The following is a 144,179-nucleotide window of genomic DNA, read 5'->3' as shown; positions in this document are numbered from 1 at the left end:
TACCGTGTGAGCTTGCAAAGACTCTGAGCCTCATTTATGTAATAAAATTAAGTAGATTTAATAATTATTACTTTGCTATTTTTAAACCATGAAAGAATTAATATACAGAAAACACATTTGTAACCAGTATGTAGTGAACAAAGCAGACTCCGGTCTACTCTCTAGCTATGTGATCCTGAGATACTTTATTTTCTTCCGTGTACTCTAGTTTATGCATTGGTACACTTTCTAAAATACTATTATGCAGATGATTTTCTTTAAAAAGATTGAATAAAACCACTATTTATAACAGAAATGATCAATTAATTTGAATACATTAAAATGAAGAATTCTTTTGCCAAAGTTATCATAGAAGGAGGAAAATATAATCCTCACAATGAAAAAATGTAGTTGCTACATACATAACTGACAAAAGATTCATAAAGGAATCTATAATAAAAAGAATTTATAAAGGAATCATTAAAATCACTAATAAAAACATGCAAATCCCACAGTACAAGCGGGTAAAGAACTTCTGTATTTCTTTCATAAAAGAGAAAAGGTAAATGGCCAATAATTCATTGAAACCTAGGAAAATGCTCTCAGTCACATTAGCAATCAGGAAAGGTGAATAAAAATAGCAATGAGATTATTAGACAATAATTAAATGGCAAAAATTAAAGTGTCTGACAATATTGTTATAAAAATGTTAGTTCTCATTTACTTTTAGAAAAGAAAGTAAACTAGCAAAAACACTCGTGTATAGTAAAACTGAATAGATTTATAACCTAATACTCCAGAAGTGCACTCTTTCATATATAACACCTAATAATCTGTGCACATATGTGGATGGATACACATACAAGAATACTCAGAACACCACTATAGCCTATAGCTGGAAACCATCTCTCCATCAGCAGTAGAATGGCTAAACTATGGTATATTCTAACAATAAAATCTGGGACCAGCCCCGTGGCCGAGTGGTTAAGTTTGCACATTCCGCTGTGGTGGCCCTGGGTTTTGCTGGTTCGGATCCTGGGCACAGACACAGCATCACTCATCGGGCCACATTGAGGCAGAGTTCCACATACCACAACCAGAGGCACTCACAGCTAGACTATACAACTATGTACTGGGGGGCTTTGGGGAGAAGAAGAAGAAAAAAAATAGAAGATTGGCAACAGTTGTTAGCTCAGGTGCCAATGTTTAAAATCAAAAAAACAATAAAATCTTACACATAAAGAAAGTGAGCAAAATAGGGCTAGTTACAAAACACGGACAAATCTAGCAGACAATTTTTTTTACAGAAAAAGCAAGAGAAAAAAATACAGATGGTGTAGTTCCATTTATATAAAATTCCAAAAACAGTATATTCTATTTAAGACTATATGCTTAGGTGATAAAATTAAGAAAGACAAACAATAACAAAAAATCAAGATGTCAGTTTTTTCTAAACTGGGAAGAGAAGGTCATGATTCCCAAAGAACACATTGTGGCTTCTGGCCGTGTCCCACTTCTTGACCTGGGCAGTGGACATGTGTGCGTTCTTTTATTCAGTGTGTCATACACTTTAATGTTATACATCTTTATGCATATGTGTTATATTTCAAAATAAGTACAAATGTTTAAAGTCAGATGTAGTACATAAACTTTCTTAAAAACTTAAATCTATCCAATTCAAAATAGCGATTGATATCTTTTCCCCCCCACTATAACCACACCCAAACCTCTCAGCCTCATCTTTCGCTGCTCTTACTCCCGTTCATCAGGAACTGCCCAGATCATCTCTGGTTTGGAACAAGCTGAGACTTTGCCTTGGAGCATCCTTCAGCCCCCTTCTTTACTGAAGCGGACTCTTGCCTCCAGTCTAGCTTGACGATCATGAACCTTGTGAAGCATAACGTCTCTCATTTTAGATATGCTCATGGGTCTGTTGTAGTATTCACAAAAGCATGCCGTTACTTCCCTGTTTATGTCCTACTCTAACAGTTGGCTTACTCCAAACAAATCTTCAGAGATTTTAGGTGATATTTTAAAACAAAATGACCTTTTCATTAGAGTTTAGACATAAAGGCTATTTTCTCAGGTTGAGAAAAGAGAAGTTAGTAATACAAAATAACTATTAAAATGTCCTGTGTAGGGTTGTAGCTACTTCTGTTTGCTTGCGAATTTCAAATTTAATAAACAAATTTAGTACTCATAATCATTTATCGAATATCTTTCTGAAAATAGAAAGAATGTGCCTTTGAAGCTTAGCCAACATAATTTTAAGCTAAAATATTCAAATATGAGTTTAAAACTTGAAGAATAATGTCTGATTCCAAACATGTTTATGTAGAACTATTTAAAATGTATATTAAAGCATCATTCAATGAGCTACATCGGGACAAAGCCTACCACACTGGGTCACTTATTTCTCTAATGGACCTTCAATCTTGCAACTTGTTTAAAAATGCACGCTTCGTGCCGGTTCCATTGCCTAGTATTATTAAGGTTATTTTAAAGAGACTGTTTAGATAATTTTTACTTGTACAAATCTATTGCAAAAAATAGTTTCTGCAAGTGAACATATTTCAAATTTTTATATTTAGGGGAGAAAATAACAATCTATTATTTCAGAGAAAAATGTTAAGGTTTATAAAAAGTGAACATATAAATATCCAAAATAAGTTATGTGTATGTTTACACATGTTCTCTTCAGCATCATCAATATTTCCTCTCTCTTGGATCATTTGTATTACTATAAATTTGATGTGATTTCTTTCAAGTTCAAAAAATCTCCTTTGACCCTACACTTCTTTCAACCACCTGCTTCCTTCTCATTTTCCTTTTATTACCTTAGTCATTTAATGAGTTGCTAAATTTGCTGTCCCACTTCTTTCCATACTCTCTTAAACCACTCCAATAAAGCAGTTACTTCCTTCAATTCACTGACACTGGGTATATCCAGGCCACATTTGACCTCAACATAAGAAAACTTCCTTCTTTCTCCTTTCTTTGTTATGAGAATACTTAAGACCTACCCTCTAAGCAAATTCCAAGTATACAATACAGTATTGTTAACTATTGTCACATTGCTGTATTTTTGATCTCCAAAACTTATTCATCCTGCATAAGTAAAACCTTGTACTCCTTGGCCAAAATCTTTCCATTTCCCCCTTCTTCCAGCCTCAATTGGACACTTATTTCACACTGTACACATCAATTCAAAGTGTATTAAAGACTTAAATGTAAGACTTGAAGCTGTAAAATTCCTAGAAGAAAACATAGGGGAAAAGCTTCTTGACATTAGTTTGGGCAATGATTTTTTGGATATGACACCGAAAGCATGGGCAACAAAAGCAAAAATGGACAAGTGGGATTTCATCAAACTGAAAAGCTTCTGTCCCCTAAACTCAAGACATACTGTCTAACTATCTAAACCTCAAATATACCTATTAGGCATCTCAAACTAATCGTGTCTAAAAATTAACTCTTGGGACCAGCCTGGTGGTGTAGTGGTTAAGTTACCGGGCTCCACTCTGGCGGCCCCATGGGTTCACAGGTTTGGATCCCGGGCGTAGATCGGCATGGCTCCTCCAGCCATGGTGTGGCAGCATCATACCTAAAATGGAGGAAGATTGACACAGATCTTAGCTCAGCCATAATCTTTCTTAAGTAAAAAGAGGGAGATTGGTAACAGATGTTAGCGTAGGGTCAATCTTCCTCACAAAATAAATAAATAAAAATTAACTCTGTTTCCACAGACCCCTACATTCTGCAGATCTTATATACTCTGTCATCTTCATAAAGTGTTCTCTCTTCTTTCTGTAGCTCAAGGCAAAAATACTCAGAGTTATCTTTTATTTTTGTTTATACATAATCCCTCCTCTCAACATCTAATACATCAGCAAACTCTGTTGGCTTTGCCTTCAAAATTTGTCCAACATTTTACAATTCTTACATTTTTCCATTGCACTCTCATTAATGGACTAGGTGGCCCCATTTTCTCTACGTTATTTTCTAAATGATACACTATATCTTACAGTTAGTAGTGACATAAACCTCCCGTAGTTTTAGCTGCTTTCAGAGGATGATCTTTTGTAGTACCTACTGGGTTTTCCAAAGATAATTCTACATCTGCTGGCTTGATTATGTTTTATGTCAGACTATCTCAAACATGGGTCTTACTATCCAAATCTGTCAAAATTCAGCCATTTTCATATAAAGCTGTTAAGGAAAAAAAAACACAGAAAACATAATTTTGAATTTTTTGCCCTAGAATGATAGCTTATTATTTGATGTTTTAATCATCAAATAACTTAAAATAACATGTAGGCACAGCTTCCTCTTGGTGTTTGCTTCTTCTCTTTTTACAAATCCCTCTTTTTTGGGACACTCTTACTATGGCATTTTGTTTCTCTTTTGTGCATATATCTTCTACTTTTCTACACACCTGAATTTCCACTTACTCACACTGAATATACCAATATTTATCTGAATGTTTAATATCTATTTTTGCCATTTAAATATATATTTTTAACAGTAAATTTAGTCAATTTGAATTGTATTCTAAAGATGGGCTTCAGTTTCCTTTTTCTTTACTTTTCTTTCTTTCTTTCTTTTTCTTTTTTTGGTGAGGAAGACTGAGCCTGAGCTAACAACTGTTGCTGATCTTCCTCTTTTTGCATGAGGAAGATTGTCCCTGAGCTAACATTTGTGCCAATTTTCCTCTATTTTTGTATGTGGGACACTGCCACAGCATGGCTGGATGAGCAGTGTGTAGGTCCACACCTGGGATTTTAACACACAAACCCTGAGCCCCAAAGTGGGGCACATGAACTTAACCACTGTGTCACCAGGCTGGCCCCAACATGTGCCTCATTTTTGCCATTTAACTTCTGCAACGTCTTAATTAGCCACATCATCTGGATTATTTTTAGATCCCTTAAAATTAGTTACTTTCTAAATTGAAATTTGGGTTTAAGATTTGATGAAAATGATAGATTTTATTTTGTTTGAAGTCAATTTCAACTTACTGCACTTCAGTCACTTAAAAATTAATACTTTTGTTTAAGAGAATTCATTTTTTATATCTTGAACATACAAATAAAATTATTTTCCAGATAAGAAGTGCATAAAAAAAAGAAGCCTGGTGTTTATTCCATATCCCAATCAGATCTCATCAGATGAGCATTTTTTGGAGCAAATGGAAACATCAGAAGTGGAAACTACAATAAAGAAGAATTCCGTGAGGCGTGGATGTGTGAACAGCAGGAAATGTTTTGTGGTCCAGATGGCTTCATATATCACTTTTGGAGAAATAGATTTTTCAATTTCTGGGGACAAGAAATTGATGTTTTGATATATTTAAGACTTAAGTTAACCTAATGTTATATTGTCATCTTTATGATTTGCAATTTTTTGATAACAAGGAAGTAGCAACATGGGTGAAGCTTCAGACTTTACGCAGAGAACACCAGCATCGGCGAGGCAGCATCCTTACGAACATTTGAGCATTGGATTGGTTTGCTAGGGCTGCCTAAACAAAGTATCACAAACTGAGTGACCTAACTAAAAAATTTATTGTCTCACCATTCTAGAAGCTAGAAGGCTGACATCAAGGTGACCACAGGGCTGGTTCCTTCTGAGGGCTGTGAGGGAAAATACATCCTATGCCTCTCTCCTAGCTTCTGGGCTTCTGGCAATCTTTGGTGCGCCTTGGCTTGTTGATGCCTCAGCCCTCTCTCTGTCTTCATGTTCAAATGATATTCTCCCTGTGTGTTCATGTCTGTGTCTAAGTTTCCACTTTTCATAAGGATGCCAGTAATGTTATATTAGGGGCCGACCCTCCTCCAGTATGACTTATCTTTACTAATTACATGTGCAACAACCCTATTGTCAAATAAGGTCACATTCTGAAGTACTGGGGATTAGGAATTCAATGCATGAATTTTGGAAGTACACAGTTTGTGATGGTTAATTTTGTGTGTTGACTTGACTGGGTCATGCAGTGCTCAGATATTTGGTTAACGTTATCCTGAATGTGTCTGTGAGGGGTTTTCTGGATGAGATAAACATTTAATTGGTAGACAGTAAAGCAGACTGCCCTCCCCAGTGTGGATGGGCCTTATCCAATCCTTTGAAAGCCTGAATAGAATACAAAGTTTACTAAGACAGAATTGTCTCTGTCTGTCTGTCTTTGAGCTGGGACATCAGTCCTCTCCTGCCTTCAGACTCAGACTAGACTAGAACTTATGCCATCAGCTCTCCTGGTCCTCTGGTCTTTGGCCTTGGACTAGAATTATGCTGTTGGCTCTCCTTAGTATCCAGCCTCCTGACTACAGATATTGGGACTTCCCAAACTTCATAACCATGTAAGCCAATTCCTTATAATCAGTACACCTGTGTGTGTGTGTGTGTGTGTGTGTGTGTGTGTGTGTATTTATCCTATTGGTTCTCTTTCTCTAGAGAACCCAGACCAATACACAATTCCACTTATAACAAATGTCATGTACATAACATTTTTTCTCACAGTCATGTTTTCACGTTAAAATTGGTATAATTTCACAGACCTTGCACCAACAAAATAAATAAATGTGGTTAAAAACTTGTTTAGGTATTTTGAACAAAGGAAAATAAACTATAAAATCATGCTGTGAGTTTCTCTTAAAATGCAATTTATTCTTCATGAAGAAACAGAAGAGGCTTACAATTTGAGAAGATTTATGCTACTAATTCTGGAAGGAGGTGTTGAACATAAAAGAAATTATGCATCAAAAAATGCTGAATGAATAAGTTTGAAATAAATAACCGTTTCAAGTTAAATAACAATTCTGTAAACTATTCGTAATTAGAAAGTCCAAAATTATTGTGCTTGTAAGAAGACATTAGAATAATGATTGGCACTTTTGAAAAAATCTGTTGAAGAAATAAGCACAAACTACATCATCTTTTAAATATCTATGATGAAATCTGTAAGGATAGTTACAGAATAAAATCTATAAATACCTAAAGAATATGAGGGTTCACTTTTAATAGTTTTCATTTATATCTTTTTATACTGAGGCAGTAATTTAGTTATACCCCCAAACAAGAAAAGGGTTGTTCTATATCACATCAAAATGATAAGTGGTTGCATTTAAAACAAAAATGCTCACACAATGCACCATTACCCACATTACTTTTCAGCTATTTTTTATTTTGTTTAGATAGACTTCACATAATTGTTTACCACAATAATCTTTGAGAATTCATTTTTCACTGCATACCGTTACAAGATAGTTGAACCATCTTTATAGACTCAATAAACACTAAGATCGTTTTTATTGTTTTCATAGGAGACATTTTGTGAATGCTGACAGAAACTCTATGATTGTTTGATACTTCTAGAGGTGCATAACATAACATTTGTTCTAATAAAAGTCTAAATACATCATAGAGAGGTTATTCTATCCATGCTAATTGTGGAAACTTTTCATATTCACACAGTTTCTTAAATTTCAAATTTTTAAAATACGTATCTCAACTGCAGTTAAATGAAAACCAATGAAGAAAAGTTACATACAATAACTGTTTCAGGCACTATTTTTCTAAAGTTGTGTACAAATTGAGTAGACATAAATAAAAAAGTAAAACTAGAATAAAAGGCTTATTTTTTACCCAATTACTTACATGAAAAGCCTTTCTTGAAGGAGGTGAAAAACAAGTGGATAAAAATGCCTTTTACCAAATATTTCTCTTCACTGCTTTTAATGAGAGCTATGTTTTTGTCTGTTCATATGTTTGGTGTTTTTTAATTGGCTGTCAGTAATATTTCCGTGCATCCCAAGAATGCAATGAACTGTCAGGTTCTCCTCCTTAAACTTAGAAATAATTGTTTCATGTAGTAGAAAAATTCAATAGATTGAGAATACAATCGTTCCTTTAATAATTCTTCATAAAAATGTTACATTGCTGCAGCCTCATTACAGAAATACTCAGGGCAAGAAGTACACTGGCTGTTTTCTGAGGCAACTAGTGAAAGCCATTTTAAGTATTTTAACATCTTATTTAGTATTCTGCTTGCTTCTTTCCTTCTTTTTATTGGAGTTAATTATGATGTCTTTAGCTCTTCTGGACTATCCCGTCTCCAGTTCCACACACACGTCTGTTGTGAATAATATGAGTTAATGCACCTAGCTATCATTTTATCACCCCTCTGGATTTTATTTTCTTTAAAAATTATGCAACCTGTACATGAATATTCATAGAAACTTTATTCATTATAGCCAAAAGTTGGAAACAATCCAGCTGTCCTTCAATGGGTGAATGGTAAAACAAACTGTGGTACATCCATACCGTGAAATACTACTCAGCTAGATAAAGGAATGAACTATAGATGCACACAACAGTTTGGATGGATCACAAGTGTGTTATGCTAGGTGAAAAAATATCAATCCCCAAAGGTTAAATACTAAATGATTCTATTTATATAACATTTGAAATGACAAAATTTTAGAAATGGAGATCAAATTGGTGGGCGCCAAGGGTTATGAACAGGGTGAGTGGGTGAGGGTGGCTGTGACTATAAAACTTATGTATAAAGCCTTTATTTACCAGGCTCTCTTGCATCTAGAAGTGTCTGTTTAATATGTTCTGGTGAATCGATTATAGATGTACATTTCTAGAAAATTTCCACTTTGGCCTTTTAAAATTTTCTACTTGAACATCACAATGGGTGAAATTGCAGGAGCCAGAGCCACTATTTAAAGTAGGAGGGCAGGAAGAAGGAGATGTATGATAATAAAGTCTTCACAGTTCATATTACTGCAGAAGGTTTTGTTCGTTTGTGTCTTAAAATGTAGATTTTATTATTATTCAGGTATGATAAGACCAATATATCAGGAGATGATTGCCATGGAAACGTGGTTTGGTCCTCACAGTTCCCAAGCCAGGAAGGGGCCTGTCAGGGAAGCACCAGAGTCACTCAGGAGGCATAGGAGTGAGTGGAAACAGGCAGAGGCTTTTATTGTGCTGTCCAAAGGAACAGGTAAAGAAAGTTAGCAGGTTTAAGATTGGCTAGCTTGAAAAATTTCAGCAGGCTCTGGAGCATAGCAGTTTATCTTAGTTGTCTGGTACCTGGCCCTGGGGTGATTAGGAGGGGTGGACGGTAGCCCACAGAGTAAGAACCCTATAAAAAGACAGTTGGGAGTATGTGGGCCGTGCTTAAATAGTTTGCATATGAAAGGTGTGCTACAAGGGAAGAAATTGCTATCTGTAGGAATTAGCTAACCCTGGCAGGGACTGTCATCCAAGGTCAGCAAAACCCCATACATAACAACATCAGAAACTCACAAGTAATACAGTTTGTTTAGTTGCTGTATTTTCTTTTTGTTCTTTTTTTTAATACATAGACAAATGTATTATCTCTGTTTTTGACAACTGGAATAAAAAGATCGCAAATTTTTCTTTAATTATGCTGAATTCTAATAGAATTACATTCCATAGCATCTTGACATATTAGGAAAAGTTATTTATAATTAAATTATCCATGTGTACAGCTATAACTAATAATTTATTTAAATCTTCTAATTTGTTCAGAATTTAAAACTCATCTCAACCAAAATTCTAGAACTCTGGACAGGAAAATTCACTGCTAAAAGAGTGTTATTTACAGTCCCCAGGTCTTTACAAAGAGGAAAGAAATGGGCAAGTTCCCTGAGACAGATGTGGCCATCTTTATTCAGTTACTCATGAGCTGTAACTTATCTTGACCTTGAATAACAGTCCTGGTCCATGCATTTTATAGAAGGCATGCATGGCATATTTATATATTTTGAATGACCTCTGTGATACTTGTCTTTTGGAATTATTTCCTCATTAATTTGAGATTAATAAATATATTTCAAAGAACTATGTAAATGTGTCATTAACAGAAAAATAACACAGATCTTTTATGACAAAATTTTTTGATATGTTATTTGAATATATTTTATATGTCTATTTAAACATACATTCAAAATCATCTTAAATATTGATGTATATATACCTGCTTTATTCTTTTACTCTGAGTTATCGATTTAAAACCTTTTTTCTATTTTATCTGAAATCTCTAGGTTTCCTAATGGGAAGATTTTATGATCGCCTAAACAACCATCTTGTTGAAAACAGAAGTTGCAGAGGAGAGTCACATAACTGCTAAAAACATATCATGAGTCTGTCTCCATAATGTCCTTCTGCAAAAGATTAAATGATCTAAAAGTCAGTTTTCTATGCTGTTCACACATATCTAAGGCCAAGACTATATAAATGGAAAATTGAAACTTTCAATTTAATTTTTCACTATAACAAGCTATAGCAGCCAAAGTCCACTAAGGAAATATAAAACACAACAGATATTTGAATGAGAGAATACTTAGTATAAAAAATTTTAAACTAGGTACATTACTTTTAACCAAGAAACCGGACATGTAAAAAGAGTACTCTAAACTATCACTGGGGTATTAATGGCAGGAAACAGCTACTACCCCTGGGGCTTGAAGAAACCAAGGGCAGAGACTAGGATTATTAAGATTAAGAGAGAGGAGGGGCCCTATGGAACTGAAACTCAAACCTCTTAAAGAAGGAGCATAGCTCAACTGGGGCTGGTGTCTCTTAGCCCTGAGAAGGAACTTTGTGGAATGGCACTGGTCTGACGGCAAGGTGTTTAGACATGAAGAGAAGTATAATGAAGTTAACTTTGCAAATGTGTAAACTGCCAACTGGATTCAGCTACTGTATTAGGAAGAGGCTTCTGATGGTAGAATGAAGAAGTGTGCTGGGGTGATGTTCACAGGACCCACAAAAAATAGGAAACCCCCAGGAAGCAGATTGGAAGGAGGAAGTACATTCTTCTTCTCCAGCCTTTTGGAATCCTTCTATCATCCTCCTTTGAAAGAACCCAACATAGATCTGGCTGGCAAAGCTGAATGTGATTTGCAATGACCGAGGTCCAACATCCATTTAAAAGCCAAGTGTAGAACGGTCAGTTTGAAGCTAGAGGCAATGACTAGCAATGACACAGCACATCCCTTTGGCTACAAAACATATATACACATTCTGCCATATCTGAACTTCCGTGAAACAACAAGTAAGTTTTGTTTCCAACTGACATGATGCAACCGTCTTTCCACAAATGAAGATTATTCTTACCCTCTCCCCCAGATGAAGAGATGTAGAACCCCCAAAATCATTAGTCAATATCTGGAATATATTTTCCTCATTAAATTCAGGAACTTATGAATAACTTTGTATCTAAATAGCACATTATAAATGTATTCCCCCAAAAAACTTGTATAAAATAACGGAATGAAGTAGGAGGGAGAACAAAAACTATTTAACACAAAGAAAGAAATACCAATGTAAATATAGATAGATGGATCAATAGATAATGAGATATCAATAGAAACTGGGGTTAAGACACCAATAGAAATTGTGTGTGTGAAACAAACACAAACAGTAAGGAAGACAGTATGCATCATGCTGCTATCTTCATAACTATAGCTGATCACAAAGTTGCTGTTACATAATTGATATTTATAACTTCCTTCTTTCACTTCTGTTCCTTGTTTCTTTCACCTTCATTCATAATCTTCTGTCATGATCTTAGCAGGTCAGGGATTTTATTTTGTTTGAGATTTTGATGTGGCCCCAAATTTTATTCCTGAAGTTCTGAGTTCTCTTGATTTGGTTGCTATATTTTCCTATTAAGTTTGCTATTAGACATGGGAATAAAAAAAATGTGTCTCTCAAATCCCTTGGACACTACGTGTTATCCCTGCTCCTATATTTTGGAGCAATCTGATTCCACCTTGCTAATCCAGATCTATCATCCCAACCAATAAAAGAACATTGTTTTTTGGCTCTTGGTTCCTGGCATGAAGAGCCCAAAATGTCCAAGTGTAATTGTCACTTACAATTCAACATGACCATTGTTTTGTGTTCTGGTAGAAACACGGCTCCCTTGGTCAACAAGATCTCCTCACCAGGAGAATGCAAAGTAGCAGACATGAAAAGCAACAATTTTACAAGTGAACCATTAGGTCTAATAGTGAGAGAAGACATTCCCAGCTCCACCCCATAATTCCCAAACTCATTTAATCTGTCTATAGGAAAAGCAGCATCATATATTGGTCTTTGATTCAGTATTGCCTCCTGTGTGTTAGAACACTGTCCTTTCGTAGTTTTGCTCCCAAGCCTGTGCTCTGAGTCATCTGTAGGCTATTCTGTAAGTTCAGCTACTTCTCTGTAATAGGGTATATAGTAAGAACAATTCAACCCATGGGCCTGAGCCAATATTGAAATAGCTTCCTTTGTCAGAAAGAATTTTGTGCATAAAAGCTTGACAGTGAATCATATATTTTTTAGGTCCATAAATCGTGGTGGTAGCAGAAATATTACAGGCAGGAAACAAATCTATCAAGAATACTTCTCTATTTGATATATATCAAAAAAAGAAATGTGTGTGTATACACACACACACACACATACAGCTACGTATGAAAATAAACCCTTCATACACTTGGACTGTTTTCCAGTTTCTACTTGATTACAGTTATTTGACTGAGACTCGTCTGTTTCTGTTTTTGGATTGTTACAATAATGTTTCTGAGTGGCGGTGGCAGTGGTAGTGGTAGTGTTTCTCCTTCTTCTCCTCCTTCCTTTTCTGTTTTCTTTTGGTCGTTGCTGTTTTTCCATGCTTATGATTGTCACTCAGTTGACTTTGTTTCTATGTATATCTTTATCAGGTAATGTTTTAGAATGACAAAGACATTGCCTGCTGCTCTAATCATTTTTTACTTTCCTTAGCAGGCACCAGGTGAGTTCTACAGTGGTACTCTAGGAGGTAATTTTTAATCAGATGGCAATGTCTTAAACAATTGTTCCTTTTAAGTGGTACTGTCACTTGTCCCCATTCTGTCCCTAAAGTGAATGAACCCATGTAAGTAGTAATTCAAGTAAATACTTGAGTTTAGATATGATTTCAGATGTCTGCAGTGGACTATGATTTACTGCAAATTGGTCCAAATGTGGCAAGGCACAGGAAACCTTTTTAGCTATTCTTTTATATTCAGTGCTTTTTCAGAAGGTTGGATATTATGTGAATTAAAAATAGATGGTCATTGCTATAGCCTGCATATCTGGTCTCTAGTAATATATTTTAAAATTAACTTCCTGAACAGGTTAATAACTCATGGAATTTCCTTTCTTTGCTGGCTATGTTTCGTGCATCTCATGGATACCATGACATATTTTTAAGAGTGATGCATTAGAAAAGCAGAAGTACCTTAGTATGTCATGCAATGTGACTTTAACATTTGCTCAGAAAAGGCTGAATTATATTTAATGCTTCTGGTTCCAAATAGGTACATATTTTAGAAGTGTCTTCTCTCTTTTGTTTTGGTTCCTTTCTCTTAACTATGTATTTCCTTGTGATCATTGGGTTCTGAAAGAATCAACAACGCATAATTTTTTTTTTTTCATTTTACGTGACATCTTCTGCAGCACTATACACTCATGATTGAAAAACATAAATGGAACTCATTTTATAATAAATGCAAACATTTTGAAAGGATACAACCCGGCCACTGCTGGTATGATCTGGAATTTTTCAGACTCTAACCAATATGATAAAATAAGTAGTATATTACAGTGTTAAAAAACAACCACAACAAAACACTCAACTTTGTACTGCAACTTTTAGGAATCCTATTCTAGACCTAGCTCTGCAGCTATCCTTGGACTGGTGAAACAAGCTGTCTGTGTTTTTACAAATCTGCATTAAAAATATTGGTTCAGGGGCCGGCCCCATGGCTAAGTGGTTAAATTTTTGTGCTCCACTTCAGCAGCCCAGGGCTTGTCAGTTCAGATCCTGGGCATGGCCTACACACCACTCATCAAGCCATGCTGTGGTGGCATCCCACATGGAAGAACTAGAATGTCTTACAAGTAGGATATACAGATGTGTACTGGGGCTTTGGGGAGGAATAAAAAAGAGGAAATTGGCAAAAGATGTTAGCTCAGGGCCAATCTTCCTCACCAAAACGCATACCTTAAAAATAAAAATAAAAAGAATATTGGCTCAGATGATATTTAATAAGGTCTATGGAAATCTACCTCTCCTGAGTTTGAAGCAACTAATTTTAAAACATAATCTCTTAGACTGAGTCTTTAAAAATAATTGGCATATCAACCTTACTTTATTTTAAAAAACAGAGAATGATGACAATGATTAAAAATCGTTCTACTTTCAGGTTGTGTTGTTCTTCCATATAAATAGTTAACCACTTTACAGAATTTTATACAAACTTTTCTTGCTCAGTCATTAAACTTATGAAATGGTATATGACTTCAAACTGAATTCTTGGCACATGAAAAATATATTGAAGTATATGGCTTCAACTTGAATTCTTGGCATAACTCCATCCACCCAAACTCTTACAAGTTTATTTAGAAGTATAAAAGGAAATACATCCCTGTATTTAAAAAGATAATTATAGGAGATCCACCCATGAAAATGAGATTGCTACAAGTTTCAGGAACACAATAAGTAGATAGAGGATAATGAGCTTAGAAAAGACAAGGGAAGCCTTCCTAAAGGAAGAGGAAGTAACAAGAGGGCTTAGGGGAGGCTGGTACCTCTCTGTACCCATACATTTGAGCACTAGAAAGATAGAATATCAATCAGAGATCACAGGTGATCACCTAGTGAACTTGTGTTCATTAAAGAGAGTGACTAAGTCAGTCTCCTCACCTCTCTCTCTGTCTCACACACACACACACACACACACACACATACACACACATGTATGCCTAAGTATATCTACACACCAATGCACTAGGGAATAAATAATTCAGTAAAAAGAAGAGAATGTTAACATTTAAAATCCAAAGTTAAGTGACATATCTAAAGTGATTTTCAGAAGCCATTAAGTACTTAAAACCAGGGACTATTCCAGAAAGTTTTTAAAACTGAAGAAGTGCTTAGGGTGATATCAGCATCATGGTGGAGTGAGTTCTTCCCTTCATCTCTCTCCCCTAAGATACAATGAAAAGGACATTCATAAACCAAAAGAGGACATGCACACAACACAATAGACATCTGAGACATCCACCAGGCCACACGTCTGAAGGTAGGGGTGCTGGATTCCCAGGAAGCAGTGGAAGGAGGTAAGAGAATCTCCTCTTCCTCCTGAGTGGCAGAGATCTAAGGTGTAAGCCCTTGCATGCAGCTGGCATGCGATCCTGAGAGGAGAAGAGGGAAAAGGCAGCCCTCCACAGGAATGCTTGCAATCTTGATGTTGCCTCCCAGCCTGTGGGAATGCTCCACAGTGAGATGGCTAAGCAATCATAGGAGCGTCCATACCAAGCTGAGCAGCCCAGGTGGGAAAACAGTGAGTGCAGAATGGAAGCACATGTGATAGGGCACATGAAAGAAAACTCCCCTCCCCACCACTTGGTGCATCAGCTTGGCCAGTTGACCAGAGCAGGCCACCCCCACCACAGTGCCTGTGCATATGTATGTAAAGCAGCAGCGGCCTGTGAGCAAGAGCAGATAGGCCCTGCTGGCACAGCTTCCAACAGACAGACACATCTGTCAAGGGTCTCAGAGGGATCATAAAACACAGCTCTTGCCACCCTTAGTGGTGGCAGGTGGAATACATGATCAGATACTACCACTATGTGATGGGAAAAGTCTAACCCTTCAAATAACATGAAGAAGTATATTAACAATCCAGATCAGAAGGAAAATGACAAGTACTCAGATATCAATCCTGAAGTCACAGAAATTTACAATATAAATGACAGAGAATTCAAAATAGTTATCAAACAGAAACTCAATGAGTTACAAGAAAACTCAGAAAGACAGCTTAATGATCTCAGGAATAAAATTAATGAACAGAGGGAATTCTCCACAAAAGAGATCAAAACTATTTAAAAAAGTCAATCAGAAGTTGGAGACGAAAAACACAATAAATAAGATAAAGAAAAATCTGAAGTCCTTAAAAAACAAAGATGATATTATGGAGGACAGGATCAGTAATTTAGAGGACAGAAAGATAGAAATGTTGCAAATGGAAGAGAAGAGAGGACTAAGACAGAAAGAAATGAAGAAATTCTCTGAGAAATACCCCTCATTAGGAATACAACATAAGGATAACAAGTATTCCAGAGGGAGAAAAGAGCAGAGAACTTGTTGAAAGAAATAATAGCTGAGAACTTCCCAAAACTAGAGAAGGGGCTGGAATTACATGTAAAAGAAACTAATAGAACTCCTAATTACATCAATGTATAAACACCTCTAAGGCATATATTTGTAAAACTAGCAAAATTCAATGACAAAGAAAAATATTAAGGGCTGCAAAGCAGTAGAAAATAACCTACAAAGGAATCCCTATCAGGCTTTCAGTGGATTTCTCAGCAGAAACCTTACAGGCTAGGAAAGAGTGAATGATATGTTCAAAATTCTGAAAGACAATAACTTTCAGCAAAGAACCCTCTATCTGGCAAAACCATCCTTCAGACACAATGGAGAAATAAAAAGTTTCCCAGATAAACAAAAGTTGAGGGAGTTCATCACCACAAGACACCTCCCCCGACAACAAACAAGAAATAATCAAGAAGGTACTCATATCCAATAAAAATCCAATTCATTCAAAGTTGTTTGATTTTTTTTTTGGAGGAATATTAGCCCTGAGCCAATATATGCCACTAATTCTTCTCTTTTTGCTGAGGAATATTGGCCCTGAGCTAACATCTGTGCCCATTGTCCTCTATTTTGTTTGTGAGATACTTGACACAGCATGGCTTGATATGTGGTGCATAAGTCCGTACCTGGGATATGAACCAGCAAACCCTGGGCCATGGAAGGCTTATGACATCACCTAAACCAAATTACCTGCCAAAGGACCTTTCTTCCAATACCATCACATGGGAGGTTAGGACTTCAACATATGAATTTTAGAGGGGCACATTTCGTCCATAACACAAGGAAAAATTGAAAGATATACACTTATCCACTTTCATAAAATGCTGAAAGCTGAAGCTAACTGAAACATACAAACATTTTAAATAGATAGCCATAAGATGACATTTGATTTTTGTGTGAAACAGGCCAAAGAGAGAAAGAAATGTAACATACAATAATATTTTCAAAGTCATATAGTAAAATGTACTATTCATAGCAATGTATATTATTGCTTAAAACAATTATTAATTGTGATATGTACATAAAATAAATTATTTTCAAATATTAGCCAGTCAATTTATGAAAAATTTAAAAAGAGTAACTGGTTTAAAATCAGAAAATTAATATTAATAACATGGATGTGTGAAAATAATGATGAACAGAAACTAAAGAGCAAGTTTAGAGGATAAATAGAGGAAAGGGTAGGTGTGTAACAACATTATTTTGCAAGTACAGTGGAATTTATGACTAAAGTTTATGAAATGTGACACAGAAATATAAGGTTATAATTTAAAGTTTTATTAAAGGCCACTAAGTAGTTCTTGAAAAAGCTTTACTTTGTAATAAAGAGCAAACACTGAAGCAAAAAAGAAAAGGTTAAGGGAACGAAACCTTCTTCATTGATAACAAGTAGGTAGCACATGATTTAGGCTTATAGACGGAATTATCAGAAAGAATACAAACATTAACAGTTAAAAGAAGCTACCTTTGGATTGACAGTGTCAAGATGGCAGCATAAGCAGACTCTGCACTTACCTCCTCATATGGACACGACAAATTTACAACTACTCTAGGAATAATTACTCCTCAGAGAGAGCTAAAAACTGGATAAAAAGAACCCTTGCAACAAGGGACAGTCTTGACTAAGGTGGAAGAGGTAGAAACTCCTTTCTGGAGAGAAAAAAGCCACCTTCAGAAACTGTGGCACTTCATGGCTGGCTGGAAGAAATCCTAAGGTACACAGCCTTCCCTGGGGGAACAGAGGAGCTGAGTGGGAGAAAAGTACCTCTATAAGCAGCATTTGGAATCAGCACAACCAAGATAAGTGTCATAATGTCTCGCTTTGCTAGCTATTAACTACAACAGGGAATACTCCCAGAAAAGCTATCAGACGTAAGAGACAAAAAGCAGCTCTTAAAGGGCCCATGAACAAATTCATCCATTAAGGAAAGCAACCTAAAATCACCAGAAAGAAAGACACATAGTCCTTTGGTGAAAAGAGAATCACCTGATAGGCTCTGGGTGAATCTCAGTGACAGGTGAGACCTCTCCAGGGACTGAGACATTGGTGGCCACCATTATTGTGACCTAGTGCAGGTGTTCTGACACAGATACTCACTGATGCCATTGGAGTTCTTCCCCTGGCCTGTTAGTTTGGGTATGTCTGTCCACTAGAGCACTAATTTAATCCAGCTCTGCCAGGGCAGGAAGCCCACCCAAAGGAAGGGCCCCACCCAAAAGCAAGCCCTTAGGCAACTTGTGGGCCTACATAGGCAGGATGCCTGGAACCTGTGCAGCCAGGTGAGGGAATCTGCCACTGCAGGGCAGGGTGTGTGTGAGGAGCAGGGGGAGTGTCTGGGGCATTGGTGAAGTGTGTGGGACCTCTGCCTAGGGGCAACTGGGTCTGCATCAGGCGGTTGGGGCAAGCACAAGGGACTGTGTTGACACCTGTGGGCAGTGGGGCTTTTCAGCTGCAGCAGACTTGTGCTTCTCAAACAGCCACATAGGGGATCAGCCCCACCTTCCAAAGTTTGAAAGTGTTGGGTGCACCCACACCTAGGGCCCACCCCACTCAGCTGTGAACCTGAAAGACCTAACCACAGCATTGCAGGCTGGAGGCCTACAGTAATTGTAAGCCCCTGAGCCTAGCCACCAGCTATGCTGGAAGCCTACTGTCTTAGCAGAAAAACTGGAACAGGAATGCTCTATTAGTCCTTGCAGCCAACTGTTCTGGGGCTCCCTATGCCCAATAAAGTGACTGAACTGTCCATAGCAGCCACATACAGCTGAGTATTGCAACCAGCTGGCCAGGGGAAAGCCTAGCCTCCCTGGGCACCTACAGCAAGAACAACCCTGCCACAAGAAGAGGACACATGCAGCCCACACAGGGGACACTTCTGGGACATCTGTAACTGGTGACAAGAGGAAAGCATGCTGCTGGGCCTCATAAGGCATCTCTTACACAAGGCCACCTCTCCAAGACTGGGAGATGTAGCTGACCTACCTAATATATAGATATAAGCACAGAAAACAAAGCAAAATGAGGAGATAAGGGAACTGGTTCCAAGTAAGGGAACAGGACAAAAGACCAGAAAAATAACTAAATGAAATAGAAACAAACAATCTACCTGACAGAGAGTTCAAATTAATGGTCTTAGTATTACTCACTGATCTTGGGATAAGAATGGATGAACTCAGTAAGAACTTCAACAAAGAATGGGAAAATATAAAAAGAGAACCATCAGAAATGAAGACTATAATACTGGAAATGAAAATTTCACTAGAGACACTCAATAGAGTAGAGGATACAGAAGAACAGATCAGTGAGCTGGAAAAAAGACTAGAGGAAACCACCCAAGCTGAACAGATAAAAGAAAAAAGAATTAAAAAGAATGAGGACAATCTAACGGACCTCTTGGACAACATCAAGCATACTAACATCAGTATTATAGGAGTCCCAGAAGGAAAAGAGAGAGACAAAGGGGCAGAGAATCTATATGAAAAAATAATAGCTGAAAGCTTTCCTAACTTAAGGAAGGAAACAGACATCCAGGTACAGGAAGCACAGAAAGCACCAAACAAGATAAATCCAAAGAGCCTCACAAGAAGACACATTATAATTAAAATGTCAAGAATTAATGATAAAGAAGAATCCTAAAAGCCATAAAATAAAGTCAACAAGTTGCATACAAAGGAAGCTCTATAAGGCTATCAGCTGACTTCTCAGCAGAAACCTTACAGGCTGGAAGGGAGTGGCATGATATATTTAAAGTGATGAAAGGAAAAAATCTACAGCCAGGGATACTCTATTTGCTATATCATTCCAAAGGGGGGAGAGATAAAGAGCTTACCAGACAAGCAAAACATAAGGGAGTCTATCACCAAGAAGGCATCCTTACAAGAAATGCTAAATGGACTCACTTAAGCGGGAAAGAAAGAGGACAAGTAGGAATTAGACAATTATCAAAACAGAAGTGATAAAATCACTGGTAAAGGCAAATAAATAGTAAAGGTAGCTGATGAAACATCAAGAAAACTAATATGTAGGTCAAAAGACAAAAGTACCAAAATGATCTATTTCCATGATAAGAGCATAACTAATACACATACATAATAAAAGAGGTTACATATGATATCAAAAACATAAAACGTGGGAGAAAGGGAATAAAAGAGTAGAGCTTTTAGCAAGAGGTCAAACTAAACAGAGCATCAACTTAATATAGATTTTCTATATATGTAGGTTATTATATATAAACCTCATGGGAATCACAAATAAGAAACCTATAAAAATACCCAAAAAATTAAAGAGAAAGGAACCCAAGCATAATACTAAAGAAAGCCATCAAACCACAAGGGAAGAGAGCAAGAGAAAAAGAAAGGAATAGAGAAGAACTACTAAAACATCCAGAAAAAAGTAACAAAAAGTAAGTACATACTTGTCAATAGCTATTTTAAATGTCAATGGGCTAAATGCTCCAATCAAAAGGCATAGGGTGGCTGATTGGATAAAAAACAAGACCTACATATATGCTGCATATAAGAGATACACTTCAGACCTAAAGACACTCATAAACTGAAAGTGAAGGGATGGAAAAGATACTCCATGCAAATGGCAATCAAGAGAAAGCTGGGGTAGCAATACTTGTGTCAGACAAAATAGTCTTGAAAACAAAAATTGTAACAAGAGACAAAAAAGGGCACTACATAATAATAGAGGGAACAACTGAACAAGAGGATATAACACTTGTAAATATCTATGCACACAACACAGGAGCACCTAAATATATACAGCAATTATTAAAAGATATAAAAAGAGAAATAGTAAAACAATAATAGTAGGGAACTTTAACACTCCACTTACACCAATGGATAGATCATCCAAACAGAAGATCAATAGGGAAACATTGGCCTTAAATGACAGATTAAACCACACGGACTTCATAGATTTATACAGAACATTCCATCCAAATACCACAGAATACACATTGTTTTCAAATGCACAGGGAACATTCTCCAGGATTGATCACATTTTAGGCCACGAAACAAGTCTCAATAAATTTAAGAAGATTGAAATAATACCAAGCATCTTTTCTGACCACAACAGTAAGAAGTAGAAATCAACGACAGGAAGACAATCTGAAAAGTCACAATATGTGGAGATTAAACAAAACGCTACCGAACAACAAATGGGTCAAAGAAGAAATGAAAGGAGAAATAAAAAAAATACCTAGAGACAAATGAAAATGCAAACACGTCATGCCAAAATTTATGCGATACAGCAAAAGTAGCTCTAAGAGGGGAGTTTATAACAACACAGGTCTACCTCAACAAACAATAAAAATATCAGATAAACAATCTAAAGTGAACCCAAAGGAACTATAAAAAGAACAAAGCCCAAAATCAGTACAAGGAAGGAAATAATAATCAGAGCAGAAATAAATGAAATAGAGTCTAGAAAAAATCATTGAAACCAAGAGCTGATTCTTTGAAAAGATAAATAAAATTCACAAGCCTTTAGCTAAACTCACCAAGAAAAAAGAGAATAGGCTCAAGCAAATAAAATCAGAAGTGAAAGAGGAGAAATTGCAACAGATAATGCAGAAATACAAAAGATTATAAATGAATACTAAGAAAAGTTATATGCCAATAAATTGAGTCACCTAGAATAAATGGACAAATTCTTTGAATCCTCCAACCTTCCAAAACTGAATCAAGAAGAAATAAAGAATTTGAATAGACCCATAACCAGTAAGGAGATTGAAACAGAAATAAAAAAAACCTCCCCCAAAATAGGAGCACAGGACCAGACAGCTTCCCTGGTGAATTCTACCAAACATTAAAAGAAGACTGAATACATATCTTTCTCAAACTTTTCCAAAAAATTGAAGAGGATGAGAAGGCTCCTAACTCATTCTCTGAAGTTAACATTACCTGGATACTAAACCAGACAAGAACAACAGAAAAAAAAAATTACAGGCAATATCACTGATGAACATCAAGGCAAAAATCCTCAACAAAATACTAGCAAATTGAATACAACAATACATTAAAAAATCATACACCATGATCAAATGAGATTTATTCCAGGAATGCAAGTATAGTTCAACATCCACAAATCAATCAACATGACACACCACATCAACAAAATGAAGAATAAAAATCACATGATCATCTCAATAGATGTATAAAAATCATTTGACAAGATACAGCATCCATTTATGATAAAAACTCTGAATAAAATGGGTATAGAAGGAAAGTACCTCAATGTAATACAGGTCATATATGACAAACTCAAAGGTAACATCATTCTCAATGGAGAAAAACTGAAAGCTATCCCTCTAATAACAGGAAGCAGACAAGGATGCCTACTTTCACCACTCTTATTTAACATAGTATTGAAAGTTCTAGCCAGAGCAATCAGGCAAGTAAAGGAAATAATAGAGATCCAAGTTGGAAAAGAAGAAGTGAAACTGTTACTATTTGCAGATGACATGATTTTATATACAAAAAATCCTAAAGAATCCACCCAAAAACTTTTAGAAATAATAGATGAATACTGTACGGTTTCAGGATACAAAATCAACATACAACAGTCCGTTGTGTTTCTATACAATAACAATGAAGTAGCAGAAAGACAAATTATGAACACAATCCCATTTACAACTGCAACAAAAATAATAAAATATCTAGGAATAAACTGACCCAGAGAGGCGAAAGATTTGTACAATGACAACTATAAAATATTGTTGAAAGAAATTGAAGATGACACAAAGAAATGGAAAGATATTCCATGCTCTTGTTTTGGAAGAATTAACATTCTTAAAATGTCCATAGTTGCTAAAGCAATCTACAGATTCAGTGCAATCCCTATCAAAGTTCCAACAATATTTTTCACAGAAATAGAAGAAAGAATTATAAAATTGATATGGAACAGCAAAAGACTCTGAATAGCCAAAGGAATCCTGAGAAAAAAGAACAAAGCTAGAGGTATCACAACCCTTATTTCAAAGTATATTACAAAGCTATAGTAACCAAAATAGCATGGTACTACCCCAAAATCAGACACACAGAGCAATGGAGCAGAGAGCCCAGAAATAAACCCACACATCTATGGACAGCTAATTTTCAACAAAGGAGCTAAGAATATACAATGGAGAAAGGAAAGTCTGTTCAATAAATGGTGTTGGGAAAACTGAACAGCTGCATGCAAAAAAATGAAAGCATACCATTATCTTACACAATACACAAAAATTAACTCAAAATCAATTAAAAACTTGAATGTAAGACCTGAAACCATTAAATTGCTAGAAGAAAACATAAGCAGTACATTCTTTCACATCAGTCTAGCAGCATATTTCACGTACCATGTCTGGCTGGGCAAAGGAAACAATAGAAAAAATAAACAAACGGGACTACATCAAACCAAAAACTTTCTGCACAGCAAAAGAAACCATTGACAAAACAAAACACAACCTAACAATTAGGATAAGAAATTTGCATACCATGTATCATCTAAGGGGTTAATAACCAAAATATATAAAGAACTCAAACATCTCAACAACAAAAATACTAACAATCCAATTAAAAATGGGAAAAAGACATGACCAGAGATTTTTCTAAAGAAGATATACAGATGGCTAACAGGCACATAAAAAGATATTCAATAGCATTACTATCAGGGAAATGCAAATCAAATCTACAATGAGATATCACCTCACTCTGGTCACAATGGCTATAATTAACAAGACAGGAAATAACTGTTGGAGAGGATGTGGAGAAAAGGCAACTATCATACACTGCTGGTGCGAGTACAAACTAGTACAGCCACTATGAAAAACAGTATGGAGATTCCTCTGAAAATTAAGAATAGATCTACCATATGATCCAGCTATTCTACCGCTGGGTATTAATCCACAGAATATGAAAACACAAATGTGTAAAGATCTATTCACCCCTATGTTCATTGAAACATTGTTCACAATACCCAAGAATTGGAAACAACCTAGGTGCCCATCAAGGAACAAATGGATACGTAAGATGTGGTAGACATACACAATGGAATATTACTCAGCCATAAAAAGTGATGAAATCTGGCCATCTGTGACAACATGGATGGACCTTGAGGGTATTATGCTAAGTGAAATAAGCCAGAGGGAGAAAGTGCCATACTGTGTGATCTCACTCATAAATGGAAGATAAAAACAAACAAACAAAATCACATGGAGTTACAGATTGGATTGGTGGTTACCACAGAGGAAGAGGGGGGAGGAGAGCAAAAGGGGTACTTAGGCACAAGTGTGTTGGTGATGGATTATAATTAGTCTTTGAGTGGTTAACATGATATAATCTACACAGAAATCTAAATGTAATGATGTACACCTGAATGTTATATAATGTTATAAACCAATAAATAATGTTATAAACCAATGTTACCGCAATAAAAGAAAAAGAGACTACCTCTGAGGATGGAAACGGCAGGGAAGAGGGAAAGGAAGGAGACCCCTTACATTTAATTACAAGGTCTTCTTTAGTATGTGACTTGTTAATATATACAATTATGACTTTGATAAAATTAAATTAATGAAAGAAATAATTAAACGCATCAAGCTGTACTTCAAAAAGCAATCTACCAAAATGAATATACTCAGATTAATTAGATAGGTGTAAAGGCTATGTCTGAAAATAGTGGAGAAATATAAAAATAAACAAATCTTGTCTCCTGCTTTCAAAGACTTTATTTCCCGTTATGTAACTTTTGAAGTATTAATTTATCAGGAAAAAAACCAGTAGCCAATAAACATGGAAGAAACAAGGGTTATGGTTTAGAAAGCTGACTGCCCTTTGGGAAACTCATGCAGAAACTGTCACAATTTAATTATGGTATTCATTCCATAAGCAGGTAATTCCGACACTATCTACACTGTTGAAAAGCCTTGAGAATGAAAACTTCCACAATATTTGTGGAGCCAGTATACAATTAAAAAAATCAGGTCATTTAATTAACTTCAACACAATCATTATAAATGGAGAAGAAAAGAACATATAATTGTCACTTGAAAGAATCATGTACCTTCACAAAGTTGATTTGTTTCACGAAGGAGAGATGATTACTATAACTCACTATTTTAATAGGTCCGTGGGGAAAATTTATATAGTCATTTTAATTGTTGTTGAAGTTAAAAACATCAACATGTACTGTAGCAAAACTATTCATAAAAAATTCAAATTCTTCAAAAAATATTAACATATATTACTATATAAAAATAAAAATAGGCTCAACAACGAGATGAACAACCAGATCAAAAAATGGGCAGAGGATATGAACAGATGTTTTTCCAGAGAAGATATACTGATGGCCAACAGGCACCTGAGAAGATGTTCAATATCACTAATTTTTAGGGAAATGCAAGTCAAAACCGCAGTGAGATATCACCTCATACCGGTCAGAATGGCTATAATTAAAAAGATGAGAAATGACAAGTGTTGGAGAGAATGTGGAGAAAAGGGAACACTCATACACTGCTGGTGGGAATTAAAACTGGTGCAGCCACTGTGGAAAACAGTATGGAGATTTCTCAAAAAATTAAAAATAGAAATACCATATGATCCAGCTATTCGACTTCTGGGTATTTATCCAAAGAGCTTGAACACACTAACTCAAAAAGATGTATGCACCCCTATGTTCATCACAGCATTATTCACAATAGCCAACACTTAGATGCAACCCAAGTGCCCGTCAATGGAAGAATGGATAAAGAAGATGTAGTATATATATACACAATGGAACACTGCTCTGCCATATAAAAGACGTAAATCCTGCCATTTGTGACAACATGGGTGGAACTTGAGGGTATTATGTCAATCAAAATAAGTCAGACGGGGAAAGACAAATAATATATGATTTCACTCATATGTGGAATATAAACAAACAAACAAACATACAAAAAAGGAGAACAGATTGATGGTTACCAGGAGGGAAGGGGGTGGGGGAAGGCTGAAAGAGTAAAGGGGCACATATGTATGGTGATGGGTAAAAGCTAGACTATTTGTGGTGAACACTCAGTCTATACAGAAGCTGAAATGTAATAATGTACACCTGAAATTTATACAATATTGTAAACCAATATGACCTCAATAAATTTAAGAGTAAAAAATTAATAAAAATAGGAAGACAAGAGAGTCCATAAGTAAAAGTGAAAGACAAGCAGTATCCTGGCAGAAACTATTTGCCATATACAAATGCAGAAAACATTAATATCCATAGTGTTTGAAAAGGTCCCATACATTAATAAGAAAAAGAAAACAAATTCTAGAAAAGTGGGAAATGAAGATAAATAGTTCCTAGAAAAGGAAAGGCAAGTGTTCCACAAGTATATGGACATATTCTCTACAAAGAATCAAGGAAAAGAGAAAGCGAAGCCGGGAACGAGCAAGAGGAGGTGGAAGATGCATTATCAAGCGTGTCTCTGGTAAAGGCCATTATTAGCTACTAGGTCCCTGGGACTGTACTCTTGTGAAACTGTGTACACTGTTATCTTAATAGAGAGAAATGAGAGGCTAATACTCCTACTTTAATACTCCTCATCTTCCATTGATCAAAGGTTCCCCACGTGGGGCACCTCCCCTCACTTCCAACTTGTGAATGGGTAGGCACACAGCACAGCTGTAAGTATTACATCTTTTTGTCAACAATGGCGTCCTGGGCCAGAAAGCAAGATTCTGTTGTAGTACATGTGTGGACAACATGAGGGACTGGAAGCAGCTGCTGTTCTGGAAATCTAGGCCTGCAACAATGGAGATTGTGGAGATCTGACTTTGCAAAGAGCAGGAGTTAATGCCAGGGCTGATGAGGTCAAATGGCAAGAACACAGGTTGGAAGGCTGGATCATCAGGCATATTTAGAGGATCCAGATCAAAAGAAGAACAAACAAACAAACAAAGGTAATAGGAATGGAAACTTTTCCATTAATAGGAACAATAGTAATAATAAAATAATAAGCATTTATGCAGTAATTCTTCTATGGTCTAAAGGCTTTGCATTTAATCTTCACAATAGATCTATAAATAAGTAGAATTATTACCTCCATTTTATAGGTGAGGCTACTAAGCTATAAAGAGATTAAGTAATTCAAGTAAGGTCAAGTATCTAAAACTGGGAAGTGGGATTTTACTGCAAGCTATCTGGCTTCAGATTCTAGGCACCTGTTCACTGTGTTATTCTGACTTTCAAATACACATATCCATACACAAACATAGAAAACTTATATTTACAAATGGATAGAAAATCTCTGGAAGGGCACACAAAAAGATTTTAATAGTACGTCATTCCATAGAGTATAATTGCAGTAGCAATGAGGCTATTTCACTTTTAATTTTAAGTGTTTAAATACTTTAAGCATTTTCAAGGCACATGCATTAATCTTACGATTAAAAAAATTAAATGTAATTCCCTCAGGCAAATAAATCATTTCATGTGTGATTGCCCTCCTTATGCAAACAATTTCCAGTTCTTTGACCTCATTCTTCACCAGCAACTTACTCAGCTCCCTCCCTTCTTTCCTTGCTAGATGTCTCAAATGAATAGTCTTTTCATTAGTTTCTCATAAGAGCTGACCCTCCAACCCTTTATCAGCCATCTTCCTTTTAGTTCCATTATTCAACTGAATCTTCCTTCTCAAATATTGCCAACCAGTAACTTACGCCTCAGTCCCACGATTTCCATTCCTAAAGTTCTGTAAGTATTAATCTTCGTGGATATATAAGAAGAGAATAATTTAAATTGTATGGATTAAGGCAGCTCCTTGGGAAATTAATTAAACTCTCAAATATTTTGCTAACATTGTCATCCTGAAAAAATCAACCCCAATGTAATAAAAAGGATTTAAGACATTGAAAATTTTGTTAGAAAAAAATAGAACACCAAATAAGATCACATGGTGACAATTTGTTTGTCTTAAGAATTAATTTAGTTTAACAATATGTTGAGGTCACTCTGTGTTTGTAAACCAGATTCTCCTGTCTGTTCTCACTTTTACTAGTTTTCTTGGCAAAGCTTGAACTTTCAACTTTGTGTATGAGCTCCTGAATCAAGCTGAACAGGGGGCATAGCCCCAGTATAACGCTTCTATAACTTTGTGTTGCTATTAGAATAATAAATAAAATCCTTAACATTCTCTACAAAGCCACTGCAATTTCCCACCTCCCTAATTTACTCACACCAACCTCTCTCAATCTTTGGGCTCCAGGCCAATTGTCCTTCCTGTTTTTCAAGAATATTCTTTCTTTCCTGCCAAGAATTCTTCATAGTACAGTCTTGCTCTGCTCTACCCCACACCTAAGTAACTTCTACTCGTCTTTCAGAATTTAGTTTAAATTTTATTTCCTTGGGAACATCTACTATGAATTCCCCAGATCAGATCTACCTTAAATATTCTCTCAACATATTAGTGTGGTTCATTTGTTAAATTAATGAACCAATATTTATATGTTCTTAGATAAAGTCTGTAGTTTATCTAGATTTCCTCAAATTTTTACCTGTCTTTTTCTGTTCCAGAATTCCATCATGGATTCCACAGTACATTGCTTACGTATCTCCTCATACAGATCTGGTACATATTTTGTTAGATTTATACCTAAATGTTTCATTTTTTGTTTGCTAATGTAAATAGTATTGTTTTTACCTTCAGATTTCACTTTTTAATTGTTAGTTATAGGAAAGCAATTGATTTTTTAATATTAACATTATAACTTAAAACTTTGTTATGATCACTTATTAGTTAGGGTAGTATTTTTGTCAAATCGTGTAATCTGCAAACAAAGACACTTTTATGTCTGCTTTCTCCATCTATATACCTTTTATTTCATTTTACTGCCGTATTGTATTATCAAGGGCCTCAGAGTATGATGTGGAAAATGAGTGGTAAGAGGGGAAATCCTTGCCTTGTACCTGATCTTAGTTGGAAAACTTCGAGTTTCTCATCATTAAATATGAGGTTAGCTGTAGGTTATGTAGTGTTTATCAAGTTGAGGAAGTTCTTCTCTAATCCTTGTTTACTGAGATATTTTATCATAAATAGGTGTTATAAATTCTGTCAAGTGCTTTTTCTGCAATGATTGATATGGTCATGTAATTTTTCTTTTTTAGTCTGTTACTGTGATGGATTACATCAATTGATTTTCTAACGTTGAACCTGGGATAAATCCTACTTGATCACTGTGTGCAATTCTTTTATAGTTTCTTGGATTCAATTTGCTTATATTTTGTTAATGATTTTTGCATCTATGTTCATGGGAGATATTGGTCTATACTTTTCTTTTCTTGTAATGTCTTTGTTTGGCTTTGGTATCAGGGTAATGCTCACCTCACAGAATAAACCAGGAAGTATTCCCTCTGCTTCTGTCCTCTGAATCAGATTGTAGAGAATTAGTATAATTTCTTCATTAAATGTTTGATAGAATTCACCAGTGAACCTTTCTGTGCCTGGTGCTTTCTATTTTGGAAGATTATTAATTATCGATTCAATTTCTTTAACAGACATAGACCTACTCAAATTCTCTCTTCTTGTGTGAGTTTTGTTAGATTAATCTTTCCAGGGATTGGTCAATTTCATCTAGATTACCAAATTTGTGAACATAGAGTTATTCATAGTATTCCTTTCATATGGGTTTATTGTCTATGGGATCTATATTGATGTTCTCTCTTTCCTTTCTGATATTAGTGGTTTGTGTTCTCTCTCTTTTTATCTTAGTTAGCCTGGCTAGACACTAATTGATTTCATCGATCTTTTCTAAGAACCAGCTTTTGGTTTTGTTGATTTTCTCTCTTGTTCTTCTGATTTTAATTTCATTGATTTCTGCTCTAGTTATTATTTCTTTTCTTCTGCTTACTTTGGATTAAATTTTCTTTTATTTTTCTAGTTTCCTAAGGTGGAGATTTAGATTATTGGTTTTAGATCTTTTCTCCTTTCTAACATATGTATTCAGTGCTATTAATTTCCTTCTAAGTGCTACTTTCACTACAGCCTGCAAATTTTGATAAGTTGTGTTTTCATCTTCATGTAGTTCAAAATATTTTAAAATTTTTCTTGAAATTTCTTCTTTGACCCATGTGTTATTTAGAAGTATGTTATTCTCCATGTGTTTTGAGACTTTTCATTTATCTTTTTGTTATTGATTTCTAGTTTAATTTAATTGTGATTGAGAATTCTTTCTTACTCAAAATTTTATTCTATTCAGGCTTTAACAGATTGGATAAGGCCTACCCATTTGGAGGTGGGCAATCTGCTTTACACAGTTTGCCAATTCAAATGTCAATCTCATCCAGAAACATTCTCACAGACACATCCGGAAATAATGTTTAACTAAATATCTGGGCAATCCATGGGTCTGTCAAGTTGACACATAAAATTACCCATCATATTATCCTTCTCAGATTTCCATCATAATGTTTGATCCTGAAGGAAATCATCATTCTTTAAGAAGCTAACATGTGATATCAAGTTTAATTATAAAACAAAATAAACAAGCAAAAACATAATGTATAAACATCATCTTTTATTGAGTCTAAGATGCAAAAGTTTCACATTTTTACATCTCTGAAATTGAAATATGTCTCAAATTCAATACTATCTTACAACCACTACTAGCACCTTTGATATAGTTGGTATTGCCCACATTTCTGTAAACTTGTCATAAGCATTAACATATTTATCTCTTTAATTTATTAGAATTGTTGATACAATTGCACTGCTATTTTCCTTTAATATGTTTTCAAAAGTGTTATGGTATAACACCACATTTAAAAAATAATTTGTTCTATATGCATAAAAGAGAAGGTACAGAGCATCAGGGTAAACATTTGGTATTACTGTAGTAATATTTACAACTGGAAGAATAGCTATAATTCATAAACTTTACTTCAAAGCAAAAGTAAATGCTTTATGAAACATCAAAAATGAAAATTCTCACAAGCAAATAAATCTTTATTTTATTTAACGTTGAGACACTCACAGAAGGTGTTTATCACATAGCAAATGAAGAAGTACTAGGAGCAAAACTTGCAGGACGAGTGTCCTCCAACTGGAAAATATCCTGGGTGCAACAGTGGAGCACTCTGCTACAAAATAATGCATCCTTGACACACAATGATACAGAGGATGGTATCCTTGTAAAAACACACACTTTGTAAACTAGGTGTAAGAAATTATTCAGAAGAGTTGGATTCCATACAAGAATAACATATCTAAAAAATTCAGGTGTCAAGCTAACATAACTTTTACTAAACTCTCAAATATTTTGGTAATATTGTCATCCTGAAAAAAGCAAGCCCAATGTAATAAAAAGGATCTAAGATGTTGTTATAAAATAAAATTCTAAATAAGAAAACAGTGTACTTATGTTTTAATTGACAGCATGTTTTATGGTAATATAAAAAATAATAAATGCCTAACAATTGATAGAGTCATAGAGTGATAAAAATTGAGTAGATTGGGATGATTATTTGGTTTTATATATCAGAATTAATGTTTTATATTGACTAATTCTATCTTTATTTACTTTTAAATTACCTTTTGTGACAGAAGAGGAACCATGTCTGAGGACACTTTCTACTTAATCCGTACAAACACTTTCTAACAGTTTATATCTTCAGTAATAAGAAAAATCTAAATACAACATAGTCTCCCTACCTCCCTAAATTAAAAGCAGAACTTCTATACAAGACCTTTTACCACATAACAAAGCCAAGTTTATGCTGAATAGGATTCATTACATAAACTTTGAATATGAAAACACTAAAAAAAGGGAAACTAAATATTGTAGCATTCATAAAGGTGAATATTAGTAAAAAAGAAAATCTTAAATGCAAGAGTTGAAATAGTTGAATTTACTCCCTGTGTGATCTTGACTGTCACTACCATCTCATTAAACTGTTTTGTATGAAACTTTAAATAAATAAATAAATAAAAGATCATAAAGTACTAATGGTAGAAAAAGGAGTAAAAAAGAAGGAAGTGTGGAAGGAAAGAGGGAAGGGAGGAGAGAAAGAAGGAAAAAGGCAATAAAAGAAAGACATATAGGGTTACGGACTGATTGCACGTGTCCCCCCAAATTGATATGTTGAGCACCAACCGCCAGTGTGGCTGTATTTGGAGTAAGGAAGTAATTAAAGTTTAATGAGGACTTAAGGGTGGTATCCTGATCCAAGAGGATTATGTCCTTATAGGAAGAGACACTAGAGAGCTCTCTGGCTTTCTCTTTGCCATGTGAGGATACAACTAGAAGATGGCAGTCTATAAACCAGGAAATTCTTTCTTCCCTCGCCAGAAACCAAGTAGAATGGAACTTTGATCTTGGACTTTCCATCTTCCCAATATGAAAAAATAAATGTCTATTGTTTAAGACATCAGACGTTTAAGACATCCAATATCTAGTATCTTGTTATGGCAGCCTAAGCTAAGACATATACTGGAAACAATTACCTTAGTGGGTTGTTTGAAAGGTTAAACAAGATAACAAACAACAACAACAAAATGTCTACACTAGAGTAGGAACATAAAATAGTAACTATTATTTTATAACACTCTCCATTCATATTTATCAAGTATTGTGCCTACAAATAACAAAGCAGTAAAACCTTATTGAAAATTTTAATATTTCCTTATATTTTCAAGAATCTTATCTTAGGAGGATGAAAATAGCTATACTCTCAGCTATTTACCTTAAAACCAACCATTTTTACTTATAAACCTAAATAAAAATTTAGTTTATAGCAAATCCAAAATCAAGATACTTTGAGCCACATCTAATTCTATCAGTCAAGATGCATTGAGGCTAAACAAACATCCGAAAATCACAGTGACTTAATACTTGAAAAGTTGGTTTCTTTCTCACACAATATGCCTTCTCTAGGTTAACAAGGGAGCTCCATTGATTTTAAGGATTGCAGGATTCCAAATAACAATGAAAATTATCACATATTCTCCAACCATCACCAAGGCAAGAGAAAAAGAACATGGAAAATTATGCATTAACTCTTAAATACCTTCCCAGAGTGAATAAGAATCAATTTCACTAATACTTATAATGCATGGCCCAAAGAAATTCACATGGTCATGCCTAATTTAAAAGGAAGAGGGAAAGTTCCATCCTATCACAGCCAGAAAGAAGACAAACAGACAAATGTGAACGGCTCTCAGAATACCACTGACATATTTTGCTAGACAAAAGTTGCACCTGCTTGAGCATTCAGTAAAATTGAATGTGTTAATTGATATTTTTTCTTTCTTAAATTAGACTTGAGAAAATATATTAAGACATTTCAACATTTTAGTAAGCACACAGATATTAACTGCTAGGAAATTACATGTGCATTATTCATTAAAAAAACACAGCTAGTTTTAATCTGTCACTGTTAATAGCAGGAGCCCATTGTTTGACAAAAGATGTAATATAGCAATTTCTCATCCTGTTTAAAATTCATGAACCCAGATTCAGACAGACAAATGCTTATTAATTTCTAAATTGCTTTATTGACTCGAAAGACAAAAATGCAGTTCTTGTGGGTTACAATACAGTTACAATTAAAGTGAATTTTCTATTGCCTATTTAGTTGGACAGATAGTTCTGAGTAGATTTACATCTTGCAGATTTTTTTTAGTAATACATTGGATTATTGAAGAAAGCATTCCTAAAGTAAGCACATTTCTCAAGAAAAGGTGCTTTCAGTTTATTACAATACTGCATTATATTAAATATATGGGCCTCTATGTATTGCTCTGGATAATAGGTACTCTGAGAAACTGGGGGAAAAATGTGATAGAACTGTAAATCCTACCCCCATTTCTACCTCTCTCTCTCTCTGTCTGTCTATCTATCTATCTCCTTTGCTTTGTGACTTTGAGCTCCTCAAATCACGTGATAGAATCTTCATCCCCACTTCTTAAATCTGGGTTGGACTTGTGACTTTCATTGGCTAACTGAATGTACCACAATTGAAACAGTCCCATTTCAGAACCCAAAAAGTCTAAGAAGCTTTCTGTGCTTCAGCTATTTCTCTTTTAGCTATTTCTCTTTTAGTACTAAACAGAAATAGTTGAAGCACACTGTATAGAAGTAAACCCAGGCTAATATGCTAGTAGATGAGAGACCACATAGAGGAGGGCTGAGTAAATCCAGCCAAACTGCCTAGACCAGCCGGCCTGTATTTCCAAGCTATAGCCAACCCTCCAGCTGACCACAAATGCACGAGTGCGCCAAGTTGAAATCAGTTGATCCTGGCCTGCATCAGAAAAATCATCCAGCTAATGCATAAACTCCTGGGGATAAAAATAAACATTTCTCGTGGAATGCCACTGAGGTTTTGTGATTCTTTGATCTATATCATTAATTGTGGCCATAAATAATTCAAACAACTTTACATGCTTGTGAGAATTTGGCTCTTGGAAGTATTTAGTATTAGTTAATGAACACAAGCAGGAGCATTACCTCTATATGCATTTAGTGAATTAGTGAATTTAGCCCTCCAGTGAATTTAATTTTTATTAAAATATGTGCTTAAATAGACCAAGTTACATGATCTTAAAAAATATAAAGCTTTACGGACAACATAGATATAGTAAGGAGTACTGATTTTATTATATTTCAAGTAAACAGTTTTGTCCTTATTACCTGAGTCGTATTTTTTTGCTTTCCAGGATAATACATAATACGTAATACATGTGCATTATACAAAAACAAACTCTTGATTTACATTAAACCACTGATTTTATTAAATTGGAAGAAGAATGGCTTAATTCTGTGCTATTCTCATTAGTTCTTGCAAGAGTTATTTAGAATGTTTGATCTTTTACTGAGTGTATTTTTGTTTGTAAAGGAACGAACAGGATCATAGAAAAATATAAATGGGAAGATGAGAAGAAGAGTTGATTACTTTCTAGACTCAGCGCATATTTTTAATCGTAAACTTTTTGGAGTTCCTAACTCTACTAATGTCTCAAGTAATATTTGTTGAATGACTGACAATGAATAACTAATGAATAAATTTCAGGAATGTTCATATGTTATAGCAGAGCTGCTGTATCTTTGGAATGATTTCCAATCCCCTTGTTATTACTTAGCTGCAATCCACTTCATTATAGTAATTATGTCTGATATTAATTAAATACTTAGTGTATGACAGCACATTCTAAATGCTATGCAGGCTTATATTGTTAAAAGTTGCCTACTAAAAAAGAGAGAGGAAAAAACAACCTACGTAAAATAATATAAGAGATTTATTGGCTCATGAAATTGAAAAGTCAGAAGTAAAAATGAAACATTGAGAAAAAATGGATCCCAGAATAATCTGAGTGTTCAAATTGAGTTAACTGCTCCCAACCCTGATAGAAGTTATTCTCACCTGATTGACAGCCCCAAGAAAATTACATAGAGTAGAGAAGCAGAACTTCTAAAAGTAAAATAGTCTAAGAAGAAAATATATATATATATATTTACTACAATGTATTTCTTATTTAATCCTTTTGGTAACCTTATGCATTAAGTGTTTTTTGTTTTTTCAATTTACATATTAGGAGACTGAGTGAGATACAATTAGAATTCTGGTCTGCCTGACTCCTAAATGTTGCACTCAATTGAGTTTTTAAGTTATTATGAACTAGTTTTAATGATTGCTATTTCATTGGAAGAATATGGAGAGATTAGGGAAAAAATTTATTAACAGAATTTGGTATCTATTTTAATTAGTTTTGGTACAAATATATCTCTACCAAATATTTTTGGGTAGATGAATATTTTAAAATATTTTTTATACTTATAAAATGCAGAATTTTTTTAAAAACTTTTTTCCTTTGCTTGTCTTTCAATAACCTGCTCTTTGTCTTTGTTACACTAATCCCTTCAGGTAATATGGAGTTCTGTTACCCTAAAAGGAGAAAACAAATATCTTAAATAAGACCAGATGAAGCACTAACCATAAAGAAAAGCAAAACAGGTAAATTAACATACGGAAAAATGAAGACTATTTTTACCATAAAGAGAGTGATAAACAATTCAAAATACCTTTCCAGTACACAAGATTGGCAACTGACTTATTCCAGCAGGCAAATCTGCAAAAGGGACTGAGAAGGAGATGGACAGAACATGTTTTCTCTTCTCTCTCTAGCACAGTCTGTGAAGATGGATCGAGTTGGCTGAAACCATCCAGTGGTATTAACCACAGGACCCCCACACTGAAACAGGAGAGGAAAGGAAAGCAATCTTACCTCTTAGATTCCATACATGTGTGGGTATTGTATGTGTGTAAATACATATATACACGTATGTATACACACACATATTTATATATTTCTCTTAATCCATTGATCTCACTCATTGCACAGGAATATACAGTATATAAGGGATGTCTATGTCTCCTTTCTTGAGGCAATGCCCTTGGATAGCCTCCTGGGACCTCTGCTGAGCCATGTAGACCTTGCCCATAGAAGGCCCTAACAGGGTTCAGAATTGTACCTTATTTAATTTAGATTTAAGGGGACACACTACCCAAGATAAAAATAACCCCTTAATCCTATTTTCTTACTAAATGTTTACAAACATGTTATGCTATAGTACATATCTGAGGGTCTTCAGTGAAGAAAATCATAACAAAGATATTCTAGTGAATAAAGCGAAGTAGGGAAGAAATTACACTCAAAAAATATATCAGTAAACATTGAACAATTTATTTAAGCCAAGGCTCATAGGCAAAATGATAAACAGAATCATTACTTACAATTAATCTACCAGAAAAAAATTTTGAATTTTAATTAATGTTAATTTATAACATAATATCATAAACCATATCCAACTCAGCAAAAGAAAAATGAGTGATCAATAGAATTTACAATAAAAATATAAAGTGATTAATAGAATATAATTTAAAACACTTAACCTCATTATGCAGTTGGTATGGTTTCCAAAATTTTTGCTTGCATCTATCTTCAAGAATTTTTGGAAATTATGTACCTAACACATTTCAAGTTATCTAGATATTTCTCATAACTTGAAATAAGTTCAATTCTTGCTAATGACATATATAAATTATTAAAAATGTTATAGTGGTGATAAGATGATTTATATTTGAAACAAATATTTTATGACATATTTTGATGAGTACATTTTAACCACCTTATTGAGGTAAGCAGAAAGAACTAGAAGTGATTTGTGTAAACATTATACATGAGCTTTATCCAATGTGTCTTGAAGACTCTGGTAATCCTGCAGAACATTCCAAGTATATTTAAAAGAGTCACATCAGATGGTTGCTTTGTTGTTCTCAGTTCAGAGCACTCCAATGAGTACCACAACACTCTGATGCTAATGCTGAGTATCACTCTTTAGGTAAGTACTTTTAAATCAGACAATGATAAAAAGCTTTACGAGTTTATGGTTCTTAATTAGTTATCATAATAGTGTGTCCAAAACTAACCTTTAATAATATCTCTTTGCTTGGCATAAATTTTCACAACTTTTTACATTCCCGAATATGCACTGCATTAAGACTGGAAAAGGATGAGGAAGAGTATATAGATGAAGAAGAGTATGCCTTACTGTGGTAAACAGACTAAGGATGTCCTAAAGATGCCTATGTCCTTATGTCCAGAACCTGTGGATGTGCTGTTTTACGTAGCAAAGGGGATTGGCAACTGTGATTAAGTTAAGGATCTTAAAATAGAGAAATTATCCTGAATTTTCTTGGTGAGTCCAGTATAATCACAAAGGTCCTTAAGTGATAGAAGAAGGCAGAAGAGACAGAAGATGTGATGATAGAAGCAGAGGTTAGAGAGACACAACTGAAGTTTCTGCAGATAGAAGAAAGCCGTGAGCCAAGGAATGAGAATATTCTCTAAAAGCTGGCAAAGATGTGGAACCTATTCTTCTCTTAGAACCTCAAGAAGGAGTGCAGCCCTTCCAATGCATTTTAGACTTCTGAGCTCCAGAACTGGAAGAAAATAGATTTGTGTTTTTCTAAGACATGATATTTGTGGCAGTTACAGCAGCGATAGGAAACTAACGCACTTCTATTAATAAAATGGGGAATAGACTATTGTGAACAAGGCTAACCCTCAGATGATGAGTTTTAAGAAACATCACATATAGAAGTTATGGATTTAGAAATTGATTTCTCCTGAAGATTATTTGTAGGTAGTGACAGAGTACATTTATCACAGTTTGGAGAATTACTCAAGAGTGTAAAGCTAATAAAAGCACGGAGTCTGTGGTCAGTGTTCCATAGTTAAGTTAAATCTTTGGTACTTTTTGGTTCTGGGACATCTTGAAAATTACCTAATTTCTCTGTGCCTTAGTTCCCTAATTTGTGAAGATTGGGATGTTAGGAGTTACTTGATAATTTTGATAAGATTAAATGTGAAAAAAGCCACATAGGCAAAACGCTTCTAAGAAAATCTGACACATAGCAATCAACCAATAAGTTAATATGATTTTATTAATAATTGAAAGCAATTTCTTAATTATTTATTATAAATATAAAAATATTAATTTTAGACACAGTTAAAACATGAGAAACAACTTTTTCTGCTAAAATTAAAACACAATTATATGCTTACAAAGGACGGGTTGGACAACAAAATCGGGCTGCAAATGTAAGTAAATGACCCATAGTTTATGGAAAATAATTTTTCATTTTGTATCATAGCTTTAAAATGCTCAATTTAGACCTGAATGATTTCAAGAATCTACTTTCGTGAAATAATCATACATTCAGATAAAATCATTTTCATAGTATTTACATAACAATAGAAACATTGTAAATTTCTACAATGAAATATTACGTTTTAAAAAATGCACTCTCAAAGACATTTTTCTTGCATGATTAAAGGATATATATGTAAATAAAATGTGCACAAATATACATTCTGGAAAGAAAAATAATAAAACAACACTAGCAAATATTTCTCAGTCATAGAATTCATGGAAAGATTTTTTACATAATTTTCATAGTTTTCTACCTGTAAATTTTGTCTTTAGCTTTTATTCATTATAATAAAAATTAAATATATTGATTAATAAACCATAAATCTTTTAAATTTCTTAATAGAAATTCGAAAGTGCATACTGGATAAAAACAAGACAACACCTGTGTGAGTAAGGTATATTATCTCATAGAAGAGCAGTAGTTCGCAAACATACTATGAAGTAGAATCATTTAGAAACCTTAAACCAAACAAAAACACAAAAAACAACCAAGTAAAACAACAACAGCCTGGGGCCCAGACCCGGGGATATTGATTCAATTGCTCTGGGGTGGGACAGAGATATATACCCACACTTCCGGTAATTATGATTGGTTCTGTGGAGTAGTTTGTAGTTTTACTAACATTTGTGACAAAACTATTAGTGAGTATTCACATATAAATCTCAAAAAATAAAGTATAAATTTTTTTATTTGTTTTCAGTCAGATTTTTTTTTTTACTATGCATTACAATACAAACTTTTCTGAGGAAGCTTTACTGGGAACCACAATAATTTTTAAGAGCACGAAGAATTCCTGAGTCAAAAAGTTTGAGAACTACTGCCAAAGATCATAGTTTGGTAATCTCACAGAAAAATTTTAGTATATTTACTCTTTCTAGTAAAATTCAATTCTGTGAAATCATGTGTTTTAATAACACTGTTCTTGAGGTGAACAAGGTAAAAATATGATGAGTGGGAAGAATGAGAACTAAAATTTATAAAGTAACTAGGTCATTTAACTAGGTAAATGTTACACATTTCTAAAATACAAATGCAGCCAAGAACAGAACATAGGAAAAATCAATAGAAATACTTTTTTAAATGATTAGGTTAAAGAATATAAGCTATCTTATTACTCCATAAAAAGTATTATGAACTCATTGATATTTTGAAAAGTGTCGTTATATCCATAGACGATCAATTAAATAAATATTTAATGTTAAAGAAACTAACATGACAGTTAAACATTGGTACGTTTTCGATGAGCTTTTTGACAGATGCTGTTGATACAGTACTCTAGGGACGTTTTGGAAAATTATTAGCCCTTAGAGTCAGAGAAATTTATTATTCCATTTATATGAAGAAATACATTTGAGTTCTTCTCAGAAACTTAAATACTCTTACTGAGCAATGTAGAAAAGAGAACAAATTATATGCAAGTTTTTCACGCAGATGTACTGCACATTTTTGAGGTAAGGTATATGTCAAAATAACTGTCCTTCAGATGAAAACAAGAGAACAAAATTTTGTCATCTCTTACTGACGATTCCAAACACACACAAGAAAAGGTGACATTAACACAACTAGTATGTATTTTTCTTACATTAGTTATGTAACTTGAAATCTATCCTTCCTTCCTTTCTTCATTCCTTCTTTCCCTCCTTCTATTCCTCCCTTGCTCCATCTGGGCTCCCTTCCTTCTCTTTTTTCTTTCTCTCCCTTCTTTCTTTTTTCCTTTTTACCTTTTCTGCCTTCTTCCTTCTTTACCAAATGTCCACTGTGTGCAGGCCACTGTGGTGATGTAACAGAAGCAAGATAGACATGCTATCACATCTTTTAGTATCTAGTGTTGTATACACACATTTAAAAGGGCTAATACAAAACTGAGAGAACATAAGTGCAAATAATGCTGGTAAAATAGATAATGCTCAGAATATTCTTTGAGAACATAGTGCCTAACTGTCACCTAAAATTACAGTGGAAATTAACTACATGAAACTAGATGAAGCAGAAGGTGAGGCTGAGGGAGAACAATATTAGGGGGACCACCCAGGCAGAAGGTACAAACAAAAAATTTGAAATAAGACATTTATGATGGGTAATTTTACGTGTCAACTTGACTGGGCTAAGGAATGCCTTGATAGCTGGTAAAGCATTATTTCTGGCTGTGTCAGTGAAAGTGTTTCTGGAAGACATTAGCATTTGATTTAGTAGACCAAGTAAAGAAATCTACCCTCACTTATGTGGGTAGGGATCATTCAATTGTTGAGGGCCCCAGAGGAACAAAAGAGGTGAAGGATGAGTGAATTCTGTCTCTCGCACTCTCTTTGCTTGAAGTGAGATGTCAATCTTTTCCTGCCCTTGGACATCGGAGCTCCTTGTTCTCAGTCCTTGGGACTTGGATTGAATCGCACCACAGGCTTTCCTCATTCTCCATCTTGAGATGGCAGATTGTGGGACATCTTAATCTCCATAACTATGTGAGGCAATTTCTACAATAAATCTTCTCTTGTATATACATCTGTGTATGTCCTATTGGTTCTGTTGCTCTGGAGAATCCTGACTAATGCAACTCTGGAATATCAATGTGACAAGGTCTGACTGAGGAATGAAATGATGGTTAGTGTACGTAGAGAATGAAGAGAACTGTGTTTATGATTGAAATTAGAAAAGCAATGAGTGGCGCAACCATATAGATGCTTAAAATAATACTAAATATTTTTTATTTTATTGTGACAAGGGATGTAATTGAAAAATTTTGAGCAAGGAAATAACATAGTCATATCTCAAATTCAGAAAGATTCTACTCTGTATGTAGAATGAGGAGTTAATTGGAGTGAGTAAACAGACTAATGGGGGAATTGAGTATGGAGTATAATGGATCCTTTTGTAAAATCTCAGCTTTCTTGTGAATCTAAATCTACTTTAAAATAAAAAGTATATTTAAAAATGTGACCACTAAAAAAAAGTTAGCATTGCAAATTGATTCTAGCCCCAATACATTTCAAATACATTATTTGCCTTTATCTTTCCTCTCTCCCACAATAGTGTGAGAAGCCTTTAATTCATCCACTCATTGCTCACCTGTGTTGATCTCTCATCCTTAAAAGAATTCTCCAAAACTGAGTTCATTTAGATTACCAAAGAAGTTGAGAGGAAGATGTAAGAGATTGATTAGTGAAAGACCTATGAAGAAAAAGCGGCAAGAGACATAAAAGGTAAGGAGAGCTTTCAATGATGCTACCCTGACCCCTGTGAAAGATAAAGAGAATGGAGAAGGTTTGGGTAAGAATATTCTCAGACTACTGCACAATTCTATGAAAGCTGCAGCCAGGATAGTGGAGTCCACAAATCATTCTTCAGAGGAGTCAGACATCTCCCAGAAATGAACCTGTACTAGTATCCCATCGAGCCCAGGTGATTAGCTGGGAGCAGCTCACAGGAAGCATGGTCTCAGTGCCAACAAGGTGCTTTCCCGTGATTTTGCATCCATGCATAGTCTCCCTCTCCACCACTGGGGTTAAATTATTCACGCATCTGTGATGCAAGCCCTGGGATAACCCAGGGGAGAGGCTGGCTGAATTCAATCCATTCCTGGTTGCTCAGTGTCTCCCTCTGTCATGCATGCTCTCAGATGGAAACAAGGATCCCTAAATGTTGTGTGGATTTCCGTAGTTCAACCAACACTCTTCCCTAGACTTCTGAGTTCTCCCCATACAGAGAATTTCCCCTCACCTGATTTTCAGGGCTGTCCCAAGGGGTGCCACGGAGTGGCAGCAGTCCATTTCAGCCCCCACTAATATATCAAGCCAACCCATCCCTGAACCAAATTCAGATTTTTCTTTTTACTTTCAACAATAGCTGATTGTAGGAAAACCATAACAATAGGTGTGATTTTACCGAGAGGCGTTGGAAAAATAGATAGGGGACATGTGTCTGAACCACTTATTCTGTAACTTATTTACGCTCTTCAAGTTTGCTCCAATACCCAAAGATCCATTTCACTCATGTTCTCCCTGTTCCATTGATATATATTAGCCAGGCCCTGCAGGTTTTTTGGTGACTGATTCTGAATATGCCATTTTCATTATATGGTGGATTGCTGACATGGCTGTCTGATATTGTGATTTAGGGATTGACAATAATCTAGCACCAGTTAATGCACAGTCAACTTGTTGTACCAAAGTCAGGAACTCAATCTCTACTTTTCATGCAAGAGCATAAAAGTGGTGATTTTTGAACGATGAGCAGATGTCTAATGCAGCCAAATGACTTTGTTCTGGAACCTTCAGCGACTGAGCTGTGACTCTTCTATTGGGATTTGTTAGAACCTCCATATTATCATCATCTGCCACCATTATTTCTATTGTCATATGATCTGCAAGACCAACTGGCTGAAGTGGCAAGGCCACTTAGTACAGAGTTATTTCTTGCTTTGGGCGTACTCAAAATTGGCCATTTTCCAAGTCACTTGATTAATGCCAGAGCAATATTTGCTATATGCAAAATCCAAAGAGGCCTACCAACAAGTGTTCTACCTTTTTCTTGGTGGTGGGAAGGGCAAGGTGCAATAATATATCCTGTAACTTGTGGAGAATATTTTGATGTGCCCAAGAGCAGTGGGCTTTTAAATCATTACTGATGTTGAGTTCCCCTAAATCTTGGTATTTTATAATATTGCACATGAGGCATTCATAGGTCTAATAGGGGCAACCAAGACAACTTGCTATCATTGTTTCCAGATCTAATTTACATGGTTCATGCATTTTTTAAGATAAATAACAACAAACTAAGTGCAGAAACAGAATTAATCTGTTATAGTAAAGGCACCACATCTGGAAAAGCTGCAATAATTGGTAGCACACAATTAAGTTCACAGTAGTCCTTTGGCAGCCACTATAATCCACATGATTATTGTAGGGTCAGACTGGTGAATTATAAAGGCTTGTGATTGAGAGCATCTTTCCCCAATTATTTAAATTTTTAAGAGTGACATTAATCTCTGTAATTTCACCTAAGTTGTAATGTTGCTTCTGATTTTCTACCTTAGGCAGAGATGGAGAAGTTTCAGGAGCTTCCATTTGATATTTTCTACCATAATGACTCTTCCTCATGACGGGGAACTAACTTGGGGGTTCAACCAGCAGTTAAGTATATACATCTTGATTATGTCCTGGGGCCAGTGAAGGAGCGCAATGTGGGGCTGTGGGCTAATTACTGAGAAATGGATTTGAGTCACTCCATCTTTCATTTGGCTTCTATATGCCCCTATACTTAGTGAGGTGCTATGATATTATTTTTGTTCTGTTATCTTTGTCAGTTTTGCCCTTTATGTAAAAACCCTTGAGAATGTGAGACCTTATTTTCCCCCAATTAATAGTTATTCTGCTAAATGTTTGTGGGTGCCTTAAGAGAATGGAAACACTATCATAGATAGTTTCTGTGATGTTTTAGTGATCTTCCTCAATGGGGCTTAGCCTTCTGTTTAACTCATGTTCTCTCGTCCTGAGAAGTGGAAACTGAATGAGAGCCCGTAGTTTTCTTTTGAGGCAGCCGAAAGCAGACTTGGGTTCATTAGCTCTTGAACAGTTTTCGTTATACAGATTAAGCAATACTCTCACTGGCAGTTTATTTACCTAATCCCGAGAAACTCATGGCCTATTAGTCGTCCTCCATAGATTGCTGTGAGTCATTCCAGCTTTCCTACTTGTTGCAGTAATTGTATACATCTTGTCTCTGACAGTTAACTGCTGCTATCAGGCTTCTGTTTTCTGAAATCTGATTATCACTATTAACACTTAGAAGCCTTGTTGCATAACGACTTCTCTCATTATCAACCCTGGTCTACAAAGGACAGAAAATACTACTTTTTATAATGATGCCAGGAGCTCTATCATTAGCACACTGCTTATTGCTACAGAGAAACAAGTATTTCCTGGGCCTTCCAAAGGAACAGAGTTAACCAATAGGTCCTCTAGACTTATGAAATAAATCTCTGCTAGCATGGGAGCAGAGGTCAAACTGAGATTTGACCTCATCCTCGATACCGTGCCCAGGCATATTTTGCATTTCTACTTCATTTACTGCAGATCATTCTCTGTGTCTGCTTGGTTTTTGTTTTTTCATCTAAGCATCAAGAAATTATCCAAGCATCTTATTAAGACCAGCGCAAGGATGTTAAATCTTATGTTACAAATGGCTGATCCATATTAGTAAATTTCTCATATTTAGACATGTTTGCCTCACCCGTTCACTCCAGTAACCCAAGATCTATTTCCAGGCATATTTTCCCTATCCTATATGCATACGTTAACTTGAACTTGTAGTTCTTTTGGTGGCTGATAACCTTACTCCTGAAACATGTAATGATTGCTGAGTCAGGCCATATTGAGATTTGATTCTATCTATTGACCTAGAAGGTCTTACAGAATATGAAGGCAAACATTGAAGAGGATAAGTATCATTGAAGCATCCACCTCAGTTGAGGTTTCTGCATATTGTCAAGGCATGTAAGAGAGTTTAGAGATCAAGTTTCTCAAGCGTGTCCAACTAAACGTCCCCATCCCAGATGTCAAGGTCTAACAGGGGCTGTCAGAGCTGTGTCTTTAGTGAAGGAGAATTTTCAGAGCTTTGAAGAAGCCTCTTTTGCAACTCTGCTCTCTGAAATCAGGCTTTGTGAACTATTTCAGTCAATACGATATAGTATTTTTAAATTCGCTCATAGAGCACTTATGGCTTTCACAGAACTTCACATTTTCGCATAATTTACTGATTTGATGGTTGGCTTCTGCCTGTCATTTTATTACTTGAGTACATCAATGGCACTTAAAAACCAACTACCCTACGGTAGCATCTTCACAACTAACATTTGCATCATTTTCTCAAATGCAAGAAAGTTTACATATGTCAGCACAACTCTTTTCACCTGTATCCCATGCTAATTTCATATATGCAGGAGCCTTAACAATTGTAATCCTACAGCATGTCAGCATTTGTAAACACAGCACTTGCCACTAGAATGTGGTTTTGTTATCATCTTGCTGGCGAGTAATTCAATTCCATAATCTCCTCATGGGTATTTACTTCTTTGACCAATTTCCTGCACCAAATTAGTATGGGTGCTCCCAGAAGCAGACTCTAAGTCAGGTATTCAAGTCCAGGTTCTTTATTTGGGAGGTACAGAAAAAAATTAGTAGAAGAGTAGAGAAGGCAAGGCAGCCAAAACAGATGAGATGTTATTAAACCAGCTATCACAGTTGCTGATGAGCTTAATCTTGGGGTGGGGGTAGGAGCTGACAATTATTACTATTATTATTACTATCAAATAAGATAAAACATAAAAATAATCAGCATATCTAGTAAGACAGATCTGAAAAATTTAAAATATTTTATTAGTACATTTAGAATAAAACATGAGCCCCAAAATATTGAATTATCATCTTTTATTTTGTGAAAACTGTTATAATGCTTAGTTGTGCTTTATAAAATGGAGCTTTATAAAGTTACTCTCAGCTGACTGTGAAATTAATTCCAAGGTTTAACAAATCTGAATGATAATAGCTCGTATTAAAGAATATCTATGACCCTCTGGTCTGGCTCAGTAGAAAGAGGTTGGCATGTAGGAGATAACCATATTTGCTAGTTTAATCATATTAGCTTTGTTTCAGAAAACATTAAAATTATTCAACTCATGAGTGTGTGTTTGCATTTGTTTGCTAATATGTGTTAATATAAAATAATTTTGAATAATATTTTATTGTAAACACATTAATTTGTTAAAGAGAATAATATTTATGTAATAGTATGTTGAGTATATTATGACTGTTATATTTTGATAAATGTCCCAGGTTCTCTAATACTGAAATCCATTTCCTACTAGACCAGTATATGGCCTCTTGTTCTGTGCTTTCTCTCTCTCTCTCACTTATTCTCTTTCTCTCTCTTTTTCACTCTCTCCTTCTAGTTTAGTTTACTTGCCCTCTTACATACATACAAAGAAAAAAAAAAAGAATTGCAAGATAAAATTATAATTCTCTGGCAAATTACATCCATGACTGGAGCAAAAGTACAAATAATTATTTGTATGCATTTGTTATATTATAAAAAGAACATATTTGCCTTCCTAAAATAATGGTTATTCCTTTTGCTCATATTTGCATTTTCAATTTCTTAAGAAATTTTAATCTAGTGGTAGAACTTACGATTATTTTTAACATATTATCAAATACTATTTTACATCTCTACATCTCCATCGTTTTATCATACTTCCTTCCATCCATCACATCTTAAGGAAAGCACATATGCTTAGTTATGAGAAATTAAGGGTAAGTAAGCTATACTTAGTCATAAGAAGTTACTTGTAAGAAGTGCCTTTTTTTGGCATACTTAATATATTACAAATGCATCTTTTTTTTCTGTGTTAGAAATAAATACGAAGCTGATAAGCCCACTCCATTGCTTTAAAACTTTTAATGGCTCCCCAGTGCTCTAAGAATTGGTTCTAAAATCCTTAACATGACCTACACTACCTGGTATAATGGTGCACCAGCTTACTGCAGCCTCACCTCCCGCCACTATGATTCTGTTTCTCTGGGTCCTAAGCGGTCTTTGAAAAAGCAAAATAAATTAAGTTTGGAAGGCTTTAAAGCCTTTCCAAAACATATAAAAAAGAAAATCCAAACTTCTTGGCATGAATTTAAATACCATATGTGTTCAGTCTTCTGTCGAATTCTCCATACTTTCTGCTCCACATTTTCTCCCATTTGCTCTGTGACAATCACACACAACTTCTCCCAGTTTCTCAAACCAGTTCAGCTTCTGTCGCCACAGGGCCTTTGCATTTCTAGTTCTAGCCCCTCAAGCTCTTGGTATGGATTCTTCTCAAAAGTCTAATGGAACTCAAAAGTCTCTTGTTCGGAGAAAACTTCATTGATCACTCTATTTACTGTGGAATTCCGTTAAACTGCTTTTATTTCCTTCCTAGAAAATAATACTGGGAATAATATTTGTGTGTTATGTGTGTACAAGTGAGTGTGTGCATGTGCATACACGTGTGAGTATATGTGTACACACATACAGGTAAGCTCCGTGAGGGCATAAGAGTATGCATTCTGTCTATATTGTTCACTATTATATAGCCCAGGCCTAGCAGAGAAAGGTACTTAATATAATATTGAGTGGATAAAAGAATTAAAATTATGGATGTATTCAGATGCTTCTCTCTATGCATCGCACCATCTGTTGTATCACCATGTATTGAGATTCATTAAAGAATGATTCTCAAAATATTAAAATTGTCATAAATTGAGGGTTTATATTTCATATTTCTGATTAAAGGCAAGCTAAATTATTTTGATTTTAAATCAATAAAGAGCTTTATAGAGTCACAAAATTAATTCAAATTTTAAATTGTATAATCAGAATTAGTACAACTGAAAGTTTATTTATTCGAATCCATTTATTATTACTTGGTTGTTTACAGGAAGAGAAAAATGTATTTTGAGCATAAAATGATTATTCATTAATTTGTAAAGTTAGTCAAATAGATTTTATTATAAGAAAAAAATTCTTGTTAATAAGGGATGGATGACTCTTTTGACGACAAACATCAAAATACCCAGTCAAGAGAACAGATGGTTCAATTAACAGAAAGAAAACCCCATACTTCCTTTATTAAATGCATTTTCAAACTACTAATGTGAATTTTGCACTAATTCAGAAAAAGTTATATCCATCCTAAGATTGGGATAAATTGGCAAGATAAGCATTCAGAAGTCTTATGCAGACTTTAGAAGGCCACATCTGTTGGTGCTCTCATGATCTTATTTAGAAAGATTATCTTGCAACAGATGTTCATGTGTATTTCTGGAAAATAAAATACTGCAATAGCATAATGTGTACTTATATCAAAAATTTAGGCCAGAGAAATGTTTAATAGATTGCTTATATATCTGAAATGTCAATACGATGTGCGACTATCACCAAATATTTTAGAATGTAGTTCCTACAAATAAGGTTATTTTCTACATAACTACAACGCAAGTGTCAAAATCAAGACATTATTAACATATCACTACCATCTAATCCTCAGATATAAGTCAGATTTTGCCAACTTTCCTAACAATGGATTCTAAAAGAGAATGTTCCAGGTTAGAATCACGTGTTGCTTTTATTTATCATTTCTATTTAGTTTTCTTCAACCTAAAAAAAATTCTTTCTTTGACTTTTATGACCTTGACACTTTGAAGATTATAGGAGAGTTATTTTTAGAAAGTCTTTCTATTTGGTTTGTCTTATGTTTCCTCATGATTGCTTTCAGGTTATGCATATTTGGCAGGAAAATCACAGAAGAGAGGATGTTTTTCTCATTGTATCCTAATAGGTGGCACATGTTTTCTATTTCTAGTCACATTAATAGTGATGTTAACTTTGATTGTTTGATTAAGGTACGTCTACCAGTCTTCTGCATTGTAAAATTACTCTTTTCTCCTTTGTCATTAATAAGTAATTTTGAAATTGTGTAATATATCATGGTTGTCATCTAAATTTTAATTCATTCATTTATAGACTCAAGGTATCCTATTATTTGTAATGGGTTATTATCTGTTGCTATCATTATTTATTTTCCTGATGAAGTGCCCTGATTTTGTCAGTGGGAGTCTCTCAGAGTTGGCTTCTGTGTCTTTTTGATATGACCTCATTATTCTTTGTGTATTGCCTTGATATCTTGCATAAAAGATATTCTGGGGAACATATTTTCTCTATCCCAGTCTTCAAATCATACATTTCACCAAAAACCCCTGGTTCTGTCAAGCAGAGAATGGTATTTTGAAACCAAGTTCTAGATACTATGTGTGCTCACTCTTATTAGATTGTCACTGCTCCCAGGTGCACGTGCCCACATACATGTGTGCAAATACATTTATACGTTTGTTTATTTATATCAGTGCTGACCAATAGAACATTCTGTGATGATTTAGAATATGTATATATGTAAATAGATAAAATACAACAATAGAGATGGAAATAAATATGCACAAAAAGAAGTATACCTAATTCAATATGTAGATACGTTTATGCAGATGGATAAACGTTCCAGTTGTCAATTTGTTACTTCTGGCCTCTAAACCACCCTTTATTATCTTGTAATACTGAAACATTTCTCTTTTTTCAACCAACATGATGATAAGATTCATAATTAAAATACGTTGGAGATAGATTGTAGGATGTAGGGGATTTTCATCTGGGTTCCAGTAAGCTTCTCCTTTTCTTGCTTCTGTGGTTCTGGGACACCCAGTGAAACACATCTTCAGCAGTTTCGTGGCACCTCTGCAGGTGACTTCTTAAAGCTGAATTGGGTGACAATCCTATGGGAAGCTTCCCAGTGAATTCTGTCAGTGTTCCACCTGGCTTTCTGAGAGTGAGTTCCAGGGGCCTCCCTGCTTGGCTTCCAGGCCACTTCCAGGCAACAGCTTCTTTGTGAGTTCCACAGATGCCCAGCTAGCTTCCTAGAGTTCAACAGCATCCCTCATGGGAGCTTTGCCAGTAGCTTTCTGGCAAATCCAACCTATCCTTCAGCTAGATTTCCAGCAAATTCAGCGTCCGCTTCCCTGTGGACAGTTTCCCAGAAAGTCATCAGCACTCCAGCAGAAGACTGTCTGCCTGTTAGCCTGGGACCAATGCCTGTAAGTCAGATCATGCTCGGGACAACAGAACAGACTTCTTCACCATCCGGGGACCATAACTATATCCTGTCCAATAAGATCGGAATTCCAGGCTTGGAGAGCCCCTTACCCCCTTTCTAAGTTTGTGTTTTTCTTGACTGCTCTCCCCCATCCCAGGGTATTGTTTAGAATTTTATTACCTTTATATTAAGCCTTTACCATTCCAGTTACCATGTGGTTCATATCTCCTGACTGAAACCTAACTGATAAAATACAGAAAAAAAAACAACTCATGTCTAATTAGCTGTATTTATAGGTCCATGTATATATGCAAAAACACTGTAAAGTACATATGTACATATATGTATGTTTTTAGGCGTACATATGTGTATATATATATATATATATATATATTCTACACTGTCCAATATACAGCTAACCTCATGAAACTACTGAATACTTGAAATGTGGCTATGATGATGGAAAAACTGGATATTTAATTTTATTTAACTTTAAATTTAAATAGTCGTATGTAGCTAGTGGTTACTATACTGGAGAGTGCATAGATATATGTGCCACAGCACACCAGTTTACAACTATATTTATTTCTATATCTGTCTATAGCTATGTCCGTTCAACACATGGGGATTATTCTAGACAGCATGTTTTCTATATTTTTACTCCGTTGCTCCCAAAATCCTTATATATTTACTTATTTGGTCAATCTTCTTGTATGTATTCAGTGTCTTATCATTCCTTACTCACCTCAACTGTGCTTTGGAATTTTGCACTGGGTTCCCCCACCCCTGCCCCCTTAACAGATCTACTATCATTTTATGTGGATGCTCTCCTGACTGCGCTGATCCCCCAACCACTGGTTGTATGCCAGTTGGAAGATGACAGGCAAAGAGGCATTAGAACCATTACCTTGTAAGCCTGTCCAGATAGGAGATGCTTTTTCAACCTGGGACCAGGAATGAGAACACATATAAAGCAGACCCAAACACAGTCCCCTGAAATAGAGCCATGGCAGCCAACCTGCAAACTTTTGAATGAGAAATAAATATATAAACTATTGAGAATTTGTGCACAAATTTATTGTAGCACAAATGTCTATATAATTTTCATTTATCATTTTTGTTTGCCCTATTTTTCTGTTTAATTTTTCATCCATTTTGTTATTTTTGAATTGATATCTATAATTCTGTCCAAATAAGAAAATTGCATCCTTAGAATTAATTTGAATGCCACTGTTTCAACTATAGCATAATTGATATCTGTCTTATTAAATTTTGGTAATGTAGCATATATGCTATTTTACGTGATGTCATTTATTTACTAATTAATAAAAATAAAATTAGAACAATATAGAATGCGAAATGTTTGCATTCATGATGAATACTCTTATTTCTAACAGACTTACTTTTTCATTATTTAACTGATAGTTTATCCATTGTTTAACTGCTGTCTAACCTTCATTTTGACACTATATGTATGTCTCAGTGATTAACATACCTACTTCTAGATTTGAACCAAAAATATCCTGAACCTATGTCATCTACTGTAAGCAGTTAAAATATCTCCACAGTTATTCAGTAGAATTTTCAACCTGGAAACCCACTCTGAAAAATAAAAAAGCTACAACAGACTATGCTATCCAAACATTTAGGGGGATTGGCCCCATGGTCGAGTGGTTAAGTTCTCATGCTCCACTTCTAAGGCCCAGGGTTTTACTGGTTTGGATCCTGGGCAGAGACCTAGTACCTCTCATCAAGCCATGCTGAGCCAGGGTCCCACATAGCAGAACTAGAAGGACCTACAACCAGAATATGCAACTATGTACTGGGGGCCTTTGGGGATAAGAAGAAGAAGAAGAAAAAATAGAAGATTGGCAACAGGTGTTAGCTCAGGGCCAATCTTTAAAAAGAAAAAAAACAAAAAGAAAAATCAATGTTACCAATTACTCATTACTTACAATGTCATAAGTTTTCATTTTAAACACCTATCCTTTAGTATAATTAATTCTGATTATATCTTCCTCACTTTCATTTTAAATAATTATAAGCAGGTGATTCCCATGTTCTTAGTTTTGACGCCTGGACTTCTTAAGCCAAAGAGTAACACTTAACATTACCTTATTCATTCTATAATGAGACTTCTAAAGGGACAATAATAATCTTTAAAACAATTAGTGCTTTCTGCAATATTGTAATAAATGAAACCAAGAAATCTATCAAAGGTACTTGGCTCATAGTTCATTTTAGTTCACAGATTTTAGAATAGATAATTAATTATTGATTTTTATCCTATTTAATAAAACTTGTTTCTTTGAATTAAATAAAGAAGTCATTAATGTACACTGAAGAAAATCAGCTAATATTGATTGATATTCTATTTGTTTTTTATTATAGGACTTTAATCTATATTTGGAGACTTGAGGGCTAAAGACATTTAATTTCTAGACCAGAAATCCTTTTGGCAACTGAGTCTGTAGTCTCTTTTCAGTCATCTTTTCTATTTATGAAAGACACGATTAATGAGACTAGATTTCTTCTCAGAGAGGTTGTGATTTTCCAAGCTAATGGATAGGAACTGCATCTTCTTTTCTGTTCTGTATAAAGCAAACAAAGGAAGAAAAGCTGACAGAATTTCAAAAGTGTCAATCAAACAGCAATTGCAAAATTGAAAAGCACAAGGCAATGGCATTCCTGACAAGCTGACAATATCTACAGCTCTTGATGGAAATCACTTTGAGTCTGGTTGACTAGCGCAGGGTGATGTCTGACAGCTGATTTAAGGAGGCAGTAAGAGGAACGCAAACATGTTAAAGGCTAAGGAAGGCAAAGGCCATAAGGGAAGGGGACAGACATCCTTGCAACCGCCATCAAAACACCCTCCCGACCGTGTATTTAAGCTTCTTTCTTACATTACCTAAAACAAATAGGCCTGAGACAAAGAAATAATATATTTAGCCGTGTAATAGTTTATTTAGTTATTTATCATTTATTATCTCCTTCCACTAGAATGTAATCATCAAAAGTCAAGTATTTTCATCTGACTCATTGAGCACATAACCTTGGACAATAGCCTTTGTACTTAGTAGACACTCAATAAACTTTTTTGAGTGTATGAATGAGGTAAACTAATGACGCAATTGTGCTCAATTGTTAAATCTTTTAATAGAAGTTATACCAGTGGTTTCATTTGAATTTTGAAGACAATATAAAAACAGTGAATGAAAAGTTTCTGTCAGAGTTATTGAAAATTTATAGTTAAGGTGTTAGGGTGAGCAATGTATCATTATCATCCTATGGATATCCTATTAAATTTGTTAATTTGCTTATTTTGGAAATATAGGTTTCTTTAAGTGTAAAACATATTACTCTTATAAAGTAAAGTCTATACACAACAATGTCTATGTCATTCTTACTTCTTGGACTCATGTAAGACTAAAATTCCCAATCTTACCAAAAATCAAGAAGGATCATGTGACTAATGTAGTATTTGTCCTTAGGTCACTGGCTTATTTCATTTAGCAAAATGTCCTCCAGGTTCATACATGTTGTTGCACATAGCAGGATATCCTTCTTTTTGAAGACTGAATAATATTGCTCTGTCTGTATATACCACATTTTCCTTATCCATTAATTCACTGATGAACATTAAATTGCTTCCATATCTTGGCTATTGTGAATAATGTTACAGTGAACATGGGAGTGCAGATATCAGATTTCAATTTTTTTAGATATAAACCCTGATATGGGAATGCTGGATCATATGGTACAAGAACTGACATATAGACCAATCTAACAGAATAGAAGGGCCAGGAATAAACCCACACATATGCAGTCTACTGACCTTCAACAAGGATGCCAAGAAGACACAATGGAGAAAGGATAGTCTCTTCAACAAATGGTGAAAACACTGGATATTCACATGCAGAGAATGAAATTGTTCTCTTGGGGCCAGCCTGGTGGCCCAGCAGTTAAGTGTCATGTTCTACTTTGGCGGCCGGGCGTTCACTGTTTCAGATCCCGAGTGCGACGTGGCACCACTTGGCAAGCCATGCTTGTGGTAGGCGTCCCAAATATAAAGTGGAGGAAGATGGGCACGGACATTAGTTCAGGGCCAGTCTTCCTCAGCAAAAAGAGGAGGATTGGCAGCAGATATTAGCTCAGGGCTAATCTTCCCCAAAAAAGAAAAGAGAAATTGTTCTCTTATCTCACATCATACACAAAAATCACTTCAAAATGGACTAAAGGCATAAATGTAAGACTTTAATCTGAGAAACTCCTAGAAGAAAATTATAGGGCAAAAGATTCTTAACATTGCTCTTGACAATGATTTCTTGAATATGATATCAAAAGAATAAGCAACAAAAGCAAAAATAGACCAGTGGGACAACATCAAAGTAAAAAGTTTCTGCACAGCAAGAAACAATCAACAAAATAAAAAGACAACCTACAGAATGGGAATAATATATATATTTGCGAACCATATATATAATACTGATTAATATCCAAAATGTTAAAGAAACTCCTATAACTCAATATCAAAAAAAAAAAAATACATAAATGAGCAAACGACTTGAATAGACTTTTCTCTAAAGAAGACATCCAGTCAACAGGTCATGAAAAAGTGCTCAATATGGGGCTGGCCTGGTGGCGCAGTGGTTAAGTTTTCATGTTCCACTTCGGCAGCCCGGGGTTTGTTGGTTCGGATCCCGGGTGCAGACATGGTACCGCATGCCACACCATGCTGTGGTAGGTGTCCCACATATAAAGAAGAGGAAGATGGTCATGGATGTTAGCTCAGAGCCAGTTTTCCTCAGCAAAAAGAGAAGGATGGGCAGCAGTTAGCTCAGGGCTAATCTTCCTCAAAAAAAAAAAAGTGCTCAATATCATTAAACATCAGAAAAGTGCAAATCAAAACCACAATGACACAATGAGATATAACTTCACACCTGTTAGGATGGCTCTTACAAAAAACAAAGATAAGTGTTGATGAGGATGGGGAGAAATAAAAACCCTTGTATACTGTTGATAGGAATGTAAAATGTCACAGCTTATATGGAAAACAGTATAGAGGTTCCTCAAAAAATTAAAAATAGAACTCCGAATAGTCATGGTATTTACCTTGTGGTGTGACCCAAATTTTCATTCCTAATGGATCTAGACTATTGGTAGTCCTGCCTGAATTGAGTTGCACCAGTTTTCCATTAACTTTGATCATAGGGCATGGTAATATTAAGAGATGCCCTAAGTGATCTCATGTATTTCAGACATATTCTTCCACCTTCATTGTGTAGTGGCAGCACAATTTCCCTTTGGGAATAAGAATTAATCAACCAAGCCAGGACAATCAGAATTTTCTGTCCCAATTATACCTTCCAGAACTGCAGAAATAGGCACACGATGTATTCATGAACCCAAAACCTGACCTGATCTGGATTAAAACTCTATTGATTACCTGGACTCCACAAGCCTTTCCTCTGACTGGTGGACCACAGTGACATTTTGGAACTGCTGGAAGCAACATCAGTCAGAACCAGTGTGCAGTAATCCTTAAGGTTTGATCATTTTCTTTCCTCCAATGTACACTCTGTGAAACTCCATAGGTCTTTTTGAGGAAGGCTGGGAGTAAGATTAAAGGTGTAAATTTTGGCAGAGTAGTGGGAACCCTCCTATAAGGACTCATCTACCTCTTTATTTAAGAGGTTCTGGATCTGTAAACTGGCTCAATACTGGGAACTGAATAAGGGGCTGTGACTCTCCTTTTATGATTCAAGTCAGACTTCTGTTCACTGAACTAGAACAATTCTGCTTATACAGATCAAGAAAGAATTTAGTAGATTGCCCATCTATTTCACTTTAGGAACACCATGGCCAACCAGCCAATACCATATAGGTCTTTGTAATTCAGAATACTTTGGTCACTGATTTGATTCTGTTATCTACTGCCGAGACCAGCTAGGCAACCAGCTGAAGGGGCGGACGGAACGAATGTATAGAACACGTCTATATAATAGACACAACGCACTCTATGTTATTTAATGGGACAGGGGACCATCAGCCTCTAGGACTGAGGTAACACCCCTCTGTTCACCATGTACTTATTTGCAGGCCAAGAAGTACAAGCATAGCAGGAATTCATGCCAGCAGGCATATGCAAGTCAAAGCTCAGTAGTTCTAATCTTCCCCCGTTCAATGTACCCCGGCCCTACACAAGGCCATTCTCTGAGGGAGTATCCTGGGAACAAACAATCTGGCAAGTTATGCAGATGGCATTCCGTTCCTTCAAGGGCCAGCATTCTTAAGCCCCTTGCCTTCATGTTTGATAACATACTACCTTCCGGCCTTTGATTCCAAAGCACAAACAATCTAGCACAGTAATTTATGAGAATCAGCAAGTTGCATATTTCTCATTCACCCATTTTGTAATTTGTTCTTGCTAAGCTTAAAGCCTTGCAATAATGTTGCTATGCTCTCCTGCAACAGTTATCCATTACAGTAACCATGCCCACCTCATCTTCGGAGATTAAGCCCAGCCACTTGACTCTGAAACCCTGTGATCCAATTACCCCATTGCACTTAGGACCCCCAATTCAGGGGCAGCAGTTCCCACTATAAGACCTGCAGAGAAGAGTGGGTAACAAAGACAGTTGTACAGCTAAGAGTTCCTTGTAGTAAAAGATAATTTGAAAATTAACAAATATCTCCTATGTTATATTTTAAAACTTTAAATAAGACATCAAATGAAAGTATATTTCATGGGATATTCATCTGATAATCAATAATTCCTATAATAATAACATAACATTTAATGTTTAAATATTTTGTGTCCTTTTCTTCTTTGAAATTTTGAAATTGAAATTTGATTAAAATTAAATGCAATAATTTTGTGTCATTTACAATAATATTGCTATTTTAATGCAAAAGTTTTAAGTAACATTAAAGATGTGGAATTCATGTAAGAGCAGAAAACTAAAATTAGAATTTATTTTATAAAGTAAATACCTCTAAGGATGCTTTTTTGGTTTTGAAATATTAAGTATATCTTGTCTTGAAATAGTTAAATAATCAACATACAACATATTAATGGATACCTATGTAAAATATTCTTAAATGCGTGTATGTGTATATATTTATGTGTATAGATATTTATATGTAAAAATGGCAGATTCCATGATAACCTGGTTTCTTAACTTGGGATTTGTGCATGTGCTTCAGGAATTTTGTAAAAATCTTTAAATTTGCATACAAGTACTTGAATGCATTTTTTTTTCCCCTTTGGAAAGGGTAATGCATTTCATCAGCTTGCTATTTCCAGTACCAAATAAGGCTCTAAACCATTATTTATAGTATAGAAATACTGATTTTTCATATTTCATACTGTATTAATGAAAACTGTATTAATGAAATCAGTTTGAATTTGTCTTTATTACCTACTGCCATGAGGTACTTTTCTTTGTTCTAAATAGTTTTCTGCCCACAGAGCCATGGACTTGTTTGGAGTGCCATATTTAGTCTATGTATTTATCTCCACAGTTTTAAGCCATGGAAACAAAAAACAGATTGAGAATGTTAAAGGCTAGACTCAGAGAGAATTTCACACTGGAGCACATAAAATGCCTATTGAAAAGTAGGACTCTGTCTCCTCTGAGTCTACATCTTTATAGCCCATAATTATTTCATGAGGTTAGTAGGAATGGTTTATGGTTTGCTGGAGTATCATTCTTTACAGCTGGAAAAAATAAAACACTCACAAAAATTACAGAATATTTTAAAGTAGTATATATTTAGCACATGCAAATAGTAGCATTGTTGGTTAAAAGCAAAGCAAACTTTTCCGCTTATAATCATTATTTGAAACCATCTTAATTCTCATGCATATTGGCAGTAGGGTACGTTATTATTGTTACACAGAGCAGAGACCTTTTCAGTACTTATAAATCTAAGAGAGCTAAAGCCAGAGTGATATTTCATGAAATGTGCTGCCACGGGGGAGACTGACCATATTTCATTTTCAGTAGCAACATTGAGTATCCTAATCACCAAGACTCCCAAACCACTATGAAGGTTTTCTGTCATCCATTTTCACCAGCCGTTTGTCTGTCTCTATTCCCTATTCTTCACCAGTTTCTCTCGTTTTATTTCTTTCTCTGTCCCTCACAAACACTAGCAGATTTTAGCTTACTCATGTTGGGGATCAGAATTGGTTACTCCAAAATGTATCTTTTTGGCTTGATTATTTTTCAGAACAAAAGACTGAAAGAAAATTGACCTTCCCCACCAAGTACCTAGAAGAATTCAAAATAGAAAGGCTTGTTCCAGGATGGAGCAAGTACCATAAGATAACTGTAATGAAATGTAAATGTGTCTCTCAGGTCACATTGTCTGTAGTTGGCCCATTTGCATTTCCATCTCCATGTGAATTGCCTTCCTCCACTCTGAAATCCCAAACCACTATCCCCAACATCCTCCTTTGTCTTTAGCTGAAGATGATATTTAAGGAGGCAGCTTTGGCCATTCCAGAGTTGCTCAGCTTTCCTGGGTTTCACCCATGTATACATGTTATAAAGCTTTGTTTGATTTTCTCCTGTTATTCTGCCTCATATCAATTGAATTCTAAGGCCAGCCAGAAGGACCTAGAGAAGGTAGAAGATTTATCTTGCTCTTCTACACTTACAAGTTTGGTAAAAATCCACCTTTAATATCACTAATCAAACACTTTCAGCTGAGATTGAAATCATTAAGATTTGAGGAACTTATACTTTTATAAATGATAGTAATAGTATCACATTATTTTTCTAAAATGTTTTCTTTTTTCACATCTAACACTATGTTAGTGCCTTTCTTGCTTTGCCTGATATAATGGTGAATTTTACTACATGGCAAGTTAGATGGACTGCACAATGAAATGTTAGAATTGATAAACATATGTGATAACCATGCTAAAGAGAATATTGCTTTTGGCTTATTTTTCCCAAATGTGATAATCATAAATATGATTTAGTTATAAAAATATGTTAGTACTCTCTTCTTCTGAGCTTGAAAAAATGTATCCAACTATCTTCTTTTCTGTTTAAGGTAAGGCAATCAATTCATCCTTAAGTATTGAGAATTTCTGTTTCCACTATAAATATGTGGGAAGAAATTTTCCTTTAGGTATACCTTTTGCTATGTATCATGAGTTTATATATGTAAGATTATCATTCTCATTTAGTTTTGGACATACTGTAATTATTTTTATTACTCTGCTTTGAATCTTTAGATAATCAGAATAGTGATGATTTGAAATTTTATGAGACCTGCTTTATGAAACTTAGGTCAGTTTCATAAATATTCCTTATGTGTTTAATAAAACAAATGTACCTAGCAAGTGTTAGGTGCAGTGATCTACAGGTATTAAGGGTGTCAAGCTTGCTTATTGTGTGGTTAAAATCTCCTATAATGTGCCAATTTGTATGAGGAGTGTTAAAAAACAAAATTCAATGAGTAAATTTGAAGATTTGGTTGGCTTTATTAAGTGATTCATGAATCGAGCAGCATCCCAACTACCAAGTAGAAGGTGCTCCAAAGAGTTGTACAAAATGGAAGGTTTTTATAGGCAGAAGCAGGGTAAGGTAAGAAAATATTAGCAGAAAAGAGAGGAGTATTTTTAGGCCAGGGCATCTTCTTTTGAGGCAAAGAAGGAATGGCAAGTGTTTTTATCATGTAAAGTGGCTCTTCTTCCTCTCTGGGTGGAGAGGACCTTTGTGAGAGATTACCTCATTGATGCTGACTGGAAAATTCCAAACTGGTTGATTAACATTTACATTTCTGGGAGAGGCTGAAACTGCAATGAGGTTAAGTATTAAATCTAGGTTTGGTATTATGGGTTTTAGCACAAGTGATGCCAGTTTGATCTTGAGGCTTTCTTTTTAACATGAGGTACGTTGTATACGCATTTTATTTTTCAGTTCCTATTAGTATAGTTAATATGTGACTTTAATAAAAAGACATTTCAGTAAAAAAGTGAAGATAGAAGCCAACCTATATTGGCATGAGGAAGTAAGTAAGAAGAGGTAGTAAGAAAAGAAATTGAAGAAATTTAGACTAAGATTTTAAGATATTTAAGAAAGAAAAAAGAAAGACTACACTTTACTTACTTCTTTTTCAGATAAGGAAAATTTGATTTTTTCCTCATAATTTCCAATGATATCATAAATATTCAACATATATTATCTCTATTAAAAATTTTGTGACACTCAAGCGCAAATTGAAATACAAAACCAAAAATACTTATATTTTATATTGTTTTTCCAAATATATATTCCAATGATTACAGTTTGCTAATAGTATTAATTCATGAAATGCAAGTAACATGTAAAGAAATTTTACAGAAATATCTGGCTCTTTCTTTAAAGAAACTAAATCACAATTTAAATTTAAAATAGGTCACACCCTTATTCTTAAATTTTTCACAATTACAGATAGAAATTTTTATATGACATTCTCCATTATAGGTAAAATCTTAGAAGACAAATATTATATTGCATCAGAATATAAACTGGTAGATGAATAAAGGTCATACAGTTATTGAAAATGAAAGATCTATATACTTCTCATGAGCTACTCTCAGAGGTGTCTGTGTTACTGTGACATTATGTTTTGAGACAATGAGTTTTTTCAGTTTGTATTACCACCATGGGTAATATTTTTAAGTTAATTTTAAATTACACATTTTTTCATGGAGTCAATTTTATCTCTGAGCCATAAGAAGGTTTGATGTGGTTGATCTAAAACATAAGTTATATATTGGATAATAAACTGAAGAATAACAATTACACATTTAACTAGAATGGCTATTTGAAATGTTAAAGCTTTTGCTTTCAGGAATATTTTAGAAGCCTAGGATTAACAAAAACAACCTAATACTCTTTGTTTTCTCCTTTTTTGTCAGGTTGCCATTCTAATATCAATGTATATATAATTCTTGTTTTATATAAAATATCTCGTATTCTTATTCACAATGTTATTTTCCACCCTAATTTTAAGTGCTAACATGTTGATCTTTGCACAATATTGCAATGTGGTGGCTTTTTCTGTCCCAAGAATAAAGCATCACATTTGTCTGAAGATCAAAAAACAAACAGCTAGGGGCTTGCCCAGTGGTGTAATGGTTGAGTTTGATTGCTGCACTTCAGTGGCCTGGGGTTCACAGGTTCAGATCCTGGGTTCGGACCTAGCACCTCTCATTAAGCCATGCTGTGGTAGCATCCCACATAAAATAGAGGAAGATTGGCACAGATGTTAGCTCAGGGCCAATCTTCCTCACAAAACAAAGAAATAAGCAAGCAAACAAAACTTTGGCATCTTTTTCCAACTGAAAATTAGTGACTAAAATACCTCTAAGGATTGTCAAAATATCGATTTGAAAGAAAGCATGCTGTCAGCTAAATTTTATAGTTAATGCTCTTTGTAAGTTCTACAGTCTCAATAACAAGTTTGAAAGAAATATGCTGTAAGTATGGCTCATCTTTAGGGAGGACACATATTCAGAAACTTAAATCAATTTACTGAAACAATAGCCCTGTGTTTCCTTATGTATCATACATTTAACTGTATATTTTAGTTTTTGTATTTTGTGTTTTAGGTTAGAGCTCCTTCTTAAAATGTTAATGTATGAAATTGTAATAAGAGCTTTTAGCATAATTGCCTAAATTCCTTGTTGAGTCTGTATAATGTCTTTATTAAGAACAGATTTTTTTAGTCCACTGAGCTGTTTCAAAGTGTGGCTTAGGCACTTAATAGTTGTGTGACTTTAAGCACATTGTCTTACCTCTCATGCCCCAGTGTTTTAATCTGTAAAATAAGATTACTTATTTTAAATCAGAATGTGAACTGATAAGTTTAACCCATAAGGATTGATGAGGTAATCACTTGTAAATTACTTAGAACAACCCCTAGCACTTTATAAGCTAGAAATAATCATGTGCTATTTTGCTATAAGTCGAGGGATTTGATTCTTTGTTTACAGATATACTAGGCATTAATAATCCACTTTTAAAATAAAATAATTGAGACAAAATAAAAAACTGAATGGTACTTTTCTTTAGTGTAATATATGAAATGATATTCAGAAATCTTTTTTGTTTTCTCTCTACTTTGCAACAGTTTAAAATTGGCAGGTATAGCTTATATATTAATGTATCTGACCAACCAAGCTATCTAAATGCTTTACCTTATAATACAATTTCACTATAATTATCATATTTTGAGAAAATATATTTCTAGGCTATTAGAAAGAAACAAATCAAAGTCTAGAGTTTCATTAACTCATGAGTTTATTAACAAATATTAATATGAGTTTGCTATTTGCTAGGTAGTGTGTAAGGCACTAAGGATACCAAATTGAATAAGACACGATTGCTCTCTTAAAAAGCAATTGTACTCAGTCTCAGAGCGCAAAGAAATCCTCTAAGAATAATAAAGAAAATAGCAATAGCTCTACAGATAACTACTGTTCTACTTATTTCTTTTCCCAAAATTGTTCTGAATGATTTGGAATTTGGGATAGTGATTTCTTAAGCAGGACTGGACTAACGTTGAAGTCTTGCTCAACTTCAGCATTTGATAAGTTTCTGTGAACCCTGCGGAACATGCCTCCACATCCTCAGCAGAAAACCCGAGTCTACCTCAGTCTGCTTCACTAAATGTGTTCATATTTCTTACCTTTATCCGAGTGTATCATATTCTATCATTCCTTTGTCGCTTTTCATAGGTTATGAGCTCCTTGGCAGCAAGTATTTTGCCTTTTAGATCTTAGTTTCCCCAATGTACCTAGGTCATTGTGGGTAATTTGATACAAATACATATATATGTAAGTGAACACGAGTAAGGCTATCTTGTAAGTGAACATAAGTAAGGCCATCTTGTTACACTGAATCTTAGTTGAAATCTTTTTAGCATGTGATCATTATAAATTGCTGCATGCTTTCATGATTTGTGGCCCTGATCCTACACACGTACCCCTGCTAAGGTACTCTGTTGGCTTTGTTCTTAACAATTCTAATAAATTTTTCCAGGGAATGAGAAAACCTCCAGGAAAAGACAACACCTGTAGAATGTTTATCATTGACGACAGAAGAAAAGATCAATAAGAGATCCTGGAGTCCATCACGTATATTTATAAACCCCCTCTTTATTGCCCATCTTCCCTATATAACTGCCTCAAGATTCTGTAATCCTTTAAGATGAATTTTTGAGACATTAGTCACCTGTCTTCCAATTAGCTAGCTAATCTGATTTAACTTTCTTTCTCGATCTCTAAGTCGTTGTCATTAATTGGCTCAGATTGCAGCAATCAGAGTGAGCCCATTGCTTGGTATCATATACACATTCCTTGGAAGACAATATGACTGTCCAATGGTGAAGCCAAAATGTATAGGAGGATACGAAAGAAGGGACCAACAGTAAACATGATGTTTTGAAGCTCATATATTTGTAAATGTGAATAGCAGAGTGTTTGAAATAAAATTGGTTTCTACTAAAATAAGCAAAATACAAGTTTAATAAGAAAAAAATTTCTAATTATCAATCTTAAGAAGAAAATTTAGAGCACCTCCTGAAGGCACTACACTTTTAAGGTTGCAAAGCAAAATGACTGGGTAAGATGACATGAGCTCAGAGCTCTCTGAACTCTCATGTACATGATTGATGAAATGGTCAAGCATATATAAACAGAGAAAGTCCTCTAATAACACTGGCAGCTAAGAAAGTGTGCTACTCATTTTAGAGAAGCTTCAGGGATTTCCCTTTAATACAATTCAGATATAACAAGAATTTAAAAGCTGGTTTCACTGCTAACTTGTCACTTACTGTCATTAAAGGATTCCTTTAGTATTTACGTGGAAAATAACCTTGGAGAACTTAATGAACAACTTTTAATTTGATTAGATAGAACATACGGCAAAGGATGAGCGATAGTGAAAATAGCTAGTGTACATATTGATAATACAAATCAGCAAGAATATTTGCATTGAAGATGCAGATTATATGGATGGCAGTCTGCATCAAGGTATGATGTATGGGGGGGCAGCAGTGGAGGTGAGGAAATAGCTTGTTCATAACATAAAGTATCTAGAAATATCCTCTAAATATAGGCAAAGGGTAGGCACAAATAGTAATTGGAAGTCAGAACAAATGCAAGTTCTAATAAACTCTGCCTCCTAGCTCAAAAGAAACATTGAAGCACTGGAGAGGGGAAAATCCACTTATGACACTGCACATGGCTCTGATTGTCTCCCTTTCATAATGGGCTACTGAATTAATAAATGCATAATGCCAACTTATGTTAAATAACCACCTCAAGGTTAAAGTCTGAAAAAGTTTACATAAAGAGAGTTCAGGCAGTAGTTTCTTCATGTAGTTGGGTTCTTTTTGTTTTGGGTTTTTTTTTTTTTTTTTTTTTTTGCTGAGGAAGAGTCTCCCTGAGCTAACATCTATTACCAATCTTCCTCTATTTTGTATGAGAACCACTGTCACAGCATGACCGCTGATAGACGAGTGGTGTAGTTCCACACCCGGGAACCGAACTCAGACAACCAAAGCAGAAGGTGCTGAACTTAACCCACTAGGCCACCAGAGCTGGCCCTGCACATAGTTGTTTCCCCTTGATATTTGCACCCTCCAACTTTCCCCCTCAAAAAACCCCAGAAAAACAAATGCATCAACAATAAGAAAGAAACAGAAGATCTTGAATCAGAGCACAGAGCTGGCATCTACTCAGATATCTATTTTTCAAGCACCTAACTGAGAAGTGGATGGAATTTTGAAAATTCTCACTAATCTCTTCCAACATGTAGAGAGAAGGAAGGCAAGTTCACATGCTTATTTTGTTCCCATCTGACTATGGAATTTGCTTTCAGGGAAGACAGAGGTTAAATGAGCAGTGAGTTTGACTCATTCTGGGACAGCAACAAAGCACCAGGGATCTGCAATAACTACAAAAAAGAGATCCCATTCACAGGGGCTAGTCCTCCATGGAAATGGTACATTGCCACACTTTCAAGCAGATGGTGTGGACCTCAGAGTTGAGCCGTTACCAAAATCTCAGAAGGGAAAGCAGAGTCCAGGTGTTCTAAGCACCTTTCTAACAAAGCGTATACCCTATCTCAATCAAGATGTGCTGCCCACAGTGCCCCCTCAAACACACACGCACACGCACACACACACACGTGCGCGTGCCCTCACTTCTATAAAAATGTCCAGTCCTCACTGTATAACTCAGAGATAAAAACAAAAGCCTTGTATACTCTATCAGCCATATAAGTTTGCTAGGGCTGCCGTAACAAACAATCTGGGTTACTCAAAAAAGAGAAATTTATTGTCTCATGGTTTTGGAAGCTAGAAGTCCAAGATCAAGTTGTCAGCAGGTCAGTGCTCTCTCTGAAGGTGTTAGAAAAAGATCCATTCCAGACCGCTCTCCAAGCTTCTGGGATTCCTTGGCTTGTGGCTGCATAACTTCAGTCTTCACATGGTGTTCTTCCTCTGTGTTTGCCAGTGTCCAAATTTCCTCTTTTTATAAGTCCATGCGGTCATATTGGATTAGGGCCCACTCTAATGCCCTCAACTTAACCTGATCATCTACAAATACACTGTTTACAAATAAAGTCTCATTCGGAGGTTATGGGGGTTAGTCCTTGAATGTATTATTTTTGGGAACACCATTGAACCCATAGCACTGCCCAAGCAAGAGCAAAATGGAAACAAATAGTAGGGTAGTTATATAAGTATACTACAATAAATTTATGGAAATTCCAACTTTATAATGCAAGAGACAAATTATGAAGCAGTAGTCTTTGACTTTATAAAAGCTTTTGTTTAGGCAACAAGGGAAGAAAGCCTTATACCTATATTATATATATTGTACTACTAAGTAATATCAAATATTGTGCATGCTTTTATATAAAGATAGTGAAAAGACATCCTCTGAAACTTGTCTTTTATATTCAAACAGTTACATGTTCATGTTCCAAAATGTATCTCTTGAATTAGTTTATTTTTTGCCCTCTTCACTGCTAGATTTCTCTCCCTACACCTTCCACACTAATTCAAGTAACTCCAAGGTCACACGATACCTTTGGTTGGACATTCACTTCCTAGCATATTCCCCATCTCATTTCCAAGTACATGTTCCGATATAGCTAACTAGAGATTATTATATTATGGAAGTAAATAAAGTATTAAAAGTATCTCAAATAACAAATGCTAATGAGGTAAGTATGAATCAAGTTGAAATATAAACTTCTATTTCTTATTAAAGATTAAAAAGAGATATTTATGACTCAATATGAATTCTCTTCCAATTAATTACCCTAGACATTAAAGTTCAAAATATTGTCTCTTCTGTTTTAGCAAGGAGGAAATTGGAGAGAACCTGGGTCCCTTTAGCCAAAGCAGAACCCAGGGAAAGGTGCTCCCCTGCAGTACACTCTATAATTGAATTAGTCCAACATCAAATTCCTTAAATGTCACTATTTCAAGATTCCAAGTCAAAGTAGAATGTCACAAAATCAAACTCATATCAAACACATTTCAAAATGAAAGAATCCTCAGCATATAAACAATTATGTGATGAAAATATAATTTCCAGAGCCCAAGACATAATACAATCTAGACCCACATTCTTACCAAGTCCTTGTGTTGTTTGGGAGAATTAGAATAGAAGGAGAAAGCGAGAGCATATATAAAAATAATATATATATTTTTTACTTTATATATACTTATATATATATATATACATATATATATTTACTGAGAGAATTACATACAGTGGTTGCAAGATATTTAGGGCCCCCATCGTTATGAAATAACTATGAGTTATGTTTCCTGTGTCCCGACAAAAGTCCACCTTAGGATTCTTAGCTTCTTTCAAAGAGCGGCATTGGAGAACTTCCATTAATCTGATGAAATTAAACAAATTGGGGAGATGGCATACCTTAATGTCTACGTCTTACTGAGTCGCCATTGTGTCTCTTATACAAATTGAAAAACTCTTTATTTTTAATTTCCTTTAATTATTTGTTCTTGTCAACAAAGTCCTAAATTGAATGTGAGGTGCCTTTTGACATGTCCCCTGCTCTCTTTTGACCACAGGCTATATAATGAGAAAATATCCAGGTAAAGTAAGACTCAATTGTTCTTGCAAATTTTTATCCTTTGATAGCCTGCTTTCATCTTTTGCCATTGTGATAGTCACTGCCTTATCATAATACCTTAGGCCAGGGAATTTCCCACAGTCCCATTTTATATCTCAGCTAGAGAATCAATACTGGGTCATTGGACTGAAGTTATTCTGTTCTCTGGGAGAAATTCTCTTGCTCATTGTGTCCTTAAATCTTGACTCCACTGTTCAAATGGTTTTTCTTTATCTATTATTCTCCATGACAACATCTTAGGCGGGTGCCAAGGTGTATAAAACATGCATGAACCTCTTCCCATTGCTACATGTTTGGAGATCTACAAGTTTTTTTAACGGCCCATATTACAAAACACCCATAATTTCTATGATAATGTAATTGCTTCCAAAACTTAATACCCTTGTGATCAATTTTCCCCCATTCAGTTCCGTATGTCAGTCACAACAACAATTATTTTCTAACATAATTCTCAGAACTGACATATTTATTTCCTTATTTAGCCCCGTACCTCTCTTATAACTCAATATTGGCTCTCTTGAGGCCATCAGGGTTTGGGGAATAGTTTATCAATCAGCTTAGGTTAAGATCAATAGTCATTATATCTGACCTTAAGTTATTTAGGAGACTTTTAGCAAATATTTCATTACTGCTTAAAATGTCATTGATTTTTCAGTGTCCAATATAGTTCCATGACACCAACTCTCTAGAACAATCTATATCTTTGGTGTTTCATAAGATCAGTACCTCATTTCTGGAATCCACTTTTATATCAATCCTCTTAGATCAAGCCATAATGTGCCAGATCCCCAAGATATGAATGGTGTGTAACAACATAGATTTATAACTTACCTGTTTTTCTAATTCTTGTTAAGCATAGTTAGTAATAAGCAAAAATACAATGAAAATTCTTACCCAAATTCTTCCCCTCGAGGTACAGATTCAGTACGTTTACAGTAACAATTACTCCCAGAATCAATATTTATACAAATTGTTTTCTGCCACCTTATCACATAATTCTCTAGTTTTCCAGTTTTCACTATCAGTTTCCCTGCTGCTCGCAATCCAACTGCTAAGCAAGTGCCAAATATTTTATGATACTTTATATGGCAGAACACAAATTCTGGCACCAATTTTGGTGTTAATCCAAGGTAGTGAGAGCTACTGTATCAAAAAACACTCCAAAATAATTATTGACAAAACAAATCAGAAGTATATGCCTCTCGCATGTGTGGTATGGTAGGCATTATTCCACATTTGATTTAGGGACAAGAATATTTCCATCTTGTAGCTCCACCATATTTGACACATGGTTTCTATGGTTGTCATGGAAGAGAACAGTACATCCTCTTTTTAACTACAATATCCATATCTATTGCAAAAGTGACAGATGAAATGTGTTTTTTGCTATCTGACAAATCTACATTAATGAAGAAGAACTAGATCCTTTTGAATCAATGATGGACTGACAGTATCTGTCTCTGACAGAAAAAATATACATATGCCAGTTGATCTATTGGTATTTATATTCACATTTATATTATTGACTGACTAAACTCCACTTCAAAGTAACATAAATTCATTTAGAGTCTTCTACATCCAGGACTATATTTATTTTTTTAATGGAAGACAAGGAAGAGCAATTTTTAATCTATATACCAATCAATGGACCATATTTTCTCCTTTTCTTTGGATTTGAGCACAATATTCCATTTACCTAATTATCTATGTCTTTCCGTTACCTAAAATTCTCCTATAATGCCAACCATACCACCTACTCCTCTTCTAAGAACACAAATCTTTTCCTTGTTTGTCTTAGTTCTAATCTATTTTCAGCAATCAGTTTAGGATGTCATATTATTTTCAAGACGCTTACCTTTAATACCAAAATTTCATTAAGGACCCTACCATACGTATCTATAAATATATGTGATATTTCCAATTTTATTTATTCTTGTTCAATTCTAATGATTTGTTCTTTGCTTCATTCTTTCACTAGAATGTAAGTTACTTAAGGGCAATGGCAATTTGGTTTACCTTTGTAGATTTCACAGACCATAAGGCACTTTGGTTAAGTAGGCAAGCGCAATATAAGGTGTGCTTTAAGAACAATGAAAATGTAGAGATGAAAAGCAATCTTTAAACGTAGTTTCTTTTAGAGATAGTACTGTATAAGAATTTGAAAGAAATTTATTGATATGACAACTTGTTTGTACAGAAAGATCCAATGATTATGGTCAAAAACAGCACCTAGCTTTCCTATAAGGGGATTAAATAATATTAACTTTGTTTTTTGATTACTTGAATGGAGTGAACAAGATTGATTTAATAGAAGATAAGATGAGTGATGACACTTTTCATAACTGTGCTTCGCTTCTCCACTAAATTATTGGTGAAGAAAAGGCAAGTTAAGGGTGCTGTAATGAGGGACAACCGTTTTGGAACTTACAGTGCTCACATGTCTAATTACCACGTGTGTTTGTTATATGAATATAAAAATTTAGAAAACTCTTAAGAACAGTTGAAACTGTTAATTAGACTTTGAAAACTGAGTAATTAAGCTGCATGTAAAGAGAAATGAAATACATCTCCCACATCCACAGTGATACAGACCCGGGCAGCATATAGTATCAGAAAATTTTCAAGGAGGTATACGAGGTTCAGCATGTATGCGTGTGTGTACGTGTATGAAATTTCCTCCAAATAGAAAAAAATAAAGCTTTATTGACATTTAATGTTTATGAACTCCATTCATTTGCTATCCAAATAACTAGATAGCTCAATAGAAAATTTTAAGCAAATCATACTATTTCAATTAATCACATTTAAACGAGAATGAAAATTTTGTTGAGATCAAACCTTGTGAAAACAATAGCAAATATCTCCAGGGTAGGACATCTTCACCTTAGTCTCCATCAAAAATGCTAAACAATCGTGGCCGGCCCGGCGCTGCAGCGGTTAAGTGCGCATGTTCCACTTCTTGGTGGCCTGGGGTTCTCCTGTTCGGATCCCGGGTGTGGACATGGACCACTTGTCAAGCCATGCTGTGGTAGGCATCCCACATATAAAGTAGAGGAAGCTGGGCATGGATGTTAGCTCAGGGCCAGTCTTCTTCAGCAAAAAGAGGAGAATTGGCAGTAGTTAGCTTAGGGCTAATCTTCCTCCTCAAAAAAAATAAGCTAAACAATAATAGTTAATGTTCACCTTAGTCTCTACCTGGAATAACTGTTAGTAGTAGATCAAACAAAATATTTTAAAATTTAATATTTTACCCATTAACTCAGTAAAGATTTTTTATTTAAAAAGTTAATAGAGGTTTTCATTTATTGAGTACGTTATGACCAATTATTTACACACACCTTTTGATAATAGTTGTTTTCTACCCCTTATGGAAATGAAGAAATTTAAGCTTAGATATTAAAACAAGTTCACAGAATAATTCAGCTAGTAAGCAGCACAGCCTGAATTCTAATAAAGATATTTCTACCATGAATAAAGTATTTTCCTCACTATGTAATGTATCAGTATAAAATATATTTAATTAAATTACAATTGCATAAGAAAGTATAATTTGGAAGTATAATAAATCTCCTCTCAATAAATTTTATGTTAGCATGACAGTTATTCTTACAAATCCTTGAATAATTAGATTTTTCATATATCATTACAGTATACTTATTCTTAAAAAAGCAGCAAATTGTTCAGATATCTCTGTCATATAAATTAGCAATTATCAGATACTTCCTATTACAAGGTATTATAAAGATATACTAAAATAGCTCAAAGCTCTCTAAACTTCAAGAGATTTATCATTCTCAATACTCTTATTGGCCACATACAGAAATGGAAAATGAGAGTGGAGTAACTCTCATTAGCTTTGGGAAGGTAGAGAATCATTATGTTCTATTCTAGTTCTTTGTTGCATTACATATATTTATTGCCATACGAGGTGGGCAGAATTACTTTATTAAATATGAACAGAGCAAGTTAAGCAAATTACACACTGCATACGGAAACAAAAGGCTTGATTTGACAATAGAAATGGGGTTTTAACTATACATGTGAAACTTGGGAATATGAAATTGCATGTGACTAAAGACTTCTACAAGACGTCTTTCAGGTTTTCTTCCTCCCTTTAATCAAGAATAGATTTTAGAGCTGTTATAACAGGCTCTGGAGCTGCCTCAAAAAAAATTAAAGGGGCCAGCCTGGTAGCGTAGTGATTAGGTTTGCACATTCTGCTTTGGCAGCCCGGGGTTCACCAGTTCAAATCCTGAGTGTGGACCTACTCACTGCTTGGCAAGCCATCCTGTGGCAGGCATCCCATGTATAAAGTAGAGGAAGATGGGGACTGATGTTAGTTCAGGGCCAGTCTTCCTCAGCAAAAAGAGGAGGATTGGCAACAGATGTAAGCTCAGGGCTAATCTTCCTCAAAAAAAAAAAAATTAAAAATAAAACCTTTTAAATAAACACCTATGCTCCTCCAAAGGTTTTAGGGTTTGATCGTTATAAAATATGGATTAAACCACGAATCATATCAGTAAGCATCAGGAAGGAGCTATCTGTGTACTCACCTGGACAAGTCTGCTTGCTACACATTTGCTTGAGAGCATTTATTTTTAAATCTATAAGGGTATCACTACTGTTCCTTCTAGGTCTTATATTTTGCCTTCTCTGCTCCTTCTATATTTTCCAAGTCTTATTATTATCTTTATTTTCATAAATTTTATCTCTTTCATGGGGAAATTAATCTACACCCATGCCCTCAACTAGTATTATGTTATACACATGAATTACATATTTCTTCAACCTAGAGCTGGTTCACGTCCTCAGAGCCATATATCCAACAGCCTATAACGCAATTCTATTCCGATGTTCTGTTAGCTCCACAAATTCAGTGTCTCACAAATTTAACTACTCCTCTTCCTCCCTCAAATCCCCTTTTTCCAGAATCCCCACGATCAGTGAAGACAATCACAGTCCAGGGTCCTTCAAACCTGAAATCAACATCATTTCTCAATTTCTTTTTTAGCACTCCTTTTAGTCAGTCTGCAACCAAGTTTTACTGAATATTATTGCTGATTCCTTCTTTTAATCCTTTTGTCTTTTGAAAGTTTGTTTCCTAGGACTATTTACAGTGTCAATGACTCAATCAATTAGGGTACTGCAGTGTAACAGATGGCATATTCAAGTAGGGTGATTTTAATAATAAGACCATTTACAAAGGTGTAGATAGATATAAAGAGATAAATAAATAAAAAATAAAGAGCATAGCCATTCCAAAACCAGAAAGAGTAGGATATCATTACCCCTCCTGTGCCTGAAAAGAAGAGGGGAATAAGAAAGAAGCAGAACCAGGGCAATGAGAGAGTTTTGCCTTAAAAGTTTCCTGACATGAACTGAGACTTTTGGTTGAGGAAGGTAGCCAGGCCACTGAGGCTCCCCAGGGAGGAAAACTACAGAATAAACACTTCTGCTCCTGCTTCCCATTGGCTGAAGAAGAAAGTAGAACATAAAAGCCCATTAATTCAAATCAGACTCCCAGGCCATACAAAAGGATAAAAAAGGTTGGAAAGTTATCTGGAAGGATTCACAGAAGATCAACAGTAGAATCTTCTATTCCCATGGGAGAGACCCTTCATCTTGCTTTCCAGTAGGATTTGAAAATTACTGTACCGGGCTCCACTTCTTCCCTTTTACAAAGGGGAACCTCACATGGTCTTCCCATAATTTTCTGCTTCACCATTACATATTAAGTGTTGCTGGGGTTGGGGGCCAATACCGTCCATTAATTCTTAGGCTGTCAAAGTACAAAAAGCCACATGCAGAGTAATGGAAAAAACAGAATATCATCAAGAATTCTTGGGTGCTGACTGACTATGACTTTTGGTTGTCTCCTCTGGGAACAGAATGAGTGAGTTCTATCTTTGAGAATAAGAGTGGTGTGAGTTTCATTTTGTTTAATTTTTGTTATTAATAGTGATATATATTAATTTAGGGTTTTGAAGAGTTTCTGAGATCAGGCTTCTAATTTAAACTGGCAATTCTTCTAATTAGTTGTTGATAAAGTGAGTGACTTCAAACAAGAGAGAAAATATGATTTAGTAAGTGATTTGGGGAGAAACACAAGGCAATTTAAAAACACAAAAGCAATCTATACTTGACCATACAATAAAATATATGTGCAGAAAGATTTAAAATTTAAACATTTAAATACATTTATAGAAAACCTAGAAGAAAATGGATACTGTATCTGTGTGGAGATAATAGGTGTATACAAATATTTTCTATAAAAATTGAAAACAAAACCTAGATGTAAAATGGTTGACTAAAATATGACCCACACAGATATAACTATATTAAAAAAGAATATATTTAAATATTTCTAATAGATAAACTGCAAAGGAATATGACAAAATTTTAATATAGGTGGGAATACAAGTTTTAAACTAATTGATGACAATTGTCTTTTTTGCTGACAAAGATAAAAGAAAAGAGCATATACATGCCAATTTCCTGAAACCAACAAATCTCTTTTTATAGTAAACCTTTACTGTTAGTGAGATTATGGAAAGTTGACAATTTACATACTGCTAGTGGTAATGTAAATTACTTTCTGCTTTTGATCAACAAGTGTGTCACAATGACTCAAAAGGCACACAAATGCTCATTTCATTTCTAACCTGTTATTCAAAGAGGTAAGAATTTTTTCTAGGAGAATAATTTACCAGAGGAAAAAATATTCTTGAGACAGTTCATCGTTCTCTGGTAATGCAATATCGGAAGCAATCTAGATGCTGGACAAGAAAATGATGACTGTTACTTTAAGGCATCACTATATTTAAATATCTTTTTATTGAAAATATGATTATGAAGATTGTATATGCAACATGGAACATGCTATGACATAATAGAACCAGGTTTTAAATAATGTTTATTAATTAAACTATAAAACTGAGCAATGTATTTCGAGCTGAAAGATAGCAAAAACGTTCAGGATTGATTGAAAAAAATTGATCATAGTTTTCTTTTATTTGAGATATTTTACAAGGACAAAATGTTTCTTAGTTCTCTTTTCTGTTCTAGTTCTCTGTTCCAACAATCCGTGGTATTTAACAGGAACAAAACAATACAAAACTGTACAAAGAATATATATATTAGGGAAGGAGGAAAAATATTGCACATTGAAGTTATGTGGATAAATGCACCATATTTCTCTAGTATTTTCCCTCTTTTGTGTATTTATCTATAACATTCTATCTACAGACTCTTTCGTAAATCCTGCCTTCCAAAGTGTAGACATATTCACCGTGTAATTCTCAGCTTCTTGTAGAAAAAGGATGCGCCAACAACAAAGACTGCAGACTAAATAGAGGAGAAATCAATCAATTTTAGCTATATTCTCAAAAGCAGAAGGTACAATCTTTTACAAATTACTGTGACCCAAGACAGTAAACCATGTAATACCAGAAATAGCTAGCAATTTTGGTCAGGGAATATCTTTTAAAATATAAAGCTATGTGAGCTCAGTATTTTTATTTGATGGCCAATAAAAGTTCTATTTCTTCCACTTATGTGTTGTTTCTTCATTATTGATTGTCTATTTCAGAGGTGTCATTCCAGTTAATGTTCTATATATTTGGGGGGTGGTAATTCTTTCATAAATGTGTTTTTCTGAAACTTGGCATATGTTGTGAGTGACTTGTGCTACTTATTTCAACAAATATATTATTTTGAACTTTGGTGGTCATATTAGTGAAATATACACCTTATACTGCTTAATGATTTTGGATTATCATTAAAATCTTCTTTTCCACTTTAATCTAATTAAATTAAAATCTAATTGATAAAATCCACACACTCCTGACATCTATAAGAGAACCTTGGTTAGTTTTTCTTTTCCCTACATAAGTTGAAAACCAGGCTCATTTGTAGTCCCACAATGCCACTATTAAAAGACAGAGATTTCTTAACATTTCTATTTTATTGACCCTATATTTCAGTATGCTCAATACTTTTGTCATTAAAGAAAAATGTAGCAGTCATTTAATTACTAAGTGTGACCATATTACAGGATAGTTTCTACCCATATCCTTAGTGTTTGATTCAATTCAGAGTTATGAGGCGGTCATGGGGAAAAGCCCTATCAGCCTTACTGGAAAAAGAATTAATCAGTTTACTTCATTCTATTGACAAATAGAAACGGCAAGCAATAGGATATATTGGAGTATATGAGGAAGACATTTGGTGTAAACCTAATTCGGCCTGACCTTGTTTTTCCGAAAGGGCCTGACATGGCTATTGAGCACGCATTGTAGATCTGCTTTAAGCATTTCCTATGGCAAGAACAAATGCCCTTAAGATAAAGGTGCAACTTCCCCCCAACATTGGCATTTCCTTAAGGATAAGCATCTCTCCCTAGGCTAGGAACTGACTGCTGTGCTCACCTGTGACTGCACAACTCACCTGTGACTACTCAGCTTGAGACAACAGAACTGCCACCCTGCCGTGTCCATTGAGACAGCAGACCTACTACCTACTGTGTCCATCAATCACTGTGCCAACAGAGCAGTCTCATGTCTATGGTAAAAGGGACATTTCAATCATATGTGAAACATCCCCTTTGTGGGTATATAACCACCCTATGCACCCCACTTCTTTGGTGTCCTTCCTTCCTTGGGGAAGCCAGGCCCTGGGCTATGGTCCTCACATTTTGGCTTAGAATAAACTCACTCAAATTTTTATCTATAGATTGGTTACGGATTATTTGTGTCAACACTATCAAGTGGACAATTAGTACATACCATATTTTCCCAGATATCTTTCAACAGACAGGATGTGTTTTCTAATGTTCCCCCATTGAAGAGAAAGTTATTCATATTAGGCCTTCTTTTATCCAAATACTTCAAGTACAAAACACACTAAGTTGTGTGCAGGTCTGACCATTGTGTCATATATTCATGTGTAATATCCATTTGCAATTTCCATTGAATAGCTAACAGTGAACAGAACGCTGAGAAATTAATAGTAATTATACTTCAAATTTATGGAATACTTTACAATTTTCAAAGCACTTCAACAAATCTGTATCATTCGAAAATTACACCATATGTGTTGAGCCCACTTCCCAGCTAAGTAAGTTGTATTTGCCTAATGCAACATGTTACTACTAATGACATGCAAAGCCCTAGCTGTAGAGCTACCTTCTTGTTCCAAGACGGGTAATGTTTCTGAGATGCACGCACTCTGCTGAAGATGCTGAAACAGAGGGAATGGTGAGACAATTGTTCAGAGAACCCTCAGTTTCAATAAAGCAACTATAGTTAAAAGCAGTACACTTGTGATTCGCTTTAGTTAGTGAGAATGAGAGCACCAAGTGCCTGAGGTTAAGTAAGATAAGTACTTTCTCAGAGAAACTTTTGTTGCTTACTCTCAGGCCCAAGTTCAAGAATAAACCTCCCCTATTCTCGCTCATAACTCCCTATATTTGCCTCATTTCAACTGTTCTTTTTAAAATTCTATATTTGAAAGGTATTTGATTAAAGTTTTCCCAACCAAGCAATTTCAAACTTGAGAGGCAAGATAATCACTGTTTCACTGACCATTTTATTCCCAGCACGTGGCAGATTATATGCAAGTTAAGTGAACATGAAAGTTTGTGTTGAATGAATGAATGAATAAGCAATAAATAAATGTTATGAGACTACTATTATTCTCATTTTACTTTTTTGTTTCTACCAATACAAATATATTCTGATTCATAAGAACAACCAAAAAACTGAAATTTTCCTAGAATACACAGTGTTATGCCAACTGCAGAGACCAGCATATCAACATTATTACCTGAATGACTCTATAAATTCTAGACCTAACAGTAACTCTGATTTTAGGCCCAAATTTTATTGCAAATTTTGAGATAACTTAAGGAGGCTTTTTCTCCTGCTTATCTATGTCTGCTTTCCATAATTCTATCCTCTCCTCAACTATTACCTCCAAATATTCTGTGCATTTTCAACTTAGTTAATTATTTACTTAAAGGATGACTATTAAGGACCTGATACAATCTGCTGGTTATTCTGCAATGTGCTGGTTACTCTGCTAAAAATTCAATGTCTAATTTTTCTTTTGATTTTGTATCTCATAGTGAACCTCTAGCTGATAACCTGTATTATTATTTCTTTTATTGCTGTTATAATTACCACAAACTTAGTATATGAAGACAACACAAACTTGTTACCTTACAGTTCATTAGATCAAAAGTCCTACAGAAATGTCATTGGGCTAAAATCCTGATTTCATCAAGATTCCGCTTCTTTCTTGAGGCTCTAGGATATAAGTCGTGCCCTTGCCTTTTCCAGTTTCTAGAAACCATCATTCCTTGACTCATGGTTCCTTTCCTCTACCCTCGAAGTCAGTAAAGGAAGCCCAAATCCTTTTCATGCCACATCTCTCTGATCTACACTTCTGTCATTTTCTTTTCCTTTTAAGGACTTATGTGATTAGATTGGGCCCATTCTAATAATCTAGGATAATATCCGCATTTCAATGGCCTTAGCTTTTTTTTAAAGATCGGCACCTGAGCTAACATCTGCTGCCAATCTTCCTTTTTCTTCTTCTTCTTCTTCTTCTTCTTCTTCTTCTTCTTCTTCTGCTTCTGCTTCTGCTTCTTTTCCTCCCCAAAGCCCCCTCCAGTACACAGTTGTATACTCTAGTTGTGAGTGCCTCTGGTTGTGCTATGTGGGACGCTGCCTCAGCATGGCCTGATGAGCGGTGACATGTCCATGCCCAGGATTTGAACCTGCGAAACCCTGGGCCATTGAAGAGGAGCGTGCAAACTTAACCACTTGGTCACGGGGCCAGTAATGGTCTTAACTTTAATCACAACTACATAGTATCTTTTGCCATATAAACTAACACATTCATAACCCCAGGGATTATGAAGTAGACGTCTTTGAGGGAGCATTATTCTGCCCACAACACAACCCATCCTGATTCGGGTTATCAGGGATACTCTGCCAGGCATTGCATATCTGAGAATTTTTTTTTCTTACCAAGGCAACCACATCTGGATCACATATCTTGATATCAGCTGGGTTTTTGTTGAAATTCCAACTACCTGTACCCTAATCCTGCTTATTAAATCAGTTTCTGAAAGTTGTGTCTCAAGGAATGGGAACATTTATCAAGTTCACTAAGTCCAGTAACTAAAAGTTCTTGAAATCTGAGTTCTCAGAATCAAATTTTTTATGTGTTTGCTGGCACCTGTATTCAACTCCGGCCACAGGTAAGCCTCAGTCGTTCCTCACCTTCTCTAAGGTCTTGCCCTTGGTCTTTGTTCCTCTCACTGTTTACATTCCAAACTCTTTGTTGGTGATTTTATCTCATTTGCCTTGGGTATCATACTTTTGATTGTAATTAGTGGTTTGACTTCCAGTGTGGTTTATAATAGAATTCAAAAGGAGCTTAAAAGGAGGGATGCTGGAGAAAATTTCTGGGGTTTGAAACTAGGTTCATCTATCTGTAATGTCATCTTAGACAAGTAACTTTACTGAATGTTATCATCTATAAAATTATTGATTTAGTAATAGTTCCTGCTTGGTAAGCTTTTGAAGATTAAATCGAGTGATACATATAAAGAAGTACTAAGAGGAGTGCACAGAACATAGTAAGTATTTTTTTTTTTTTTTTGAGGAAGATTAGCCCTGAGCTAACTACTGCCAGTCCTCCTCTTTTTTGCTGAGGAAGCCTGGCCCTGAACTAACATCTGTGCCCATCTTCCTCTACTTTATATGCGGGATGCCTATCACAGCATGGCGTGCCAAGCAGTGCCATGTCCGCACCTGGTATCTGAACCAGGGAACCCTGGGCTGCTGAGAAGCGGAACGTGCGAACTTAACGGCTGCGCCACCGGGCCGGGCCAGCCCCCATAGTAAGTATTAAGTAACCATCAAACAAAGTTGTAAAATTTCTCAGTACTTGAAATTTTATATTATCCAGATTATTATTTGGTCAATGTGACTGAACTACTTATAAAGTCTACAGGTTATTTTAAAGGTTATCATAGACATATTCATACATTTGCTCGTATTAACCTAAATGTCCCCTAAATCCTCCAACTTGTTTAATTTGATAATATAATATCTAAGGAAAATTGGAACTAATTCTAATTAGAAAAATATTTATATAGGGCAGGGATAAAAAGGTGATTGGGACTCATAAGAAAATATCTAACAATTATAGACATACATACACCTAACAATAAGCCCCTGTATATAAAGCAAAATCTGACAGAATTAAGGGAAGAAATAGACACTTCTATAATAAATAGTTGGAGAGTCCACTTTAAACAATGATAGAACTAGACAGAAGATAAATAAGGAAATAGAAGACCTAACATTATAATCCAGTTAGACCTAACAGACTTATACAGAACACGCCATCCAATAACAACAGAATGCACATTCTTCTCAAGTTCATGTGGGAAATTCTCTAGAATAGACCATATGTTAAGTCACAAAATAAATATTTGCAAATTTAAAAGACTGAAATTATGCAAAGTATCTTTGTCAATCACGCTGGAGTGAAACTAGAAATCAACAGCAGAAAGAAAACTGGAAAATTCACAAATATATGAAAATCAAGCAGCATACCCTTCAATAACCAATCAAAGAAGAAATCACAAGGAAAAATAAAAATACCTTAAGACAAATGAAAATCAAAATAAAACATACCAAATCTGATGGCATAGTAAAAGCAATGCATGTAGGGAAAGTTATAGTACAAATGATCACATCAAAAGGAAGAAAAATATCAAATAAAAAGCCTAATTGTACACCTTAAGGAACTAGAAAAGGAAGAGAAAACTAAATCCAAAGCTAGCTGAGCGATGGAAATAATAAGAATTAAAGTGTGGATAAATGAAATAAAGAATAGAAAAACAATAGAAAATATCAATGAAACCAGAGTTAGCTCTTTGAAGAGATCAATAAAATTGATAATTCTTTAGCTAGATTTATTAATAAAAAAAGAGAGAAGACATAAATTCCTAAAACCGTAAACAAAATTGGGGACATTACCAGCAATTTTACAGATACACAAAGGATCATAAGATAAAACTATGAATAATTGTATTCCAAAAAACTGGATAAACTAGATGAAATGGAAAAATTCCTAGAAACATGCAAACCAGCTTAGAGAAAATAGAAATTATTATCAACCTATAACAATTAAGGTAATTGAATCAGTATAAAATAACTCCCAACAGGAAAGATTCAGGACCAGATAGCTTCCCTGGTGAATTCTACCAAACATTTAGAGAAGAATGAACATTAAAACTCTTCCAAACATTGAAGAGTAAGGAACACTTTCTAACTCATTGTATGAGGCTAGCCTTACCCTGATATCAAAGTCAGACAAGGGAACCACAGAAAATAAAACTATAGACCAATATTTATTATGAATATGTATGCAAAAAATCTCAACAAGATATCAGAAAATCAAATTCAGTAGCATATCAAGGGATTATTTATTATACACCATGACCAAATGGTGTAAATGCCTGGAATGCGTTGGTGGTTTAACATGTGAATATCAATCAATGCAATTCACCTCATTAACGGAAAGAAGGAAAAAAAATAAACACACGATCATATCAATTGATGCAGAAAAAACATTTGAGAAAATCTAACTCCTTTTATGATTAAAAAAAGGCAATAACCTAGGAATAGAAAGAAATGTTCTCAATATGATAAAGTCCACTGATGAATAAACAGCTAACATCATACTAAATGGTCAGACTGAAGGCTTTTTTCCCTAAGAGCAGGATATCCACAGGACAAGGATATCCACTTTCGCCACATCTGTTCAACATAGTACTGGAAATTCTAGGCAAAGCAATTAAGCAAAAAAAAAAAAAAAGAATAAAATACATACAATTGGAAAGGAAGAAGCAAAAGTAATTCTGTTCGCAGAGGACATGATCATATACGTCATCAGGAAAATGCAAATTAAAACAACAAATTACACAGTTATTAGAATGCCATAACGTGGAACACTAACAACATCATATTCTGGCCAGGATGTGGAACAATAGGATCTCTCATTCATTGCTGATAAGAATGCAAATTGGTACAACTACTTTGGAAGGCATTTTGGCGATTTCTTATAAAACTAAACATACTTTTGCTGTATGATCCAATAATCGTGTTCCTTGGCAGTTACCCAAAGAAAAATTTAAGTTCATACAAAAGAGCTCATACGTGGATGTTTATAGCAACTTCATTCATCATTGCCAAATCTGGGAAGTAACCAACATATCCTTCAATAGATGAATGGATAAATAAACCATGGTATATCCACACAATGGGATATTATTCAGCATTGAAAAGAAATAAGCTATCAAGTTATGAAAAAACATGGAGGAAATTTCAATGCATAGTACTAAGTGAAAGAAGCCAATCTGAAAAGGCTACATATTGAATGACTCCAACTATATGATATCTGGAACAGATAAAACTATGGAGACAATAAAAAGATCAGAGGTTTTCAGGGGGTGGCTGTGGAGGGGAGAGAGAAATAGAGCACAGAGGATTTTTAGGACAGTGAAAATACTCTGTATGATACTATAATGATGTGTACGTGTCATTATACATATGTCCAAACCCATACAACATGCAATACCAAGAGTGAACTCTAACGTAAACTGTGGACTTTAAGTGATTATGTTATGTTAGCGTAGATTCATCTGTTGTAACAAATGTAACATTTTGGTGGAGGATGTTGATAATGGGAGCGGCTAATGAATGTGTGGTGGCAGAGGACATAGGGGAAATCTGTGTACCTTCCTCCTAGTTTTGCCGTGAACCTAAAACTTAAAGAAATAACTGAGGAGCCGGTCGGTGGCGCAGCAGTTAAGTGTGCATGTTCGACTTTGGTGGCCCGGAGTTCGCAGGTTTGGATCCCGGGTGCGGACATGGCACCACTTGGCAAGCCATGTTGTGGTAGGCATCCCACATAGAAAGTGGAGGAAGATGGGCATGAATCTTAACTCAGGGCCAGCCTTACTCAGCAAAAAGAGGAGGATTGGCAGCAGTTAGCTCCTGGCTAATCTTTCTCAAAAAAATAAAAGTAAAAAAATAACCGAGCTTACCAATAAAGTATAGTTTTACCCCTGAAATAAGATATATAATTTACAGTATCAGAGAAATTAACTTTTAACTCTTTTCAACTTTTCTCTAAGTTAAAAGTGCATAAATTAATCATACTGTTTTTAATCATTTAGAAAATTTAGAATTATGTGAGAAGTCTATACAAAAAATAAATGACAGCTTTTTTAAAAAACAGTTCACTGAGTAGCAAAGAACAAAAGAACATGTATTGCCTATGTATAAATGTTAATCTGTGAAAAGGGATTACAACAATAGGTTAATTTATATAATATAAAATAGTACATGAGAGTCATTTTATGCCTTTTGTTTCTGTGAATTTTGTGTACCATTCAGTGATGTATGGAACAAAATGGACAGCACTCAATGATGTTTATAACAGGAGATGTTGTCCCTGCTGGTTAAAATGAAATGGAAATGAGATTATTTATTTTTCTACCATAGGGAAAATAGATACTTATTTTAAGCATTTGGTTTAAAAACCTATAATTGATGCTGTAAATAAATAAATCAGTATATGACTCATTGTTCATTAATAGAAGTCACCTTTTAGAAAATATAATGTTTTACGGTATAAATCTGAAGGTTTTTAAGATGCATGTCTGCCGTTTCATTGTCTTAAACCATAGCTCTTTGTTGAGAATCTCATCTAGCGCCTAATAGCTCCTAATGTAATCCTCACTTAACACACGTCAGTCTCCATGGAAACCAAACAGCTAGATATGGATATAGTAACATAGGCTAATGTATTCTATTTTCATAGTGTAGGAGTTCCCCAAAGCTCCAAAGCATTGCTCTTTTGAAATAGGTGTGATGTTAAATCAATGTAATTTTTAAATAGGAAAATCAAATTTAATTTCTTTTACAAGATCTCTTACTATCAAGATTGAAATAATTCACATCAGTCACGATTTTGAGCACCTCCTATCTACCACTATGAAGGAACTTATTTTGGGAAATGATGTTACACATTTAAATTATCTACAGTCCCTGATTTTAAGAAAAGTCGAGAATGAGAGACAAGAAACAAACTGTAATGCAAACGAAATTGTAAAGCACGCAATGTGATGCTAATGCTGGGGGTGGTGATGTATATCATGCTAGGTAGACATAAAAATATTTCTGTCTTACTGATGAGGAAATTAGCCTACAGAAAAGTCAAATTAAAACAAAAAAAGTATAAGAACTGGAAGATTGGGCTCCTAACTATTTCAATGTCTTATTCATAGTAGTTGAATAAATTAGATGCAGTGATGTGGCAGGTACATTTAGTGAATATTTACTATCATATATTTAATGTATAATGAGTGATCAAGTGTTAATTTCATTTTATTCATCAACAGGGAAAAATTCCTACATTCTTATTGAAAAACCAGAGCTTGATTTAATTAAGCAAAGAGGATTACTGTCTAAAATTCAATCACCTCCAGAAAGGTCATTTCAGCAACCCAATTAAAGATTATTTTCCACAATACTTTCAATCACATGATTCTTCAATTAATCCTCATGATTCTCTCACTCTGAAGGAAATAGATTTACTGTTATATGTTCACTTTTAACAACAGTATTGCAAATTTTATGAGAAATGGCCAGACTTTTCTCATAGTGATTATGCTATTTTTTTTCTTCTACAACAATGTACAGGGTCTTGGTTCTCTGCTCACCTTTCTGGTGATGTGTACTTTAGCCTAATATGGTTTTAATTTGAATATTCTTTTTTAAATTTCTGAGGACGATTGGCCCTGACCTACATCTGTTGCCAACCTTCCTCTTTTTGCTTGAGGAAGACTGCTGCTCAGCTAACATCTATACCAATCTTCCTCTACTTCATGTAGGATGCCGCCACGCATGACTTGACAAGCCGTGCTAGGTTTGCACCTAGGATCCAAACCTGCAAATCCCAGGCCACTAAAGCAGAGCGTGCAAACTCAACCACTATACCACTGGGAGGGCCCCTCACTTGAATATTCGTAATAAGTAATGACGTTCAACACTCTTTTTATGTGCTTATTGATCTTTTCCATACCATCCTTCTCTTGGCTCCAATGTCTTCCGCATTTTTATAGGGTTTTTTATTGTCCTGGTATTAAGTTGTTGGCATAGTTTACATATTCAGACTACAACTCCTTTTTCAGATATATGTTTTGCAATTTGTTCTCCCAGTCTGTGGGATCCTTGTTCATTTTCTTAATGACAAGAAAAGGGACATATTTTTTCTTTTATTTTCATGAAAAAGTATTTAATTACGATAAAGTCTAATATATCTTTTTTTTATTTTACAGTTATTGTATTCTGGGCTTAGTTTTAGAATTTATGTCTACACCCCTGTGGTAACTACATCTTGTTATATTTTCTTCTAGAAACTATAATTTCAGTTTCTACATTTATGTTCATCTTTAATTAATTTTTGTGCGTGTTGTCTGTTTTTATGTCACATGCTTTTCTGTCCTCTTACTTTCAGCTTATCTAAACTTTTATATTTATAGTGTGTCTATTGTAGTTGTCTTGGTTTCTCATCAATTTTGATGACTTCTGACTTCCAATAGACCTATTTAATACACATACTTAGATAACTATATTTAATACAATTATCAATATGACTGAGTTTAGGTGTGTTATTTTACTATTTTTGTTCAATCTTGTTTTGTTTCTTTACTTCTACTTTTCCAACTTCTTTTTAATTATCTAATATTTTCAGTAGATGAGGTTCCCATTTATATATTGGCTTTTTAAATGCCTTAAGACATGGCTGACATGCAATAATTTGCACACATTAAATTGCACAATTTGATAAGTTTTGACATAGGAATGGACCTCTTTAACCATCACCGCAATCAACATAATAAACCTACAAATCATCCTCCACATTTTCATCTTTGTAAACCTTTTGTCTTATCCCCAAGCAACCATTGATTTGTTTTCTTGTTACTCTAGATCAGAATGGTTCAAGAGCAGCAGTGTAAACATTTCGGACTAGATAATATCTTGTGCTGTGTAGGTTATTTTCCAGCACCTCTGGCCTCTATCTTCAAGATGTTTCTACCTGCCCAGGACTCACGTTCTCATTACACTAACAATATGGTTACGTGCACCTTTCTTACCCCAAACAATCAATTCCCTTGAAAGACTTTGATCATAAACAACAGATCAACAAAGAAGGCAATGTGGGTAAGTCACAAGTGAAGGAATGAGGAGAATCAAATGGATACGGGTTCTGGGAACAACATGTTGTTAAAATTCTTTTTTCTATTTGTGAAAAATCCATAATGCAGATCCCAAAACAATGATCTCATTTGATCCACATTTCAACCTAAATAGCCCAGACTAAGCTGAGAAAAATTAAGTAAACAGTCTTATGAGACATACTTACTCAAAAGACTAGATTTAAGATTTTCTAATTCCACACAGAGAACACAGAAGAATTTGTGAATAAACATACTGTTTACAATGCCTTATGCACCAGCTCTTTGAATGCATTTGACTTTGCATTTTATGTTTAAGTAAAACAAAGTATAACTTTTCAAAAGAAAAAGAAAACACTTTTGCAAATACAAGATGGTTTATACTTTATTTAGACATCATAAATGTGCTACCATGTAAACTTTAATATGTGTTCTAGATATTTATTGATATGTAACAAACCACCCATACTTAGATGGCAAAGCACATAAGCAAACAACATTCCTTGGGCGAACCTGCTGATGTAGTGGTTAAGTTTCTGTGCTCTGCCTCGGCAGTCCAGGGTTTGCAGGCTCAGATCCACGCGCGGACCTACACGCTGCTCATCAAGCCATACTTTGGTGGTGTCCAGCATGCAAAATGGAGGAAGATTGGCACAGATGTTAGCTCAGAGCCAATCTTCCTCACCAAAAATGAAAAGTTCCTTTATTTTTATCATATATCACAGTTTTGATGACTTACTGGGCTCAACTAATCAGTCATTGATCAGTATTTCTCATTTAGACAGTGTCTGGGGCTGGATCATGTAGAAAATTCCTTACTCTCATGCTTGGTGCCTGGGTTAGGAGGACTCAATCAGTTGGGAATGGCTGAGGCTCCTATGTCATCTTACTGTACATGGTCTCCTCAGCCTGGCAGTCTCGGGATAGCTGAACTTCTTACATGGCAGCTGGAGGATCCCTGAGATGTGCTCCAAGAGAAACCAGCAGAGGCTCCATACCTTTTTCTAACCCGATCTCAGGAATCATGCAGCCTCACTCTCGTCACCTCTTAATCTCTGAGGCCCTCATGTAGGCATGTCTGGTTCAAAGGAAGAGCACAGTCCCTCCAGGTCTTCGTGAGAGGACTATCAAGTATTTTCAGATGTGTTTAAAACCACAGAACACACAGTAGGCTACGCTTTTCTTTAATCAAACCATAAATTTACAAATCTATTTCTTTATTTAAAATAAAAATGTTATTTATGTCAATCCTGGCCTCATGAATTCCTCATAAAGACTTTGCTCTTCCAAGTCTCCAGTACATTTGATCACCTCCTTTCAGGATACAACATCAGGGTTTCTATCCCTCAGATATGAAAGTTGCATCAGTATTGCCCATTTGTACTCTGGTGTATAATTACGGAACCTTAGTTTACAGGATCGTTTCTACCATTTGTAAGCAATCACATGCTCACAAAAGTAGATAATGAGCTCAATCCACTTCTGGTACTTTCATTCCTGCACTATATGTTCACCAGGCAATAAAATTCACCATGATTTTGCACAAATTGAGATATCTTCAGCAAAATGCTATTGTGATATTACAATATCCCATGGCATTTCAACTTTTTCACATTTCACATGATAGAAAATAATAATTAAAAAGTCATTATCTCTTTCCAGAACAATAGTTTGGAGGAACAGGTGCGTGTCATCTCTGTCTCAGTCTGGGGCTCATTTCTGTAAGCTTAGACCGGCCGCATTTTCTAAGACAGCACTATTAGTTGTCTCATTTGTTACAGCCATTCTTTGCAGTTCTCACATCTGTCAAAGTCCGTACAAATAGCCCCCCAGAGGAAGCAGATGTTACAAAGTTATAATTTAGATGTTTGTTTTGACTCAGACACAATGTGGACAGCAAACATCCTGGTCTGTTAAGCAGCATTATCAAATGTAAATTGTTGATGAATTTTTTATTAGTTTTTCACTGCTTTTGAAATGCTTATCTTAGTAATTAGTACCAGGAAAAGATAATAATCTCAGAATGCTTAGCCTTTAAATAGGAAGGCAGTGGGGAGAGGAAGGGAGGGAGGGAAATGATGGATAGTCAGAGATAAATAGTAAGAGACCTATTTAGATAGATATTCATATATCTGAAAGCCAAGTGTGATTTTGTTAGAATTGTTGATAAATGTTAAATTTACTTAACAATATGCCAAAATATTTGATTTACCCAGAAAACCTTGCACCACGCATAAAATTTTGCTCAAAATAAAAATATTAAATACTGATTAGTGAAGAAAACAGATAGAGATATACTTTTGAGGACTGTTGAATTATGTTTTTGCTTTTGATTTTATTTTTAATTTTATTTTGTTCATACATCTTGTGCAAATAATACCCATATTATTTCTCAATTATTTATGGTAGATAAACTTAAGGAAGCCTATTAATTTTATACTGTAGCATTTTCATCTCACTGCTTATATATTAATTTACAAAACACAAAAAATTAAGTGAACCAAATATAATTTTCAGTTTGGTATCCTGGCAGACACATTTTCTGCTTAATCCTTAGCAGCCATCTTATCCAACACATATTATGTGTTATTTATTTTATTTAGCATTCATTTCCTCAAACAAGAAAGTATGGTCCCTGAGTGCACAGATATTTGTCTGTTGCACAGAATACTTAAAACCATGCCTCCCACGTTGTAGGTGCTCAATAAACGTCTATTGAAAAAATAAACAAATGAGCATCCTAAATAGTAATGAATGGGGAAATTAGTTTTTTAAACACATTACCCAATTCTAACATAGAGGTGCATGGACTTTGAGAAAACATTCTATTACTACTACTTCTACTATTAATAATAATAATAAGTATTATGATGATGAGGATGACGATCACAACAAAACCAAGAAAATACAAAACACAATAAATAAAGATCAGGACATATTCCATGCCCAGAATTTATTTATAAAGCAAGACTTTGATATATCAATATTCAAGGGAAATATTTCTATGTTTTGAAATTCCAAAATTTATGTTGCTTATGTAACATTAGCCTATATTAATTCAATGAAAAATATTAAAGCTATGCTAAATTATCTGCTCCCATAGATGCGCCTCCATATTGTAGGCTTTGGTGGTTGTACCCCCACCGACCCGAGCACACGTGGTTTGGACCAGATACCATGTAGCAGAGGGCAGCGGTAAAGGGTTACTGTAGTTTCCTTTTTTTTTTTTTTAACTTTGAAAACTCTATCATGAGACAGTCCCAAATGAAATATGAGATAGTGCTGGAAGATGAGACGCCCAGGAGAGAAGACACTCAAACAGTTACTGGGGAAGATCAAAGAACAAGTTGAAATAGCACTGTTGCTGGTGACTCAACTAGACTAAAGCGGGAAGGACAGTAGAGGCTGAAGTGCACAGAGATGAAAGGAAAGTCCGATGCCGTACAACAGTCACAGAACATGGAACGTGAGAAGCACGGACCAAGGTAAACTGGAAATTGTAAAGCAAGAAATGGAATGTTTAAGTACTGCAGTGCTTGGCATTAGGGAACTAAGATGGACTGGAATGCGAGACTTTCACTGGGACAACTACAGAACTCTAATGTGGAAATAGAAGAAAGAGAGAGGCTGTAATCTGAGGCAAGATGGAACTCAGGCAATTAGGTTCTAATGCAAGATCTGACAATAATATCAATCTGTTTGCTACTGAAGCACTCCAAAGAATTTAAGAAGAAGATTAGTCTATGTTTTACGGATTATCGTAAAGCCTTTGACTGCATGGATCATGAAAAGCTATGGGCTGATCCGGAAGAAATGGGCGTGTCCCAGCACTTGATTGTCCTGTGCTGTGGTCAGAAAGCCGCTGCAAGGATACAATACGGAGAGAGAATGGTTTCCTATAGACAAAGGCATCAGATGAGGGTGCAGGATTCTTTGGAAAAAGCAATAATGTGGGGACAATTAGAAGGCAGCGGAAAAAGAGGAAGACCCAATAGGAGATGGGTTGACTCCGTAAAGGAAGCCCCAGGCATGAATCCACAGGAGCTGAGTAGGGCTGTTGAGGACAGGACATTGTGGACATCACTCATATCGGAGTAGGAGATGACAGGATGGTATGTAACAATAACAAAATTATCTGTATGTTCTTCTTGCTCTCCTGAGTAGAAAAAGTGTACTTATTTTTTCTACTAAATTTATAGATGGTAGCATGATTTTCTTTTCCTACAGTAAATGAAATCCTCATTTAGCATTACTTAATTCTTTCAAACTAGATCAAATCCTCTTCTATTACACAAAAATGAGACAATACCATCCACTTCATCTGAAACTGAATAAAAAACCTTATAAAGTTATTTGCAATTGCACAAATTACCAAAAAAAGAATCAAAATTATAAAGTATGTCATGTTTCTATGATGCAAACTTAAACTAGTTATTCATTCACACGTATGTTATGCCCAACAACACCTAATTATTTTTGGGTATTTGCATTAAAACAAAGGTTATACTCTAATAACATAAAATTGCAAGATTCCACCAATAATTATCCAAGCTCTTCTTTGTCTTCCCAAAATCATTAATATGATTATGATACAAAAAATAAGGCTTATATTAGAGTAATTAAAAGTAAGATTTGAAAAGACTTTTAAGATTATATGTGAAAATATCCAACGTATTGTATTGAATCCACAATAAGAACACAAGACTATAATGAGATAGTATTCTTATAAGTAACTTTTAAATATATAGTATCCAATCTTTACAAGGTTTTACTCTCAAATAGTTTTCAAACTAATGTACTTTCCTCAAACCTAAAACATGTTAACATAGAAATAGTTCACAGTAAATTTTACATGATCAGGACCATCTAATCAATTCCATTTTTATAAAGTTTTACTGAGATTATATTTATAATTTTTTTGGATATTTGGTGTAATTAGATTTTTAAAAATCCTGAAAGTATGAGTCAAACTTTTTAGTTTATTTCTCTAGTAAATCTACAATTATTTAATATTTTCGTTTCATTTGACTTACTTTTGGTAAGTTATTTTTCTAAGAATGTTTTCAATTCTTGTATATTTTCACAATGAGTGCCATAATTCATAATATCCTTTTATTACCTACTTCATCTCTAGAGCTTTTTTTATGATTCATTTTCCATTCCAAGTATAGTTTATTTAGTACTATCTCCTACTTTAAAATAATTATTCCATGTCATGACTTTTATTTTTTTATTTTAAAATATTTTATATTTCTTACAATGAACATAAATTATTTTTGCCATAAAAAGGAGCATATATCTGTTGATATTTATCATGATAATTAGCCATTTCATTAAATATTTTAATACCTGAATAATAAATTATGCAATAATTATAAGTTAATAATCACAAAACTATAAATAGTTCTACAATCAGAATCCTGATATATTTTCATTTATCATTCACATCTCCAATTAATTAGTTTTACTACCTATTGTTAAAGTTATAACATTGAATTAAACCAGCCTGTCTGAAACACCACATTCATATTGAAAAATCGCCATCAGATATATTGTTCTATTTCTATTTCCAAAAATATTTCATAAAAACTCTGACAATTATTTGCTCGTGCTGATTTTTTAAAAAGTCTGTACTAATTTGACCAAGAAATTATGGGGTGTGATTATCCTTTGGTTACCATATTTTCAAGAACTTATTGAACACTTGAAATTCTCCTTTTTTAAATGAATTCTTATTTTGTCCATTGTTATTATAAGGAATTCGCATTTGTCTCACCTGTTTTCAAAGGCTATATTTATAGCATAAGTATTACTACTCTGATTGACATAATACTTATTCCAGAATCACATTGTCTTCTGCATGTTTTTATGGTTGAATTTGGTTTAAAGCATTTAAAATTATTTACATTGTTTATCATATCAGTATTTTATTTGTGATTTATTAGTCATATTTAATCAGTAGAGTCATTTTTATCACTACAATTGCATTTGTTATAGTGTCATTCTCTTGGTTTTGTTTACATTTCTTTAGACAATCATGAATCACACTTTGAAAGATCTATATGTTAAGTTAAATTTATTTTGCTTCCCAATGATAAAAATTTGAGTAAATCATCATTTATCCTCATTTCCTTGAGTAAATGAATTAGTATCACGCTGTTTCAGACTCGTAATTTTTTACTTTGTGATACATTCCATGGAAAAATTCTTTCTCCATTATTCTTTTTAAAAATACTTGAATGCTCTTGTTTAATAATTCTTATGTATGCATAAGTATATATTAATACATGGTGCATGCACATACACATATTTACATATACTGTATGTACTATTTATACGAATAGAATGGCTAATATATAAAAAATAAATGAAAGCATATATCTAATATCCCAGTATAGACTGACTATTTGTGTCCTCTCAGGATTCATACGTTGAAACCCTAAACCTTCCTGTGACAGTATTTGGAGGTGGGACCTTTAGTTGGTAATGAGGGTTAAATGACGTAATATGAGCAGAGTCTTACAATGGGATTGGTGCCTTTGTAAAGGGATGAAGAAGCCAGGCCTCTCCCTCCCTCTCTCTCTCGTCTATTTGAGGATACAACAAGGAGGCAGTTGTCTGTAAACCAGTAAGCGAGTCCTTACCAAGAACCCCACCATGCTGGCACCCTGATCTTGGGCTTTGCAGCCTCCAGAACTGTGAGAAATAAATTCTTGTTTAAACCACCCAATCTATCGTATTTTGTTAAATCAGCCCAAATTGACCATGACGTATTCCATCATATCAACCTTACATATCAATCAAAGTAAGGAAAATTTGAGGAAATAGTGCAAGTGGGTTTAAATGCATTTTAGTATGCTCTTATTTATACTATAGACCTTACATATGTAAGATTCAAAATAAAGAGGTCTTCATTTTTAACGTTGATTATTAATATAATTTTACTTTCTTTCATTATAAACTTTAACCAATATACTGTCAAAAATTGCAAAAATACTAGATTACTAGAGAGAAAAAATATAGAGTAGTAAAATATAATTTATATTGCAAATGACAAAACAAATAAATATTAAGCCGAAGTAAAAAGAAAAACCCAATAATGAATATAAATATAATATATATCTACCTGTTTGGGTAAACTAGATAAATATAAAAATATAAAATAAAAAAATAAACCTGGATACATGTTCTATATTTTCTTTCAGGAGGCGTAAACAAATGGCTAATAAAGACATCTGAAAATATTAAAAATATATATTACAAACTCCTTAAAAAGCAAGTGTAGCAGTAGTATTTTATAAAGAGAACACAAGATTGACGTAATTAGAGTAAAGTTTCCTTTTATATCAGTAATGTATACATGCCACTTACACATCTATTTTTATGAGACCAAAAAATATAACATTGAAACATATTATAATAAATACATTGCCAATTGTTTATGTTTTTTTCTATTTTCTTATGTGGAATTTATTATATATAGGTCACAAGTTTACCAGGTGCTACTGTTACATTTGTCATAGTTTGTTGGATGAAGCATAAGTACCTGACCTCGTCCATGAGTATTTTGATGAGCATAATTTCCTTGTGCTCCATGACCAATGACTGAACCAATCAGTTTCTTTCTAAAGACATCATGCCAGCTAAAGGTAAATATTGTAGCTCTGCAATTTGTGGCCAGTGGGGAAGGAGCAATGATGAAGGGAGCATGCTTAGCAAAAAAGAATAACAGGAGAGAGTAGGCTGCATTTGTTCCTGTGTCCTGAATAAGTTACTAGGAGCCAAGTGACATGGTGTTGTCATGTATCTCATGTGTTGATAAGAAAGGCAAATAAATAATGAATAAACATGTAGCAATTAAAGAAGATAGACCAAAAAGGTTATATAAAATTGGGTATAGAATCTCCTCATTTTTTTCCTTATTATATCCCATAATACAATATTGGGTAAAGATACAACTTAGGTAGTTGTTTGTACTCTATCCCAAAATACATTTATACCAATAAGCAAAGGAAGAGCCATATTCAAATAAAAATCTTCAAAGAAATACAAGTGACTATTTGCTTATGCAAACAAATTCGTAGACTGAAGATTACTGTCTTACGGTAGGTTAAACATACGACTAAGTCAGCAACATACAACTAGGCTGTCAATTTCACCCAGAATTTCTGAGTAAAGCATGTGCCAGATCAACCTTGAAAGTACCTCAGCAGGATGTTTGGCACATAATAGACGTATGTTGCCTGTTGGTGCCTTTCTTTAGGTTTCATTTTCAAGTTTTCATTTTCCTTAAGTTTTTAGACATTCTAGAGGTCATGAATTGAAACTCCTTCCGAGACTAGGTGGGCTGTGTAAATGTGTAAAACGAGCTGGTTTGAAGAAGATATGGAGTGGTGAGACTTGTGACAAGTGGAACACGTGCATCATTGTTGCTGCTTTACACTTACCAATGTGTATATAACCTCATGAGAATTAGCAAATCTGTATTTTTATTTAAAGTCCTCAAGTTTTATTTTTTTAATTAATTTTACTTTAAACACTGTGATAGATTATTTGTGGAATATAATCAGTTTGTAGCATCTGATTTTGATAATATAATAAGTTGATCATGTTTATTGTCATGTTCTGTGATCAGCTTATATTACACGCGACAGAAAGGAAGTTTACTTGGTTCTTATGTGAACGTAAGTATTGGCTGATTAAAGAATAATGCTATTGACAATAAAAGAATTGTCAACATGATATAACAGAAATTCAGGATAATAAGATGCTATTATAAATACCTGCTACAATAGTGATAATATAGTTGATTTCTTTGGGGTTCACTTTCCATACCTGAAAGCGAAGGAGTTTGATTGAAAGATATTTAAGACCTATCTCAATTCTCAAGTGAATTTTCTATAGTGAAAATTTGTTCTATATTTTTCTTTAGTGAAAAATAAAGTAATGAGGGGCCCACCCAATGCTGCAGTGGCTAAGTTCACGCACTCCACTTCAGTGGCCCAGGATCTGCCGGTTTGGATCCCAGGAGCAGACCTACGCACCTCTTATCAAGCCATGCTGTGGCAGATGTCCCCCATGTAGAATAGAGGAAGCTGGGCACAGATGTCACCATGAGGCCAATCTTCCTCAGCAAAAGGAGGGAGATTGGTGACAGATGTTAGCTCAGGGCTAATCGTCCTCAGGAAAAATAAATAAATAAAGTATTGAAATTGCTTCTCAAAACTCACCTCTTTATATTAGTAAACCAATTAGAACCAATTGATAGGATTTATACTAGTAATAACTAAGAAACAATCTCCTTGAAGGCAATTACTATTTATTATTTACCTTTATAATTTTGGAACCAAACATTGACCTCTTGAAAAGGTGATATGTTCCATAATATTAAAAATATTTAATTTGATAAGCTTTAAAGTTAAATTTTGCACTGTCATGAAAAAATCAATATAGGAATTTGGGAAATTGTTTATATCTCTCTGCATGCATCATTCTGAGTAAACTATGAGTAAAGCATGTGGAAAGTGAAAGGATATTCTGCAGAGGACATAAATTTTTCCACTAAAGAATTATTCATATTCATCCTAGCTGTCAGCATTGAGTCATGTAAGGTATTTCACATATGAGTGAAAACTAAAACTAAAAAAAAAATCCTTGCCTAATTTTTTCCAAGTATTTTTTAAATAGTGACTCCTAAAACAAATAAACAAATTATCTCTTGCTCTTTGGCAAGTATCTTATAGTAAGGGAAAGATGTATTTTTTATTAAAGTGTAATGATCCTGGATATCAACGGGGAAAACTTCTGTCCCTGAGCATGTACCCTACCAAAGATGGCACAATGATTAATGATAGAAGATGCTGGATGAATGGGTATCATAAAAGCTGCCAAAACTTTGATTCCTTTGCTACTTGCCTTTTATCTTACATAGTCTCTTGATGTAGTTATTCATTATTAATGTAGAAAACTGTTATTTCACTCATGAATAATTTAGGGAGCACACAATGGATGATGGGAAGCTAAGAAAGCAAAGATGTCATTTTCTCTGATCTAAGCTGTACAGAGCACAAAAACAAATGTTAGTCTCAACAATGTGTTCAATAGTTTGCTTTGTAGATTTTAATGCTACTCTGATTAAGCAAATTGAAGAGAGCTCTGTCTTCTCTGCTTAGGAGAGTTTGTGTCTTGTTTCTCCTCTTTGAATTTTCCTATCAGGTAAATTAACATCTATGACGGAATTAATAGCATGTACCTCTGTATTAGGAATGGTTCCTATGAAGAAGTTGATTTACGTTCATCAATATCATAACAATTTAGCATGTATTACTGAAGAGCTTTCTTAATTCTCCAGCTCTGTTTTGCTAATGCGTGTTACATGAAGATGATATATGCGAGAAATGTATGTTGACACTCTTTTTTTTTTTTTGGTGAGGAAGATTGTCATTGAGCTAACATCTATTGCCAATCTTCCTCTATTTTATATGTGGGACACTGCCACAGCATGGCCTGATGACCAGTGTGTAGGTCCACACTCGGGATCTGAACCCACGAATCCTGGGCCACCAAAGTGGAGTGCATGAACCTAACCACTACACCACTAGGCCAGCCCCTTGACACTCTTTCTTTAGTGGACATCTAATTCTTAACGTATTTAGTATGGGCTAAGCAGTTAATGGCTAAGTTTAATGTGTGGTTCGAAACAAAGGTGAATAAAACCATCAAATCTCTCTCACAAAAATAATAATGCTTTCCTTTTTTATACCTTCCATTAAAAAGATGAACTAATATGACTGAAAAAGCATTTTATATTAATTTATTATTTTTTCATCAGTGTATTTTTAATGGAACACTTCATGAAAACATCAGCATCATGAAACTTAAACTTTTGATTCTGTTAACAGTGGGCTAGAGCTTAAGACCAACCTCTCTGTTAAGGACACCAAAAATATATATATATAAATAAAAGTAAATAAAACGATAATTGTGATAGGAACATCAAAGTATAAACAACATAGTAAGGGGTTGGTGAACCAAATTCTAGAAGGCAAAAAGCCATAGACATACATCATCTTCAAATCCATCTCGTATTTGAAGCAGTTTTTGTGTTGAGGACATTTTCCAATTCAGAACAAACCCATGCAGAAAGCTGAGCTTCAGAATTTGTAGTAGCGAGAAATAGGAACAACATCAGAGTGTATGGCCTGCTTAGCCAAAAAGGAGAGTCTAATATACTTGTGTTTTAATCTTGGATCCCCTCTGGCTACACCTTCAGACTAAGGATGAAACAGAGATAAAAACCACGCTCCTAGAGACCTTCAGCCTGGTTCTGTCTCAAGCTTCGAGCTTGGGCTAAGATTATGCTTGTCTCCTAGTAACTCCTGCCCTCAGGTGTCTGCTACAGAAGTAAAGGAAGCATATTTGCAGGAAGTTAATATCATCCTAGGTCTAAAGTTGTTACTACAAATAAAGTTTTAATTTCTAAATCTAGTGCACACTCAGTGAAAACTAGGCACACAAGATTTTAAATACCATGCCTGAGAAGCAAAGAAACAGGAGATAACAGAAGCAGATTCAGAAAGACATGAGAATTTGGCATGACCACGTGCTGACCCAATATGTTAAAAAAAAAAAAAAAAAAAGACAAGCTTGAAAATACCTCTGGGAAAAAGAGATTATAAAGTCTCATATTAGATTTGAAAAAGAACCAAAGAGAATTTCTAGTACTAAAAAATCCAATAAAAAAATCAAACACCGGACTTAATTCCTGAGTTTGATAACAGGTTAGACACAACTGAACAGAGAAAGGAAACTACTTTGAAGTCAGAATAAATTTTTCAGAATTTTGTCTAGAGTATAAAAGAGATACCTAATACAGAGAATGAAGTGAAATACATGAATTGGGAACATTTAATGTGTCTTTAATCCAAGATGCACTAGAAGAAAGAAAATGGGGGAAAAAAAAAGCAATATTCGAAGAGTTAATGGATGAGACTTTTTTAAAAAGTGAAAAAATACCAATCGGAAAATTCTACAGTCTCAAAGAATCCTGAACAAAATAAAAAGAAAAAACCCACTAAATATTTCATAATGAAACTGCAGAAACCGGAAACCAAAAATGCAGGAAATATTATGGGCTGTCAGATAAAATACAAGACCTCCTTTACAAGAGTGAAAGACTATAACTAATTTCCCCCAAACAAAATTGTGTGCCTAAGATAATGGAATCACCAATGCATCATTAGAAAATTGACTCTCTCTGTTATTCTGCAATCCACATGCAGAAAATAAAAGACACTGAGGGGCCTGCCCAGTGGCGCAGCAGTTAAGTTCACACATTCCACTTCAGTGGCCTGGGGTTTGCCGGTTTGGATCCTGGGTGTGGACATGGCACTGCTTGGCAAGCCGTGCTGAGGCAGCGTCCCACATATAAAGTAGAGGAAGATGGACATGAATGTGAACTCAGGGCCAGTCTTCCTCAGCAAAAAGAGAAGGACTGGAGGCAGATGTTAGCTCAGGGATAATCTTCCTCAAAAAAAAAAAAAAAAGAAAATCATGATCAATTCTGTGTCAATAAATCTAATCATTGTGATAAACTTGGAAAATTTCTAGGGAAAATATAAATTACTAAACCTAAACCAACAATAATTACCAACATATTTACCCTTTCCATGTTTTTTATGACTTCCTGTACTTGTACTCTTTCATCTGAGATCATTTTTCTGTGGAGAAATGTGCTAGAATACTCTTTTCAATAGCCGTTTTAGTCAAAGAATTCTAATGACAAATTCTTTCAAATTTGGTCTAAACATGTCTACATTTAGCCTACATTTTGAAAGATAATTTCATTAAATATAGCATTCTAGGTTGACGATCCTTCTTGTTGTTTTGGTTTTGTTCTTGTTATATTTAAAGATGTAATGGTGATATCCTCTCATCCTATTTTTGTCGTTGTTGAAAATGTCAATTTTATTGCTGTTCCTTTGGAAGAAATGTATGTTTTAACTAGCAACTTTTTTGTAATTATTCATTTTTAGTGTAAATATTTACTGAAGTAGGACAGGGTGGTAAATTTCATTATTACTTCCAATTATTTACACTCTTTAGTAAAATCAAATATTCATGCCCCTCAGCCTTTTAGGCTCTTCAGCACCTCCCACGTGACTTTGGTTCCAAGGATCATGGCTGGAATGATCTTTCCGCTGCACTGAGAGTGCACTTCACCATGGGACTCACTCTTCTATTGCATGTGGGCAGACACCAAGTGTGCCAGAGTTTAGTCCAGGACAATGATATATCTTTTAAATATGTTATGAGAAGAAAATACACACAGACATACTGTCTCTCTCGATGTAAGTATACATACAGATATAAAGATATTGATATATAAATAATTATAAATATGTATAATATCTATAGTATATATATGATAGATATACAATCTATAAATAATATATAATCTAATTATATAGAATAGAATTTGTTATATATAAATTTATGTACATAATATATAAGTATATAATAAATATAAAATATGTATCAATATAGATAGATAATTTATAAATTGATATAGAGAATATTTTTATTTACCCAAATGCTTATCATCTGTTTTGCTTTTTATTTTTTTCTTGAGATTCTAGTTCTTATTTAATGCATTTTTCATTCCTTTAGTTGAAGAATTTCCTTTAGAATTTGTTTTAAGTCATGTCTACTGATGATGAATTATCTACCATTTGAGGGACTGGCCACATGGCATAATCGTTAAGTTTGGCATGCTCCACTTTGGTGGCCCAGAATCATGGGTTCAGATCCCAGGCAAAGACCTATACCACTTGTCAGCCATGCTCTGGCAGCGACGCACATGCAAAGTGGAGGAAGATTGGCACAATTGCTGGCTTAGGGCTAATTTTCCTCAAACAGAAAAAAATAAAATGAGGAGGATTGGCAACAGATGTTAGCTCAGGGCTAATCTTCCTCAACAACAACAACAAAAAAACAACAAAAAAAAACCAAAATGTTTTCATTTTCTTTCTAATTTTGTTGAATAATGGATTGTAGGCATTGAGACATATTTTTAAAGGTGTTTGAGTATGTCATTCTAGAGGTTTCTGATCTCCATGGTTTCTAATGAGAATTCATTCATTAATCATATTGTTTTTCCTTGTATGAAATATACAGTTGTTTCTCCCTCCCCTCTTGTTCTTTTCAGAACTTTCTTCATTTTTGTCTTTTCAAAAGTATCACAGTGATTTGACTAGGTGGAGTTTCTTTGTATTTACCCTGCTTGGTATTTAATGATTATCTTAGATCTGCAAGTTAATCTTTTTCACCAAATTTTGGAAGAAAGTTTTGATAAATACTGTCTATTTATGCTCTGTATTGACTGTTTTCTTTTTTGAGGACTCCAATTCAAAGTATATTGGACCACTGAATATTTTCTCTCAAGTCTCTGAGCACTCTTAATGTTTTCTTTATTTTTCCATTTGTTTTAATTTCCTTTGATTTAACTGCATGTTCCTTGATTTAATTACTTGTTATTTAGTTTATTTAAATAAATTTAATTTGCTAATTGATTTGCCATTTTCACTATTTTGTTGACATTTCATGAATTTTTCAGTCCAGGAATATCTATTAGGATCTTATTTTTTAGTTTCCAATTTTCTTGAAATAACTTATCTGTTTACTCATTAAGACCACCTTCCTTTTTAATCCATTGAAGGTATTTATAACACTGTACACATATAACACATAAACATATATATAACATATAAATATGCACATATTTATAATAACTGCTTTGAAATGCTAACTTCAATATCTAGAGTGACATGAAATCAGTTTATGTTGACTGAGTTTGTCTCTGATCATGAATTACACTTACCTGATTTTCGAAAACTGTCATGTTAATTTTTGGTACTCCAGGCTCAGTCTTTAACTGGGAGAAGCTTGGGGAAAGCATCATCTCTGGTTGAGTACAGTGGTGTATCCTAAACAGCAGCACCTGGGGGCTCTGAAGTGTGTCCCCATTCAGATGCTATACTGTATGAGATTCCATGCCTGTATATCAGACATCCCATGCCTCTTGGGGGATCTGACGTATGTCCCTGTTGAGGTGGTATAGTCTGTGGGATTCCATGCCTAGAGACGAGCCATTCCATGCCCCTTGTATTAATGGTACAGACTGAGACTCTATGAGTAGGAAAGATATACCCAAACATAGAATTGGTATGTATCCTTGTGAGAATAAACTACTGGTCTTCCCAGGAAGAACAGAGCACAATAGAGTCTATTTTTCATCAGGTGACCAGGTAGTTCAGGTAAGAAATAATGCCGTATAGGGTCCTTAGTATTGGTCTCTGTTGTGATACACAACAATTTAACTAGATAGACCTAGTTAAATGGGAGTCCACATTGTTGGGCAAACATGGATCATCTGTCCTACCATGGTGACTCTTCATCTGACCATCATGCCAATGTATTCTCTATATAAACAGTTTTAGGTCAGGCAACTAAGCAAAGTATCGTTACTCTTTACTGGAGCAACTATCTTCAGCCTACTGCACCTCAATTCTTGCCTTTTTCTGGTCAGATATTATAAGTAAAGCCCTGGTTGGCTGCTCAACTATTTTTCTCCTAGGGATGCAATACTCAACTATTTCCAAAACTACCTATGGATCAAGTTCCTTTGCTTTCCCCACTGATCTTTCTGGTTTCTACAGTAATTAAGGTTTTTTGGTTTATGGTGGCTAAGTCTTGCCACCCGGCCATTTCTTTGCTTGTAGGTTATTTTCATGAATAATAATGAGCTCAGCTCTGTGACTGCCTCTCTTATTATTATCTGTCATCTGCAGAAGGGAGCCAACGCTGAATTTCTTAGTGATGCTTGTTCCCTTCTCTCGAGCGTACTCACGATGGGCTTGGTAAATAGTGTGTCTCCTGAGTCCACCTGTGAAACATATGTCAGGGATTCAGCTGAGCTAGGAAAGAGAGCTGAGGGGCCAGGTGTCATAGCAGCCCATTAAAGCAATAGGCCAAAAATGAAAGAATTAAGCCATTAATCACTTACTGTGATGGTCTAAGCAAAAGTCTAAAATCAGAGAAAGCACCTGTTTCCCCTATTCATTCCATTTTCCCCCCTGGACTGTGCATCGGTCGAGGGTGAGGCAGATCAGCATGAACTTGGAAGTCTTCTCATAGTTGAGGGAATCCAGAACAAAGGGCTCTGAGAGTTTTATGGATTCCGGCATGGGGGAATAGGTCAAGTTAAAGAGAGAGAGTCAGGAGTGGAAATGTACTGGGTTCTGAGTCAGAGTAAGGAAAAGTGTCTTCATGTTTTCCTGATAAGGAGACTTTCAAATGGAGACACCTGGGCTTGGAATACAGCTATGCAACTCCCTTCAGAGACTGTAATATACTGACTGACTGCGTATAAGTCTAGTGTGGGGAGGGCAAGTTTCTCCCTTGAGGGCTACCAGGCAAAGCCTTTATAATTGTTTATAGTCAGGCCTGAAAAATCGCATACAGCTTTTTAACCAGAAACTGAACTCTTCAAAATCTTTTGATGCATCTTCTTGATACATATGATGATAAATTCTGGTGTCCTTACTTCTCTCACATTCTTTATTCATTCCTATACTGACTTCCAGGCCAACTCCAGGATTTTGACTTTGCTTAACACGCGCCATTGCTTTCTTCAGGCTTATAGCAGCCAGTCTGACCCATTTCTTAGGTTCCTCACCAGGGAGTTGAATTTCATATCCTCAGACTGTGCCTTCCCTAGTCCATGAATTCTTGGTTATCGAGTCTTATGTCCCATCTCCTTTGAGCAAGCTCCCTCAAAATTCAATCTGTGGTAATACTCCCCTCATGTCTTCTAGAATATGAAGGACAATAATTTCATGATTTTTGATGTGCCAATACTTTCTTCCCTTATTACACACACCATATTTTTGCTAGAATATGCTGTGATTTAATTCTATGTATTTAACTAAAAGCCAGGAGTGGAGATGCAGGCATCTCCTGAGTATGTATAAGGGTCTGATTTCTTCGGGGAAAGAGGAGTCTGCAGTATCTTTTAACATTCAGGAGATGCTGTCTTTTATTAGAGAGATGTGGACCACCTCTACAAACTATTAGCATTCAGGGGAGTCTGAAGGGCTAACAACCTCAATAGTGTCTATCTAGGTTTCCCCTTGTAGTTTTCAGACTCCAAGTTTTCCTAACAAGGGCGCTGACAGACATAATAGTAAGGTTTGGCTAACTAAGCATGTAAATATGGCTGAAGCACTACAACTCCAACTACCAAGCTGGAGCTGATTGCATAGTAGTTTCTACTGCTTAATTATAGGATACAAGGATCTCTTTGTAAGCTACTAAAGGTACCCTCTGACTTTCATAATTAGCCTTTATGTGCTCCTAAATGGCCCTTAGTTTCCTATTATCCCTCTGCAGTGTGTCAATGTCAGCTTAGCAATAACTAGCCAACTCAGCAGTCATTGTAAAAGTTACTTCCCCAGCCCCTTCTTTTCTTTTCAAACATCACACCTGCAAGGGGGTTCTTCCTTATCAGCAAGTTTTCTAAGTTTAAACAGTGAAATCTTCAGCAACCAGGCTTTGCTCTACATACCAGTCTCCGTGGTATCCTTCTTCATGACTGTGAGGGAGCCAGTCCTGAGGCCCCATCTTACCGCCTGACTTTTCAGACCATTCCTGGTACCGCATTTTTAGGTCCTCTGGGAAGCAGACAACAAGATGGATTTAGTTGTGCACAAGATTTACTGGTCAAATTCCCGTAAAAGAAAAATGGAAGGAAAAGTGAAGCAGAAGTATGCAGTGGGAGCATTCAGAACACATGCAGGTCTGACATCAGTGAAAGTATATGTGGAAGGAAGAAGAATTGTGCACTGAGAGTCTCAGATTGAAGTGCAGTCCTCCGTTTGTTTGGCTAGGGCGATGAGGAGTCCTAAGCCAAAGATACCCATCGGAGGAGTTCCGCTTTCACAGGTATATGCTTCCATTAGTATCCCTGCCATGCTCAAACATTGGCTAGGAGCAGCCCAAGGAGAAAATGGCATAAGTGTGATGCAGTAGTGGATCTAGTGGGATGGCAACAGGGGCTATCAGTCAACTATTTTCTTCACAACTGTAGACTTGAAAGGCATGTTTTCATGGCCACCACAACTGGACATTTTAGTAAATGGTAACAATGAAGTGACTGTTTTCTGTTGTATTCTTTTCTCTATGTTGATTTTTATGTCTACTAAGTGATTAAATTCCCTACACTCATACTGCAAACTCTGCCTTCCATACAGTGTCCATCGCTTGACACACCTGCTCAGTTCTTTCAGATCCTGGAGGCTGTTATTTTAATCTCGCCCCCTTGAGGGTCTTGCCAGTGCCTGTTTCCTTTAGTAGTCAGCCAAGGATTTGACCTGAGTTTATTTTCATATTTTATAGCTCAATACTTCTGCAGTTCTCTTATTCCTGATGTTCACCTCTCCCGTAAATTTACAGCTGACCTGGAAAATCAGCCCAGAGTTCCGTACTCTGATATTTTAAGCTGTGAAAGTCTCAACTTGATGCTGTCTAACATGAATTCAGGATGTGGAATTGAATTCATTATAAAAACAATAAATTCACAAATTCATTTGGTGCACTTTTGTCTTCCAGATATAGACTCCTCACTGCTTTCTGGTTGCTTGTTTGCAAAGTTCCAAGTGTTTCTCCCATTCATTAATACTTTAGTGGTCAGCCAGGGATTTAGGTAAAGTTAGTGTTCAGATTTGGGAGTTTACCTTTTTCATAATTCTCTTTCCATAAGGATCACACCCTCCGCTCCAACCGCACTAAATCTCCAGCTTGTGTGACAGCCCTGACATTACATTTCCCGCAAATTTGAGTCAGTAAAGTTGTGGTTTTGTGGAACCAGTGCTCAGGGAGTAGGAAAGCACCATCAGAAAAAACCAAAACAAAACAGTCATTTCATGTTTATTGCATTTGTCTCTTTACAGGGTGAATTTTTCTTCCACTATTACCTGTTTTTGGTCATTCCAATGCTTTTGAAATTTTCATTTGTTTAAATAATCTTTCAAGATTTTATATTTGTCACTTGTAGGAAGTTTCACTTGATTATGTCCTCAACCACTGTTGGTAGCCCAATTGGGAGAAAATACAAATAGGTGACAAAATATAGCTAGCTCAAGTACATTAATAGTAACAAAAAGATAACCAGAAAGTTGAGTATAATAAGTGAGCAAATACTTAGTAGAATAAGAAAACTCAATGAAGATTAGTCTATGAAAATTTGGTTAATATCATCAATGTCAAATACAAATGTCAAATCACTATGTCGTACGCCTGAAACTAATATAATGTTATATGTCAATTATACCTCAATCAAAAAAAAGGGCAGTGATCAGAAAGAAGAAGGGAAAATAATCTTAGGCTTTATCATACACATTACTTTAGGAAAAAGAACTCTAAAATATCTGACAGTGCTAGATTTTGCAATGATACAGAGAAAAGCAAAACTGCTGTCAGAGTCTAATGGGTAAGAATGACACCATCTGCTTTAGGACAGCAGTTATTTCTAGTGAAAATCCAAGGTAATAAGATTAGAGAGATATAAACAGAGGTTCTCAACCACCCCTAAAATTTCTAGTATTAAATGAAAAAGTATGGGGAGCAAATATGGCAAAAATATTTTGTTAGAGTCTTGCACTTTTATTTATTGTGATTTTATTGCAAAATAGATTTTAAAGTTGACTTAAAAGTTTCTTCTAATGATTCTTGGAAAGAACTGGGAAGTTGACTCAGCTTTTAAACTCCAGGAACATTTTTGTTCAATTAAGAGAGAGATTTGTGTGCAAATTTAGTGTACAAATTTAGCCAGAAGTTATTTGATAGAGTTTTGGAATGGAATGTGAAAACATGAATAAATGCATGCCGTCTGAAATACTTATTATACTAGTGTTCCAGAAAATGTGAAGATGTGAATAGGATACTAATAGAAACCAACTCTATTTACCTATGCTAAGCTCCACCTAATACTTTTCTGGCTGCCTTCACTTTCCACACTTTCTGATTAACATCTTTACGTGGCCTTGACCCACTTACTAAACTACTGACACTCAATTCCTTGTGTCAGGGTTTATTTCTGGGAGTACTCAAACTAAAACATCACTTTATGGTTTAGTTACTGGTTCCTGGACCCCCTTATTCCAACAATCAATCCTAGCCTAATTCTTTTTAGACTCTAACTTCAGGCCAGAGAAAATGATCAGTGTTCTTATACAAGAAAGTTCCAGTACTCACAACCTCAGTGTAAATCTGCCACTTTTGTTTTTTTTTGGTGGGGGCGGGGGGAGGCAGTGAGGAAGATTGGCCCTGAGCTAAGATCTTTTGCTAATCTTCCTCTTTTTGCTTGAGGAAGATTGTCACCAAGCTAACATCTGTGCCAATCTTCCTCCATTTTATGTGGGATGCCAGCACAGCATGGCTTGATGAGCAGTGCTGGTCTGGGCCCAGGATCCGAACCTGAGAACCCTGGAATGCCAAATTGGAGCATGCACATTTAATCATTATGCCCCTGGGCCAGCCCCAAAATCTGCCACATTTAATTCTGATGATTTGATTTACTGATCTCATTGAAGTCTCTAAACATTTTTTTTTAATCTTTACAGCTTTTACAGGATTAACCCTAAATTTTGACTTACTGTTTCATGTTTCTTCCTCTTTTTCATTAGGAAATCTCCATGAATGACTCTACTGAAATGATTCTGCTTTTATTAGTAAACTGTAGGATGTATTTCAACCTAATAGGATGTTTTAGGCAAATACTAACCAATGGAGTCTAGTTAAAAAGCAACAGAAAAACATTGGGGAATGCACCTTCAGTGTCAGGGACTCTTAAAAAGCTTCCTCTTCACTCAGCCTTTTGCAGATACCAAACTCTTATGATAAGTCAGTAGAAATTTGGTTTTTAAGTAAATGTCTTGTCAGAATAATTGTTAATAATTTTGAATAACCCTTGAACCATTTCTACACTTTGAAAATTAATTGCCAAACTATTACTTGGTATCATGCTTTTATTTTTACAAATTCTCCAGTTATTTTTTTCTCCTAATATTTCTGTGGTAAAATATTAAGCTCTTCTATCACTGCTCATCTCTGGATGTACTGGAGTACTCCCAGTGCAATAGCAGTTGAAACCAAAAATGGCATAGTGACCAAAAGGAATGAGAAGTCATATGTAACACATTTGGTACTTCCCAAGTCATACTTGAACACTAAGAGAAATTAAATTGATTTTGGTAAGTCGGTAATGTTAAAATAGGAGTAAGTGTGTTGGAATGCTGTGACGTAAGTGAAAGACCTTAAGGCAATTAGTTTGAGATAACGCAGCAGTGTGCTCCATAAAAATGAGATGAGCGATTATCTTTCAAATGGAAAAAGGAGGTAGAGACATAGAGAAGTGGAGGTATTATCACACCCTTCTTAAGTCATGTACAGTATAATCATTAGGGAAGAAATTTTCATTTTATATGTTATATAATTCTTAATTTCTCTGGAAAATCATTTGTAAACTTTTATTTTGATGTAAATTCAAACTTACAGAAATGTCAGAATATCGTTAAAATTTCCTGTATAATTTTTAACTCTATTCCCAAATAAATTCCACTTCCCAGCTATTTGACCTATCAATCCTCCTGTCTCTGTCATGGTTTCTCTCTCTCATTGCGATTGTAATTTGAATTTTCCTAATGATTAATAACTTTTAGCATCTTTTCTCGTGCTTACCAGCAATACATATATCTTCTTTGTAAAGTGTTTGTTTAAATCTTTTACCAGTTATTTATTGGGGTTTGTTTCTTATTATTGAATTTGAGATGTCTTTATATATTTTTGTTGCAAGTCCTTTATAAGATATGGGATTTGCTAGTATTTTCTCCTATTCTGAGTCTTATCTTCTCATACTGCTATCACTATCTTTGGAGGAGTAGAATTTTTAAATTCCAGTAACATATTGGTCCCATATCCAAGAAATCTCTGCCTAACTTTGTTCCTATGTACACAGACTTTTTGTGAATGTTTTCTTTTTTTTCATCATGAATTTGCTGCATATTATTAAGAGATAATGGCAAAATTTCTTCAATATACAATTTGACTAATAGTGTTCTAATGACTGATATTTATTTCAAAAGTTGTGTACCATGAATTTAAAGAACTTAATATATGCAAAGCTTTTAGAGCGGAGCCTGGTTCATAATTGGCACAAAATGGCATGTGGTGCAATTAAATGTGTTACTATATCTAAATTGCTTTAATAAAAGTGTGATACATATTAAGTAGATAATAAGAATATATTAAAGAAACTGTAACCACATACCAACACAATAATCATCATAAAAGTGTTCCTTATATTATTATCATTCTTTTACATTTGTAAATTTAGGATCTCTTTGATGATATTGGCATTGATGAATCTTTTAACAAATAGAAAGTTTATAGCAGAAAAATCATTGTCAATTCAGAAAAACAGACAGTAAAACCATTACAAGTCATACCACAACCAAACTGTCAAATTGCTAATTATAAATTATTTTTTTAAACTATGTAAAGAATACAGTCTAATATTCTCAGTCTTTATATATTTGGTGGATTAAAATATCTACATCTTTTAGTCCCACTTTGATTTTAACAGTTGATTATACTTTGCTACAAAAATGAACTCATAAAAATTTATAAAGTGAGTCTTTAAATAATGAAATAATTATAAAATAAAAGTCATAGTAAGACTGTCCTAAGCTAGAAAGAGATTGACATTCAAAACAAGAAACATAATCAGCAATTAAAATTTTTGTCATCTTTAAAAGTAACTATTTTAATTAGGTCTTTTAAACTATCTAGAAGCCTAATGTAGCTTTCTCTGTTTAAGTCCTATGGCCAAATGATCAATTTATTCATTCAGAGCAACACTTTTAACATAAGAGTGTGTGTGTGTGTGTGTTTTCATATTAGAACTATAGATAGATTTTGAAGTATTCTCTGAGAGGTGTGAATGCAAAATCTACCACCACTGACACAAATTTGCAATAAACATTTGTTCATTATATTTCTGATTTTCCATTATAGCTCATCATATTCTACTATGTTTAAATTATTTATTTATTATTCAAGACTCCTCATGATGAATCACAAATATTCAAAATAGGAGTCATATATTCAGTACTTATGAGCAAATGATGTACAATTAAAAAATCTTTCTGTTTTACATGCACACACACACACACACACAAATCTTAATTACTGATATCTCTAAATGTAGATCCATAGAAAACCCTATCTTTAAAGCCAAGGACTTTTTAACCTGTCTTTTTTATTTATTTAATTTTTTAAAGATTGCCACCTGGGCTAACAAGTGTTGCCAATCTTCCTTTTTTTTTTTTCTGCTTTATTTCCCAAACCCCCCCCCCCCCACCCCCCCACCCCCACCCCCCGGTACATAGTTGTATATCTTAGCTGCAGGTCCTTCTAGTTGTGGGATGTGGGACGCCGCCGCAACGTGGCCTGGTGAGCAGTGCCAGGTCCACGCCCAGGATCCAAACCCTCGGCCGCTGCAGCAGAGCATGCGAACTTAACCATTCAGCCACGGAGCCGACCCCCTGTCTTTTTCAATAACAAAAAAAATATGGTATCTTATTTTGGATCTTGGATTAGATAAAACAAATTAGTGAGACCTTTAAAAAATGTGAACAGAGTCTATCCATGAAATTATAGGACTATCAATTTGGGATTTTGATAATTGTTCTATGGTTTTGTAAGATTTTCCTTGTTTTTAAAATATATTTATTGTAGTATTTAAAGTATGGTTTATATAAATACAAACATGTACGTATACAGGTATGCCAATATTAGTGAGAGAGAGAGAAGGAGGGAGAGAGAAGAGAAGGGAATGAATTATGAAATTAATTCAGCAAATATCACACATTATTTGGGGAATCTATGTATAATGCCTATTCAGAAATTATTTTTGAACTTTAAAAATATGACTTTTTCACAATAAAATATTTTGTAATTGAGACTTGTTCAATGCTATAACTTAAAAAGAATAAGTATTTCATAATATGGTTCATGTTTTTATCAATTAAATAATAATGAACACACAAAACTCACTCGTAAAATTCCATAGCAATACAAGGAACCCAATCAATACACTTGTAAATGAAAAGTGACATATACCCTATACTCAATGAAAATTTTAACCAATTAAAATGCCTTTTTATAACTTTCATATGCTCAATCCCCTAACTAACCTTTTCTCTGTCTCTAGTGTTAGCTGCTTTTAGATTTATGTATCTTTTGATGTGCTTACCCTATACCAAATGTTCTCGGACAAATTATTTACAAATGTCAATGTTCCAATTTAGATCAGGTAATGTTTTAATTTAAGTCAGATTTACTTTTCATTTATTTTCCCTTGTGCCTCTACATTCATATTGCAAAGATTAGATTCAAGTTTTAAATTAAAACAAAAAAGAGAAAGAGCAAACTATGAGATATTGATTAAACCAGTGAAGTGGTCTGTTGAAAGGACACCATGCACAATCAGCTGCAGCAAGTTAATTTAATTCACTCAGTATTTTTTTATATTTGTTTTTCTGTGCTTTTCACATAAGACACTTTAAGTAAAATCAGTTAAAAATAGAAACTATATAGCTGTGCATAAAACAAACTTGGAATCTAGAATTAACTGAGACTCGATACTTGATTTGTATCCCAGTCAATGACAATATTTGATATAGAGAGGAGAGATAATTTTGTTGTAAAAGAAGGGAGAATGCTACTATAATTTTTACTGATTTATTTTGTAATGGGTTAGTCTAATTTGCCGCCTTTTCCCTCATAGATCCATCTATCCTTAAAAACCTTAACAGCAGACCAACAAGTTTTCTTGGGAGAAATTTACCAATGATATCATCACACTCAGGAAGAACTTCTTTCTCTGGAATCTTATTTCATTGTTGCTTGCATAGCTCTCAAACATAATTAACCTTGTGGGTTTTTTTTGTAATTTACTTGATATTTCTGTGTGGCAACAGAATCACCAACTTGCTTCTGCCTACTATACCCTTTTCAGAAATAAAGTCCAATTACATTTCATGTATATTTGAGATAAAATCTATCATTGTGTTTTTTTCCCATTTCATCTCCCTGTTATTTATCATTGTACTCTGATCTTTTGTTGAATTCTATCCAGCCCCACCATTTGCTTTGTATTTATGTTTTTCTTTGCAATTATTTTATTGTTTTATCTAAAAATCACTAGGTGTATTTTGATGAAAGGCAAATATACATTTCTGAGAAAATGGAAAGTCCTTGGAACACTTCATCTACATATAGCACACCTTTGAGTTATATGCTATTTTTATGTATGTTTTAATTGTTTGCATATGCTAACTCCACCAGACATTATTATTACTTTAACATGGTAAATATTTATTTACATTTACTCACATATGTGGCTCACTTTGCTCCTGAAGAATTATCTACGTCAGCTTCGCATTTACCCTCCTCCCATCCCATCACATCTCACTCCAAACTATCTTATGCTTCTTATCACACATGAACATGTACTCATTACCCAGACTGCCTGTGTCCAAATTCCGACTATTTAATAGCCATTTGAATTTGCATAACATGCTTAGAGTTTTATGCTATTAAATTTTCGTTGTGTATGAGTGTTGCAATCATGGTATGTACTTCGTATCTCATTCTAAGAATTAAATGAATTAATATGTCTAATGCACTTAGAATAACCCCTACAAATATTGACTATTATGCTTGTGTTGTCTATTTTTATCACCTCCAATGAAACAGTTCCTGCTAAGGACAATAGTACTAAACATGACATCCATTTAACAATCTTCATCTTCTCAGCAGCATTTAACACTGTGGCTACTGCATCATTTTTGATACACATGTTTTTAAGCTTTTCTAACCCATTTTCTCTTATTCTTTGGTTGCTATTTCCGTATTTCCTTTACAGAATCATTGTATTCTTCCTCAACACTGATTAAATTCCTGAAGTTTCTGTCTTTGTCTCTCTTCTCAATATATTGCCTAAGAAATATATTTGCCTAAGCATTCATATTTATGCCCTCATGTTTAATTACCACATAATTTATTTATACTTCCTAGATATATCACCTCTATTCCAGACATATATATCCAAATGCCTGCTTGGCTTCTCTCCTTTGAGATCTCAAAAGTATGTCAATCATCAAAGTTTCCTCTTCCCACACAAATAAGCTGAATTTTCTTCCAGATATTCAGCAATACCACAATTAACAATACAGTTATGTGATACTAACAATTTGATGACATCTTTAACTTACCCTCACTATCCATATCTAACTTATCACCAAGTCATCTCAATAGAACCTTCTGAATACGTCTCAAATAACACAGGTTTCTCTGGATCCCTGAGCACTTCTCTATCCCAACAGAAATTTATATTTCCCATACCAATCTACAATGACAGACTCTAGATAATATTTATTGTCCTTCTTGTCCCCTATCAATCTAATGTCCACACAGAGGCAAAAGTCATTAATTTAGATATCCGCACAAGATAACTGCTATCATTAATATTTTTAATTACTTCCTATTGCTCTGTTAACAAAGAAAAACAAACTTAAGATGCTTTTATCTTCTTGTACCGACCTCTACTCATCTTCACCTTGCAACAAACACACCTTTTTGTTCTCACCATTCCAAATATATTAGCTATTTAATTCCTATAGGGTACCATGTTCTGTCCTATCACAGAGTCCTTGCACATGTTGCTCTGCCCTGTGTGGAAATATCTTCTCCTTTTGCCACATTTGAGCCTATTCATCCTTAAAATTCAGAGTATTTTCTTTCACTAGGACTTTTCATACCTGCTTGACTTGTTCAAATTGTCTTACTGTAAAACTTCCTGTCACCATGTATCTCTCCATAGCATTTATCATAGTTTGAAGCATGCATTTATTGTATGGCTCTTTATTTTCATGTATTTCTGCATACTTCATGGAGACAAAAAAGACATCTGTTTTTCCCATCTTTGGTCTTCACTGCCTAGTATTAACAAAGGCTGATAATGTTTATTAGATCCTGAATATGTATTATAAGTTCAACTCAAATTAAGATTCACCAAGTTATAAGTGAGAGAGAAGACAATGGGTTGAATTGTATCACCACGGAACAGAAAGCAAAAAGCATCCTGACATTTAATAAACTGTTGGGAGAAGATAGACCCACAAAGGATATTTTGATAAGACACGATATAAGAAAGAAAAAGGAAAAAAAAAAGGGTGATTACCTCAATAAAGTAGAGGACTTTAAAGAACCTGGGAATATAGTATGCGGTGGTCATGAGATGTTGAGAAGTCCAAAACATTTTCAATGAAATTAGCAATATAAAAATACTTGGCTACCTTAATGAGAGAATTATGCAATGCTATTGTATAAATAATATTATATGAGTTTGATTACTAAGTAGGAGATACTAAGGGAAATGTAGTCTCCTATTTATGAATATTATCAGTGAAGAGAAATCATGTAAAAGCTAAATAAAGATGAGAAATTTACTAGTGCCATTTGAGATGTTCTATTTTTAGATTAAATGAAAGGTAACTGGAGATGAGTTTGATGTTAAAGAAAGAAGAATGATTCTGGAGCCTAGACCTTGAAGAGAGAAGAGAAAACACAAGCTAAACAGAATTAAGGAACACGAGTGTGAGTACAAAAATGGATACCTTCTTATAACCAGAGCAAAAACAATGAAAATTATATGATGGTGGAAGTGAGTAATTAAAAATTAAGTTGGATGTATATGTCAAGAAAAGGAATTGAGTAAGCGTTACTTAATGCTATTGACTTTCTACAAATTAGCAAGCATATTTCTATACAATAATGAGAACAGAATGAGATGAGAATGAGTTCTTTTTTTTTTTGTTGAGGAAGATTAGCCCTGAGCTAATTGCTGCCAATCCTCCTCTTTTCGCTGAGGAAGACTGGCCCTGAGCTAACATCCATGCCCATCTTCCTCTAGGTTATATGTAGCATGCCTACCACAGCATGACATGCCAAGTGGTGCCATGTCCTCACCTGGGATCCAAACCAGTGAACTCCAGGCCACCGAAGTGGAATGTGTGCACTTAACTGCTGCGCCACTGGGCCGGCCCCTAGAGAATGAGTTCTTGAGGTTGAGATTTTAAGATTAAGTTAAAAATTTGGATTAGATGAGGGGAAGTTTTAGCAAAGTTAAGTAGTGATGCAAAATCTTCATTGAATACTGAGGACTCAAAAGAAGTAAGAAAACATCAATTTATAATGTCACTTAGTTTTAGAGAGAAAGAGGGAGATAATTCATTGTATTGTGCTTTACTTTATTGTGCTACATAGATACTGCTTTTTTTACAAGACCCACCACTAGCAAAAAGATTACAACTCGCTGAAGACTCAGATGAGAGTTAGCATTTTTTAGCAATAAAATGGGTTTTTTTTGATGAGGAAGATTGTCCCTGAGCTAACATCCATGCCAATCTTCCTCTATTTTGTATGTGGGACACTGCCACAGCATGGCTTGATGAGCAGTGTGTAGGTCTGCGCCTGGGATCCAGGATCCGAACCTGTGAACCTCCTGTCGCTGAAGTGGAGCACGCAAACTTAACCACTATGCCACTGGTCCAGCACCAATAAATAAATTGTTTCTTAATTAAGGTATGTACATTGTTTTATTTAGACATGCTATTTCACACCTAATATAAACATAACTTTTATATGCACTGGAAAACCAAAAGCTTTGTGTGACTTGCTTTCTTGCAGTATTCGCTTTATTGCACTGGTCTGGAGCCAAACCCGCAATATCCACACACACACACCCACATACACAATTATATATAAATAAACATTTTCCACTTGTTTATCTATTTATGAATTTATGAATTTAGCTACATATTTGTTTATTGTTGATTTGTGCTTTTTTTGTTGTTATACTAGGAATAGTGTTTATAGGAACAGAGACGGCCATATTTCAATTGATCTAGAGCTGAAGTGTTTTATAGCAGAGGAAATAAGTCTATAACGGTAAAATGGAGAGAGAATAACGTAAGGTGAGTAGAATAAAAGGTGATGAAAGTGGCTGTATAGTTAATTTGCTAAGTGTCCAGGCAGTAGCCTCTCCCACCTCCTTTCCAGCTCGAGTCTTCTTTTTCTCCAGGAATCTGTTTTATTCCTCTTTCATTTCTCTTTCTTCTTCACTATATCACTCTCACTAAAAGAGAAAGAGAATGAGAAACAGAGAGAGAGAAACAGAGTAAGGAGTGAAAGAGGTGAATAACCTGTTTAGAGGAAATGTACAAACATTAAAGATCAGAAATTTTTACATGTCGAGCGATTGAAAGCACCATTTTGAATTCAAGTGCAGCTGTGGTCATATTGATAAAATATGGGGATAATAATGGGGGAGGGGCACAGGGAACGCATGAAGAGTTAGAGGACTTGCAGGTGTTGTAAAACAGTTATAGTAAACTAACAGAAGTTGATATTTTACAATCATTTAAAATCATAAATTATTTTAAACACTGCAGCATATTCTGGAGCCATATCTATGAAAAAGACAAAAATTTCTTGATTACTGGTTTTTATTTCCTCTTTCTTTAGAATGGCATATAACCTGCAAGAGGAGTTAGTCAAGAATATTCAAACTGATATATTTGGAAGCATTTCGATAATGTGGTAAAGAAGAGATTATTGAGAATAATAGTCTCTGAAAATTCTTACTTAATATAGATTTTAGTAGGTCGATAGAAAAGATAAAATGAAGGAGATAAATGAAGGAAATAAAGAAAGGAAGAAGAGAAAGAGTATTTTAAAATCTCAGAAAAATAATAAGGGTAGATAATAGAGGGGGCAAATAATTACAATTGAAATATGTAAAATATCAGTTTTACATTCAAATTTCCTATAAATTAGACAAATTGGTGTGTATATAGGATATGCCACCTGTTAACAAATGTTTGGTATTCAATGTAAGCTAGCTGGGGATTGCTAGTAGAGGTGTCTGGTTAAAGCGAGGAGTAATAGTGAAAAAAGCAAGAGAGTCATTGAAAGGAAGAGATTAAGAGCACAACACACTTTTCTCCTGTCCTTTACTCCTCCATGTTTAACTTCATCACAGTTTAAATATATATCCAAAGCTATTCAATTGACTGGGCTTTTTAGGTTTAGAATGGAGATTCTGGTTATTCTACCATAGTGAGCTTCTCCATTTCCACTTATGGGTCTTAGCTACTCTGAACTCTATGGGTCAGACATGATCGTTGGAGAGAATTGATAATCAAATGTTTGTCTTTTATCATTATGATAAAAGGTTACTCAGCATTGATTTTTCCAAAAAAAAATTATACTGTTGATTAAACTAACTTTCTTTCCTTTAATCTCACTGTCTGGTTGTTTAGTGAATTGTTTGGTTTTCCCTGTAGGTGTGCTCTTGTTTTGTTGTTGTTGCTTATGGTAGTGGAGGTTGGTTAGTTGGTCAGTTTTGCTAATACAGACTGAACTTAAATAGAAGTTAAGAATAATCATTTAAAATTTTGGTATTTAAAAAATATAAAAATGAATATGAGTGGCTGGCCAGGTGCTGTAGTGTTTAAGTTCGCACGCTCTGCTTCCGCTGCCCAAGGTTTGCCGGTTTGAATCCTGAGTGTATACCTAGCACCAGTTATCAAGCCATGCTGTGGCAGGAGTCCCACATACAAAGTAGAGGAGGATGTGCACAGATGTTAGCTTGAGGCCAATCTTCCTCAGCAAAAAGAAGAGGATTGGTGGTGGATATTAGCTCAGGACTAATCTTCCTCAAAAAGAGAAAAGGAATGTAGAGTGGAGCAACATTTTCTAAAATATTCAACAGGAAACATTCAGAAGTAAATATTGTTTATGTCATTAAATTAGTTCTATCACACCCATTTGATCATATATTTTGTTATTGCAAAGCATTTATAAATCTTCTGAATCTACCTTTTATTGTGCCATATTCTTTATGTAGAGATCAACTGATTGCATGATCACGTGGAGAACTTTTTCAGTGACAAGGTTTGTTTATCAGGTAACTCAAATTTAATAAAACTCAAGAAATATAGGAATAAAAAAAGAATTATGAAATAGAAAATGAAATCACTAATCATTGCCCAAAGATGACCAGAAAAAAAGACAAGAGAATTGTAATGAAACTAAGATAAAAACTCCATGCAGCTCATTAACTGCAGGGCCCAGAGGCAGCATATGTGTATTCATTAAGAAAGAGACAATAAGTCATATATCAGCAATGCTCAGTAAGCAGTATGGAATATGTGTGCAGTTTTCTGTGTAGACACAAAGGAAGTAATGTACATCATCACTTAATTGTAATGATTTTTAAAATTATTGAGCTATCAAGTAATACCACTCCTATTCAAAATAATGTAAAATAATTGGCTTGGTTCAGTGGCATTTCAAACTATTATACTGTATTTATATTATGATGTCTTAATGAATAGAAAACGGATGATCAGGAAAACTATATGCCCCTTTACTCAAAATGAGTGGCAATAATTCATGAAAAACCAGCGAGAATGAAGTTGAAAGCCACATTTTTATAGTGATCAAAATAATCCATATTAACATGAGAAGAAATTGTTATACTAGTCATATACTTTATATGTACCTGTGCAATTTTTTTCTGTAACTCTTTAATAAAATAAGGAATAAATATATGTGGGATATTTTCTCTGAGCTAGAGAAATCAATAGGCGTAAAACAGTCATGTACTCAAGAACATTTCCATCTAGTTGTGTAGGTACAATAGAAGCCAATATTATTTTTAATTATAAGGAATAGATGACTTTAGAAAATGGTAGAAGATATATCACTGGACAGTATGCATATAGTTTACCATTGATGAATTGTACTGATGATTTTTATGCAACCTTTAAGTGACAGGAGGTTTAAGCACTGGTGGAGATGTATTAGGAAGGTTTAATGGAATGGATGGGATTTGTTTGCAAGCTTTCAAAACATAAGTTGCCTTTTGAATTGGAACAGTGTTTAGATAGATGAGACAGCCTAATGGGAAAAGCTCAGAGACAGAAAAGTTCACATTGTATTCCAGATAGTTAAATAAATCTACTGCTTAGTGTTGAAGGAAGTAGTGGGCAATGGAACTGGACATTTATTTTATGGCTTTCTTTTGTGTTGAGCATGTTAATCGTTTTCTAGATTCTATAACATGTTGCTCTAGATACTTTTTTGGCTCCTACAGTGTCACAAAATTCAACTATAGTAGTATTGCATTATCCTTTTCCTAGAACATTCTGTTCAATGTAGTATTCTATAAAAGAAAATCAAAGCCAACTATAGATTAATTTATTATTGGTTTGATATTTATGAGCTGTCATTTTGATAGATACTGTAAGTATACAAATAGTGTGACTCAATAAATTCAAAGTGTGCTCACGTTAGAGCGGAACACACGGGAGTAGTAGGTCAACTGTGAATCAGTGAAGCTTTCAGAGATGAGCTGCCGCATGATCAGGGTCTCCATAGATAAGTATCTATTTACCAAGCAAGAGATATTAACAAGGGTACATTCACAGCACTAGTCAGTGACTGAAAATGGAAAGAGTATTAAAAGTGTCCCCACAGATAACCGCACTACTTGGAGATTGGAGAAATACAGTGTCATTGAGTAAAGGGAGTTAGTTTTTGGAAATAATTTCCTTTTATTTATGTTTTAAGTAGAAATGAAACAAAGATACATGAAATTCCTCATTCAAACGCCAAGTAATGAACTGTTTGTATGTTGTCAAATAATGTTATCTGGGCTTTATATTGAAAATTTTTTGATGAGCATAAATATATGCAAATATAATCCATATCTACTTAGCTGCATTAACTTATATGTCAAGGTTTGGGTGAAATAAATAAATAACATCATTTGCTAACAGAAGATTTCCTAACAACATCCCTCCTCACATGCTATACACATCCCCCTTAAAACCTAGCTTGGTTCTCTTTTCCTATCTTTCGTATACCATAAACATTTGATCAAATTAATGTCCTAGTTGGTAATTATATGTACATTTAATTTTTTTATTAATGCGTATCTTTTACATTCTAAACTCCAAGAAAGAGTAAACTGAGTCTCCTATTTCACACCCATTGAATTACAAAAACTAACAGATAGCCCAACAAAAGGAAGTTCTAAAGTAAAACGTTGAAGATATATATTATGAAATATTCAATAACAAACTATTAAAATTCATTTTCCACAAATTAAGATAATTCACATATAGCTGCAAAATATTTTTTTTTTACCCAAATTGGTCTTTGAAATATTAGCAATCACTCACAATGAAAGAAAAAAACAAATGACCTTTACATGCAGAAACGTGGATGAATATAAGGCATAAAGTTGAGTGAAAGAAGTCAGATGCAAAAGGACACCTTCTATATGATTCTATTTATATGAAGTCCAAAAAAGAATCAAACTAATCTATGGTGATATTAGTCAAAATAGAGTGTACCATGGAGGTAGTTGCTGGCAGGGGACTTGTGGAAATCTTCTGTGATGTTGAAAATTTTTTTGTCTTTATTCTTATTTATCTTAAGCCATACACATGCAAAAATTCAACAAGCTATACATTTCAAATTTGGGTACATATTGTCTATAAGTTACAAGACGATTCTTAAATTAATTTTAAAGAATGAAAGATTACCTTGGATAAACTTGGACATTTTGAATTTCCACAAAAGCATACCTGCTTGAATTTTAATTGATACCTTACTGAATGTAGGGATGATATTGGGACAGAATTGGCATATTTTACAATATTGGACAGAATTGATATTTAAAAATATATTAAAAACTTATGGTTATTTTCTCTAATCAATGCACATATGTTACTCTATTTATTTAGATTTTCTTTAATTTGCTAAATAATGGCCTGTTATTTGCTGTCTAGAAATCTTGCTCATCTTTTGCTATTATTTAGAAATTTTTTAATGCTTTTGATGTAATTGTAAATGGCATTTTTTTCTCAAAAGTTTATGTTCTAATTGCTTACTGTTGTTGGATATCAGTAACGTTTATTTTTATATTGATTTTAGGCATGAATTTAATTATATTATTGGATATTATACATATAAAATCATACCACTTGCAAATACAAAAAGTTTATTTATATTTCTTAAACTTTTTATTTTCTTTTATCTTATTTTATAGGCAAGGTACTTGATCCCAATCATCGAGGTGGTGATAGGGGAAATGCTTTTCTTGTTTCCAGTTCAGTGGAAAAGATTGAAATATTTGATGATTAATCATTATATACGCTGTAGAGTTTTGTAGATGTGCATTACCAGATTACGAAAGTTCTTTTCATTTTATATTTTGCTAATTGTTTTTAGTCATTGCATAGATGTTTGCTGCTTTTTCTGCATCTAATTCATTTTCACAAGGTTGTGTTGATTGCATTGTTTTTCTAATGTTAAGGCAAACTTTATTTCTGTTTCAATTCCATTTGCTCGTGCAATCTAATATGTATAAGGGACTGCTATTGGGGGGAGGAAATTCAGAATCTTTAAGTCTTCCACATAAAAGGAAGTGATCCTTTTATCGTTATGAAACCTCTCTTTATCTCTCATAATGTTTCTTGCTTTAAAATCTACTTTGGTGTACAAAATTTACAGCAGCTTTATTTGGCTAGTGTTTGTATGGTATATATTTTGTCCTTTAACTTAAAAAATTGTGTATCCTTATTTTTAAGTTATGTCTCTCTTAAACAGCACGCAATTTTTCTTTTCCCCTCTGGGCTTAAATATTGACTTCTTGATGGAGTTACTTGGTCTCTTTTGCAGTGCAATGTAATCACTGATGCATTTGGGTTTCTAAGTCATCTTGTCATTCATGCTCCATTTGTTCCACTCTTTTCTATTCCTCTGCCTCTCCTCTTTGGTCATTTATTAAACTAATCATGTTTGTATTATTTTACACATAACTTATTCATTTGTTAATTCTACATTATTGACTATTATTTGAATGATCAGCCTAGAGATTTGTACATGCATCCTTGTCATATTTTAATTAAAATTATTTTACCATGTACTGATCAATGCAAGAAATTGAAATGCTACCTCTATTTATTTCTCCTCTCTTCCTTCTGATAGTGTTGCTTTGTGTTTTATTCCTATGTATTTTTAAATTCCTCAAGATATTGTGACTATTGGTTTAGACTCTCTCTACTAATTTAAATTAATCCACATATTTAACTTTTGTAGTCTATTCATTTTTTCTTGCATCAACGTGAAGCAATTTGCATTTGTCTATGACATGGTTTTTATGTTTTCTATTGTAAAGTTATACAAGTGACACATTTTCTTAGTTGCTTTTCTGAAATGTGTTTCTGCTTATGTTTGAAGAGAAATTTTCCTGGGCTTAAAGTTCTATGTTGGCATTATTCTTTTTTCAGCATTTTGATGACATAATTTGATAGACTTCTATTATTTCTGGCTTCTATTGTTTTCACTGATAAGCCAACTACCATTCTTACATTGCTCTTTGCTTTCTAGCTACTTTTAAAATTTTCTTATTCTGGTATTTCATCCTTTTTCATATAATATGCCAGATGAATTTCTTTTAAATTTGTCTTACTTTGTAAAGCTTCCAGAATCTGAGTTTAATGTCTTTTGTAGATTTTGGAAAATTCTCACCATTATTTCTTTATATAATATTCTACTGATTCTTGTGTCTCCTTTGCAGACTCCAATTACATTTATAATACATTTCAACAAATCATACGTGTGTTGTATACTCTTTGCTATGAACTAAATTGTGTCCTCTCGAAATTCCTATGTTCAAGCCCTAAACTCCCATGTGATGCTATTTTGAGAAAAGGCCTTTGGGAGGTGATTGAGTTGAGATGAGACAATGAGATTGGGACCCTCATCATGGGATTAATGTCCTTATAAGAAAAGATGCCAGAAAACTTGCTTCTCTGTCTCTCCTCCATGTGAGGGCCAGAAGACCAGAAAGTGTCCATCTGCACACAAGAATAAGACAGTAGCTGGGGAGCCAAATCATCCAGCACCCTGATCTTGGCCTTCCCAGCCTCCGGAACTCTGAGAAATAAATTCCTGTTGTTTAAGCCACTCAGTCTGTGGAATTTTGTTATGGCAGTCCCAGGTAACGAAGAGACTCTTTTAAAAATTTTATCACTTCACTTCCTCGGTGATTTTTTATGGATATTTTCTTCTGGCTTATTTTCTATTTTGTGAAGTATTTCTTATAATTTAAGTATTGTTAAACTTATCCATTGACTTTTAAATTTTACATATTGCTTTTGCCTTTCGACATTGCAATTTTATTCTTTTTTGTAGTTTCAAGTTATCTCATGAATGCCTCTACTGCTATTTAAATTCTTGAATGTAATGATCACTTATTTTAAAGCACAGATCTTATTTATCAGTCTCGTCTGAATCTCATTCTACTGTTTTATGCTCTTGAATTGTTATCCATGTTTTATTTTTCTGAAAACCTCATTATTTTTTATTGAATGCTGACTGCTTTCAAAGTAAAACCTTAGGTATAAGTTGTGGCTCTGCTGAAGTTATCTTCTTCCAGAAGAAGTTAACATTGCCTTTGGAAGATAGTTAAATTTGACTAGATCATCTTAAACCAGTTTGGATTGAGCTCTCATTGGAGCTTGGTTTTGCTGTAAGTGAGGACTTGTCTAGTTCTTTCTTTCTCTTTTTGTTTTGAGGAAGATTAGCCCTGAGTTAACATCTGCTGCCAATCCTACTCTTTTGCTGAGGAAGACTGGCCCTGAGCTAACATCTGTGCCCTTCTTCCTCTATTTTATGCGGGATGCCTGCCACAGCATTCGCACCAGGGACCCGAACCGGCAAACCCCCGACCACTGAAGGTGAGCGTAGGAACTTAACCACTATGCCACCAGTCGGCCCCTGGACTTCTCTATTTCTGATTAACCCTCACTACTATGATGCAGACTTTAGAAGGGTCCCTAAAAAGAGGCTGTGATGATTAACCAAGCCCCTTCCAATTGACGGTTCTAAACTCCAAATTTTGCTGAGGCCCATGAAACTCAGGAGAGCCCAACTTAACTTATAAAATCTCTTTAACTGCTCTCTTCTTGGATTCCTCCTATTTCAGTTGTAGCTCTTTGGATGGGCCATTGCATCAAGAGAAAAACCATTGATAAAAACAGAGCTCATCTCTCTGGGTTTGCATCTCCCTGGGATCTTGCCCAACAGTCCATTGCTTTGGGAACCTGGAAGAACATTTTGTTCTATACAATCTAGTTCACCCTGGCTGAACATGGAATTCTTCTTCATAATCATAAAAGGAAAAAAAAAATCACTCTTCCTGAAATTGTCCTAATATATCAGAGAGTGAATATTTAAATATATGACAAAATAAAACAAACATCACATGTTGATTTTTTCTCACTTGCAGTTCAAAAAAAGTCTAATAGCAAATTCGTATGTATGATGTAAGAAAAACATAGCAGCAATAATAACAGTAAAACATGCACTAAAGTAATAATTGCCATGTCTCTGGGTCTTTACGTTTTTGTTATTGCCTGGATCTAGACTGTGCATCTCTTTCAGCTCTTCATACCATGGCTTTATACGTATTTCTGAGATTACCATAAATGCCATAATATTTTGTGTTTCCTATAATATCACCTTCTGGAAAGTTAACTCTTCCCTGTGTGCCTCTACTATTGCATTTATCAGAGCTAGCTCATTGTAGTCCTGTGTTTTTGCTAGATGATGAATTCCTCTAGAGAAGAAAATTTGTCTTATCCATCAGAATTGCACAGACATCTATCACAGCGAAAAATCAGGCACTCAATATAATCGCTGATTCTTAATGCAGGATCCATAGACAACAGCCAAAACGTCCATAGGTAGAGAATAGTGTGCCCATGATCTTGGATGGAAAAAATAAAATCATAGAAAAGTAGAGGCTGGCCCAGTGGTGTAGTAGTTAAGTTCGCACAGTCTGCTTCAGTGGCCCGGGGTTTGCAGGTTCAGATCCTGGTTGTGAACCTACACACTGCTTGTCAAGCCATGCTGTGGTGGCATCCTACTTACAAAATAGAGGAAGATTGGCATAGATGTTAGCTCAGCAACAGTCTTCCTCAAGCAAAAAGAGGAAGATTGGCAACAGAGGTTAGCTCAGGGCAAACATTCCTCACTCCCCCAAAAATAGAAGAGAAAAGTCGAAGTCACATACCAGGTAGTTTTCTCTCTCTTTCTGCAAAGATATATAAAAATGCTGGTCCAATATTCCTCAGATCTTATGTTCTTAATTCAAGAAAATATTTAACTGCATTAGCACTTAATAATAGGAAATTGTATTCAATTAAACTGTGAACTGAGAAAAATTATTTGATTTAGTAATAACATAAGGATGACTCTATTTCCTTAATCTATTTGTATTTTCCAATTAGATCATAATCATGCAAATCCAAAAACTTGCATAAAATAGCATTATTTACATGTAAAGTTAAAATTTTTCTTATTGAATGAAAGCATAAATATATTCCCAGTTCTATCACAATAATTATAGAAATTTCAATATTTCACATCAAATATGAATAAAATTGTGACTTTGAAATAACACATTGAATTACACATATTTTAATCAGACCACAATTCAGTGTATTCAAATTAGATCACACAGAAAGTGTAATCGGAAACTGATCAAGAAAAAACTTACTTCAAAAGGCAATTTTCTTTCAACTTTTATATAGAAGAAAAAGGAAAGGAAGAAAGAAAGTAGAAGAATGGAAAAAATATATAAATATTTTCTTAATTATTTACAGTATATTGTAACTTTACTATCACTATTCAAAGCCTATATCTGCTGAAATCCTTTATTATAGAACACACCTTACTGTAGAACACAACTTTTTTCTAGAATCAATTTCTTTTATTAGTGGGTTAATAAGGAGCTTATTAGCATTTTCTGTTCCTTTGAGGAATTCTTAAGAACAAAGACATAATGGTGATGAAAAACTTTACTAAGTCAAAAAGGACAAGAACTAAGATTCATGTACAGAAAATATTTCTCAAAGATATTAAAATTCCAATGCACACTATGCTTATATGTAAAGCCCAAGGCTGAATTGTTGCACGTAAAGTCCCTTTTCCTATTAAATATCTTATCTACAAATTGGATATGGTCATGTGTCACATAAATTTTTGAATAAGAAGCTGGATTGTCAATTTTATCAAAGTTCCATCTGATTATAGTGCATAGTAGCTTGAAGTAGAGGCCTTTGGGGGCCCTGCTTCCCCTAATAGAGATATCGATAAATTATAAGCTTGCTTGCTGCAGAACCCATAAGTTATCCAGTAGTCATTTCTGTAACAGAAGCAATGGAATAGAAATGAGATTTCACAACTCAAGCACTTTTTTTGGATTTCACGACTTGAGCACCTGTAATCACACAGGTGATTACACTGTGTGAGGAAACTCATGAAAATGAACAATCAAATCAATTTGTTAATTAATTGTCGAAAGTCAAAAAAATCCCCAACCTGGTCACAGGTCAAATTGCCCATGTGACATATTCATAACTAATCCCTTACAAACATGTCCAGATCCATCGTGCTTGCCTTCTGCCCATAAGTGCATAATCCTTGGAGCTGAGCTAGGAGCCTGGGGAGGGTTTATCTTCCCAAATAATAAAAAGACTCAGAATAAAGACAATTTGGGTCTTTCTGATCTATTTTGGCCAGAATTGTGAACATAAGGCCTAGAGGTACAGAAGACTTCAGCAACATGAGAATAAAGTCCTATGCCAATGACTGAAGGAAGTAGTTGCTTGATAGCAATGTTGAGCTGCGATACCAGGTCCAAACTCTTCTTGTCATGCAATATAAATAAGCCCATTATCCGCTGTGGTTATCCTTAGTGGATTAGATTTCTAACATGTGCTTTAAACATTCACTTCTTACGCTATCAATCATCAATAGGTCTTCATATCGATCTTCATAGAAATCTTCTGAATTCCCTAATCGTGCAAATTATAATCCCTGGAATATTGAAGAATTATATTTACTATAATCATGCTATTCCTAAATCTAAATTATATAAAATAACAACAATGCAAATAATACTTTTAATGAAACCCGATACACGTATTTAAGATAACATTTCTTATCATTTTAATTTTCAGCTCTATGCATTAATACAATGGCAAATTTTATAAATAAAAATTACAATTCATATACATTGACATTTATTCCTTTGAGTAATATTAATATCCTCATTACCATTATACACACTTTATTAGTTTGTAACTAATGAACATTATAAATATTAGAAATTTAAGTACATATGATATATAGTCTTATAAGTATCTATTCAAGAAAGAAATCAGTATATATATATTTAAGTATATCTAATTTGTTTAGCAGTCTCAAAATATCAAAAAATATTCAATTCAATACATGGTATTTCATGAAATTTTCGGTTAATTTAAAAATTGATCAGTAGTTACAGATGAATACTATTCTTCATTTTGCTTCTAGACACTTTAATCAAGCTGCTGGCATGTTGGGATCAATCAATTGCAGCGGTGGTGTTCATTCATCTCTGTCCTGCCATTCATCCCATGGCAGCAAGGAGCACACTGTGTAATTGAATTTGGTTGAAATCTAATATAAGGGCAAACTGTGACACAGTAGTATAATCAGTTTGATTCAAAAACTTGAGCACAGATTTTTGTTTGCTGCTTTTAACGAGAGGAGTAGGATACTCTATAATAGTACCATAAGTGAGAGCTCTGGGGAAAAGGCACACAACATGCTTTAGGACACTCCAAGTGTTCGTGTATTCTCACCTGAAAAATTATGGGTCATTAGAGGAAGAAGATTACCAAGTGCAATACAATATCCATAGAAAATAAAGCAATAAAGCGGAAAGCTTAGAATCTTTTTCAGGATACATAAGTAAGATGATGTCTTAAAATTTTCTCTAACTATTGTTGTGTATTAAGGAAAAGTTATGCGATGCAATAAAGTTCCCTGACTTGAAGAACCTAAAAATTATATCTATACCTATATATCTCTAAATCTATAACAATATCCATATGATTTACATATAATTTGTCTTGGTTGTGTATTTTTAAGTAAATTTTGAAATGTGATCAAAGCTAGCCTGAATGAATGAGAATAATCACCTGGAATTATTATTTTTTTTATATTTCAGGAAAGGAATAAGTTTTCTCCATTCTATTGCCAGTCCAGCTTAGAGTAAATCCTTGGAGAGTTTTTGAAGCTATATAAACCACGTTTTACTCAATAAATTGTTCAATCATACTTTCTTGGTTACATTTATTTTTTTATTTTCAATTTTTAAACGTCATTTCTTACATTACGATAATTTTCCCTTAAACGAGTAATTACGTATGTGTTGATCTCAAAAAGATAAAGACTACATTCAGAGATACAAGATATTCAGACAACATGTTTGTGTTACGGGCTAGTTAAAATAGAAAATGGTCATTTTTATCTGGGTTCTTGTTTCCCCACAACTACCTTTACAAAATAAAATAAACCTCAATTAGAATACATTTTCTTGGAGAATAGCCACTGGAATTTCTATTCATCTTTCAGGACTCTACTGTGAAAAAAAATCAAAATCATTTGCCATAAAAGGTAAAAGGAAAAATTATGTCAAATTCATTACCAAAATTTATTGAGCATGTAGTAAAAGTACCTTAATCTGTGAAATAAAGCAATTTCAAATCTCCCCCAATTATCACATTCTATGAGTCTGTGAATATCTATGTAAGTGTTAACTAGCTCGCTCTCTGTTCAGTGATACCTTCTACCCAATCTTTAATGCTTGATTTTTCTTTCTAATTTCATGATACAGTCAACTGACTAAATCATCTTTATCCAGATCAAATAGCATTTTTATTCCAGTCATTCGGTTTTCTTGGAGTCGAAATGAAAAATAGGGCTTACAAGAATATATTTGTATTTGTATTTTTCTAAGAAACCCTATTAAACATGAGTTGTGTCCTCTTTTTTTCCCTCACCTCCTGCCGGATATGGAAGGAGATTTTGATTGGGAGTAAAAAATGTGGAAGGAAAAATACACCTAGAGTTTGTACCATGTCTTCGCCCATTAAAAGACTACACTGAAAGCACTGCTTAGTTTTGGAAGTTTGGTTTTTTCTTCTGTTTGCTTTCTTTGTTTTATTTTCCACTTTGATCTGACTATGAGATCCCCTTTATAAAACAAACAAACATAAAAGATACTACCAAGAATCACTTCACAAGAGCAGTATATTTTCAGTGGGGAGTATATATCAACATCAACTCTGATGAGAATTCAAGTCACATTAGTGTGCAAGGTATTTTTCTGGGACAAAACATACTAAATTAGAAAATATGAACTTCATTGTTCCCAGAAAATAAGTGTAATGACAACTTTCTCTTCATAATGAGTTGATTCATAATATAACTTACTAAATTTTTCCATTAGTTGTGGAAATGCTCCAGTATGAATTAACTCTGATTTCTCTAACTTTGGTTAGTAATATCAAAGGATCATTACTGACTAATTGGATCAAGTTGTTAGTGGATTACTTTGATTTAGAAATGATTGCATGGTTGAATCATCCTGAATTTAGTCCAGATCTCTCTGCAGTGGTTATGTAGCAAATGTATTTCATTGTAGGATTTAACAAAAGTTTTACTCATACAATATTCTCTTTTATTCCATTTTGTACTGATTAAAATAAATTGATTTTATAGAATTATATATTTTTATTAAAATATTTTTATTAAAATATTATATTTTATAGAATTATCTGAGGAAAGACAATAACATAATATGTAGATAATAATGTTAGTTATGAGCCATAAAAGGGAAAGCACTGTGTGAAAGAAACACTTATGGAATTGTCCCAGTTTGCAATTTTAAAGTCAAAAACAAGTACAATGATATAGGTAAATTTCAAGAAGTAAAAATGCAAGTATTTGAAGCTAAAGTAATCTTTGATATAAAATATAAAAGATTCATTCAACTTTATTTGTGGTGAGTACCACACAGTGCTTCAAAATGAGTAGAAACGACAAAACTCCATGTATTTACCTTCAATAGGAATTGGCAGGTTGGTGAAAGCAAAGAGTAGTAGATAACAGCTATAAATTCTAAATTGCTTTTTGAGAATAAAAGATGGAATGGGGGCTGGCTTGGTGGCAAGGTGGCTTAATTCACACACTCTGTTTTGGAGGCCTGGGGTTTGCGGTTTCAGTTCCTGGGCACAGACCTACACATTACCCATCAAGCCATGCTGTGGTGGCATCCCACATATAAAATAGAGGAAGACTGGCACAGCTGTTAGCTCAGGGACAATATTCCTCAAGCAAAAAGAAGAAGACTGGCAAGAATTTGTTCACGGCCAATTCTCCTCACCCTCTACCCCCCCAAAAAGAAGATGGAATGGAATTTATGTCTTTTTGAAATTTATTTACCCAGAGAAGATTCAGAAAACGTGTTTTTCATTCTTTAAAAAAACCCACCATTTTTGTGATCTGCAACTTAATATTGCTAATAAACAGTTGGATAAACTGGAAATGCCAGTCAATTTAAATTCAAATGATTCTAAGACTTGAGAAAATTAAACCTAAGAATGAGCATAGCTTAGTTTCTTCCAAATGACCCAGTTTCTGTTTCTTTGCCTAGAAATTAGCAGAATCAATGCAGTGACTTTTTAGGCACTTTTTAGTGTCTTGTTATGCAGAATCCTTCAAGGATTTTGCTGGTATTAGATTGCACATGTGGCTTTCTGTATAAATAAAAGTGTTTGCCAAACTAATCAAATGGGAGCAAGCTTAGTACGCTGGGAGTTGTAAAATTATATTTGAAGGAGTTCACCACGACAATGAATGAAAAATATTTATTTTTATTCGTTTCTCTTCCCTCATTCACAAATTGATATTTGCTCTTTACCATTGATATTTGCTCTTCATTCATTAATAGCACACATATTTTATAATGATGATAACAACACTAGATAATGTTTTGGAAAATTATCAGAAATAGCACAAGCTTAATAATTCAAGATCAAGAAAGCAGATGTTTGTTTTTGGTCCCTTCTTGTTGTCATTTCTTTGTTATTAGTTTCTGTCTCTTGCCACATGTAGTCTAATGTCCCCATGCAACCCAAATTATGCTTTACCTGACATGTATCTCCCCAGCAAATTATATTACCTCAGTGTCTTAAATAATAGAGGAACGTACCAATCTGATAAATGTGTGCTAAGATACTGATGATTAGTTACTATTTAATAAAGTATCCTTCAATGTATAGGAGGTTGCATGGTTAAGAAGAATTCCTGAACCAAAGAATTACAAGGTTATAGTAATCACACATCACTGTGATAACTAAGACAGTTCCAAAATATTTCCAATCTGATATGCTCGAAAGTTCCACATTAAAAAGAAAATTAAATTTAAAGTAAGCAGAAGAAAGAAAAAAATGAAGATCAGAATGGAAATCAATGGCTTAAAACCCAAAAACAAGAGAATAAAAATCAATTTTAAAGATCAGTAACATCAATAAGCTGGGTTAATTAGCCAGGTGGATCAAGAAAAAAGAGAGAAAATATAAATTTCCAATCACAGAAACAAAGAGACGGCATGATTATAACTATCAAGAATTAAAAAGACAATAAGAGAACATTATTAGTAATATTATGCTAAGAAATTTGATAACTGATAGGAAATGGCCAAACTGCTCAAAAGACAGAAAATGCTAAAACACACTGAAAAAGAAATGGATAACCAAACTGCCCTACATACATTTAGGAAACTTAATCCGTGGTTAAAAGCATTTCCTTAAGGGAAGCCCCAGGCCAGATGGCTTCACTAGTGAATTCTGCCACATTTTTAAGGAAATGATGATACCAATTCTACACAATTTCCTCTAGAAATAAAACAGGAGGGAATTCTCTCAACTTACCTTAGAAGTCCTGTACTACCCTGATAATAAAATCAACAGAGACAATATAAGAAAACAAAACCAAAAACCAATATCTCTCATGAACTAAGGAAAAATTTTTGATAAAATTGTGGCAAATTTAATATAGGAAAATATAAAATTTTAGTCAATCATATCTAGAAACATATAAAAAACATTCAATCATGATAAAATGGATTTCATCTTATAGGGATATAACATTGCTTTAACATTTGAAAATTAACCAATTTTTCAACTCACCATATTAATAGACTAAGAAAGTGACACTATATAGTCATCTCAACATATGCAAAAATTAGAGATAAAATTTAACAGTGATTCTTGATTTAAAAAAGACTATTTTTAAACTCACAACAGAATGGAAATACATAAAGGGCAGCTCTAAAATGCTGACTAATTTTACTTACTGATAAAAACTTAAACTTTTTTTCCTTAATATCAAGAACAGGTCAGGAATATGCATTCTCACCATTTCTATTCCTCATTGTACTGAATGTAACAACCATTTTTACAGAGCAAGAAAAAGAAATATATTAAATACTAATTAGAAAAAAATAAGTAAAATAGCTTTTATTTGTAAACAACTGAAGACTTATAGGAAAAATTCTAAGGACTCTACAAAAGAGTTATTGGAAATAATAAATGAGTTTAGCAAGGTCAAAAGATATCAGATACATCTAAATTATAAATTATATTTCTATATATTACATCAAACATTAGAAACAAATACACCTCTAAAATAGCATAAAAATGTGATACATTTAGATATAAATTTTACAAAATACATATGTGCCAATCGTTACGTTGAAAGCTACAGAAAAATTCTAAAAGAAATTAAGAAACACATGAAGAAATATACTATAATCACTGAACAGAAGACTCAATTTTGTTAAAAAGTCAATTCTTCCTTTATTGATCTACAGATTCAATGAAATCCCAAGAAAAAAGAGAGAAGACTTTTCTGGTATAAATTTACAATCTAATTCTAAAACATATATGCACCCAAAAATGCCTTAGAATAGCAAAAATAATTTAAAACAAAAACAATTTTGGAGGACTTACACTATCCAACTGCAAGACTTACTATGAAATCATAGTAACCAAGACTGTTTTTCTTGTATCAGGAGAAAAATATTAAAAAAATAAAACAACAAAAAGTCAAAAAGAATTCATACATAGACGATGGACTGATTTTCAACAAAATACCAAGTAATTCAAGTTCAAAGAGAGCGTTTTCAACAAATGTTTCTGAAAAGACTGGATATCCAATACAAAAAAAAAAACAAAACCTCACAACACACACTACATAAAAAGTGTCTCAAAATGTTCCTCAGAGCTATGTAAGAACTAAGAGAATACAGCTTCTTTAGGAATAAAAATAGGATAAAATTTTGTGACCTTGGCTTTGGTCAAGATTTCTTAAACAGCATACAAAAAGAAAAGAACCATATAAAAATTGGTCTTCATAAAATGGACTTTTTAAATTACAACTTTTTGCTCTTCAAAGACACTGTTAAGAAAATGAAAATAAAAGCTACATGTTTGCAGTGGATATTTGCAAATCATGTATCTGATACAGGACTTGTATCCAGATTAAATAAAGAGCTCTTAAAACTTAATAATAAGACAAAAAGCCCAATTGAAAATGGGCACAAGCTTTATAGTCATTTGTTCAAAGGAGATATCCCACTGGCAAATAAATACATGAAAAAATGTTCAACATCATCAATCAATATTGAATACAAATTAAAACCATAACGTGGGGCCACTATGTACACAGGAAAATGGATAAAATTTAAAATATTGAAAATATCAGTCATTTTCAAGGATGCAGAAGAAATATAATGTTTACATATTGTGACAAGAATGACAAAAAAAAATAAATAAATCTAAAGCCTCTTTGGAAAACAGTTGAGAAGTTTCTTATAATGTTAAGCCTACATGTTTCAGATAACCTAGCTGTCCCACTCTTAGGCATTTATCTAAGACTAACAAAAATATGTCAAGACAAAGATCTGTATTCAAATGTTCCTATTCTGAGAACGTTTATTCATAGTAGCCTTAGTTAGAAAAAACAAAAGGAAACCTTAACTTAAGTATTGATTGATAAGCAAATTTTGCGTATTCACATAATAAAATATTGCTCAAAATTATATAGAATAAATTACTGTTACACATAGCAACATAAATAAATCTCAAAAGCATTACACTTGTTGAAAGAAGTCTGATACAAAAAACTATATACTGTATGATTCTATTTATAGTAAATTCTGTAAAAGCAAAACCATGTTGACAAAAGCAATTGATTGGTTTCCAGTTGCTAGGTCAGGGGGCAGCAATGGTAATATTCTATACAATGATTATGGTAGTGGGTATGTGACTGCATATATCTGCCAAAATTCTTGGAATTGATCACTTAATATTAGTGAATATCTTGCGTGTAAATTATATCTCAATCATGCTATTTGAAAACTAAAGAGAAAAGTTCATAAACTAAACATTATAATTCAAATGCAACGATTGTCAGAACTGATGAAAAAAGCTAAACTCAACTACTTGATACCTTGAAGAAACATGCTTTAAATCTAAAGATAAGATGGATAACAAGAGAGAAGGCAGGATTATGTAAATATCAGATTAAATAGTCTTCAAAACATGGGGTATTAAAGACATTGAGAGCAACATTTAATTATGATAGAAGGTCAACTCATTACGGAAATATAGAATTCATATGAAGATTAATATCAGACCTCCAAAATATATGGAAAAAGCATGACAAATTGTTCCGCCACAAGCCCAGCTGGGCTAGGACAGCAGGATATCCTACCGAGAGACTGAAGAAAGGACCCAGAGACTGCGAATGAAACATTTAGGTTTAATGGAACTTACTGGCAGGGAGAGTGTCCAATGGCGGCCTGCTGCACAGAAGTGTGCACCTGCAACCGCCCCCTAAGAAAAGCTTGTTTAAGTAGGCAAAGGAACAAAGGCTGCATGCCTGCCAAAGGGCTGTCCTTGATATGACCAGCATTCCCAGGAACAGTAGCTCATGTGGAGAGGCTTTGTGTCCCTGTAAGACGCTATGTTCATGTAGGATAAGAGGGGATCCAGGCTGGTCAGGCCCAGATCATTACAAATCCCAGTAGCTGGGCGGCCTGTCCAGAAGGGAGCCAGAAGGACAAGTGGTTGCTATGGGCCTGAGGGTTTTCTGCTGAGCAAGCAAGGCCCAGGCCCTACACAAATATAAAGGGAGAAATAGCTAATCCAAAGTTATAACTGGAGAGTTTGTCATCCTTCCTCAGCAATTAATAGAACAATGAGACAAACCTGGGCAAACATCTATTTAATTTGAACAGTGCTACCAATCCCTTTGATTTAATTGATATTTATAAGACACTAAACATTCTTTTCAGATGCATATAATATGTTCTCCAAGATAGACCATATGCTGGGCCATAAAACCAGTTTCAATAAATTTGAAAGGACCAAAATCATATGAAGTTACTTGGCCACAGAGGGCATTAAATTAGATAACAATAAAATATATAGGAAAACCTAACATATCTGAAAATTTTAAAAAACACAATTCTAAACAATCAATAGCTTAATAAATGTTCCATTTCTTAGTCTGAGTGATTTTATAATGTTTAAATTATGCAACATTTAAATATACTTAGCTGTCATGTGTTTTATAATGAAATATTTTTTAAAAGATGGAGTGAATTGGATTACTGGCTTTCTTATTCCCATACTTAACAAAAAAATTCAAATTCAGACAAATTTTATCACTACTAACGTAAATAGAAGAACCTGGTGATACAATGTGCAAAAAGTTTGGGCCAAGGAATAAAATAAGTTATCTGTCATAGAGCAGCAAAATGCTTACACCTGTTCCTAAGAGCAATGTTGATAAATAAGTTTACATGGATGAAATCTCATTTCAAGGAAATCAAACTGAGAATCTAGAGGCAAGTAAACTAAGAATATAATTGAATAGTTTAAGTAAAAATTCTCAATTATACTCCAGTTCAGAAGATCTTCTATATTATAACAGCATCTCAAAAATACATTGAATAGTCATGAGGTATTGACATATTCCAGAGTAATTTCCATACAAGACAATAATCTACAGTACTAGTAGCAAGGACTGATATTGTAGAAATAGAAAGGAAAGGAGAGAAGTGAGAGGAGGGGAGGAGAGAGCAAGATAGATGGTATGTTAGGTTACTCCAGAGAAACACAACCATATGTATATACACAAATATATCAATACACACATACAAAAACATATAATATGTATATTTATATATCATATATATGTGTACATACAAGTTTGTATATCTATGTCTGTATATCTATCTAAAGAGAGAGAAAGTGAGAGATTATTTTAAGGAATTGGTTTATTATGTGATTGTGGGGACTGGCAGGTCTGAAATCTGCAGGGCACCTGTTAGGCTGGAGACTCAGGGAAGAGTCAATGTTGCAAGTGAGAATTCATTTGAATTCTAAATCTATATGAAGGCAGAATTTCTTCTTCCTTGGGGTAACCTCATTCTTTTCCCTTAAGGCCTTCAACTCACACAATGGAGGACAATCTGCTTTACTAAAAGTCTGCTGGCTCAATGTTAATCATCTAAAAAATACCTTTATAGAAACATCTACACTGGTTTTTGACCAAAAACCAGGCATCATACACAGCCTTGAAAAACTGACACGTAAAATTTACCATCACACGTGTGAAAGACAAATTCAGTTAAGAGAAAAATAAAATCCAATCAAAAATAGAAGAAAATATTTTCTAATTGCTTTGTGTGGTAGAATAACTTAATAAAATGTACATACATTAAAAATGGTAAATAATGATGTGTTTTGTTAAATTAAAATAGAAATATTTTATAGCTAAAAAAGGATTTAAAAAAACAATACTATCCATTTAATAATATAAATAACAAGGGAGAGTAAATTCCATGTTGGAAACTAAATTAAAAGCAAGGAGGACAGACTCGAGATAGAGACATAGAGAATATAGAGAAAATATAATTAAAATTTAAACAACAAGAGAGGGAGCAAAATACATGGAAGAACCATAAGGACAAATCAAAAACACATATTTACCCCTGGAGTTGAGAAACTAAGTGAATAGAACAGAAAATTTATACTAAGCTAAAATAGGGAAACATTTCCCTGCATTGGAAGCTCCAATGAAACAAAGAAATTTCAGACCAGACAATATATCTTATTGTAAGGAAAAAAGTGAAAAAAAATTGATACTAAAATATATCTTCCTTATCCCACTGGTGGTCAAAGATAAAGAATTTTTTCAGGCTTCCACAGAAGTGGAGAAAAATAAAGTAGTCCACCTAAAGAGGAGAAAATCCAGACATATTTTTTGTGGTTCTATAACCACTTTTAAAGCCAGATAAAGTAAGCGCCAAGATCCACAGTCTTGAGGGCAAAATATATTATATAAGTTTGCATTACATTTCTGGTTCTCTGACCATTTATCTGGCCAACAGCCACAGCTTATCAAGAAACTGAAAATCCTGACACTTGAATATGCATGAAACTTCCATAGGAAAAAAAAGTCTAATATAAAACATAGCCAAGAAAGTGATCAAACAAATAAAAAAACAAACAAAAAAGAATTGAGGATATGAGTTTCTATTTCAATATACCAATGAGATTTACTTTGTTTATAATTATGGTAAAAGAACAAAAAGTTAAATACCTTTAAATAGAAATTTAGTAATAGATTTGAAAATTAAGATTTATGGGGCAGGGGATAGCTGAGAAAAGGGAAGATAAGCACACATTTTTTAACAGCAGCAAAAATATTTATAAAAACTATAAACATAATATTTTGTAGAAATTTAACCTTCAAAAACTTATTTAAGAACTAGTTCTTATGTTAGAGAATATTTAGCTGTTAATATGTTTAGGTCATTGTTTTCTTTTAATATTTATATATTTCTTTTTCTTTATCTTTTTGTTGAGGAAGATTAGCCCTGAGCTAACATCTGTGCTAGTCTTCCTCTATTTTATATCTGGGTCTCTACCACAGCATGGCTGATGAGTAGTTTAGGTCCATGTCCAAGATCTAAACCTGAGAACCTGGACCACCAAAGCAAAGCATGTCAAGCTTAACCATTAGGCCACAGGGCTGGCACCACTATTTATATATTTCTCATATAAAAATAAGCATGTTTGTTTTAAAATTAATTCACTTTTCTTAAGAAGTCAAATTTAATACCACCCATTCTATCATATATTAATGAATAAGTAAATACTGTAAAATACCAAATTGATTTTGGCAGAGTTGGAAGTTCCTGGAGTCATTCCCTACATGGAAGCAATAATTCAGCTGACAAACATCATCAAAATCAACTATTTTGAAACCTTAAAATCCAGTCACAGACTTGTAGCATTTAGGGAGTGCTTGATGATAAAAGAAGCAGTACATTTTGGCTAATGGCAGTCTTTGGTGTAGCAGCTGCCATCTTTTAGGCCTCAGAGCCATGGCAGGTAGCCAAGGGGACATTGGCCTGCATTCCTGGTGTGGCTTTCTGCTGCCAGGGTGGGCAATAAAGACCTTACCCTCCAAAGATCAGGGTCATGTATTTTGATCTTCCTGGTGGTTCATTGAGGGGCCAGTGCTGGGAATGGCCATTGTTTCTGTCCCCTCAGCCTAAAGTAGCTTTCCTGGTGGCACCTGTTAGAGGGAGCTTAAAGAGACAGAACTCTTTTTCTCTCTCGCTGTCTCTCTTTATTACATATAGGCATTCAGGGAAATCCTGTGTTGGGTCACCGGCTGAGCACAGAGATAGAAAACAGACTAGTAACCACACAGAAGAAGGAATATAGCTCTTGCAAAAGTAGTTTGGAAAGGTCACCATTTGTTAATGAACTGCTGCAACCTTCCTTGGTAACGTAAACAAACCCAGGGGAAGGAGGAGAATCAGATTTCCAGAGCTACCACATTATATTCTTCAAAATATTCAGTTCTCAATAACAGCAAAACTTAAATCATGCAAAGAAACAGGAAAATACAGACCATTCACACATTTAAAAAAGAAAAGAAATTAACAGAAAATTTCCCAGAGGAAGCCCAGACATTGGAATACTAGACAAAGACTTTAACTGTTTTAAATATAGTCAGAGGGCTGATGAAACCATGGACAAATAATTAAAGCAAATCAAGAAGATGATGTATGAACAAATAGAGAATATTAACAACAAAGGTAGAAATTACAGAAGTGAACTAAATAGAAATTATAGAGCTGAAAAGTACAGTAGATGAAATTTACATTTAGAGGGGTTCAACAGCAGATTTGAGCAGATAGAATAAAGAATTAGCAAACTAGAAGAAAGGGCAATTGAAATTACATAGTCTGATAAGCAGGGAAAGAAAGGATGAAGAAAAATGAACAGAGACTAAAGGACCCGTGAAACACCTTCATGCTCACCAACACATTCATTATGGAAGTTTTATGAAGAGAAGATAGAGAAAGTGGCATAAAAATAATTGAAGAAATAATTCTCCCAAACTTCCCAAAGTTGATGAAAAACATGAGTCTACATATTCAAGATCAGGGAACTTCAACAAGGATAAAAATCAAAGAGATCCACCCCACCCTGTAACACGTTATAATCAAACTATCCAAAACCAAAGACAAAAAGGAAATCTTAAAAGTAGCAAGAGAAAAACGACTCAACGTGTACTAGAGAGTCTCAATAAGATTAACACCTTACTTTTTATCATAAACCGTAGAGGCCAGAAGGCAGGAAGACAGATTTAAAGTGCTGAAAGTAAAAACTGTTAACCAAGAATTCTAAATTCAGCAAAACTATCCTACAAATACAAAAGATAAATTAAGACATTCCCAGATAAACAAAAGCTAATAGAGTTTGCCGCTACTGGACATGTCTTACAAGGAATGATAAACTGAGTCTTTCAGGCTGAAAGAAGAGGACTCTAACTGGTAACTCAAAGCCGTCTGAAGAAAACAGGTCTCTACTAAAAGGTGGCTACACAGGTAAATATAAAAAATTAGTCTGATTGTATTTTTGGCTTGTAATCCCGTGTGTTCCTTATATGCTTTAAAACACACAAAATAATAATTATCAATTTATCTTAATTGAAATACAATGCATAAAAGTAATTTTTGACAATAACACAAATTGTAAGTTGTGACAATAACAGCATAAAGCAGGAGAGCAGAGCTGGACAGGAACAGAGTTAACATATGCTATTAAAGTTAAGCTTTTATCATTTCTAACTTGATTGGTATAAATTTAGGATGTTAACTGTAATCCCATGATAACTACCAAGAAAAAAAAAACTAAAAATATACAGAAAAAGAAATGAAGGCAGAATCAAAATGGTACAATACAAAAAAAAATCAAGCACAAAAGAAGGAAGTATTGACAGAATTGAGGAAAAAAATCATATAGAAAAACACAGAGAAAACAGATAACAAAATGGAAGAACTAAGTCCTTCATTATCAGTAATTACTTTAAATGCAAATAGATTAAATTTACCATTAAAAGACAAAGATTGGCAGAAGGAACAGAAAAATGATCAATATATATGCTACTTACAAGATACCCACTTTAGGCTTAAAGACATAAATAGATTTAAAGTAAAAGGATGAAAAAGATAGTCCATAAAAATAGTAACCAAAAGAGAGCTGGGGTAGATATAGTAATATCAGACAACATAAATCTTAAGTCAAAAGTTGTTACAGGAGACAAAACGGACGTTATATATTCATCAGGAAGACATAACAACTATAAACATATACACGTAAAGCAACAGTCTCAAAAAGATGAAGATGAAGTGAACGTTGACAGAATTGAAGGGAGAAATAAACAGTTCTACAATAACAGTCCAACAGGCACGTAGAAAGATGTTCATCATCATTGGTCGTTAAGGAAATGCAAATCCAACCATAATGAGATGTCGCTTCACAACTACTGTGATGGCTTGACAGAAAATAACAAGAATTGGTGAGGATAAGGAGAAATAGGAACATTCGCAAATTGCTAACAGGGATGTAAAATTGTGCAGCCACTGTGGAAAAGAGTTTGGCAGTTCCTCAAAAAGTTAAATATACAATTAGTATCTGACCCAGCAATTCCACTCCTGAGTACATAGTCAACAGAAATGAAAATATATGGCCACACTGAATCTTGTAAATTAATGTTTATAACAACGCTATTCACAACAGCCAAAAGGTAGAAACAACCCAAATGTTCATTAGAGGATAAAGGAATTAACAAATTGGTGTGTATACATATAATGGAATACTATTCAATCATAAAAAGGAAGGAAGTACTGATGTATGTCACAACATGGGTGAACCTTAAAAACATCAGGCCAAGTGAAAGAAGCCAAGCAAAAAATATGGTATTTTAGGGGCTGGCCCCGTGGCCGAGTGGTTAAGTTCGCGCGCTCCCCTGCAGGAGGCCCAGTGTTTCGTTAGTTCGAATCCTGGGCGCGGACATGGCACTGCTCATCAGACCACGCTGAGGCAGCGTCCCACATGCCACAACTAGAAGAACCCACAACGAAGAATACACAACTATGTACCGGGGGGGCTTTGGGGAGAAAAAGGAAAAAATAAAATCTTTAAAAAAAATATGGTATTTTGTAGATTTCCTGTTTTATGAAATACCCAGAATAGGCAAATTTATTCAGACGGAAAGCTGATTAGTGGTTTCAATGGATGGGGTGGGGAGTGACTACTTATAAGGTATGGAGTACTTTTCTGTAGAGATGAAAGTTTCAGAACTACAGAGAGGTGGTGGTTGCCCAACATTGTGAATGAACTAAATGACACTGCGTTGTACACTTTAAAATGGTTAAATGTATGTTTATGTGTATTTCACCTCAATAAATTTTAACAGACCTTTACACCACACACACACACAAACATACACAATGAATAAAAACCAAATATCCATCAGTCACGTTATGAATGAAAATAATCTGTCAAAAGTCTTTTAGCCTCCTTAAAAATATCCAGGAATATAAGCAGAGAAAGAATCTGCATCCAGCATCTTACCACTACAGCCACGAAAGCGAATTTGTACATTCCCTAGGTGTAGCCTGTACTACAACATACAATCACTTAAAAAAGAAAATAGGGGGCCAGCCCGGTGGCGCAGTGGTTAAGTTCGCACTTTCCGCTTCTCAGCGGCCTGGGGTTCGCCGGTTCGGATCCCGGGTGGGGACACGGCACTGCTTGGCACACCATGCTGTGGTAGGCATCCCACATATAATTTACAGGAAGATGGGCCCGGATGTTAGCTCAGGGCTAGTCTTCCTCAAAAAAAAAAAAAAAGAACGAAAAGAAAACATGGGGGGGCTGGCCTGGTGGCTCAGTGGCTAAGTTCGCATGTTGTGCTTCAGTGCCCCCGGGTTCACCGGTTTGGATCCCGGGTGTGGAAGGCGTCCCACATATAAAGTAGAGGAAGATAACATGGATGTTAGCTCAGGGCCAGTCTTCCTCAAAAAAAAATTAAAATTAAAAAAAAAAAAAACCTGGGGCAGGCCCAGAGCCAAGTGGTTAAAGTTTGCGTGCTCTGCTTCGGTGGCCCAGCATTTCACCCATTCAGATCCTGAGCACGGACATGGCACCACTCACCAGGCCATGCTGAGGCAGCATCCCACATAGCACAACCAGAGGCACTCACAGGTAGAATACACAACTAGGTACTGGGGGTCTTTGGGGAAAAGAAGAAAAAAGAAAAAAAAAAATGATTGGCAACAGATGATTGAGCACAGGTGTCAATCTTTAAAAAAACAAACAAATAAAACAAAACAAATCTCTCTTAGTGATACAAAGAAACTCCCAAAAAGAAAGTGTGAGTGAGAGAGAGAGAGAAAGACATTTAATTTATTGATGAATAATAAAAGAAAATCAGATATTTTGAACATAGAAAAGTATGTTCATGGTGTTTAGAACTCTCTGGAATATAGAGCAATGAACGAGTTCCTGCTTTTCTTAAAAGTTGCATCCCATTTTTTAATTGTTTCTTATATACAAGGCATAAGTTGAGTTAGTTTTGATTCCTTGTGATCAAAAAAGAGCTGAAGAAAAACATCCTTGTTATTAAATGCAATGGCTACCGTTCAGCTTTGTTTTTCTTTATTGAACGCATTTTGGAGCACCCACACTGAGCAAGGCATATGGTTGGTTCTAGAGGTGCAGTGCCAAGAAAAGAGAACAGGTATCTTGGAGAGATGATGGTGATGGTAAAACAATTAATGAGTAAATAAATAATTTTCTGAGAATGTTAAGATCCATGAATAAAATAGACTAGAGGGACATGCGAATTGTAGATAAGGTAATGAGAGAAAATCCCCCTCAAAGAATGGCAATTGATCTGAATTCTGATTGACAAGAAGGAACCCAAAATGAGAATGTACAAAGCAAGAGAATTTCAGACAAGAGGACGACAAATGAAAAGATTATCAGAATATTTTAGAAATTTAAGATACTGGAGGAAGCTTTTTGTTTAAAGTACTTTAAATGAGGAAAAGGATCAAGATGAGATTGGAGAGATATACAGGGCCCAATGTATAACACCTTAATATTGACAGTGCTGAAAATTACCTGCCTCCTGTGATACTGGAAAATCTCCCCACCCTTTTGTGTTCCAGGAACCTACTTTCAGCAAAGAAACACTCTTCCCCAAGTGACTTAGTAAAGACAGATGACAAGGCTAGACACAGCCCTCCAAATTCCCATTCTTCGCCTTATAAACATTTAGCTGAACTAGTTGTACATACTGATCAAGTAGCACAAAATGCCCATCAATTTGACTTAATGAAACTTTAGTTAAGCTTTTCTACTTCTTCCAGGTCCCTGAACTTTGACATATATTCAGCCTCAATCCCTCCTGAGAATAGGCTGGCATTCTCTAATCTACTGTCTGATCATACCCTTCCTCGTGTTCATCCCGCTTGCCTACACCAAGCTCTCTTTAGTCTGGTTCACTCCTCCTTCTCAAAGAAAAACCCTTTTCTGCCTGGCCTCTGAGACATTTGTAGATCTCACAGTCAGAGCTTTTTCCCCCTTGCAATAGCCAGTCTCACCCTATTATAATAATCCTTTTCCCGCTTCTTGCAATAATCCTTTTGAATAAAGTTTTTTCTTATTCAAGTCCTGATTAATTTTTTTACTTAGCAATACCCACAATATGGACTTCAGATTTTTTTTTATTAAGCTCTTGGAAGCCATGGAAGTATGTGAAACAAGAGACATATGTGATTCATGGGGTTTTGAATACATTTCTCTGATTGAGTGATGGAGAAAGACCAGAGCGAGGCAAGAGTGTCACTTTAGGAAACTATTGCAGTAACGGAGACTGGGGTTTGCGGGTTGGGCTGTAGTGGGCACAGTGCGGGAGGACGGCTTTAGGAATTAATACGGAGGTTGCGAAAACAGGACCTTGCTGATGGATTTAGGGCTGAGTTGTGACAAAAGAGGAATCAAAGTTGATTCTGGGTTCTGGGCAAGAGTAATGGGATAGAAGATGATATTCTTTACTGTGGATAGGAAAGATGGAAGGTGACTGAGTTTTATTTCTAGTGGTGATACCAAGTGCCTTGTTATATTTTTAAATCATGGTGAGCTCAGAGGAAAAGAGAAATCTGGTCAGGGAACACGACTTAGAAAATCCTCAACATAGAGGTGAAATGCTAGCCACGGGACAAAGGAAAGAAGAAAAATACAGCAGAGAAGAGAATCTATACCCTACTCTAAGGCACTTCATTTTTCTGTGAAGCTGATGAAAAAGAATCAGCAATGGAGACCGAGAGGCTGCCCACTCTGACGTAGGAGGGAAACCAGGTAGCTTAAATGTCATGTCACACAATGGAAAATCTTTGCCATTTATTTCTTTATTTAGTTCTGTTTTTGCAGCGTAAAGCATTCCCAACTACTGTCATCACTAACGCTGAGTATCCTTTCCGTTTCACAGAC

Source organism: Equus przewalskii, chromosome 3 (genome assembly GCF_037783145.1).
Source record: "Equus przewalskii isolate Varuska chromosome 3, EquPr2, whole genome shotgun sequence".
Taxonomy (NCBI): Eukaryota; Metazoa; Chordata; class Mammalia; order Perissodactyla; family Equidae; genus Equus; species Equus przewalskii.
This window is presented reverse-complemented; position numbering follows the sequence as displayed.